This window comes from Myotis myotis, unplaced genomic scaffold (genome assembly GCF_014108235.1).
Source record: "Myotis myotis isolate mMyoMyo1 unplaced genomic scaffold, mMyoMyo1.p scaffold_m19_p_7, whole genome shotgun sequence".
NCBI classification, from domain to species: Eukaryota; Metazoa; Chordata; class Mammalia; order Chiroptera; family Vespertilionidae; genus Myotis; species Myotis myotis.
The window spans coordinates 45,007,371-45,151,549 of record NW_023416379.1 but is presented as its reverse complement, the minus strand read 5'-3'; the positions used below and the strand labels follow the sequence as shown (position 1 = coordinate 45,151,549).

At 42.2% G+C, this 144,179-nt stretch overlaps 3 protein-coding genes and 1 non-coding gene across 14 annotated transcripts; all 4 read right to left on the bottom strand.

The window, feature by feature from the left end:
* Nucleotides 1-16,629: 16,629 nt before the first annotated feature.
* Nucleotides 16,630-74,826, bottom strand: FAXC (failed axon connections homolog, metaxin like GST domain containing). Of its 2 annotated transcripts, XM_036318000.1 has the most exons (7): nt 74,658-74,824; nt 74,072-74,193; nt 67,796-67,931; nt 56,346-56,542; nt 47,871-48,094; nt 29,180-29,296; nt 16,630-17,682 (listed from the first exon to the last, which is right to left on the bottom strand). In XM_036318000.1, exons 2-7 carry the CDS (start codon nt 74,176-74,178, stop codon nt 17,393-17,395), a joined length of 1,071 nt encoding a protein of 356 aa, XP_036173893.1. In that variant the 5' UTR covers nt 74,179-74,193; nt 74,658-74,824; the 3' UTR covers nt 16,630-17,392. The 2 variants fall into 2 exon arrangements, with proteins under 2 accessions (XP_036173893.1, XP_036173892.1); XM_036317999.1 differs by having other exon boundaries at nt 74,072-74,826.
* Nucleotides 74,827-82,950: 8,124 nt separating this feature from the next.
* Nucleotides 82,951-83,093, bottom strand: LOC118660921. Its single transcript, XR_004969089.1, has one exon. It is a non-coding gene; the product is annotated as a U4 spliceosomal RNA (small nuclear RNA).
* Nucleotides 83,094-83,149: 56 nt separating this feature from the next.
* Nucleotides 83,150-113,359, bottom strand: COQ3 (coenzyme Q3, methyltransferase). Of its 3 annotated transcripts, none has more exons than XM_036316191.1 (7): nt 112,640-113,354; nt 97,816-97,933; nt 94,352-94,504; nt 91,714-91,813; nt 89,937-90,179; nt 86,208-86,367; nt 83,150-84,531 (listed from the first exon to the last, which is right to left on the bottom strand). In XM_036316191.1, the coding sequence occupies exons 1-7, from the start codon at nt 112,746-112,748 to the stop codon at nt 84,368-84,370; spliced, it is 1,047 nt and encodes a 348-aa protein (XP_036172084.1). In that variant the 5' UTR covers nt 112,749-113,354; the 3' UTR covers nt 83,150-84,367. The 3 variants fall into 3 exon arrangements, with proteins under 3 accessions (XP_036172084.1, XP_036172087.1, XP_036172085.1); XM_036316194.1 differs by lacking the exon at nt 112,640-113,354 and adding an exon at nt 106,192-106,211; XM_036316192.1 differs by lacking the exon at nt 94,352-94,504 and having other exon boundaries at nt 112,640-113,359.
* A 2,220-nt stretch (nt 113,360-115,579) lies between these two features.
* Nucleotides 115,580-142,567, bottom strand: PNISR (PNN interacting serine and arginine rich protein). 8 transcript variants are annotated; one of them, XM_036316184.1, is made up of 13 exons: nt 142,434-142,567; nt 135,191-135,270; nt 133,217-133,331; nt 131,056-131,244; nt 129,454-129,677; nt 127,628-127,799; nt 126,265-126,455; nt 123,382-123,519; nt 121,171-121,270; nt 120,382-120,435; nt 119,124-119,294; nt 117,467-118,553; nt 115,580-117,236 (listed from the first exon to the last, which is right to left on the bottom strand). In XM_036316184.1, exons 3-13 carry the CDS (start codon nt 133,302-133,304, stop codon nt 117,206-117,208), a joined length of 2,445 nt encoding a protein of 814 aa, XP_036172077.1. In that variant the 5' UTR covers nt 133,305-133,331; nt 135,191-135,270; nt 142,434-142,567; the 3' UTR covers nt 115,580-117,205. The 8 variants fall into 8 exon arrangements, with proteins under 8 accessions (XP_036172077.1, XP_036172079.1, XP_036172076.1 ...); XM_036316186.1 differs by having other exon boundaries at nt 133,217-133,309; XM_036316183.1 differs by having other exon boundaries at nt 142,430-142,557.
* Nucleotides 142,568-144,179: the final 1,612 nt, after the last annotated feature.

Below are 144,179 nucleotides of genomic sequence, written 5' to 3'. Positions count from 1 at the left end.
TGCCAAAACTTCACCCAACACTAGGAAAGAACTGCTCCACCGAGTAATTTTTCAGGGGCAGTTACATAAAAGTAAAAAACTTCTAATTGTACTTGACATTCTCCTATCTGCTATTAAGGTACTAATTATCCTATATAATAAGACCCTAATATGCAAATTGACCGAACGGCAGAATGACCGGTCACTATGAGCGCACTGACCACCAGGGGGCAGACGCTCAATGCAGGAGCTGCCCCCTGGTGGTCAGTGTGCTCCCACAGGGGGAGCATCACTCAGCCAGAAGCCGGGCTCACGTCTGGCTGGTTGGCGCAAGCTGGGCTGAGGGACCATACCCCCGCCCACTCCTCCCCTATAGTGCACAAATGTCATGCACCGGGCCTCTAGTACCATATACTAGTATGTATATATATGTGACAATATAGGAAAGAGGGCTAAAAACAATAACATATTACTATGGACTCAAATTCCTAATGTCAGGAAAGAGATGAAGCAGCCAGTAGAAAAGGTAAAAGAAGATTTACCTCCTAGCTATCAGGAATTTCTCCTCTTTTTGTGTGCAGAGGTCGCACTAACTCCACACGTGTCAGTACTGAAGAAAGCGTGCATCACTAACCTCACTCTGCTTCCTGTGTGATGCAAAACTGATACTACAAGGAATAAACTTCCAAGACCCCAAAATAAAGCTCCCCACAAAGTTATAATGCATATAGGTCATTATTAAGTTAAATATCCTGCAACACATAATAACAATATAAGACAAAGAATAGGTGAATGTACCTAACACTAGAGGCTCTAACAAATGAACTTATTGGGCAGCATAAGAGCACAGGGTGGGGAAACCACAGTGCCAACCATTAGCAGGATTCAGGATTCAGATCCATGTCTATGTGTGCCTAAGAAACAAGAACTATCTGAGTTACGGGACTATAACTCCATCAAGGGATCTGAGGACTGCATAAACCACTTGAGCCTCCAGAAATTACTACCCCATTCTTCAGTCACCTGTGGTTTGCTCTATGAGTAATTTACTGCCTTTGCATAGCCTATCCTGTCAAACTTTGGATATTTCTTTGCAATTTGATTTATATTTTATCCGAGATCCGGCCTGCTCCTGTAACCAATCTTTATTGAGCATTTACTACATGTACATGCCGTGATGTGGGGAGAAGTGGACGGTGCGGTCCTGGCCTCCGACTGCTGCAGGCTTTACACCCTTAAAGCTGTCCTACACCAGAAAGCAGACATACTACATGAGCCAGCTAGAGTAAATACCCATCAAAAACAACAAAAAATGCCACAGCCGGTTTAGCTCAGTGGATAGAGCGTTGCCTGTGGACCAAAGGGTCCCGGATTCAATTCCATTCAAGGGCATGTACCTTGGTTGCAGGCTCCTCCCTGGCCTGGGCCCTGGTTGAGCTCATGCAGGAGGCAACCAATCGATGTGTTTCTCTCACATCAATGTTTCTCTCTGTCTTTCCCTCTCTATTCCACGCTCCCTAAAAAATCAATGGAAAAAATATTCTTGGGTGAGAATTAACAAAACAAACAAACAAAACTAAAACAAATGTCTAATGGGGGATACAGCCAGGGGCTTTGTGGGGGGCATGCAGTTCCCAGAGTGCCCCATCCTTGGGGTTCTGTCTATGCAGTTTCCCAGGGCTCCACTCATAGGGAAAAGCTACTGCACAGTGACTTGGGGAAGCTGCTTTTAAGGAGAAAAGGGTTGGCTTAGCTCAGTGGTTCTCAACCTTGCCTGCACATTAGAATCACCTAGGAATCTTTTTAAAATCCTGATTTCTGGGCCTCATCCTCCAGAAATTCTGTTTCTTTGTTACTAATGTTGTGGCCCCATCCCATAATAAAGAAACAGAATTCTGGAGGATGAGGCCCAGAAATCAGGATTTTAAAAAGATTCCCAGGTGATTCTAATGTGCAGGCAAGGTTGAGAACCACTGGCTTAGCTGATGCTAAGACATGAGGTAATACACCCAATCAACCCACACCTGCCTGCAAGCAGCTGCTATAATGCCTCCCAGCAAAACCTTGCCCCTCCCTACCGCAGATGCACTCCGTGTCCACCTTAACCCTTTTATGACACGTCTTTGCATCCTTTATCCCTTGAAAGGGGTACAGCTGGTGGTATACAGTAGAGAAGGGCTAGACTTGTACACTCAGACTCTCTGCATTTAAACCACAGCCTCTCTGTTCACTGGGCAGAGATCCTGGGAAGTGACTTAATCTCTCTTTGCCTCCATTTTCCCATCTGTAAACTGAGGATGAGAATGATGGTGATGAAGGTGGTGGTGGTGGTGGTGGTGGTGGTGGTGGTGGTGGTGGTGGTAAAGATGATGGTGACGATGATAGTACCTATCTCATAAGGTTGTGGTGAGGAATAAATGAGTTAATGCATGCAGGTTGCTAAGAACAGTAGCTAATATGTAGATGTTAGCTATTACTAGTTATTTGGTCAATAAACTCCTCTCTTCAGCACAATGAGAATCAACAAAGCAGGAGGTGGAATCCATGTCTATAGGGAAGCGGTTTCAGCCTCAGGGAAAGAAGGAAGGACATTTGAGCTGGGCGGGATGTTAAAGATCAACCTGCCAGGACTGGGAGTTTGCATATGAGGCTACAAAGCGCATGGCCCAGGCCTCGCTGTCTCTAACCGTATCTTAAAGGCGCATTACACAAATGCAGGCACTCCTGAGTTCTATTATCTCCCCAGCTTACTTCCTCAGCGATGCCCTCGGGCCATGGCTTCCCAAGTTCCAGTCCTGCTTCTCCTACTGGTTCCTCAAATTCAGTGTAAACCCCTCCTCGTTTCCTACATCTGGCAGCCAATCGCCATGTCCCCAGTGTCCCAGGGTTCTCTTCATCCTCTCTCTCCCAGCCCCCCGTGCTCCCACATCCAGGAGTCCCAGGGTTCTCGTGTGCTCGGTGGCTGCTCTTTCCCTCTCCCCATCCCCACCACCCCACCACCCCACCGCATCCCGTGCCACCCTCACCCCCACCTCACCGTCCAGCTTCCCTCTGAGACAGTGAGGTCAGGTCCAGCTGCCGGCCGCGGCCTCTCCTCTGACCAGTCCTGCATCCAGATTGCCTCCAGATGAGCCTCGTTTACTCACTCTTTCCTCATGCTCGTCTGCTGCTCAGAAACCCTCCTCACCCCCAAAGGGATGACTTCCCAACAGTGTGCCCAGGGGCCTCCGCCCACGTCCTCCCCCCTCCCATGCTTGTGCCGCCAGCACAGCTGGACTGTGTGCCATCCCTGAGCCGTCCTTAAAATGCCTGCTCTTTCTTGAATGCACCAACTGCAGTGGGGGGAGGCCTGCGAGGGTAGAGACGGAAGCAGCTGGCTTCACGCAATGAACACGAGAGGGTTGGGGCAGGGGCTGGGACACGCAGCCCTTCCCCCACTCTCCTCCCTTTCAAGGCCGCCTGCGATGTGTTTTATTCGGGGTTTACCTGGAGGCATGGTGAGCACGAGTCACCCAGGGTGCTTGCCCCGGCCAAACGCGCCCCAGTGGGCGACTCTCCAATCCTAAGGGCCCTCAACTGGAGACCCTACTAGTAAGTCCTCACACAAGAACAGTCCCTGAACTAGACCAGGTGCCTCTGGGCTGTGCAGGGCAACAGCACAGTAATTGTCTCTGTTCCCGAAGTCCCCTCTCACCCTCGGCAGGTCTACGGGAAAGGCCTGTGCTGAGCAGAAGCCGCCCAGCTGGGCAGTGTTTGATGGTGCCGGCATCATCCACAAACAGGCCAGGCTGCCCTGAGCAAGCAAGGTGACCGCCTGCTCTGCCTCCTTCAAGGACAGAAGGACAGAAGCATGGAAAGGAGGGCCTGGGGTACTCAGGACAACTGGCAGCAAAACCTTTCTCTTAACACTTCTGAGAGCACAGCACGCTGGAAAGGCAAATGGCCCCTTCCCTGTACCACGCCCCCCACCCCCACCACCCCACTTACCCCCCCACCCCCCCATCCCCCTTACCCCCCCCCACCCCCACTCTGAAGCGAGGAGAATCACGCTTCCGGGAGGGCCAGAGGCCGAGCGTGAGCGGGGATGGACGGGTCTGGAGCCACTTCAGCTGAAGGAGACGTCGCTTTTGTCCCAGAGGACTTCCAGGCAGGACCTGCGTTAATACGCAGGACGGAGTATTTGGGATTTATTTGGTCAAGAGAGAAAGGGGGTGTAAAAGAGATAAAAACAAACAAACTTGTATCTCTAGAATGTATGATTAGGGGGCTCTCTCATTTTACACTTAACTAGAGGCCCAGTGCACAAAAATTTGTGCACTCGGGGGGGAGGGGGGTCCCTCAGCCCGGCCTGTGCCCTCTCGCAGTCTGGGACCCCTCAGGGGATGACCACCTGCTGGCTTAGGCCTGCTCCCGGGTGGCAGAGGGCAGGCCCAATCCCTAGGTGCAGCCCCGGTCAGGCTCAGAGCAGGGCAGATTGGGGAGTTGGGGCGCCGCCCCCTGTCATGCACAGAGCAGGGCGATCGGGAGGTTGTGATGCCACCCTCAGTCACGCTCAGGGTAGGGCCGATTGGGGGGTTGGGGCACCTCCCCCTGTCACACTCAAGGCAGGGTTGATGGGGAGGTTGCGGCGCCACCCCCTGTCACACACAGAGCAGGGCCAATCAGGGGGTTGGGGCACCACCACTCTCACACTGAGAGCAGGGCCGATGGGGAGGTTATGGCTCTACCCCATCACACACAGAGCAGGGCCCGTGGGGGGGGGGGGGGGGGTTAGGGCACCGCACCCTGTCACACACAGAGCCGCAGGCGATCAGGGAGTTTGGGCGCTGCCCCCTGTCACGCTGATCCTGGTGCCGGGAGGCCTCACAGCTCTGCTGATCCCGGTGCTGGGAGGCATATTACCCTTTTACTATATAGGGTAGAGGCCTGGTGCACAGGTGGGGGCCGGCTGGTTTGCCCTGAAGGGTGTCCTGGATCAGGGTGGGGGTCCCCACTGGGGTGCCTGGCCAGCCTGGATGAGGGGATGATGGCTGTTTGCAGCTGGTCACACATCCTTCAGGGTGGGGGTCCCCACTGGGGTGCCTGGCCAGTCTGGGTGAGGGACTGAGGGCTGTTTTCAGGCTGGCGGGTGACTGAAGCTCCCAACCGCTCCTTTTCTTTCTTTTCTTTTTTTTTTTTATTCTGGGCCAGCTTTAGCTTTGAGGCTTGGCTCCAGCTCTTAGGCCTCTGCTGCTGAAAATAGGTTTCTGGCCTTTGCTTACAATGTTGCGATCCTGCTGGCTGAAGCCCGGCAGATTAAAGTTTAGCTTCTATATTTGTTACATAGTTGCTTAGAGTTGCAGCTCAGAGGCCGGCAAGGCAGGCGGGGAACGTTGGAGTCCTCCGTCACTGAAGCAAGCAAGCCTCATGTTAGTTTCAAGCTGCCTGGCTGCCAGCGGCCATCTTGGCTGGCAGTTAATTTGCATATCTCTCTGATTAGCCAATGGGAAGGGTAGCGGTCATACGCCAATTGCCATGTTTCTCTTTTATTAGATAGGATAGATATTCCTATGGTCTGGGCAGTTGGTGATTTTGGATGTTACCTTATCGTAATTTGCTCTAAATGGTTAGAAGCATATATATATATATATATATATATAGAGAGAGAGAGAGAGAGAGAGAGAGAGAGAGAGAGAGAGCCTAAGCTCCCAGATGACTGGTTGCTATGATGTGCACTGACCACCAGGGGGCAGACACTCAGTGCAGGAGCTGTACCCTGGTGGTCAGTGTGCTCCCACAACCAACCTCCCATGGCTGGCTAACCTCTCTCGGTCCCTCCCCCCGGCTGGCCGGCTGGCCCCGAGCTGCCTCCATCAGGACTGGGTGAGATGGCCCCAATTGGCCCTATCACCGGCCAGGCCTAGGGACTCCACCCATGCATGAATCTGTGCACTGGGCCTCTAGTATTTGAATAATAGCTGGTCCAATTTGTAGATAGGATTTCAAACATCCAGAATGCCTCAATCCTGACAGGCCCTTATGCCCAGCTACCTTTGCAGTTCACGCATATATGAGTGAAACACTTAGTAACGAGATTTGTATTTCCAAAACCTCTCTGTAACTCTCTAACCCCAAGATATTACTTAAGCATATTTTAGCCACATTACTCTAATTTACTGCCCCAAGCCTCTCTCCTCATCTGTAAAATGGGAATCGTAATTACCTGATTGAAGAGGTGAGAAAACTAATTGAATAATATTTTTAGAAAGGGAATTCGGTCTGCTACCAAGCCGAGCTACCAAGAGGAGGTCTTAATAACGTGCCCTGCGCTCTCCTTCTCCTTTTCTTCCCTCCACCAGTACACATCACTCCTCAGAGAGCTCTGGGGGCAGCACCCTGGGCAGGAAGCAAGGGCAGGAGAGGGTAGGAAAGCATATTCAAAGTGCTTTTCCACTTTAAAAATATTCACTTGAAATGCTCTCAGAAAGTTATATGCCTAAAAAATTCATTGCCTCTGTTCTAATTATACAAGAGCCTTACAACTAAAATATTCTCCCAATCATCTAAGAGACCATCATTTAACAGTATATTAGATGCAAAAGTTTTATATTTTCCTCCTGGGTGTAAAGTTTAAAGATTCAAATTTGCAAAAGAGAAGTGAATTGGAATAAAGACATTCACAGAAAGCTATTTCATATCCATTAGTTATCATCTACACATCAAATACATACAACATTAAGACCAAATATACAGAATTTCCACGTCTATATACAGTAATCAACAGAGTGCACAGTTCAAATCTATCTTACAATCAAGTGTACAAGTTTAGGTATGGCTTTATAAATACTAACAATAACTGTGCTAAAGGAACTCACAGGTCCGGAAACAAACCCTGGAATGCCGCCTCCACATAAGGCCCTCCTTCAGCCAGACGCTAGTCATTGTGTTTGTGAAACAGATGGCACAGGTCAATGTTTCTGGGCAGCGTCCACCCACCCGCCCACAAGCCGCTGAAATATGGGTTCCAAGTTCACCTGCAGTGGTCCCTCAGCCTCAGAGATCAGAAAACAAATCTGTCCATCTCCTACACATTTGAGGACACGAGATTATAAACAAACAGAAAACAGACATATCAATGAGATGATGACGACCAGGGATTATCCAAATGTTTTTCACATTGGCACTCAAGTTCTCAGGTAATACATCCTGCATTTGCATTATTTGTCCCCCCCCCCTTTCTTTTCTTGTTTTGCTTAAATCAGTGGATTGTAAAATCTTTCAGGAATTTTCAAGACATTCTAGAACAAGTGATCCCCAAAAACAGAATTAAAATGAGATCTTGTAAAGGCAACATCTAATTATTTGCGCGTCTCTTCCCCTAACCACAAATGCCTGTTTTAAGTAAAAATAATAAAGAAATGCCTTAACTAAAAGCATGCATCCACGTTTACTTTACACCCACTTTGCCACAAATGTTACATCCACACTCTTTAGTCAGTTGCAGCCTTCAAGGTGCTACCTGCGTGCTGATCCTGCCTCTTTCTCTAAACTCTAGGGCAGAGTACAGGAGAATATTCTTTGTAAATTTCTATGTTCGCCGTGGCTTTCAGTGTGCACAATAGATCAGTACAGCAGTGTGAGCAGAGTGTGTGTTTGTAAGGACATGCGCAGGGAGTTTTACTCATGAGGTGGGTGAGCACAAGGAGACCACTGCCTACCTAGGGATGGCTTGGGGTATCTCCAAACATTTTAAAGGATTTCTTATAACAAATCTACATTGCTTTGTACATTTTATATTTATAAAATGGAAACTATATGCCACAAACATTTGTGAAGACTAGAAGGAAGTTCCACAGGAGTGAACACTCTGGGGCAGGCCACTCAGCTGCTCCCCTGGTTCCCGGGAGTTGCTTCAGGTGGGACAATCTGGGAGCATGAGAATATAAACAAGACAAAGACCAGGTTGCTTCAGTGCTCCCTGCACCAGCCACCTGCATATCCATAGGCCATCCTTCCCAAGATTGCATTTGTTTTTGTATTTACAACCTGCCCTTTAGTAAGATGCCACTGTCTAAAACACTTCAATGTGCCTGACACACCTCTAGCCCAGCCACACCATATGGTTGTGTCATTTTCTTTATCTCCATCTATGCAGTGAAATTTGAATACAACCAAGTGAAAGACTGGGATCCTCGTCTTCCCAACCGTCACTATCAAGAAGCCATCACCTTCTTCATCAACATTTGAGCTGTCAGATACCCTGCATGATGCAGATCACAGGGAAAAACATGTGTTTACAATAAGCATAATCCCATGAGACTGATTACTTGAAGTAAAATCACTTTGACAAGAGTCACACAAACATGTCGCCCCTAATGAAGCAGAAATCTCTCAAAATTTTGAGCACTGTCTTTAGCTTAATTGCTGGAAAAAAAAAATCAGATATAACTTGTTAAAGACAAAAATATAACTATTTGGACATGGTGTATATTTTAATAAGCCAGATGTGAGATCTTGTTGAGGGACAGTGTTAGTATGAGAGAAATCTTCCAATTCTGAACAACTGTTAGAGGGGAAAAGTCCATAGATGGTTGTTTGTTGTTTGTTTTTTGTTTTTTTAAGAGGAGGGAGGTAGTAAATATCCAAAGCATTTCTCTTATCTAGCTCTCCAGTGGGCAATTATATTATGTTCCCTTTGCTATCTGTTTAGCCAATGCTAATTAACATGGCAATTCAGGAGGAGAATCCTACTGTTTTCAAAACCATGGGGGAATTTTTAAAAAATACTAAAAAAAGGGAGGGGGATGTTTAATGTTACTAATAAATAAAAGTTACTCAATTGCAGAGCCACAAAGTTAAAAAAAAAAAAAATGCTTGCCAATGGGGGATGGGAGGTGAATCAGCCACAGCAACACTACTTTTCATAAATTAACTATTATCATAAATATATATTGCTCTACAATGATTAAATTGTTTCAAAAATACTTAAAGCTACAGTTAGGGACAGCAGCAATTTTTAAATATTCAAAAAGGACATCAAGTTCATTGCGGAAATATTTGATTGTGTACAGAACGCCAAAGCACTGCAACCACCTTTTGCTCTGGATAACTTGTTTCCCCACGGGAATGACAGGGAGGGTTGGTACTGGCTAGACCACATCCATAAGTTATTTGTTTTATTGTTGCAATGATCTCCTTTATTTGTGTACAAATTTACAATCTGGGGCAACAGTCAGTCCTTTTGAAATCTGAGCGTCTTAATGTGTCATGGTCCAGCCAGTAGCAGTTTCAGAGAGCTTTGGTTTGGGGACAAGTTCTCTGCTTCGGCAAGAGCCAGAATGATTGAGGTGGTCACCGTCAGCCCCAAATCAGCTTTCCTTCAAGCTGCTTTTCAGTATTCGCTGTAACCACCTCTAAGGGGCATGGCCCATAAGTGGCTGCCTCCTAAATTTCTGGTGAAGAATTCAAATGTCAAAAATCCTGGCACTGGCAGGAGTTCTGCAGGCAAGAGGCACCTCCTGTCCCACTCACCAAGGACCCTTTTGAACTTTGAGTTTCACCCAGACCACTGGAAGCAATGGAATTAAAGCCAAGCACTCCACATCCCACACAATTGACCCCTAGACCTGCTAAGCTGGGTGGCCAGAGTTCAGCATTTAGACTCAGATGTATTTGTCGTTGAATGTATTACCATCAGTTCTTATTTAACTTAAATAGCACTGCATGTAAAAGAGAACAACCTGGGTCATAGTCAGGAGCAACAAAAAATAACTTCATCCTGTGAACAAGAAGAAAAAGAAGGAAGGAGGGAAAAGAAAGAAGAAAAAGGAAGAGGGAAAAGAGGAGAGGAGAGGGAAAGAGGAGGAGGAGGAAGAGGAGGAGGAGGAGGAGGAGGAGGAGGAGGAGGAGGAGGAGGAGGAGGAGGAGGAGGAGGAGGAGGAGGAGGAGGAGGAGGAGGAGGAGAGGAGGAGGAGGAGGAAGGGGAGGAGGAGGAGGGGGAGGAGGAGGAAAGGGAGGAAATTAAGTCACCATCCTTTTCTTGAAAATACACTCAACAATTGTTCTATGAATGAATGAATGAATGGATGGATGGATGGATGGATGGATGAATGGGCAAATGAATACAGGAAAACCTACATGTGCAGACCCTTTTCCTGTAAGGAAAAATCCAGCCGTCTCCCTCCACCTCAGCCCAGGCCAGTCAGCCTGCCCATGCAGAAGTGGTGGGTTTCGGAGTGCGAATGAAGCTCACCTGGCCTGAACTGATTTTGATAAGTGACCTTTTGGATGGTTAAAAGATACATGACAATGGTGACAACAAAATCCTGTCACTTTCAAAATGCCTAATTTGTCAAAACATATTCTCTCCATTAATGTAAGCCAACTTTTCCTCCTTCCCTCCTTATCACTCAGAACATAATCAATGGGAATAATCATAGAGATTACTTTTTAATTTTTTTGTTAATCCTCACTTCCCCCCATTGATATTTAGAGAGGGGAAGGGAGGGGTGGGGGAGAGAAACATTGATGCCAGAGAGACACATCAATTAGCTGCCGTCTGCATGCACCCCAACCAGGGCCAAGGATCAAACCCACAATCGAGGTACATGCCCTTGATCAGGGATAGAACCTCAACCCCTCGGTGCATGGGCTGACACTCTACCCACTGAGCAACATGGGCCAGGATGAGATGACTTTTGCTTGCTTATCCCATTCCTATGTTTCTGGATATGTTTAAGGCAAGAAAGACGAACACTAACAACAAGTTTAAAAACTCTTTAGAAGAAAGCTTCTTCAACTGGGGTCCATGAACCCCTTAAGAAATCCACAGGTAGTTTAAAAAGGTTTCTGGGAAAACCAAGATGGTGGCATAGGTAAACACTGGAGTTAGCTGCCTCGAACAACCACTTCACAAATACAACTAAAAGATGGAACGGACATCGCCCAGAACCACAGGAAGACTGGCTGAGGGGAAATTCTTCAACTAGAAGGAAAGAGAACAGCATACGAGACTCAGAGGAGGTGCAGTGCGGAAAATACAAAGGTGCGGAGGTATGCGCGGAGCAGGCTGGTAGCTGAGGGCGCGGTTGTTGTTTTCAATCGGGAGGGAGTCTCAGCTTCTGAGCTCCAGTTCTGGGCGAGTCTCTAGGGACCCAGACTCATATGGGAGAAGCCGGACTGTCTGGCATCGGTCGGAACGCAAGGGCAGCTTTCTCTCCGAGGTTTGCAGCAGTTGCTGGGACTCTGAGAGGCAGAGCCTCTGGGGATGGGACTGAGAGCAGCCATAACTGCTCCCTCCACCCACTCTGTTGATCCTGTGCGACCCGCCCCACCCAAGCCCTGCGCAGAGCCATTTGCCAGATAGCCTCAGGCAAAGGCTAGATTAGCACCTCCCTAGAGGACAGAAGTTTTCCCACTGCAGACACAGCTGATTCTCACAGCCAGTTGGCCTGGAGGTCAAATCCCCCTAGTATTAACTACAACAATCAAGGCTTAACTACAACAAGACTACGCACAAAGACCACTAGGGGGTGCACCAAGAAAGCATAAAAAAATGCGGAGACAAAGAAACAGGACAAAACTGTCAATGGAGGATATTGAGTTCAGAACCACACTTTTAAGGTCTCTCAAGAACTGTCTAGAAGCTGCTGATAAAGTTATTGAGATCTACAAGAAATCTAATGAGACCCTCGATGTTGTGAAAAAGAACCAACTAGAAATTAAGCATACACGGACTGAAATAACAAATATTATACAGACTCCCAACAGCAGACCAGAGGAGTGCAAGAATCAAAGCAAAGATTTGAAATGCGAAGAAGCAAAAAACACCCAACCAGAAAAGCAAAATGAAAAAAGAATCCAAAAATACGAAGATAGTGTAAGGAACCTCTGGGACAGCTTCAAGCGTACCAACATCAGAATTATAGGGGTGCCAGAAGATGAGAGAGAGCAAGATATTGAAAACCTATTTGAAGAAATAATGACAGAAAACTTCCCCTACCTGGTGAAAGAAATAGACCTACAAGTCCAGGAAGCGCAGAGAACCCCAAACAAAAGGAATCCAAAGAGGACCACACCAAGACACATCATAATTAAAATGCCAAGAGCAAAAGACAAAGAGAGAATCTTAAAAGCAGCAAGAGAAAGAAACTCAGTTACCTACAAGGGAATACCCATACGACTGTCAGCTGATTTCTCAACAGAAACTTTGCAGGCCAGAAGGGAGTGGCAAGAAATATTCAAAGTGATGAATGCCAAGAACCTACAACCAATATTACTTTATCCAGCAAAGCTATCATTCAGAATTGAAGGTCAGATAAAGAGCTTCACAGATAAGGAAAAGCTAAAGGAGTTCATCACCACCAAACCAGTATTATATGAAATGCTGAAAGGTATCCTTTAAGAAGAGGAAGAGGAAGAAAAAGGTAAAGATACTAATTATGAACAACAAATATGCATCTATTAACAAGTGAATCTAAGAATCAAGTGAATAAATAATCTCATGAACAGAATGAACTGGTGATTATAATAGAATCAGGGACATAGAAAGGGAATGGACTCACTATTCTTGGGGGGGAAAGGGGTGTGGGAGATGCGGGAAGAGACTGGACAAAAATTGTGCACCTATGGATGAGGACAGTGGGGGGGTAAGGGCAGAGGGTGGGGTGGGAACTGGGTGGAGGGGAGCTATGGGGGGGGGGAAGAGGAACAAATGTAATAATCTGAACAATAAAGAATTTAAAAAAAAAGGTTTCTGAATCTCCTAAACTTATATGTAAATTATATATATTTACACACGTGTATTTTTCTGGGAAAAGGGTGTAGGACTTTCATTAGATTACCGAGGGAGTCCCTGATACAACATTCCTTTGAAAGCACTACTTCCTAGCCTGGGGCCCTTTCCTGAGCATACCTTTCCCATGAGCCTCCGGGAAGGAGATGAGTGTTGTGTTTCTAGATTTTGAGCTGAGATGCCTTCTTGCAGAACCAATGAAGCTGGGCCTTGACAAGTGGGTATGAGTTGGGCCAGTGGAGAGGAAGGGCAGACATTTCATGAGAGGAACTGGCATGGACAGAGGCACAGAGTGGGGGCACACGAGGCATGTTCAGGCCTCAGCAAATGAGCCAACCTGGATGGCTTACAGGAAGGGCCCAGGAGACAAGGTGAATAAAGAGGTGAGGCCCCCGCCAGTTTTGCTCAGTGGATAGAGAGTCGGCCTGCAGACCAAAGGGTCCCGGGTTCAATTCCGGTCAAGGGCACGTACCTTGGTCGCAGGCTCCTCCCCGGCCCTAGCCTTGGTCAGGGTGTGTGCAGGAGGCAACCAATCAATGTGTTTCTCTCACATCAATGTTTCTCTTCCTTTCCCTCTCTCTTCCACTCTCTCTAAAAGATCAATGTTAAAATACCCTCAGGTGAGGATGAACACACACAAAAAGAGGCAAGCATGCTAGGCCCTAAGGCCTGAAGCAGTATGGCACTGAGGGCCGGCGCTTTTTCCAAAGACTGACCTGGTGGTGATGGGGGACTGGATCAGGGAAGCGGCCAAGCATGTAAGAGAGGCTACTGCAGAGGTCTACCGGAAGAGGATGTCCTGAAATGAAAGTGCCATGTCTATTCTGTTCACTATCTAAATCCAGGGGGCATCCCAGGGCCAGGACAGGGCAGGTGTTCAGTGGGTGGTGAGCATATGGGTGTGGATGCTTTAAAAGATACACAACAAAGAATGAGGAGTGCTGGTGACGTGGGTGTCCATCTTGGTATCATTCACAGAGCCTAACGGTGCCTTGCACAGAGTGGATCCTGAAGAAAGGTCCCTTGCATTGGTCTGGACCAGCTTGAACAGACCTGGGAACAAGAGTGGAGGAGTCCCAGCACTCTCCAAGAGGCTGGGATGAGCTAGTTCTGGGGACATATAGGCGTGATCTCTCAGAGAGCGTGTATTCAAAAGGAAATCAAGTCTAAGTGGTTAACACCAAGAACCACCAAAGGCAAGGTGAAAGACCTGTTTCTGGTCCTGCCCTGCAAATAAATATTTGTGACACTGAGCCAGTAATGCCCTCCGGCTCTCTTGTAAGGGGCTTTTGAGATAATCCACAGCCTAGCTATACATTTCTACGATCCGACACTGGCTCTCAAATAATCCAAGCAAGACCCATGAGGCTAATCCTTAACACTTCCTTTCTTGAACTCCAGCATATCGTACTACCCCGGTACCCATAGGCAGGGCTCACCTGAGTACTAGACAGCTGTGGTGACTCACGGCCCAGTTGCTCTAAGTCTGTGATCAGCCTTCTGGGTAGCCCGTGGCCTTGGTAATGTCACCATTCACAATTCATTATGTTACAATTCAACAAAGTGTTAAACTCTAACAATATAGTTCAATTCTGCAATAAACTTATATTGTCCTTGTATCTACTCTGATTCATACAAGCCATACTACTGCTGCTCATTAATCCTGATGAGTCGGGACAGGGAGGGCAAAGAGAAGTGGATAGAGAGGCAGAATTTATGTTCACAGTGAGAGGTGACACAAGACTGGTGGTCTCTGGGTCTTCTGTCCAACCAACACCATGTTAACATCGAAGAGCCACTTCCTTAAGTTACCTTCCAGTAAAAAGAAATACAGAAGTTGAACAACTGAGCCAGATGACCAAAATGTTCCCTAATTTTTTATGTTAATTTTTGTAATAAATAGCACCTGTTCATCAAATTGGAAAACACTTCAAATCTGGATTAGCTTAAGAATGAACCACGTAAAATTAAAGCCCTCTCAATAAAGACTGCGTAAGTCATTCTCCACCACAGTGATTTTTGTCTTGGTCATTTCATTGCCATAACATATACTGGGGTGGGGGGCAGGGGGGGCGGGGGGGTGGTACTTTCTAGGATTCCAAATCAAGTTACACCTACAAAATGTTGATGACCCAGTCATGAGCTGTCAGGGCAGCACCCAAGCCTTCCGGTACAATGTCCATTCAAGCTCCTATGGGAGTGACCTGGATAGACTCAACTGTCATAACTTCACTCTGAATGTTGGCTCTCCATGTACTTGCTCTCCAAGTACAACACAATAAAGAACATATGTGAACCTACAGACTCATAACTTAATCATTCTTGGAGTGAAGATACATCAAACAGTGCTACACAGGAAGGATAAATTATAGACAAAATTGCAAACACAAGTCTTTCCAGCTGTGGGTGGAGAAAGGGTAAGTCTTGGTGGAGCCAGGTCCACAGTCCACCTGTTCATCACATTCATCTTCAGGACAGGAGCTTCCCTTGTCACACAGAACTGCCTCCAGTTGGCTGTGGGACACACTTGCTAGAGAAAAGAGAGGCAAACAGACCTCCCAAATGATACTGGAGACCAAAAAAAAAAAAAAAAAAAGGCTTATCCATTCCTATCTTCACCACCACATTCTCATTAGACATCAAACAGTCCTCTCAAAAATGAATCATCTTAATAAGATATGAACAACAAAGTTATCTGTAGAATAAGAATTTCTAACTTGGGGTATCTCAACATTTCTTCCTTGTTCCATAGCCCCTAAATCAAGCATGTCAAACTCAAAGGCTAACACGGACCAAATAAACGAGGCATGTGGCCCGTGGGCCGCAAGTTTGACATCCTTGCCCTACACAGTTGCTTAAATGGTAAACAGCTTCAAAAACTCGCCCCCTTTATCTCTCTGTGCATCCTCAGTATTTGAGGATTGTTTTTGCAAAAGCTATATTTATAGTCTTTTTGAAGTAAAGTACATGAACTTCTCAGAAGAAATTGCTGTCTTTCAAGAAGTGCCTTTTCCAACCCATAACGAATAGTCCTTACCTCACCAGTCGGTTATTATCAGAAGCGAAGCTATTTAGTTTCCAGTTGCAAATCTTAACACTGACTCTATTAGCCCAAATCCATGGCTGCCACCCCAGGATCTTCACCCCAAATTTCACTGGAAATGTTTTAAATCAACAAAAACCGTGTCCTCCAAGATAAAGGGCCTCAGTGAATACAGAGTTCATGGGCTCTCAGGGGAGGGTGGGAGTACGGGAGGGAATGAATGGGAGATCCCTAAAAAACATTAAACTTTGTCCTCAGCACTGCTTTCCTCTCACGGGGCAACGACTGGGAACACCAGAAGAGTTGCATTAATAAAACTGCATAGAGTCTACACTGCACAAAGTGCTTTGATGCTAGTAACATGATCCTCTTCCTCCTTCCCCTTTTCAATACCTCTTGCAAGGTTTGTTTTCAAACAGATATCACAAGTTGGCTAGCTTCTGCTTCCAAAAATCAATCAAATGCTTTCCGCTTCTCCTCTATTAAGCTCATATTCCTGAACTTTATTCCCGCCAAATAAATCAAACTACTTAACACTCAGGAATCAGCAAAGGGCACATCCCAAGGTGCGTTCAGGCAATGGAGAGAAGACGTTTCTGCAAATAGACATAATTAAAGACCGTCTGTAGCTGTTGATGATTTGTAAAAATACGTCCAAGTTTTTCTTTCAACAAAAGATTTCAATTCAAGCAAGGGCACCAAGAGACATGATGACAGAGTCCTGGCTGAGCCTTTGTGTGTTTCATCTGACCGGCTTTTTGGAGGGACTGCAGTGGCTACTGCCTGGATGTGGAATTCCTTTGCCCTCAAATCTTCAAATGTATGAAGAGCACAATAAAGAATAAAATGTTGTGTTTATGTCACACCTCTTCCAAGAGGTTTAAAGCTCCACAAGGAACCCATGAATCCTCACAACACCCCTGTGAGGTAGGTAGGTGGAGAGCATTGTTATCCCCACTTTACAGGTGGGGGGAATGAGGCACACAAGAATTAAGAGACTTGCCCAAAATCACACAGCTGGTCCCTGGCAGGGCTTGGGATACAACATATACTGATTAGCACCTAGCACAGTGCTTTGCACATAGTAGGTGTTCACTGAATATCTATGGATTTTATTTCACTTATACCTCAACATACAATATACACACATAAAATACAGCCACAGGACATTCATCTCCTACACTTTTCTTCTGACGACATCGCTCATTCCTTCAAACCCTGGTGGATGGGGGATGTTCAAGAATTCATCTCACAACGAAGCCCTCAGGTTGGAGAGGATCCACATACACCATCGGAGGAAAGCCTGCCCTTGCACCTGGTCTACCTCACAATATTAGTTTTCTAATGAAAACAAAAATGGATTTCAGGAACCATGCTGACATTTTGTTTGTTTGTTTGCCTGTTTGTTTGCAATGGAGCCATCTGAACGGTTCTGTGTTTTGTGTGTACAAAAGAGAAATAAGGCTGCTCTCGTCCAGTCGCTTGTGAGAAGGGTGCCAGGCACGGAGACCTCTTCCCGGCTCCGGTGGATTTCTACCTGGGCACCCAGACCGACCCAGGCAGCGGCAGCTCCAGCAGGAAGGGCCCGCGAGGCTGTGTCACTTGCACGGCTCGTGCTCTGTGTAGTCGTCCATGTCCACATCGGAATCAAAGAGCGAGTGTCCAGTGAAATCCGTGTCTGGGGTTCTGGAAAAGCTGTTCTCTGCTCCCTCGTCCTCGAAGGTCTCTGTCCTTGAGTAAAGGCTGAAATCCAGCAGAGGGGTGTGGGTCTTGCTGCCCTCGCTGCTCTCCTCCGACTCGTAGATGGTGTTGTCGTCGTCATGGTGCCACTCGGGCCAGAACTTCCTCCGGATCCTCTCGCAGTACATGGCCAGGTTGATGAGCTCACCTGCAGGGCGGCAAGGACAGCCAGGGTTAGTTCTCAGGGGCCGCAATCTGCCCGCGCTGGGCTTTCTGGGGGATGTGGGAGAATGGGGCGGGGTAGACATTAAAAATGTTTTCAAGCCTGGCCAGCATGGCTCAATGGCTGAGTGTCGACCTATGGACCAGGAGATCACAGATCAATTGCCTGTGAGGGCACATGCCTGGGTTTTGGGCTCAGGTCCCCAGTAGGGGTCATGCAGAAAGCAGCCGATCAATGATTCTCTCTCATCAGTGATCTCTCTCTCTCTCTCTCTCTCTCTCTCTCTCTCTCTCTCTCTCTTCTGCTCCTTCCTCTCTGAAATCAATCAAAAATACTTAAAAAAAAAAATTTCCCCACAGAGGAACTGTCAAAATGTTTAGACTTTCTACACATAATAAGAAAGGTGAGTGGGAAAAGGTAAATTCAGTGAGGGGCTAGATGAAATTTAGGAGTGAGTTTTATGGTGATGAAAAATTGGGGATGGATAGTTTATCTGAAATGGAAGCTACACTACCATCATTTGGCTTTGTGAAGCATTTTATTATTTTATGTTTGCTTCAACTGGTTCATATGTAAATTAATTTATAGTCCATGAAAATACACCAACTGTCAATTGGATTAAACCAGCCAGAGGTAATCATTCATTCCATAAATATTTGTAGAGTTATTACGGGCTGGGCACTATGCCAAGTGGTTAACAAATGTTATGTTAGGCTGGCAACTTTGCTCTAAATAATCCGTCAAATGGATAACTCAGAATTGCCTCTATGGATGAGTGTACCCAGAGTAAAGTAGATTTTTTTTTCATTTTTTAAATTAAATTCCACAGCAGCACCAACAATTGGGTTCTCATTCAGTGACTGGACTACTTCTTTTCCATATGAATCAAAGGAGCATGGTTAAATTGCTAAAATCATCCAGGCATTTGTCTGAAACACAACATAGTATTTGGCTTTCCTTTCCTAATTTCAAGTGAGGAAGGAAGAGGGTGCGTTTTTGTCTTTAATCCACCAGATGGCAACATTGCTTATAAATATGTAATTTGTCACTGTCTTATAGAACTTCATTGCCCTAAAAATAGTCTTAGGATGTTTACTTTTTAAAAGTTATATAAAGCTCGACCAGCATGGCTCAGTGGTGGAACGTCGACCTATGAGCCAGGAGGTCATGGTTCGATTCCTGGTCAGAGCACATGCCAGGATTGCGGGCTCGATCCCCAGGAGGTTGTGCAGGAGGCACCTGATCTATGATTCTCTCTCATCACTGTTTTTATCTCACTCTCCCTCAATAAAAATATATTCACCTATGAGGGAAGGCAGGGAGTGAGGGGTAAGAGATCAACCAAAGGACTTGTATGCATGCATTTGAGCATAACCAATGGACACAGACCCAGGGGTAGGGGGAGGGCATGTGCTGGGGGTTGGGGGCGGCCAGGGAGAGGTCAATGGGGGAAAAAGGAGACTTATGTAATACATTTACCAATAAAGAATTTAAATTAAAAAGTATATATATTTCAAAGTTACATAAACATTCACTTATTGTGTAGGTGGGTAATCCATATTTTATTGCAAAAAATAGACAATATAGATAAACAAAAAAATAAAAGAATTATCAATAATCCCATTTTCCATAATATTTTTATTTGCATTCTTCCAGAATTTTATATAGTATTTATATATATTTACATTTGCTGTATGACATTTACTATATATTTTGTTTCCTATCCTACTTTTTTCCACTTAACATATAATTAAAATCTTTCAATTTCACACTATCACCAATTGATAATTGCATAGTATTTCGTTACACAGATGTACCATAGTTTCATTTTGTTATTACCAATCTCCTATCACAGGCCAATTAGGTTGTTTCTGTATAAATAGCCTATTAATTATAGTCTATAACTACTCTATTTTATTTTCTATCAAAAAATAACATATTCCCATTTTGGAAAATTAGCACTATATATAGAGAAACTATAAATCATAAAAAGGAAAACACAAAGGATCTATAATCTTATCAATCCAAGATAACCACAATTAACATTTTGGTGTCATTTCCCCCAGTATTTTTTCCTATTTATTTATTGGCATTATTATTACTTAACTGTTACTTCCTGTTAGCATTAATGCAAATGTTTTCCCATGTCATTAAAATTTTTCAAACATTTTTTAGATATTTTTTTTTATTGATTTCAGAGAGGAAAGGAGAGGGAGAAAGAAACATCAATGATGAGAGAGAATCATCTATCGGCTGCCTCCTGCACGCCTCACACTGGGATCGAGCCTGAAACCTGGGTAGGGCCCTGACCAGGAATCGAACAGTGATCTCTTGATTCATAGGTTGATGCTCAACCACTGAGCCGCCACACCAACTGGGCAAAATTTTTCAAATCTTGATTGCTATTCTGCTTTTAAATAAACACATATTCCCTACAAAGCACAATAAAGCAAATCTCCCTGCTTCATGAAGCCTATAAACCAACTAGAGGCCTGGTGCACGAAATTCATGCATGGGTAGGATCCCTAGGCCTGGCCAGCGATCAGGACTAATCTGTGGGGCGACAGGCAGGGCAATTGGGGGGCCCCTGCTGGCACCTGCCTTGGCCAGCCTGGGGTCTGCAGGCTGGGGGCAGCTGCTGTGTCTGCCCCTGGTGGTCAGTGTGTGTCATAGCAACTGGTCATTCCACCAGCTGTTCCACTGTTTGGTCTATTTGCATATTAGGCTTTTATTATATAGGATGTTCTTGTATTGGTTCCAGGGTACAATTTTCAGTCCTATCAGATCATAATAGCTCAATTCACACTGTGTAAGAGTCCATTCGGATCACTCCCTACTCAAAGATTTTTATGTACACACTAAGGAGCCAGAAGCAGAAAAGCCAACCTCACTGTTCCCTTTGGAAAGACATGCAAAACCTTCACCTGTTTTCTCCTGAAAAGAAACAGTCCTGAGACACACCTCACCAGGTATTGCTGCCAGTCACAGGTAACCAAGGGTTGGATAAAGATGGGGAGGCAGCAGCAAGGAGGTGGTGGGGAGACACCACAAATGACTTATGGTCACTTCACAGCAGGCCCTGGGGACAGCCCTGTTTGCCTTAATCAAGTGCATTCCCTAGGAGCTGCGAGAAAGTCATAATCTGGTCACAAGAGCCACAGGATCTACATTATCCATGAGTCTATCCACTTCTTTGTGGCTGTTCTTTCTACAGCCTGTTTCTTTATCTTCCTTCCCGAGAACTGCCCCCTTCGTGACTGTGCAACATTAACAGCACTTCACTGGTCAATAATAAAAGTTAATAAGAATAGCAAATACATATATAGTCCTTACTGTGTATCAGGCACTGTTTGATGTGCTTTTTTCATTTGTTGAAGTCATATTGACTCTTTTAGTCCTTGCAAAAATGCTGTATGAGGCAGGAAGCATTATTATCCCTATCTGTAGTGGGAAAACTGCAACAGAGAGGTTAATTAACTTGACTAAGGTCAAGTTCTAGATAGTGGCAGAGCCAGGATTCAAACTCCAGCATTCCCCAGGCTCCAAGCCCTTCACTATGACTCTACTCTGCCCCTCTACTGGGGAGCTGACAGCCTGGCCTGGGAATTAACAGCTTTGCACCATCTGTCACAGAATATTTTTCTGTAATTCTTTCTGAGTTCTCAAAGAATTATAAGATGCTGCCTTCAAAATGACTTGTCATGAAGGAAGTGATTATTCTATCATGCAGTTAAGAAAGGGTTTGCTTTGATAAGCAAGGACTGGGAGCTCACACACCGATCCTGATAGAGTGAAAATCTGTAATTAAGTTCTACCTTTATCTCTCTTTGCCAATCCTTCCTGTGCCCAGATTTTCCATCAGTGAACCCACTCAACATGCCTACCAGCCAAAATAATAGATAAACTTGGCAGTAGAAACAGGTTGTATGTAGTGGGGGGGGGGGGGAGGGAGAGAGGGAGAGAGGAAGAGAGGGAGGGAGAGAGAGAGAGAGAAAGAAAGAGAGAGAGAGAGAGAGAGAGAGAGAGAGAGAGAGAGAGAGAGAGAGAGATATGACTAAACATAAATGCTTATATTGAAGATGCAAATTTTGTGAAACAATAGGAAAAGTACATTTTCAAAGTGTACTCAACAATCAAATAACAATTTCATCCACTGGTAAATACTAAAGTCTGAACATCAATGTAGAGGTCAGGCACTGTACTACATGACTGGTGGAAGTCTAAATTGCTATAACCTTTCTTGGAAAGTAATCTGATGCTGTCTGTTGAAATTTTAAACATACATGGCAGACCACCTTTAGTACTCTATTCTACTAAAATAAGAGTATCAGTATGTAAAGCTACATGTATATGGATGTTGAATACAGAATTGTGTCAATAAAAAAAGAAAGATAAGAAAGATGAAAAGAGTTTGAGTGTCCATCAATAGAATTGATTGATAAAGTATGGTGTATAAATTCTATAGAATAATGTACAAATGTGTTAAAGAGATATGATAGTGTATTAAGTTAAAAAAATCAAGTTATAAAGTAATATGTACAATGTAATTTCACTGTTTTAAAACAGTAAAAACAAATCAAAACAGCTATATATATATACATGTAAATAAGTTTGTAGATTTAAAAAAAAGAAAGACACAGAGAATTGACTCCAAATCCTTAATACTGGTTATTTCTTGCGGGGTGGTATTGGATATGGATGAGGGGAGGGCAAAAATCTTTGAAAATATACCTGTATTTTTCAACTTATTGTGACAATCATGTATTACATTTTTAATTTAAAAATGAATAAAATAAATTAGTAAAATACTAGTGAGTGATCAGTGATACTCACAAACACCTGGACAGGATAGTCATCAGAAAGCCAAACGGCCCTCTAACCGGAGCACACTCCCAGACAGAATAAAGAGCTCTTCTCTGGGAGTTTCTCCAACGGAACTATCCCCCACCATTCTTTGAAAAAGGTGACTCCTTTTAATTTCCCGTGTTACTCCAATTTCTCTAATATTCAGAAACATTCTGTACAATTTGACACTGAAGAGATTGGCAACCATACCCAGAACCCAGGCCTCAGTTTCTCAGGGCTGCCAATCCTGCATGGCAGGAGGGCGAGTGAGGAGAAGCCTGCCAACCTCTCCCAGCACCACCTGCCCAGCCCTTGGTCATTAACTAGCAAATATTTGGAAAACGTGGAGCCAGTGCCCACACACACTCAGTTGGTCTCCAGGTATTTGCTCAGCATCTCCCGGTTCCACACCTGTGCAAGGTGCTGGCCGTGCTCTTGGTTGCTCCCATTAGCATTCTGTCACACGGGCAGGAAGGGCACTGAGATATCCTCCCAGAAAAGTCCTTCGAAAACTTGAATGCCCTAATGAGGACACTCCCTAATGAGGACAGGCCCTTGCCCACGTCTCCTTGAAGCGAAAGGGCACTAATTCATATATTTCAAAATCCAAAGACCCACACAAGTCCTCTGAGCCAGCCCTTTGCTGGGACCTGAATGCCCCCACAACAACCTTTCCTGAACACTTCGGTGGAGCACAGCAAGAGTGAGGACTCCTTTGTTTTTCAAGCATATCCAGCATTTTTCCTACCTTTTAACCTGTCAGAGAATAAGCAAAAAATAAAGTCTAAGTGCAATAAATAACTGTTGGCAAAAGAGTTGCTGATCAAGGCTTTTCTTAGAACACAGAGTTGTATTTCTTACAAATTCAGAAAACCAGCGTTAGGTTGTGTGGTTTGGATATGGCTCTGCAGGGCGAGCAGAGGCATCGCAGAACCCATTCCCTTCTGTTGCTTCCGTTTCACTTTCCTGGGCAGCTCTCCAGTCTCTGTGTCTGTTTAAAGAGAGCCCAAGTCCACAGGCAATCCTATCTAATAAAGAGGGAATATGCTAATAGATCCTCACACCATCGCAAAGATGGCAGCACCCACAGCCAATAAGGAGGGACTATGCTAATTGACTGCCCTGCCCTCAAAGATGGCGGCGCCCAGTCCCCTCAGCCCCGCCGGGGTGCCTGCCTCTGGAATCCCCCAGTCCCCTCAGCACCCCCAGCCGCCCAGGGCTGGCCCAAGGCGCAGGCAAACCTCAGATGTCGGAGGCTTGTGCTGCCGGCAGTGGCAGCAGCAGAGGTGTGATGGGGCGTCGCCTTCCCCTGATCACCGGGTCGCCTCCCGCCTCTGAGAGCTCCCGGACTGAGAGAGGGGCAGGCTGGGCTGAGGGACCCCCCTCTCCAGTGCATGAATTTTCATGCACCAGGCCTCTAGTTCTCTAATAAGTATACTCTGATCAATATATCAAATGTGACTCCTCATTAAGAGTGTTGCTGATAATAAAACTGAAAAGATTGTTTTTTGACTATAAAAATGGCAAAAATTTCAAAATAAATTATATGCAACCCTAATTGAGGAACAAAATTTAAAGTGTTTTCAAACGTTTGTGAGAATATAAACTGCTAAAGTCTTTCTAGAAAGCAACTTAGCCATATAGACCAAGAGCTTATACCCTTTGAGACAGTAATTCCCCAACTTGAAGTGTAATCAAATAGGCAGTGATAAGCAGGAGTATATTTTATACAATATTCACTATGGAATATTAGTAAAATTTATTTGAAATAAACCACAAGTCTAGAAAAAAGATTAATCACATATGGCAATTTACATAGATAATTTAAAAACTGTAGGTTATAATTGTATTGATATTATGATCTCAATTTTTTTTTTTTTTTGAATCGCTCATATTTTATTGCCATTGGACTTTTGCTATTGGTGTCTCCCTAATGGCACCAACGGTCCTGGAGGGTATTTCTTTTTACAGTTGTCCCAACTGCGGAAGTCATCACCTGTCTGTTTCCTCATCAGCAAAATGGCGCCAATCATATTGTCTCGTGGTGCCTGGACACAGGAACCCTCCATGATGGTTCTAGTTCTTTCCTCTAGTGTGTGCGGGGGTGATGGGGCGGGGGAGTCGAGGGAAAGGAGAGGACCCCTGTAGGGATCCACCCGAGGGGCGTTTTATACATCTGCATCACACCAAGATCTTCCAAAAGGGGCACGCGCACAAGCCACCTTTAAAAGCCACCAACAGACATCTTCAGCAAATGGAGGAATCTTGAGTTACAAATTCAGGACCGACTCCCTGGGACAGGCCACCGCCCCCCCCCCCATCCCCCCGCCACCGCACCTGCAGCGCAGCCCCGGCCAGCCCGTGTACAGAGCGCGGTGCTGACCTCGCATCCTTCACCACCGTTCACGGCCCGAGCGCCCCCTCATCACCTCTACTTGGCAGAAGGCACCGAGGCCCTGGGAGGAGACGCGACTTTCGAAACGGCCAAGCTGTGGGCAGTCAGGGGCCACCGGCTGCACCCTCCAGCGGGGTCTGCACTCCTTGGGGGCGGGTGGGGGTTGGACGGGCAGGAGGGGAAGCCCGGGTCCCGGGGTTCCCTCGCTCGGCTCCGGAGCCTGGGAACGCGCATGGGGATGGAGAACGGATGCTCTGGGCAGCGGCCGGGGCGGGGGTACAGTCCCCCGGGGCCCTCCCATCCGCTCGGGAACCTCCGCGCCCTCCCGCGCCCTCCGGCGCCCCGCGCACTCTCATGATCTCAATTTTTAAAAATATTCATTTACTTGATATAAGATGAATATATATACCACAGTGTTAATAGCAGTTCTCTGTGAGTGATGGGGGTCACAAGTTGTTTTTTATCTTTTTAACTTTTCTATCTTGTCTAAATTATCTCCAGTTAAGAAAATAATATTTCAGCCGAAACCGGTTTGGCTCAGTGGATAGAGCGTTGGCCTGCGAACTGAAAGGTCCCAGGTTCGATTCCAGTCAGGGGCAACCTTGGTTGCGGGCACATCCCCAGTAGAGGGCGTGCAAAAGGCAGCTGATCAATGTTTCTCTCTCATCGACCTTTCTAACTATCTCTCTCCCTTCCTCTCTGTAAAAAATCAATAAAATATATTTAAAAAATAAAAATAAAAAAAGAAAATAATATTTCATATATTTCTATCTACAGAGATCTAGCTACATAAACAAATACATAAATATTTTTTAAGAATTGCTGATTATTCATAGTCTGTCCCTTTACTCACCTAAATTAAGGAACATTTCTCAATAATCTAGAAGGTTCCAGAAGTAGCTTCTATGGCTACATATTGTCAATAATATGTAGAACCAAAAAGCTAATATTTATACACTCACATACATGGGTGTTTTAAAGCTAAGGCAGCACACTGTCTGACCCAAGCCATTCACACTCCAGGGTTTGAGCCAGTTCTAAATTATCCAGGCTCGGCTGTTTCTACATCTCCTTTCTCTCGTTACTTCTTGGGAAAGTCTCCATCACAGAAAAAACAAAGGCAGAGAAGAAGTTGAGACCAAATTAGCAGTGTGCCTGCATGTTAGTAGCTTGGATCCAAAGGTTTTGAAGGGACCTGAATCTAATGACTAAAATGGGATTTGGAAACTCTCTGCACGTGAATAATTCATGCTACACCCATCCCCGGGGAGAGCTGAAAGCTACTAACTTGTTTTAAGAATCAAAGTGCATGCAGCTGTGTGCCAGAAGGCCCCTGCAGATGATGGTGTAAGATTTCCCCAAATGTGTGTGTCTCAGGATAGGACTCAAAATCAATCCTCCAAAAAGGCTGATCAATCCTCTAAAAAGAACACTAAATGCCTCAAGTCCTTCCAGAAAGTAATAGAGGAAAGGGCCAAGTCATAAATAAATTACAAAAGATGCTTTTTCTGCAAGAAGGGACAGATACTACAGGATCTGAGAATTCCACTGATGATGGATTCCTGAGTGCTTCTGACTAACAGGTCACCGCAAGAGATGTGCATGTGTGTATGCATAAGGTGTGTGTCTGTGCGTGCGCATGTGCGAATATGCTTGGCTAGGAGTGTAAGTGTATGTGTACAAGTGAGTGTGTATGGGGCATGTGTGTAGAAGTAAGTAGATGTGGGGGCTGTGCTAGTGGGTGTGTAAGGGTGGTGTGGTAGAGAATCAGAGGGAGGGAGTGGAAAGTAACAAGAAAGGAGAGTAAATATAAAACACACTCCTAAATGCACTAAAAGGAATCAATACATTTTAGACCACTGTGGAAATTCAGATTAAAAAAGGGAAACTAATATTGTAAAAGCTATAAATATCACCAATATGATAACATTCAAATTACTAGTAGATAAGTTCCAACACATCACAAGGACCATCTCTACACTGATCATTTAGGAAATTTGATATCAATCCATACTATCCCTAGCCCCACTCAGCGGAAGTCCAGAAGATCTTCCATCAATGCCTGAACCATTCCAACCAAGCCAGGCCACGTACCTGGAGCCCCAGCCTCACCAATAGCAGGATCTGGAGAGTGACTCCTATTACCAATAGCCTGGTCTGAACTTCTGGGCATGCACATGAGTGCACGTAAGTACACACACACACACACACACACACACACACACAGCTACAGCTTCACCAGCCAATCTCCCCACCCACCCACCCATGATCACCACACATGGCTGCTCGCCTGCCTCAGGTTCATGTACAATTCTGCCTTGCTTGGTTCCTTCCATCCTTCCACCCATCCAACAGTAATTGAGAGCATTCTATATGCTACGCACTGGTGATCTCATCTACATGCCCAGCCTGCTCAGTTGGAGCATAAACACCTTGATTAACTCTTGTCAACCCCCTTCCCCAAACCTAAATATCGAACCTTGATCCCCACATTCCTAGCCCCCAGGCACTTGTTTAGGCACTGCTTCAAACTGGAGATGACTTTAAACAGATCCCACCAGCAATGCAAAGGAAGCCTCTCCCAGAGGCCCCCATTACCTTGTTTATCTCACCACCCCACTCCACCATACACAAGCCACATGCACAAATACACACACACACACACGCCAATATCTGGTTCCTTGACATCAACCCAAGTTAAGCTGATGTTTCCTGAACCCCTTGCCAACATGAAATTTACTCCTGGCTACCAACCCCACCCCCACCCCACCCCCACATGTATGTATGTTCATCTCTAGCTCAGGTTCCACTCATCCCCACTTCTACCCCTCCAGTCTAGAACTGTAATTCTGACAGGTCTCACAGCCAATATCACACAACAAAAATACATGATTGTGTTTCTTTGGTCAAAATGTACAAATAATCTATATATATAAAAGCCTAAGCGACTGTTACGACTGAATGACCAGTCAACCAGTCGCTGTGACACACACTGACCACCAGGGGGCAGACGCTCAACACAGGAGCTGCCTCCTGGTGATCAGTGCACTCCCACAGCCAACCTCCCTCGACCCCTCCCCCTGGCTGGCTGGCCCCCACCAGCCTCTGGTGCTAAGCCATTGGTAGAGACCTGCTTCTGGGTTGGGGTTTCGTACATAGCAGAGCAGCTCCCTTGCTGCGATCTATTGAAAGTTAGCCCTCGACACAAGCGTTTATCTCGCTCCCATCCTCTCCCTTTTCCAGGTGCCGCCGCCCCACAGCGGTGGTGGCATGGTGATGAAGGAAGGAGGGGGGGAAGGCGGGGAACTTCGCGGAGGCGGGGCACCGACGGCGACGTCAGCGTCTGGCGTCTGTTCCTTCCACACCCAGCTGGGAACCATCACCTCCTCTCCCAACCCCATCGGGGCCTTCAGGCCGGCTGGGACAGGGAACCAGTGGTGGGTGGCAGCGGACACGCCCCTTTCCCATGGGGGCCGAGGGCTGGCTCCCTCCTTGGGAGCCGGTGGCCAACCTCCCGCGGTCCCTCCCCCACAGCTGGCCAACCTCCCACAGTCCCCACCCCAACAGCTGGCCAACCTCCCACAGCCCCACCTCCATGCACAAATTCGTGCACCAGGCCTCTAGTATTAATATAAAACTTTGCATAGCACCAGACTTACAAAGCATTTATTGACACTTTCCTCATTGTCTGATCTACAAACACTACTGAAATAGGAGAAAGGAGTGCTTTGAACTCAAACGACACAGAATAGTGTACTTTCACCTACATGTGAAAAATCTAAAATCAGGTGAGACAAAAGGAGCAGTGAGTCCATCAGCCCACTGTGCTTGCTGCAGCAGTGGACACACCAGAAAGTGGTCAACTACCACTATCCCAAAGAAAATAATGAAGACCAACAAAACAAGGGTACTAGGAACCCTTGCCATAAGAACTGAAGCCATATTTCAGCAACAAGTGTTATGCCAATGCGTAAGGAGCTGGGAGAAAAGTCCCGGTGTAGACATGGCAAGATTTGTGTCAGCTTTGCCAGAACACAACATGAACAAGACGGCAGGTCAGAAGCCCAGTATCTCCCCCACCCCCGTACATATGCTGATCACAGAAAACACCCTGGCCCTGGATACCACCGCCTGGTGTCTCCATCAAGCTCCCAGGCATCAGCCTAGAATTCTCCATTGTGTTACTCCTACCCTGCACCCTCCCAGCAACTCTCAAAACCTGAAGAGGTTCGTGGTGCTTGCCTTTGATCAACCGCTCAGGTCTCGTCCCAGGTAAGGTCCACATTGCCTGTGCCAAGTGTCCAAAGACGGTGGCGTCGAGCGTGGAGAACTTGGGCCCCATGATGTACTTCTTGTCACCTGCAGCAGACAGAACAGAGAGGTCACTGCTGGCCTGTGCTGCCCCGCACGGTCACACGGCACTCAGCACACGTGCATTATGTGCTCATTTAACTGTGAGTCAAAAGATTTGCAGAGTCAAAATGCATGCACCCCTCTTTCTTTCAAAAAATGAGAAACAAAAGTAAAACAAATTGAACAATTCTGTGATATATTAACCCAAACAATTGCAAAGCAGGGAAGTAACTGGGAAGATGTCAAGATAAACAGATAAGGGAGGAGGTTCGTGGAAAAAAGGACAACCGATCACCCACAGACCTGGAGGTACCTCTTCGTCTCCAATTCTAGTGATTAAAGCTTGAGGACACCTGGAAGTTTGCTTAAACCATCTCAAAGGTAACCCAAGCCAAGCACATCAAACTCGGCACTTACTTTATTAATTTAATACATTTCCTTGGGGAAAACAAGAGGCCTAAGTTAGTTAAGAAGTTTGGAGGCAAGGTTTTCCATGAAGCCTCCTTGCTCTTGGCAAGGTTCTCACCACTGAGGACCAGCTCCATGGGAAACACTACATAAAGAAAAGCTGTAAAATTACAGGAAGTTTCCCACTGCTGCTCCCATCTCTCATTTTCCACCACTACTGACCTAGTTCAGGCCTTGTCCCCTTGACTATCACATCTGGCCAAGGTTGTCTCCTGGGCCACCGTCAGGTGCTATAGCATGTAGAGGCAGCACAGGTGGAAGTGATCCACCTAGTTCACTGTGGGAGCCTGGTCTTAAAACTCTTAAAACCTCAGTTTTCCCATCCAGAAAAAGGAGATGATATTAACGGTGCCCATTTCTTAGAGCTGCTGTGAGGAGTAAATGGCATAACGCATGTAGAGCACATAGCACCATATCTGGGTGACTCAATAAACATTAGCTCTCATGACGATGGTCCCTCTGGATCTCCAGTCCATCCCATACCCCTGAACGTAACTCTCTAAGACACTCTTTCATCATATCCCTCCCTTTCACAAATACCTTTAATGGTTTACAAAATGGGTTATAAAGTAAAAGTTCAAACTTAACTATGAATTCAAGCTCATTATACTCGGCCTCCAACCCATGTTCCAGTTTTATTCCGCATGCCTCCCTTTCTCTAAAAAATCTATTCTAAGGAACACCCCACAGTCCCCAGGACACTTTATGCTTCCTACTGCTCATGCTGAACTTACCCCTCTTCTGCTCCCCCAAAACCTATGTGCTCCTCACTTCCCTCCATATGATAAAGACTATCATTTTACGAGGTTCAGCTTCAAAGCTTTCTGTGTTCACTTTATCTGGTGGCAACAGTAGCTTTTAATTCAGACAGCCCTGTGTTCAAATCTCACTTTTACACGTACAACCCTATAGAATTTTAAGTCATTTAATGCCAATTAACCTCAATTTCTTGAACCATATATTGGTTGTTTTTCATTTGTTCATTTTATCTTTCCAACTAAATGGTGAGCTCTTTGAAAGTAAAGGTGATTTCTTATTTTTATTTAGCAAACTCTAATACAGTGTTTCCTACACGTCAGGCATGGCTCTACATGCTGTACTCTACAAATATCTGCCTGTTTCTCTGTTCCTGAGTGGCAAGCTGAGAAAATTAAATACCTGATGACAACACACAGGCAAACTAGGAGGGGAATGCAATCTAACAAATTGATGCTATTATAAAGGTGCTGGTGAACCCTACGGTAGTAATTATATTGCAATATATACATATATAAAATCAATAAGGTGTACGTCCCAATTTGCACAATATTATATATACATCAATTATACCTCGATTTCAAAAAACTAAAACAACAACAAGGCCACCATATGGAGCTGGAGGCAATTTTTAAAAATGTATTTCTATTCTACTTTCCACAGGGACTGGGGAATAACCTACACTAGTACAATATACTGAACCTACCAAATTGTCTTTTCTGGTGAGGACAAGCAAGTTGTCCATGCTAGAGCCCTTAGGTATTTTCCATTGCCAACCAACTCATCCAACATTTGAGTCTTTACCTGGGATCTAAACCCACTACCCAAATACTGGAAATACAAGGAAAAAATACTACCCCGGCTACAAGAACAAAGAAAAGCCAAATATATGCCTGGCCAGTGTGGCTTAGTGGTTGAACATCTACCCATGAACCAGGAGGTCACAGTTCGATTCCTGGTTGCAGGCTCAATACCCAGTAGGGGGCATGCAGGAGGCAGCTGGTCCATAATTCTCTCTCATCATTGATGTTTCTATCTCTCTCTCCCTCTCCCTTCCACTCTCTGATACCAATGAAAACATATTTTTAAAAATGTTTTTAAAAAGCCAAGTATATAACTTGTTCTCAAGAATGTCCATTACTGCTTAATAGTGCATCCTGCTGGCTCCGTGCCTCAGCCACACCCGGGCTGGCATCAGTGATTCAGTGATGCAGAAGGCAGAAGGACCCTGGCCTAGAGCTCTTATACCATCATCCTGCAAGGATAGGAGGGGTGTGCCAGCCAGTGCTCCCTTGGGAGCTGTGACAGGCTCAGCCCATTGAAGGCCTGAATGCAAGGAAGCCCACCAACTGGAAGCCACAGAGGATTGAAGGGACTATTAGGAGAAGGGCTACACACTGTTTCACAGAGAAGAAAAGATAGAGGAGAACTTCTTTCTGATCAAAAGGGAAAAAGAAATTATCTCAAATTGCTAAAAAGTCTCAGGGTACAATGCTGAGAGAAATCTGTGAAGTCCACTGTACAATCCAAGACAAGAGGAAAAACTGATTAAAAAAAAAAAAAAAAACTTCAGAAACCTAAAAATGGAACACATAGGATGTTGATAAAAAGAAAAATAATAAAAAATATAATAATTTGAAACCATACGTGAACTAGCGCATGTAGGTTTTGCCACTGGCCTCAGAACACTAAAACTGGAAGGGCACTGAGTTGGTGACAGAACCAGGCTAAGAATGCTGGCACCAGGTCCCTGACTTCCCGCCCATCGCTCTTTGCTCTGCCTCACATGCCTCGTGGGCTATCATCTCAGCAATAAGGACCCCATGGAGCAACAGGAGGGCTGAGCTGTGGATGTTTACAAAAAGATGCTTTACCATGAGGAATACAGAATACAGAGGGAGCAGAAGTTTCAGGATTTTTAAAAGGTGCAAGCAAACAGCCCAGCCAGAGTGGCTCAGTGGTTGAGCGTCGACCTATGAACCAAGAGGTCACAGTTTGATTCCCGGTCAGGGCATATGTCCGGGTTGCAGGCTCAATCCCCAGTGTGGGGCATGCAGGAAGCAGCCGATCAGTGATTCTCATCATTGATGTTTCTATCTTTCTCTCCCTCTCCATTCCTCTCTGAAATCAGTAAAAATATATTTTCCTAAAAGGTGCTAGCAAACAAAACTGATGAAATTTATCATTTGTGGAAATAGTGAATGGTAGATACAAAATTATATGTGTATACACATACAACATTTATAAATTTAAAGAATATAAAAATATCCTGTTACTAAAAAGTCCTTAGAGTACCCAATGGCAGGTAGCATTTTAAAAACATTTTATTTTTAAATAATTTTAGACTCACAGAAGTTATAAAAATAGCCGAGTTGCCGTGTACTCTTCAACCACCTTCTGCTAATATTAACATTTTATATAACCACAGTACATTTATCAAAACTAGGAAATTAACATTAATACAATACTATTAACTGCACTACAGACATCATTCAAATTTTATTAGTTTTTCAGCTAATGTTCTTTTCCATTCCGGGATCCAGTCCATGAGCTCACATTGCATTTAGTTGTCATGCTTCCTTTCTCCTCGACCTATGAAATTGCTCAGCCTTCCCTTCTCTTTCATAACCTTGAACTTTTAAAGAATACTGGTCAGTTCTTTTGTAAAATGTTCACCAATCTTGGTTTGTCTAAGGTTTTTTATGATTAGATTAGGTCATGTATTTTTGGCAAGAATACCAGATAAGTATTACTGTACCCTTCTGTAGTGGTTAATTTTTTTTTTGCCAACTTGACTAGGCTATGAAGTGCTCAGTTATTTGGTCAAACATTATTTTGGGTGCTTTTGTGAGGGTGTCTTGTATAAGATGAACATTTAAGTGGTAGACTGAGGAAAAGATTTCCCTCTCTTATGTGGGTGGGCCATGTCTGATTAGTTGAAGGTCTGACTAGAACAGAAAGGCTGACTCTCTTCCAAGCAAGAAAGAACCCTTCATTCCTGACTGCTTTCCAACTGGGACATGGCTTTTCCTGCCTCAAACCACACCATCAGCCATCCTGGGTCCACGCTTGCCAACTCACCCTGCAGACCTTTGGACTGTCAGCTTCCATAATTGCATGAGCCAACTCCTTATACTAAGTCTTTATACTAAATTTTTTTTTTCACATAATCTATTGGTCTGTTTCTCTGGGAACCCTGACAAATACACCTTCTCAGAGCATCAAATCAGAGGGTCCATAATGTCCATGTCTCGTCACTGAAGATGTTAACTTTGACCATGTGATAAAGGTAGTGTCTGTGAGGTTTCTTCACTGTCATGGTACTATTTTTCCTTTTGCGATTAATAATCTTAGGAGAGATATTTTGAGACTGTATAAATCTCCTGTTTGTCCACAAACGTCGGCCCTTTGATTTTTTTAACACCCATTGGTGGATGTTATCTGAAACAATTACTTCCGTAGTGTTTGCCTAATCAAGATTTTCTATCTCATTCCTTCTACATGTATTGATTAAATGTCTACTGTTCACTTCATCCCTCATTTACTAATGTGTTCAATTATTTATTTATGTTAAGTATGCACTTATGGATAATTATTTTATTCTGTGGCTCATAATCCAGTACTCTCATTATTTATTTTGTTGCTCAAATTGTTTCAGCTTTGGCCTTTGAGGCCTTGGCAGGAAGTGTTTTTAAGAGGGAACCTGAATTTAGATTTGACTGCTTAGAGACAGCCAACCACAGCCAAACCAAGCTGAAGTCTCGAGTCTGAGCACTCCCAGGTCTTGCCAGTGGTCCCAGATCTCACAATCCGAGGATTTTAGCAAAACCTAAGCATTAAGGGGCACTTCTGAAGGGTTCTAAGGAAGCAAGCATGGGCGATAAGTCAAAGAATGTATGGCCATTTTTCCTAGGAGCAGTAGCTGAACCACCCCACTGGCTTCTGTAGGAATGAACAGAAGCAGCTGAGGAATATGTGAGTACCTGTAACTCCCTGTCAGCCTCCAGGTTGGAAGCGTGGACTGGAACCTCTGGTGAGGGCAAATGAAGGCTGAATATACCAGAAACCCTGGGAGGTGAGGGGCTCAGGATACATCAGACTTGCTGAGGGATGGCTGAAGATTCAAGCCCAACTGAGAGAACAAGCAAGGTGCAGAGTTGATACACGCTGGGTTTGGTGAGCAGGGGAACCAAGGGAAAAAGAGGAGAAAAGCAAAGACCAGTGTGGGCCTTAGAAGTCCCACTAGAGCCCTGGCTGGTGTGGCTCTTTGGTTGAGCATCATCCCATGCACCAAAAGATTGCCCATTCGATTCCCAGACAAGGCACATACCTAGGCTGTGGATTCGATCCCCTGTTGGGGTTGGGGTGCATACGGGGGAGCGGGGGAGGAGCAACCAATTAATGTTTCTCGCTCACATCAATCTCTCTCTCTCTCTCAAATCAAGAAACATCCTTGGGTGAGGATTTAAATATCTATAATAATAAAAGCACAATATGCTAATTAGACCAGACAGTTGAACAACCTTCCGGACATCCTTTCGGACGAAGCCAGGGCTGCGAGGGCCAATCTCCTTACACGAATTTTGTGCATCGGGCCTCTAGTATGTCTATAATAATGTGAAAATGTGAAAGCATTTTGCAAGCAAAAAGGTGCTATTCTAACTTACGGAATTATTTTATAGTCATCACCAATAATCAGAACAAGTACTGCCTGTGGACAAAAGCAGTCTAACATCTCTCCCAGTGTAGAAATCCCTTTTCCCACTTCCCTACCCCACATTCCTCAACCCCAGCCCACTAGGAATGTCTCCATTACTTCATGGGCAGGGAAAACTATTCTATGGTTAGATAGCTCCTGATACTGAGACAAAACGTGCCTCAGAACTTCCACCATTGATCCCGGTTCTTTCCTTTGGAATCACACAAAGAATGTATGGCCATATTTCCTATTCCTAGGAAAGTAAGTCTCCACTAACATACTTCTAAGTAAAAGTTGATTACTTGTTTTCACATATATCACTGTGGAATAGTGGGTAAAAAGTTTATTTCCAAACACTAAAAATTGCGATAGAAATGAACCTTTGCATCACATCTGCTTCCTCCATTATGAATTCTGTTCCCAGAATTAGTCACCATTGGCTAATGCTCACTATCAGCTCCACTTACACCATTTAGCTAAATTTTCAAGTTCTGTACATATAAAAGATAAAAGACTGGCTTTGCTAGAAAATATAAGTTCAAGAGAGAAATTAAAGAGAACAGCCATATTTTCAAGCACTCATTTTCTGTTAGTCTAAGAAACAAAGAGTAATTCTGTCTTTCACCTACATAGAGTCCCCTGTACTAGAGTACGGATACAATTTTTAAACAGATTATTTCCGTGAAGTTAATGTGGACACCATTCATATTTCTAATTGTTCCTCTCACCTTTAATTAAATTGGAATTTAAGAAAAATTGAGAAACAAAGATTTTAAGTACTTCCCCCAAGGACAGCACAGGACACAGTAATCTTGCCAGCCAACCTTCAAAGAACACACTCATTCGTTAAGCTCTTGGTCTACATGTGACTCTCCCAAAGCTACAGAGAAAATAAAATCTCCTTTCTGTTCTCTCTCATACTCCTGACCAAACTCTCTTTGTCGGAAATAATATGACTGGCCACTTCCTTTAAAGAGCTCCTGTTCATATTCCCAGCATAGTCTAAAATCACTGAGTATTCATTCTTTCAGCTGGGGGGGTGGGGGGAATGGTGATGGGAGGTGGTATCTTATATGTGAGGTTATTCATGGTCCTATGAATAAATCTCAGAATTAAAATCATCAACTTTGACAATTTTCGGCCATCTACTAGCTGCACCAATTGGCTCACACTCTGGTAAAAGATAAAAATGGGTGAGGGGGACAACAGAAGAAGCCCCTAAGTTTAATCTCTCCTCAGAGTTCATTATGGATGCAATTACATAGTCCCGCAATTTCCTATAAGATTCTCTGAAAGAAAACACAAGAGAGATTTTTTTTTCCAGCTTGTATGAACTATCCTGATCCATTTCCCACTGACCATCAAAACAAATCATCTCACCTCTTCCTCCCAGTCTTCTCTTTGACATCCTGGCTCTTAAAACCCCCTATAATGAAACTCAGAAATACGTACATTCCCCACTACAAGGAACAGGTTGCCCTTGCTTCTCTGTACTTCAGTCCTCATGAGCACCTCCTGAACGCCACTCAAAGCCTCTATGGGCAGATATTATAATTTTAGAAAACTTTCCAGCAGTTATGGAAAAATGCACACAGGAAATCTAGATTAGGAAAGTATTTCTCAGGAGGAGGCAAATGCCTGCTCAGACTCATTTATTAATATAATTTAATAACATTAAACAACAGCTCCTGGCAGTCTTAGAGAACATGTCTAACGATGACGCAGTGTTACTGGCCATTGACGATCAGCCTTCGTTTTTGTTTTGTTTTTTAAGTTTTAATTGAATTTTAGAGAGAGAGGGAGAGAGAAACATCATACCCCCAAGGGGATCGAGCATGCAACCCAGGCATGTGTCCTGACTAGGATTCAATTCAGTAACCTTTGTTCTCAATCAACTGTGAGCTGGCCAGAGCTATTTGTCACTCTTCTTTAAGTTGCTGCAATATTGTTATTTCTGTGTCTGACTACATATTTGACTGAAATGGTGAGATTTAAGGGGTATAAGAGTTATATGGGGCCCTAGCCAATTTGGCTCCGTGGATAGAGCATCTGGCCCACGGACTGAAGGGTCATGAGCTCAATTCCAATGAAGGGCATGTACCTCAGTTGTAGGCTCAATCCCTGGTGCCCTGAGCATGCCAGAGGCAACTAATCAATGTGTGTCTCTCTCTGTCTTTCCCCCTCCCTTCCACACTCTCTAAAAATCAATGGAAAAATATCCTCGGGTGAAGATTAGCAACAACAAAAGTTATACAGGGCTCCCCAGTTTCACTTTCCCAAATACACCTCCTGAGAATGAAGAATACAGAGCACTCACCTCAAACTACATCCCAGGAGAAGTTTTCCCCTTCATTTCATTTCTTTCTTGGCTGTCCTGTATTTGGGCAATCAGCTACTCTCTCTTTTTATCCAATAAAGACTATCTGGTAGACCCCTAAAGTCTGGTATAGTCCATACAAAGCACATCAGACAGAACTCAATGTCATGTTGAAATTCAAGTTCAAATCCTTTTATAAGAAACGTATCCTTCCTTTAAGAAAGCTGAATAGTAATAGATTCTAATGGAAGGTGTGGTGTTTGGCCATCAGGGTCATGCAAACAGACTCCACATTTCCAAAGGATTTTTCTTTATTTTATGGATCCCAATATCCTCACCCACTTTCAAACTTCTGAGCAGTTATCAAAACCTGGTAAAGAACGCTAGCTGGTTTGCTCAGTGGATAGAGCGTCAGCCTGTGTGTCCCAGGTTCGATTTCAGTCAAGGATCAATAGAGGGCGTGCAGAAGGCAATGATGGCCAAGTTGCAGGCTCAATCCTCAGTAGGGCGTGTGCAGGAAGCAATGATTATTTCATCACTGATGTTTCTATCTCTCTCTCTCTCTCCCTCTCTGAAATCAATAAAAAATATATTTTAAAAAAAACTGGTAAAGCTTTTTAACCATCAAAACTGTTTAGAACCTGCCCACAGTGGTGGACCTTACTTATTTACTCAATAGACACAGGCCCCTTGGGAAGAAATCAAATTACTATTGACCTCATTACTTAAAATGGAAGTCCTACACTTTCTCAAATGACATACTCATGAGTATGCTGGGCATCAGATCAAAACTCTGTATGATGCTTCAAGTGTAGGACTTTTTTTTTATCACCTACTGTAGGAGGCCTTATTTCCCTACTGAAAGCTATTATCCATGTATTTGACTATTGAATGGTTAAGAATGTTCCCTATAACTCTCCTCAGAGCAGACTGCTTCCTCAAAGGTTAGTGAGTCCAGAAACAGAAAACTTGTGTGCCAAGCTCCATAATCTTGAATAGATTCAGGTTTCGTCACAGCTAAGCTGAGAATACTCATGCTAGAATCGGAATAGGTAGTAATATTTGTCTCTTGACAGATTGAATGATAAGATTCTATTTCTAAGTGATGTAAAACCTTTCATCTAAATAACTTGGGTCAACTGAGATCTGGTGCCCACAACCCACCTTGGCAGGAGAAGAAATGTTCTGCTGATAATATGGCTTTACTCTTCAAACACAACAGCTGCTCCAGGAGGTACCTACTGGGATTAATGGGATTGGAGCTATGTAGGTACATTAGTTATTGCTAACTGAATAACAAATTACCCCAAAACTTAGCAGCTTAAAACAACAAACACTTATTGCCTCACAGTTTCTGTGGGCCAAGAATTTATGCAGCCTTAGCCAGGTGCCTCTGGGCCAGGGCCTTTCACAAGCTGCAATCAAGATGTCACTCAAGGCCTGACTTGGGGAGAACCTGTTTCCACACTCATTCACACGGGTGTTAACAGGCTTCAGTCCTCGCTGGCTCTTGGCCAGAGATATGGGTCCCTGCCAGGTGGACCTCTCCATTGAGCAACTCACAAAAGAGCTCACTTCCACTAGAGCACATGAGTGAGTGAGCAAGAGCAGGAGAGAGGATGCCCAAGATGCAAGCTACTGTCTATCTGTGGCCTAATCTTGGAAGGGACATCCTATTGCTTCTGCCATATTCTATGTCAAAGCAAATCAATAAGTCCAAGCAAGGGGATTACACAAGGGGAAGAACCCTGGGAGGTGAGATCATTGGTGGCCATCTCGAAGGTTGCCCACTGCAGGAGAAAAACATCAGAGCTACACACAAAAGTATTTGGAGGTTCAACATCATCGTATCTGGATTTTCTGTAAAATACATCCACACACACACGCCCAAAAAAATAATTGAAAAAATTGTGACAAAATGTTAACAGCTATTAAATTGCAGTGATGGTTATAAAAGCTATTTATTGGACTACTCGTCCACTTTTCTGTATGTTTGAAAAAAAATTCATTTAAAAAATCCAAACCAATGGATCTTGTTCACTAATAATGGGTCAAGGAAAAAATGTTAAATCTTAAATTATAACATTTGGCAGTCATCCTCCAATGTTTAAATGGACAATGCTGAGTGACCCTCCTTTAACAGGTGAATGAACTTAGCTATTTGGAGGTTTATTGGTACCTGGATACCCTGACTCTCATCAGAGTGGTTCTCTTGTGATTTTTTTTGTCTAAATTGTAAAATCAGTGAAAGAAATCACACAATAAATCACCACTTGAGAGTTAAAACTGGATCCCCCAGTACCCATAACTAGTGCCCAGCACACAGTAAGTACTCAATAAATATATTTTTCAGTGAATGACAACTATATTATAATACCTTGCCCTTAAATTGTTTAGACCACAATTATCCCTCTAAATACTTGATAGTATAGGACTCTAGGATGCAGAACTCTGGGGATCACCCAAGGGCTTGTATAGGTACTTGAGCTAATAGTTCATGAAGAACTAGTTTGACCTTGCTCCATACTGCTACAGCTCACCTTCCATGAAAGCAAGATGGCCTTCTAACCAGGCAGCACAGCAAGTCAGTCCTTACATTCTCCTGAGAGAATGTCCAAGGCTGGACCACCTAATGCAAGAAGAACTCTCTTTACCCAACTACATGGAAGAGTATACCACTGGTAGTTACTAAGGAATTAAACATAAAATAGCTGACTCAGGACCAGCCAAAGATTGCCCTCAACCCCTTCTTGCAAAAAAATAACATTAGAAAGTGGATCTACCAGTAAGAGGTGCCTGTGCAATGGCTGTAGAGTAACTTATCAAAACCTCTAGGTTCTCTAAGATCCACCTCTATAATAAATTATATCAGAAAAATATTGGAATTATATTAAAGTAGGTCCCCAAACAAATGCCTTTGGAGCTGCAATTCAATGTTAAACCTTGAGCTTTCATTAAGAACATTTTTACAAATGTTTATATTCAAAAGCACTGTCCAAAAAAGAAAAACAAAAGCACTATATTTAAGGAAATCCAATCTCCCTTATGTAACATCCATTGAAGAATTTCTTCCTAGAATTCAGGATTTAAAAAAAATTGTCCCATTTGAAAAAGAAATTGTGTGTTTTCTTTTCCTAGAAAATAAGTGCAAACCTGCCCCATACATTTCCCATTTCACCTTGGTAGCCAAAACACTCAAAGTTAAATTGTGCCTAATTACAGAAATACTCATTCCAAGAACACAATTTTTTTTCTAAATTGGTTCCTAAAATTTTTGTATTAATGTTGAATACTAGAATATTTCCCTGTCTTATATGTGGATTGCCTCGAATTCCTTTTGGAAGTTAGTATTCATTCAGCAAATAGTTATTGACTGCCTATTATTTACCAGGCCTCCTGTTAGATACCAGGGTTAGAGCCAATTCCTTCAAAATGACAACGTCCACAGGCCAGGTTGGGGGATAGTCAGGGGGAGGGGAGAAGCACAGGAAGAGGCTGGAGAAGTACAATGTAGTATACAATGTAGTACTTGCATGATGGAAGTATGCAGAGAATGAAGCAGGAGAGGAGAGAAAGGCCCAGTGTAGGGAGCCCCATGAGGTTGGAGGGGGTTGGGGAGAACAGAAGTTTTTAAGTAAGTGGAGGTAAGTCTTGAGAATCTGTCAAATTAAGCAAGGCAAGGGAAGCCTACGGGAAGGCATGAGGCTGAAAAACAGCACAGTGGGCCTCAGGGACCCAAGGGTAACTTCGTGCGGTGGGAATCAAGGTGCGTGTAGGGAGAAGGAAGAAATAAGGAGAGAGATGTGAGTAGAACTCAGATTGTGAAGAAAAGGAATTTGGATTTTAGTCTGAAATGATTGAGAGCTTACAGGTCTGATGTGCATTTTAGATGAACCACTCTACTGGAACTAAAAGGCAAAACTGGGTGGTATAAGAGGGAGCATGCTGGCAGGCTCTGAGTCCTGGTCAGACGTCAGACGGCTCAGGTATTGCCTGAGCCAGGAGCTGGCCTATGGCAGAAGGCAGCTCAATAGAAGGAGCAGAGCTCACTGCAGGGACAGGGTTCAAGGCTCTGAGGTGTTGGCCAAAAGGTCCACACAAGCACTGTGAATGCCTACAGTGGAGCTGGGGTTGAAGAAGATGACCGTGAGTCACAAAAGTCTTTAAGATTCCAAGTAAGACAGAGAAAATATTGCCTCAAATGTCACTCAGAGACTGTATCTGTGATATATAAGTATATCAATTCTATTTTAAAGAAAAACCCCAATATTCAATTTAAAAATGGACAAAGGATTGGAGCACCAATTCACGTAAGAAACATAATTAGGAAAAATCCAAAGGGAAAAAATGTTTCTTACAAGTGAGTAAAGAATCAGAAAACAAAAAAAACCTTAAGATAACAGTTTACAATGCATAAGGTGGTAAACTGTTTTTCAGTAATAAGGCCTGTTACTGATGAGACTTCAAACTCATACCTCAATCTTCCTTCTACTGTCACTTTGTAAATCTCTTTAGGAAAACGCTGCTCCAGGTGAAATCCCTCTCCTCCCCACCAGAGCACTCAACAAACCTCGATGTCACCACACATCCATGAAGCCCCCTTTGAAAAGCAGCTTCTTGCCCACACGAATATCATGGCAGATGGTGTCCTATGGTTTAAAGAAATCAAGAGATGGTCGATCCAACCAGTAAGTCCAGCAAGTCAGGAAGAGACAGTGATTTATTCATAATGAGCCAATGATAGTCCTTCATGAAAACTATCTACTTAATAATTCATTCTAGTATTTTTTTTTTTATTTCACTATGCGACTCTACTTCTCCCTCCCCTTTTAGAAACTGGAACAATTTCCTGTGTCCATCTTCTGACATTTTCCCTATCCCTCCCACTTCGGAAAGACTACATTCAGAGTTCCAAGATCACATGGGAAATTTTTCACATCTTAATACACCATTGGGACATTTTTCACATCCTAGGACTTGATTATAAGCTTCTTGAAGACAGAGACCATTCTCACTCATCTTTGTTTCCCAGGAACCTCGCATAGCACCTGGTCTATAACTAATACAAAAAACAGTATTTAAAGAATTAGTTTGCATATTAGTTTGTTAGTTGTTTACAATTATTGAAGTGCTCTCTTGTGACCTTCTCACCTAGTTTGTATTTCAATTCTTACTTATCTAGAAGCAAATTATGAGTTAAGTATTTTTACTTTCTCCTTGCTGTCACTTAACTTTATACCCTTAAAAAAACCTTTAGGTATCCCACTGAACTCCAACCTCCTGACACCATAGCTCACTGCTTAGCTCTTTAAAGCATCCTCTGTCAGGTGACAGCTCTAGTCTCTCAAAGCTGTGCCCAACTTGTTCACCACTGTCTCTTCAACCCCCACAAAGAACCTGGCACACCTTTGTGTGTTTGACCATATAGCCAGACTCACACAGCCACAGTCAAAGGCATTGCCCTTCTGTCTGAATTCCAATTATTACAAATACTAGAGGCCCAGTGCATGAAATTCATGCACGGGGGGGGGGGAGGGAGCCCAGCCTGCGCCCTCTCACAGTCCGGGAGCCCTCAGGGGATGTCCTACTGATGGCTTTAGTCTGCTCCCCCTGGGGAGCAGGCCTAAGCCATCAGTCAGACATCCTTAGCACTGCCACGGAGGCGGAAGAGGCTCCTGCCACTGTCGCTGCACTCGCCAGCTGTGAGCCTGGCTTTTGGCTGAGCAGTGCTCCTGCATTGAGCGTCTGCCCTCTGGTGGTCAGTGCGCGTCATAGCAATCGGTCATTCTGCCGTTTGGTCAGTTTGCATATTAGCCTTTTATATATAGGGCTCCAGGCCTGGTGCACGAATTGTGCACAGGTGGGGTCCAGCCAGGCAGCCCCAATCTGGGCCGATCGGGCTGGGCCAGCTGGGGAAGGGTTCATGGGAGGTTGGCCGGCCGGCCCCACCCCCTGGTCAAACTCTGGGTCCAGGGGACAATTTGCATATTAGGCTTTTATTATATAGGATACTCTCCCTTCTAAGTCTCTAGCCATGACTGAAAAGTATATCCTTCTATAGGAAATTGCAGATGCCACCTGGAGAACCCATCACTATTTCTGATTCCACCTCTTAATGCATTCACTATTTCTGATTCCACCTCTTAATGCATTTACAAATTTCTGGTTTTTGCTCAGAAAGTACTCGCAGGTCCACAGATGCTGAAATCCAGATTGGCTGTCTGCTAAATGCACCCTGACATTCATTAGCTCTTTCCTTCACCCACCCAACACATATTTATTGCTCATCAATGGTGCACAGCTGAGCCTCATAACTGAAACCATATTTTTATTATCCTCCCCCTATATGATTATCTCTCCCGAACCAATTTTATTTACCAATCATGCATTTGGTTTTCTCATGAGATAACTACTGTGTCACCCCATAGGATCTATAACAGTTCAATTAAAAGCAAAGAAACATTCGACTTTAGTAGTCTGTGCTGCCTTATTGCCATCAGATAAATGCACAGCTTCCTTAAGACTCCTTTGTAACAGTCTGAACTATCACCAATTACCCACCCCCATTCTGCAGACTGTGACCCCAGCCTGAGTTCTAGGGGTCAGTAGAGACAAGAAAGGCACACACCCTAAAGAGGGCAGCTCCCTTATTGTAGTGACCACATTCCCTCCCCTAATCTGTTTCTTCCTAGATCCCAGCTTCCTCCTTTGGAGTCCTGGCTCACTGAGACTGGCTCTCCCTTCTCTTAGCCTTCTCTCAGAGGGCTAAGGGGTTCTGCAAAGTGGCATCCTGCCTTTCAAAGATTTCTGGCCTAGACTTCCAGGCATAATTGCAGCCATACTCTCTTTACCTTTTCCTTGACACACACCCTTCCCTGAGTCCCCTCACTCTACCACAGCCCACTTACTTCCTGAGCCATAAGCACCTCTTTTGTACCACAGTGAGGCTCCCCAGGCTGGAGGTATGAAACCCCAAAGGCATTTTTGGTTGAGAGTGGGCTAGAAATTTTCTATTACTAATCACAAAAGCTTCTTTTCATCTTTTATATATTATTTAACTAAGAATGAAGTGATCAATCAAATATCTATGTACTTAAAAACCATTTTATTTTTTAATTCATCCTGAAAAGCTGTACCACATTGTAACTATACATGCTAAAAAGGGTGGCCATGATGCATGCATGGCAGGCGACTCGTCTTACTGCTGTTGGAAGGAAGCACTCCTTGGCCTCCCTAGACTCTTTCTTAAATCATTGAGCTCACATACTGATATTTATTAAAATAACCAAGAGATTTGGCTCTTTGACATGTGCCAACCCAATGTCAACAAGGACTCTGAAAAATAGAGGCTCCCCAAGCCATCTTTATGTCTTAATAAAAGGCTTCAGGCTGGGCGGGGAAGAAGGGTGCTATCCATTTTTCATTAGTCAAGCACAGCTGGCTGGCAATCAGCTTGTTTTTCTGACTTCCATTAACAAATTCCACTTTATTACTTGGCTCTTTCAATAGCAGCTCCAAAAAGAGATCATTTCTCCTCAAGTACTTATGCATGTCAGCCTGAAGTTTTAACATCTCTTTGTTGGGGAGCCAGCCTCCTAAGGAAGGGTATAACCTCGACTCACAAAGCCCAGGAAATCTAAATCAATGACAACTATTTTGATCCTAAAATGCTCCTCACTCATAAGTCCCTTTCTCATTATTTGCCTGGAAGATCCTTCCTTATTTTCTTCACTAGGATGACGTTTACTTTCTTGGGCCAGCATGACGGCCTCCTCTTGTATGGCCTCCTAGCTCTCCCCCCATTCCATCCGGCTTCTGCTGTGTCCCCAGCGCAGAGGTATGAAACCCCAAAGGCATGGAGCTTCGTCCTGTCCTGCGACCTGCACAGCCTGCCTTGTGCATGGCTCCTCCTCTAGGGCAGGGAATAGTGAACTTTTCTGGCTGGTCAGACGGTAAACATTTTAGGGTTCCCAGACTACATTTAATCTCTGTTGCATTTTTGTCCACATAATTTAATAATGTAAATGCCATTTTTAACTAATAGGCCATAAAACCAAACAAAATAAAATGGATCACCATCTCAGGGCCATCCATTCCTACTCATACTTTAAAGTCTCATCTCTCCCACTGGACTGTAAGCTCCCTGAGAGCAGGGACGACCTCTAATTTGTCTTTGAATTCCCCAGTTCCTGGATATAGAGGTGTTCAAATCATTGATGTCTATTACACTGAAACATCAATATCTAATTTGTCCTGATGAATCAAACATATCCATGGACAATTACCCAAATATATATATTTGGCTCAATGAGACTGGCTCTCCCTTCTCTTAGCCTTCTCTCAGAGGGCTAAGGGGTTCTGCAAAGTGGCATCCTGCCTTTCAAAGATTTCTGGCCTAGACTTCCAGGCATAATTGCAGCCATACTCTCTTTACCTTTTCCTTGACACACACCCTTCCCTGAGTCCCCTCACTCTACCACAGCCCACTTACTTCCTGAGCCATAGCACAACCATATATATATATTTTTTTTTTTAATTGATTTCCGAGAGGAAGGGATAAAGGGATAGAAACATCAATGATGAGAGAGAATCACTGATGGGCTGCCTCCTGCACACCCCACACTAGGGACCAAGCCCACAACCCAGTCATGTGCCCTGACCAGAAATTGAACTGTGACCTCCTGGTTCATAGATCAACCCTCAACCACTGAGCTATGCTGACTGGGCAATTTCCCCAACTCTTAAACAATCCCAACAGAAAGTCATTTTGCATTTTGAGTCCCTTAGGCATTGGGCATTAAAGGTAAGCTCTGTTCCTGGGTGTAGGGAGAAGTAGATGATTTTTGCCTCATTTAGTAAGAAAAACTATGATATTCAGCCAAAGAGCTTCTCACTCCTCAATGCAGAAAAAAAATAGTGCCTCTGTGAGAGAGTTCTCTGTGAGATTGGGCCCCAAACAGCACCTAACTCCAGCTCACTCAGCTTCTGAGCAGCCACTGTTTCTCTTTGCAGAAAATCATCTAGATTGGTGATGCTGTCTTGAATACTTGCCAGGTATTCAGCCTAGCTATTAGCAACTCATTCACCTCCCATCTCACCACAACTGGGGAGAAAGCATTTCCAAGTCATACATGCCAGAGAAACACCGACAGTCATCATTAATACAGCTAGCACCCTGCCCCCTAGTTCTCCCAACCAGAAATGCCCCAGAAAGGTCATGACCACCCCTCTCTGGTTAAGGAGCCCCACTGCTAAATTGTGAGAGATGAGCAGCATGTCACTGGCATAAGTCTTAACTTCGAGGGCTCCATGCCTGGCTTGCTGGGGCTCCCCGCAGCGTGAGCTGGAGAGAAAGGGAGGAAGCCAGGAGCGGACAGAACCAATGCTAAGGAGGAAATGGCCCTCGGCACGCCTGCTCTGTGAGGCTGGGCGTCTAGTCTACATTCCAACAGAACGGGACAAACTGGAGACTAATCCCACTCATATCCACATCAGGCAGGCCCCTTGGCTCAGGGAGGAAAGGCACCAGAAGGTCCAGGCAGTGCCAATCTTCAAGCCAGGCAGTGCTTTCGAATGCCTGTTCAGAGTAGGAGCTCAGCCAGCCCCACCACCACCCCACACCACCACGTAACAAAGCTGCCGAGAGCCAGTGCTGGGATTCAGGGGAGGACTCCGGGTCCAGTAAGCATCTGGAATGTGGAGCAGGAAGGAGCCAGAGTGGGTCACCCTGCAGAGGGCAGGTTACACCCAGCACAGCCCCCAGTTCCCAGGGCATCAGGAGGGTTTCAACAAAACAAATCCCATACCCCACTTCCTAGAGGTGAGGTCCCTAATGTGCTCCAGAATGGAGATGAGGGTGCCGAGAGAGGGCCAGTGAACCCCACCCTCCCCAAACAAAATCGGCAGCCCAAAGGACTAGGTCGTATGACTAGTCACACAGAGAGCTTGGCTCCCTATGTATGAGTTGGCCCCGGGAGAGGCTATCATTTCACACATAGAAGCTCTTAAGTTCAAATCATATTTATGAATCATTATAGCTAAGACTCAAGTCTGTCCAGTACAGAATCACATCAGCCCAGCCACCTGCAGCCAACAGGTGAACGAGGGTGGGTCACTCTACTCTCAGCATCCTCACCCGCCCTTGGACACACACTGCTCTTCACTGTTCCTGGAGGGATGTCCCCAGCACAATTAAGCCCATGGTGGGACTGAAACCTACACGTGGAAGCAAAGAAACCAACCGAAATCAAACTTTAAATCAGTAAACTAACAGTGCTCTACTAATCATGCAAAAAGTAAGGGTGGAAAAAAAATATGGAATAGAAGGTGTGGTACGTTACCCAAAAGCCCTGCTAAAGACCGCATGTCCTTCTCCATCAGCATGTAAATCTCTTCCTCTGAGAAGCGGCCAATGCCGTGGCCGTGCATCTCGCGTTTCACAATTCCTTTCGTTATGTGGCACACGACCCACCTCAGCAGGTTGCTGAAGGGACCACCACCATTAAGAGAGAGCATCTTCCGGGTCTCATTGAGATTGTCCACCCACTGGCAATAAGCTAACGTCCTGGAAGTGTGTGGAAACAAGTTACTACTGTGCGTTAGATACATAGCAGCTCCATGGGGCAACTCCCCACGCGTGGGTCAGGATTTGGAACACTCTGGAGGAACTGAGTCATTGCAGCTTTTCTAAAAAAGCATGGCAGGTGTTACACAGGCCCTAGTGGATGCTTGGACTTGGGGCGCGTGGGACACACAGCAAGAAACTCAGATAACGATGCCATGCTGCCATTCCACCAAACCTCTCCTGCCACCCGCCCGCAGACCGTCCCCCTCGCCCACCCACAAGGCCATGCTTCTGCTTTCTCTTAGGCAACCCCCCAAAAAACAAGTAGAAACCCACTTTGAAAGGCTTCTAGGCAGCACAGTGCATACCTAGAGGGGGGCAATGGGGTGGAGGGAATGGGGGGGCAATGACTGGGGTGCTGGCTTCATTCCCTTTCTTGATCAAAGCAATGGTTATACAGGTTATGTTCTGTTAATTAATCAAGCTGCATATTTTTGTTTTGTATACTTTGTGTATGTACTTTATATTTCATGATAACAAAAAATTTTATTTTAAAGAAACCTTTTGCCTTTGCGAAAGGATTAGGGAGTAGGCATACCTGTTCATGTTTATAATAAACTATATAAATTATAAGTATTTCATTAACAACTCGCTCTCCAAAAAGTCAACTCTTTTCTTCAGTCTGTTCTCTAGGACTCTAACGTAGATACAAACACCAAAGGAACTTGGTGGGATCATTTCCCACCTGCCCATGTGTTCCTATGTAACAGGTGGCTAGTCACTGTTCCTGTGTTATGCTGGCTGATACCCAGGCCCTTGCTGATTTTGTTCTCTGTACTTGTGCAACTGCAGGAATGTCTTTACGGTTAAGTGTTGGTAGACAGAAATTAAAGGTTTCCATGAACCAGGAGATTGCAGTTCGATTCCTGGTCAGGGCACATGGCCAGGTTGCAGGCTTAATCCCCAGTGTGGGGTGTGCAGGAGGCAGCTGAACGATGATTCTCTCTCATCATTTATGTCTCTCTCTCTCTCCCTTCCTCTCTCTGAAATCAATAAAAACATGTGTGGTTGTTTTTGTTTTTGTTTTAAGAAAGTAAAGGGTTTCCTACTGAAGACTGAGAAAAATGTAGCTGTGGGCTACGGGCATAAGATATTTAGTTTTTCCTCTTAATGAGTAATAAAAGATGCATTAGCAGTCATCTCAACTCCTATGTTGGTTGAGATAGCAGTAATGATTACTTCAAAATAATTAGAAGAGTAAAAAATATTTTTACAGAGAGAACACAAGGGATGATAGTAAATTGTAGCTACTTTCCACCTCAAGAAAAAAATACACCTGAAAATAGGTCGTGAAATTCTGATCATTTTATATTGTTCTTCTTCTTTTTTAGGGTTTGCTCCTCTACAAAATAAAAATTAGGGGGGAAAACAAAAGCAAAAGATTTTTCTAAATATTTTTAAACATTCCTGATTTTTACTGAAAGGTCCTACAACCAATTTCAACATATTCTCTGTACTGCAACCATTTATTACCTTTTTATTTTTTTATTTTTTTTAATCCTCACCCAAGGATATTTTTCCATTGACTTTTAGATTCTAAAATTTAGAAGGAGTGGAAGAGAGAGGGAAAGACAGAGAGAAATATCAATGTGAGAGAAACTCATCGATTGGCTGCCTCCTGCACAGGCTGGAGAGGAGCCTGCAACACAGGTACATGCCCTTAACCAGAATCAAACCCGGGACCCTTTGTTCTACAGGCCAACACTCTATCCACTGAGCCAAACTGGCTAGGGCTTTCTTACCTTTTTAAAGGAGTGTTTAAAAATCTTGTTAGAAGGGTTTGTGTGCCTCTTCTTTAAAAGTCTCTCAAAATAAACTATTGAGAAACTAAGCAATGGATTTTGGTGAGAAAAGGAAAAGGTATATGGTAATGGTGACTAATCAGTGAGACATTCGAGGAGTCAATGGAGCTTTTGGTATGAAAGAGCTCACATTTATTCTAGTAAATTTTTTAAAACTATTCAAGCTAAATGCTTTTCTATTTGCTCTTCTTTTTACACCTGCAATTAAGTAATTAAGGTGTCAATGTTCACATTCTCTTGGAATAATTCAGCACATTCATTCTAATTGTACAGATCTAAATAAACGGGCTATATCATCCTTCATTATTTTGGAAGTCAGTGATCTGAGAATAAAACAGAATTATCGTAACTTAAGTATGGCCAGGTAATAATAGCAACCAGGAAGCATCTAACGTGTAAAAATGAGGAATACTATGAGGAATACTATGGCTCTAAGCTGATAGGTTGACGTGCGGGGGCGGGGGGGGGGGGAGCGGGGAGGATGCATTCTTTGTAGGCAAATTGCATAGGTTTAGTCATAAGCATAACTGATGCTGAAGGATGAGCAGAAGCTCCCAAGCAGAGCAGAGGGAGATGGTGCGTGCAGCAAGAGCATTGGCTGGTGGATGAGTGGCAAGAACTTCAGGATGGGGGTTGGGGTACAGGATGCCCCAGGAATCTTGAAAGTGTTTGGGGGCTGGAAGGGTGGGCAAGGATCAGATCAGGATGGATCTGAAGCAAAGGAGGCTAAACTTGATTTTGAAAGCAAAGTTTAAACACTTAAAAGGTTTTAAGCAGACAAGAAACATGATCAGACTGATGGTGAAGGATGGGGTGAAGGTAAAGAAATTGGCGGAGGGAGGCTGGCTAGAAGACTACGGCAAGACCAGACATGAAATGATGCACTGAGCCCTAGCCGGTTTGGCTCAGTGGATAGAGCGTCGGACTGCGGACTGAAGGGTCCCGGGTTCGATTCCGGTCAAGGGCATGTACCTTGGTTGCGGGCACATCCCCAGTGGGGGGTGTGCAGGAGGCAGCTGATCAAAATTTCTCTCTCATCAGTGTTTCTGATTCTCTATCCCTCTCCCTTCCTCTCTGTAAAAATCAATAAAATATATTTAAAAAAAAAAAAAAAAGAAATGATTCACTGAACTAAGACAATGGCAAGGGGATGGTGAACAAGGCACACATAGGACAAATACTGAGATATGAGAAAAAGACCAATGGATATACAGGATGAGGTATAAGAGAAACTAGGCCTTTTCTCCCAGGCTGATGGTTTGAGTGGATGATATTGCTTCAGCCAATACTGGCAATACACAAGGTGGAATAGACTTCGTTGATGAAAGATAAGTTAACTTGTTGCATTTGAAGGTTCCATGTGAGTACTGAGTGAGGAGTCCAGCAGGTTGAGAACTCGGGAGACAGTTTAGGTCCAGATAGAGAATCTGTGGGCAGGGGCATTGGTGGCAGTTTTAAAGCTATGAGGGTGCCTAAGGAAGTTTCTGGAGTAAGGAGTGGGGAAACCACAGTTCAAGGGCAAGTCAGAAGAGGAGACAGCCGGCTGGAAGGGCCAGCCTGGAGAGAAGCAGGGGCACCGCTTTCTCTGAGATAAGCAGAAGTAGGGACACCGCTTGCAAGAGGTGAGGAGTTGCAGAGAGGTTCAAGGCTCCTTAATGATGACTTCCATCCCCTTTGTTGTGTAGGAGAGAAAAGCAGATGCAGAAGATGAGGATACAGCAATGGGGAAAGAGTTTTTGAAGACTAATGGGTAGAGCAACAGGTGGGGGTGGGACAGGCAGGAGCTCCACCAATGCAAGGCAGAGCGTAAGGTTCCCTGCCTGCATTAGCAAGTTGGATGCAGGGCACAGAAGAAGGAACAATGGGTTGATTCAGAATTTTGCAGTTAAAAGTAACCTCAGAAACTGTCTGGTCTTTCTCCCTTCTCTTTCCTGCCCTATTCTTGATTTCCTTCCTCTCTTTCATTCCCTGGGCCCCATATTATAGATGTGCGTTAGGGAAGAGAAGGTAATGAGGGCCAGGAACGCTCTTTCAGGGTCAAGCCCTGTGAAGTGTGTATGAACTTTAACTACCAAAGAAAATAGGTGCTTCGTGGATTTCTAAATCAGTTACTACAGGTCCAAGACATCACTGACCACGCTTCCAGACCACTACAAGCACGAATCCACCTCCTCTTGCAACCACGCTTCCTGGAAACTCTGTCCGCATGGCAGGGCTCCCACCCATTACACTCCACTGAAACCACCCTGCCCAAGTCCACAATCCCTCCTTATTGCAAAATCCAAATCAACCTTCTTCCATATTTACCTTTCTTTAATTCTCTATAGAGCCAACAATATTGGCGTATTTCTTAGAATTCTTTCTTAACCTACATCTCCACTGCTTTTCCTCCCTCCTCTTACATGTTCCCAAGATTTCACCTTTACTCCTTCCATCATTCTCACTCATGGAGTGATCTACTTCCCACCCATGATTTCAAACTGATGACTCCCAAATCCACATCCAGCCCAGACCTCTGTCCTGAGATCCAGGGACCCTCATGAGAGATTCTCAGGAACCGAAAACCAACGCTTCCACTCTGGACTCGTCTTCCTTCCCTTCCAACCTGCTTCTCCTCACCTGAGCCAGAAAGAAGCTCGGGAGCTACTCATTCCTCACTGCTCCCATCCCTCACTCCGACCACCAGTCACCCCGGGAATTCACTCTCTCCTCCAACTCAGTTAACACTGGGGTTCAGCCCTTCATCATTCTCAACCCTGAGGACAGAACCCTCCTAGCAGGTCTCCTGACATCTCCTCAAGGCCCTCCAGAAATCCCTTTACCACAAAGAGCTTCCTAAAACACAAATCTGATCATGTATCAGAATGACAATGCTTCTCAGGGTCATTCATTAACTTCCCATAGCTCTTTTGCTTGACACACCAGCCCCCTCCCACAGTCTGACCTACCCCCTGCACTGCCTCCCATGCGGCACCATACAGAATTCCATGTGCCTCCCAAACCCCCCTTTTGTGCCTCTAAACATTTGCAGAGGCTGTTCCCTCTACCCGGATATCCTAATCGTTCCCTACATACTATAGTCCCCTATGCTGGCCCCAGTTTCTACGGGTGCACGCTTGGTGTTTTGCCTCTGAGACTACAAAATGGGAAGGAGAGGAGCCCAATGGTGCAGAATCCACGGATTCTCTGTGTCACGCATTTTCTCATCATGAGTGGGGACAAGGTCTTTTCTCCACTGGGATTTAGAGCTTTCAGGAAAGGCTGCTCAACATCTCCCAAAGCAAGAAGTTGGCTAAAGGTCTGGAAAGCTTATGAAACAGAGGAAGGTCTGTTTTTCCTTCTGCTACTAGGGACTTAAGGGAATTGGAGGAATTAGGATTTTCCTTTTTAAAAATTCACTGTATATTCGCATCTCAATCAAGACATGGCCTTCCACCTTAACTATTTCTTCCTCAAAATAACCCTTGAGGAGACACAAATGGGAAATATTGGCTAACCCAAAAAAGTATTTTTCTGATTAAAAAGAAAAAAGAATCTATGTATGATTCAAGCATTTGGAAGTTTGTGGTCAGTAAAATTAAGGTAGTTTCCTACCAGGATAGCATCTCCCATCTCTCCCTCCCACCCCTTCCACAAGCACCCTTCCCTCCCCACCACACCCCACCCCCAGCAAGCATTAGCAGGGGCCCTTGTAGAGAGAGGGGGGGAGGGAAGGGCAGAAGATGAACTTCTACCATGAAGTAAATATGTCCATACACTCATAGCACGAAGCAGTGGCAAGTGGTACTTGGGAAACTTTCTGGATAAAAGCCTTTCTAACCCTCGCCAGTGTGGCTCAGTGGATAGAGGGGCAGCCTGCACACCGAAGGGTGATAGGTTCAATGTCCAGTCAAGGGCACAAACGTACCAGGATTGCAGGTTAGATCCCAGCCCAGACGAGGTTGTGCAGAAGGCAACCAATTGATGTATCACTCTCACATCAATGTTTCTCTCTCTCTACCTTTCTCTCTCTCTCCTCCTTCCTCCCTCCTTTCCACTCTCTAAAAAAATCAATGGAAAAAATATCCTCAGATGAATATTAACAAAACAAAAAATATATATATTTTCTAACCGAAATATAAATTTTATGAACCACTACAGAAATCAAAGAGTTGTGCCCTAACCAGTTTGGCTCAATGGATAGAGCATTAGCCTACGGACTGAAGGGTCCCGGGTTCGATTCCAGTCAAGGGCATGTACCTTGGTTGTGGGCACATCCCCAGTAGAGAGTGTGCAGGAGGCAGCTGGTTGATGTTTCTCTCTCATCGATGTTTCTAACTCTCTATCCCTCTCCCTTCCTCTCTGTAAAAAATCAATAAAATATATTTTTTAAAAAAGAAGAAATCAAAGAGTTGTAACAAAACTACTGACCAATGTAAGGCTTCCAGCTTCTTTTCAGGCAGCTAACAAAGTGCTAGCTCTTTTAGGGCCCATCAGTCAAACGAAGTGGGCTTTGGAGGGCCACATCAAAGGAACGCAGAGGGGTCAGTGCGGCCCTGTGCTGGTTCTTCATTTCCCTCAGTGCCACAAAGTAGGGCCTGGACCCTGGCAAGTAGGTAAGACAGGCTCTGTCCTACAGGCTACTCCCTGAGGCTACGCATGGCATGCATTTTGGTCCTAACCGCAGAACCCTGCACTCTGAAATGGGAAGTCCAGCAGTTCTGGACAGGTGTTACTCTAAGGAAAGGCACGGGTTCATCCTGGAACCCAGCCTGTGATTACTCCCACGCCTACCTGCACCGCTACTGCCTCCCGCCTTGCTCCCACCCCTTCTGAAGTGGTGCTTCAGGTCAGCCCTGCAATAAACTGGGCAGGAACTGAAAGTAGAAAGAGGAAAAGAAAACTAGAAAGGCACTTAAGATCCAAGAGCTAGAACAAGTTTTCTAGTTAGAAAGAGAGCTGAACGGATGAAATAGGAAGGTGATGAGGAAGAGCCTTCCAGAGTCAACTCCGCACCGAGTGTATCTCCCAGTGCAGGAGGGAAACGCTACTGGGTGAGCTACTGGCCCAGGAATAACAATTAATGCCCAAAAGTGGCCTTAATAATACTTAATTACATCTTTGGAACAAGATAACATTTGCAGAAATCAGACAGAAAACTTATCTACTGGGGTAGGGAAAGGTGTTCCGACTTCCAAAAAATGGATGAAAAAAAAAGAATTTTTTAAAAAAACAGATGACAATAAAACAAGAAGAACTGTTTACAAGAAGGTCTGTGTAACTCGCTCAGTGTCGCAGCCAGCACAAGGCCAGTGCAGAACGAGCCAGCGCACAGTGCAGTGTGTGTGATGCTTCAGACTAGGGGAACACAGGCCAGCAGCCAGGCAGTCGGGGCAGAGAGGGTAGCATGCTTTCCTGCTGAGCACAGAGACGCTCTTGTCCTCTAAGGAGAACTGACAACAATCCTACAAACTTGTGTAATTTATTTCACCTAAGACTTGTATCCTGACTTTGTTTCCTGTTCTCTACTCTGGGTGTCTGATGAATATTATTTTAATGCAACAGTTTGTATTGGTGAAGAGCCCAGTCTATTAAAATATCTCCCTCACCTTAGTGAGTTCCAGTCCAGATCAGGGGTCAGACAACTATAGCCCATAGGCTAACAAATTTACATTTTAAAATAGTTGAGGCAAAAAAAAATCAAAAAAATAAATATTTTGCATTAAGTGAAATTTAAATTTCAGTGCTTTTATGGAGACAGAGTCATGCTTATTCATTTGCATATCATCTATGGCCACTTTTCTACTTCAACATCAGGGCACAGTTCAGTACAGCTGGCCCTTGAACAACATGGGTTTGAACTGCATGGGTCCACTTATGCGTGGATTTTTTCAATAAACGTGTACAATAATATAAATGTATTTTCTCTCCCTTATGATTTTCTTAATACATTTCCTTTTCTCTAGCTTACTTTATTGTAAAAATATAATAGTATATAATAGATATAACATACAAAATGTGTGTTCATTGACTGTTCATGTTCTCGGGCAAGGTCAACCGTAGGCTATTAGTTGTAGTTACGTTTTGGGGGAGTCAAAGGTTACATGCGGATTTGCAACTTTGTAGGGCGTGGGTGCCTCTAATCCCCACGTTGTTCAAGGGCCAACTGTAGTTTCTACAGAGACATGTGTCACACAAAGCCTAAGACGGGTACTAGCTGGGCACCTACAGAAAATGTTCTAGAAACTTAACAGTCATAAGTTTGACCCCTAAGCCAGCCAGAATGCAGAAAACTTTTGCAAAGTTTTCTTTTCAAACGGAGTGGTTTGGGGAGTATCTGAAAAGTGACCGAGAACTTGGCTGACTGAAAGGGGGGGGCAGGCTGGGCACCGCCAGCACCGGGCACTCACCAGTAGAAGTGCTCCTCCACCATCTTGGTCACCGCCCTGGAGATGGCTCTTTCCTGAGGCCCCAGGTTCTTGTTTAAGTTCACTCCAAGCTTCTCCTCCAGAAAGTCAATTATGAATTCTGTGCCAGAAACTTTTTCATGATTATATTCAATCCAAGGCATTTTCCCTTGAGCAGAGAGTTTTCCACCAAAATAGTTCTAAGCAGAGTAACGTTTAAAAAGAGAAAAGCAGTGTTTTATTTAAATTTCACTGTGTGATTAACAGAAACAAACATCTCAACTGTATATTTGATGGTGACTATACTACTCAAGTGAGTGTACTCAGCATATAAAATCTTAAAGAGAATAAATGGTTACTCTTGGGAAAAAAAAACACACGCACAAGATTTACTGCACATGAAGATACTGCTTTTCTCCAACTGATTTTATCATGGGCTCTAGCTTATTGTTGAGAGAGAGAGAGCCAAACAAAAAGAAAGCATATATTCATGCAAAGGCTTGTACACAAATGTTCATAGAAGCTTTATTTGCAATTGTCCAACACAGGGGGGAAAGCAAAAGCTCATCAAGAGGTAAATGAATAAGCAAATTCTGGTATAACCTTACAATAAAAAGGAATGAACTACTGATATACTCATTAACACGGGTGAATCTCAAAATAACGCTGCTAAGTGAAAGAAGTCAGACCAAAAAAACAGTACTTACTGTAGGATTCCATTTGATAAAACTCTAGAGAATTCACACTGATCCATAGTGACAGAAAGCTGATCAGTATTTACTCAGGAGGATAGGGGACAGGAAGTGACAGGACAACAGGATTACAAGAAGGCAAAAAGAAATGTTGTGGGTAATGGATACATCACTATCTTGATTATGGTGAGTTTTCATGAATATTCACATATGCCAAAATTTACCAAATTACACATTTTAAATATGTGCAGTTTATAGCATGCCAATTATATCTCAATAATGTTGTTTATTTAAAAATGTTGCATTGGGTGAATTTTAAATATATCAGACCTCCACATCTTTAAACTGCTTCTCTAAAGTAGGGTCAGCACACTTTTTCTGTAAAGGGCCCGATAGTAAATTTTAGGCAGCCCATATGGTCTCTGTCACAACTTGCCGGGGTCCAACCCCAGCAGGTCCAGGGGTCCCCAAAGTTGTGGACGGAGTCGGCGAAGAAGGAAGCACACGGAGACAGCGTTCAGTTGATCAGCAGCCTAGCCAGGATCTCTAGCCAGGATCTCCAGCCAAGTTCTGGTCTGGATCTCCAGCGAAGTTCTGCTTTGGATCTCCAGCCAGGTTCTGTGTCCATGTTCTCTTGTTAGGCTCTCCAGCCAGGTTCAGTCACCAGGTTCTAGTCAGGTTCTCTTGCCAATTTCTGTAGTCAGGTTCACTCCAGGATCTTTTGCCATGTTCTCTCGCTAGGTGCTGTCTCTAGGTTCTGAGGCCAGTTTCTGTCCAGGATCTTTTGCCATGTTCTCTCCAGCGAAGTTCTTCTGTCTCTAGAGAACGTTCTGTGTAGGTTCTGTGCCTAGGTTCTGTCTCTCTTGGTTCCGTATTCTAAGTTCTGTGTTCTAAGTTCTGTGTTCTAAGTTCTGTGTTCTAAGTTCTGTGTTCTAAGTTCTGGCTCTCTTGGTTCCGTATTCTAAGTTCTGTGTCTTGCTGTCTTATTACATCTGTATTTATACCAGTTGATTCAATCCTATCAATCTCTATTACAAAGGTTAGGGCGTTTCTTATCTCCATTCCAGGGAGTAAAGATTATGTAGCTTAAGCATGATTGTTCGTAAAGTGATTAATTACCCACCTGGCACTAGTTAAGAGGTTTTATTCCCTCCCTAACTCCAGGGGAAAATCCCTACCTGGGGAAACAACCTTTCTCAGAGACCTTGGTTAAAACACATAGCGCCAAGAAGGTGAGCAAACATATTAAGAACAGTATGCCATATATGCCAGGTCCCTTGAAACAGCAAGCATGGACTGGCTCCCGGCAACAACTCAACATTGCAGTCGTAGCTCAAAAGCAGCCATAGACAACACATAAATGAATATGAGTAGCAATAAAAAGTTGTTCACTGCCGAAACCGGTTTGGCTCAGTGGATAGAGCATTGGCCTGCGGACTGAGAAGTGCCAGGTTCGATTCTGGTCAAGGGCATGTACCTGGGTTGCGGGCATATCCCCAGTAGGAGATGTGCAGGAGGCAGCTGATCGATGATTCTCTCTCATCGATGTTTCTAACTCTCTATCTCTCTCCCTTCCTATCTGTAAAAAATCAATAAAATATATATTTTAAAAAAAAAGAAAAAAAAAAGTTGTTCACTGAAATGTGAATGTAATGTAATACAAAATATTCTTCCTCCTTTGACTTTGGCCCCCAGGCCTGTAGCCTGCCCACCTCTGCTTTAGGAGCACCCACTTACCCTCATTACCTCCTAGAGAAATAGAGTTAAACCTACGTAACCACACCCATCAAGTCCTGCACAAGATCCTTCCTTGTGCTTGGATGACAGCAAACTCTGAGGGCCTCCTTCTAGGAGACCCCGGTCAAATCTTAGACTAGAAACCAAAGTTTTCCAAGGAAAAAAAAATTACCATTTGAGGGTTTTTTGTGTCAGAAATTATTGGGTTTAACGAAGATGATTATTGCTCTAATTGTTCTTACCTAAATCACACCAAGATCTGTGTGTGCCTTTCCCAAAAACCAAACAGCACATCTCACCAGAAGGGATAAAAAATATAGAATGTTACAAAATTTTTAAGTCAAGTCTCTCCGTGTCTAAAAATTACGCTTGTATGTTGTATGTGGTATGTATGACCACTGAATTGGCTTCCAATGAGATAACAGGGTTATGGCTAGAAATCATGGTCCTTAAAGGCAGTTGCCCATTTGTGCCCACAAGGACTGGGTGTGGACTACGTTTGAGGGTCCCAGGCTTCTCAGACCTCTGAGGATATATCACCTTTTTTGAAGGCTAAAAACCAGAGCAGGTTTAACTGGTCTCTGTCTCTAGGTATCGATACTTGATCTTATTGCTTATTCTAAAGAAATTCATTCTGGGCCCAGCCTGGAAAAAGGGGAGTTAATGGGGCTGCTGACAGCCATATTGCTTTTGGGAAACTAGGAAAACAGAACCTCCTCTGGTGGATACAGACTATGCAAGGGTTCACAGCCTGGCAAGTCCTCCCTGCTCCCAATTGTTTGCCAGGTATTGCTATGCAGTGAACAACCTGCAAGACTATGGGTAGATGCAGGTGGTCTTTTCCATGCATTTCAAATTTCTAAATGTGGTTATATTACTTTTAAAATAAAATATATATATATATATATATACACTAAAGGCCCGGTGCACAAAAATTTGGCACCCAGGGGGGAGCCCTTCAGCCCAGCCTGTGCCCTCTTGCACTCTGGGACCCCTCAGGGGACGACTACCTGCTGGCTTAGGCCCGCTCCCCGGGGGATTGGGCCTAAGATGGCAATCAGACATCCCTCTGGCAGCCCAGCAGCCCTCGGGGGATGCCAACTTGCCAGCAGGGAGTAGACCTAAGCTGCAGTTGGACATCCTTAGCGCTGCTGAGGAGGCAGGAGAGGCTCCCACCACCACCGCTGTATTGGCAGCCATCAGCCTGGCTTGTGGCTGAACAGAGCTCCTCCCATGTAAGAGTGCCCTGACCACCAGAGGGCAGCTCCTGCATTGAGCATCTGCCCCCTGGTGGTCAGTGTGTGTCATAGTGACCAGTCATTCCCAGTCTTTTTGCTGTTAGGGTCAGTTTGCATATTATCCTTTTACTATATAGGATAGAGGCCTGGTGCACAGGTGGGGGCCGGCTGGTTTGCCCTGAAGGGTGTCCTGGATCAGGGTGGGGGTCCCGCTTGGGTGCCTGGCCAGCCTAGATGAGGGGATGATGACTGTTTGCAGCTGGTCACATCCCCTTCAGGGTGGGGGTCCCACTTGGGTGCCTGGCCAGCCTGGATGAGGGGATGATGGCTGTTTGCAGCTGGTCACACCCCCTTCAGGGTGGGGGTCCCACTTGGGTGCCTGGCCAGCCTGGATGAGGGGATGATGGCTGTTTGCAGCTGGTCACATCCCCTTCAGGGTGGGGGTCCCACTTGGGTGCCTGGCCAGCCTGGATGAGGGGATGATGGCTGTTTGCAGCTGGTCACACCCCCTTCAGGGTGGGGGTCCCCACTGGGGTGCCTGGCCAATCTGGGTGAGGGGCTGAGGGCCGTTTTCAGGCTGGCGGTGACTGAAGCTCCCAACCGCTCCTTTTTTTCTGTTTGTTCTTTTTTATTCTGGGATTTATTTACCTTCTGTGGCTGTCACTGGAGCTGAGAGCTGGCTTTAGCTCTGGGGCTCGGCTCCAGCTCTGAGACCTCGGCTGCTAAAAGTAGGTATCTGGGTTTGTTTGGTTTCTATAATTGTAACACTGCTGCGGTCCTACTCGCTCCAGCTCTGACGGCTGAACGCAGGTTTCTGGGGTTTATTTACCTTCTATAATTGCAACATTGTTTCTTAGACTGCAGCTCAGAGGTCGGCAGCGGCAGGCGGGGAACCTTGGCTTCCTCTATCACTGGAGCAAGCAAGCCTCCTGTTCGCTTCAGCTGCTTGGCTGCCGGCCGCCATCTTGGTTGGCAGTTAATTTGCATATCTTGCTGATTAGCCAATGGGAAGTGTAGCGAAGTTATGGTTAATTACCATGTTTCTCTATTATTAGATAGGATATATATATATATATATATTTTTTTTTTTTCCCTTAAATTCCATAAATATATTAAAGAACTCTTGGCCTACTTTTATTTAAGCAATTGGAGTCTGACTGACCCACTGAGGATAGTTTCTGAAAGCAATTTTGGGAAGAAAGATGAAGAGGTAAACTCTCTACATTTTTCTCAAGCTTATGTTTTCCCTGTAAGTCTGTCCCTGGTGAGGTTAATATATCTACATTCACACTGCATTATTAGCACAGCAGTGAAAGCTATAGGCTTTGGCATAAAAATCTGGCTCCATCATTTATTCACTGTGTGACCTTGGACCTCCCTGCATCTCCCTAATCCTCCCTGGGCCTCATTTTCCTTCTCTAAAGAATGAGGACAGTATAATAACAATTGCTAGAACCAAATGCACATGAAGTATCAAAGTGCTTTCACCCCAAATTTTGTCATTCTGATTTGCTACACAGTCATGATGCCCCAAATTTTCAGCTAAATTTACATCTATATATATAAAAGCCTAATACGCAAAGTGTCCCCTCGGGAGATCACTTGCTATGACGTATGCTGACCACCAGGGGGCAGCATAAACGAAGGGAGGCCCCAGCCAGCAGCCAGCAGCAGGGGAAAGGAGGCCCCAACTGGTAGCCAGCAGCCGCTAGGGACCCTACCTGTGCACAAATCTTGTGCACTGGACCTCTAGTCTATTATATTCCCCGAGGCTTTGCAACTATCTTGAAAGGTCTCCCACCAACTAAATTTGAAGTAACTTGAGCAACTTCTGTGGGTTATAACTCACTGAAAAAATCCATGCAGCTATTATTATATTATATATGATACAATAATGTAATATCTATTATAATTTTATAAAAGAATATCCTCATTTTTTGGAGATACACACTGAAATAGTGAGGGATAAAGTGTTATGATTTCTGCTGCCTATTCTCAAATGGTTCATTAAAAAAATTGTCCATAAAGTATGTTTTAACAGAATGGGGTTATGTTTGTTGTAAGATACATGTAGGCTAATGTTTGTTAGCTTTGTGGTCTAACGTGTTTATCTCTCAAGTGGATTCCTAAGTAGACCAAATCTTTTGTTGCTAAAGTGTTCTGAGATACATGCTTAAAACAACTCTCATTCCCTAGGATCTACTTTTTAAGCCTAACATCCCCTGTAGTTACCAGCTGCATACATGGCCTCTAGAAATCAGTATGCTAAGCTGACCAACTTGATGAGAGCAACTATCCATAGGGCTTGTCTCCAAAGAAAAGTATTGTTTCGCATGGCAAAATTACAAGCCAACCTAGGGATGTTGTAAAGCCGTTTGAAAGTAACTCAGAGCAAGTTAGAAATGCTTGAGTCACGTTCTGCTTTAAAAGATTGTGGCAAATACAGACAAACTGAAAAGAAAAAAATTGTCCATAAGGTATGTATAAAGAGAAATAAAGCAAAAAAGCAGCATGTCAACAACTGGTGAATCCAGGTGAAGGGCATATGGGTGTTCACTCTATTATCCTTTTAACTTGTCTGTAGCTTAGAAAATTTTTTGAAGATTGGGATGCCATCCCAATAATTTCTATTAAAAATGTTTAAATAAATAAATAAATGGAAGAAAAAAGGCAAGATCAGCAAATTTTAAAAAATCAAAAGTTAAAACTGAGAGCCAGAGCAGTGAGTTCCAAAGAAGCCATTATCTATTTTAAAAGAATTATTGTGTGAAATACAAGCTTCTTATACAGTCAGCTATGTCAAATGATGTAGGTGTCTTCACGTATGTCTAGAGCAGCAGTTCTCAACCTGTGGGTCGCAAGCAATGAAAATACATCCTGCATATCAGATATTTACATTACTATTCATAAGAGTAGCACAATTACAGTTATGAAGTAGCAACAAAAATAATTTTATGGTTGGGGGTCACCACAACATGAGGAACTGTATTAAAAGGTCACGGCATTAGGAAGGTTGAGAACCACTGGTCTAGAGAAATGAATGGAAGGATGGTCAACAATATCAGTGACAGCAATCTCTAGCTAGTAGGACGGCAGGTGATTTCCCTTTTCCACTTATACTTTTTGCACTGTTTGAAATCCTTATAAGGACCATATGTCAAATACATGTAATCAGAAAAAATGCTAAAGCTATTTTCTTTCTTTCTTTCCTTCTTCTTTCTTTTTTTAAATATATTTTATTGATTTTTTTTACAGAGAGGAAGGGAGAGAGATAGAGTTAGAAACATCGATCAGCTGCCTCCTGCACATCTCCTACTGGGGATGTGCCCGCAACCCAGGTACATGCCCTTGACCAGAATCGAACCTGGGACCCTTCAGTCCGCAGGCCGACGCTCTATCCACTGAGCCAAACCGGTTTCGGCTATTTTCTTTCTTTTATTACCCATATCTGTGGGATCTCCCTATACATGTTTTGCAAATTCCCATGAATCTTTAATTATTACAAAATGAAAACTTTTTAAAATTGACCTATTGATATTTATATCTTGATTTTAAAAAGATAATAACTATGACCAATACAACAAGCTTTTTTAAAAAAAAAAAGCTTTGTGAGTGCCTGTTAATGGTCATTAAATATTTATTCCAGTCTCCCTTAGGTTAAAAAATAGAAAAGTTTCAATATAAAGTCATGCTCTTAGGAACATGGTATTTTAATATTTTTTTAAAAGGCAAAGGGCAAAGAAGGGGCCGAGGGTGGAGCCCCTGGGAATAGGACAAACCTCTCTACTGATCCTCTGAGAAATGGGCACTTCCCACCATCACTTCCCAGGCACCGCAGGCGTCACAAACCCTTGCTGATGGCACTTGGGCCTCGAGGCACTCAGGCAGGCACACCCCCTTCTAAACCACAGAACCACTTTCCTTCCACCCAGATCTCTGCCCCATGCTGAACACCCCTCCATTTATTTCCCACAGAGACCGCACAGAAGAAAAACACTCCTCTATCATCCCTTTTTAAAAATGTATCTCTACTGAACAAGAAACAATAATTTTGGGAGGGGGTAAGCGTTGCCCTTCTCAAAGGCTCTGTAAGAGCTCCAGGCTTCACAGTGAGGCATGTGTGTGTCCTGCTGCTTCCGTGATACGAACTAAAAAGCAGCTGCTCCAAAAAATGAACAAAGGTCGGTAGGTAGGCTGCTGGTAAAGATGGGGCAGAGGCAGGAGAGGAAGGGCAGACCGCCGGCAATGGCTGCCAACATCAGGATCTCTTCATGAGGTGAAGGCACACATGATCTTGGAAGCAGCCAGACACTCAATGCACAGATTCAGGTTCTGACCCTCATTGTCCCAAACCTGCCACGGCTAAAGGGGGAAGCTTGTCTAGAGTGACGATGGAGCGGAGACAGGCAGCTGCAGGACAGCGTTCTCCTCCAATCAGCACCCCTCGGTGACATACATCTTTAGTGCCAACTGCCAACACCACGCTGAACAGCGATCTTCAAACCTGATCCACTGCATTTAGAGAATCCCAGCCTGGTCTGTTTCTGTGGCTATTTTCTCCTCCATCGCTGGCTTAGAAAGTCCCTGCTTCCATCGCCAGACTCACCCTTGCATTTCAGGCCCCAGTCTTAAAGACCCCATGCCCTCCCAGATCCCCCAGAGTCCAAATTCAGTGCCACTCTACCACATTCCCATAACAGCACTCCCAAGCTGAGAGCATGACACTCACTCTCATGCCAGAGTCTGCTGAGAAGGATCCCCACCCCCTCTCTCTTCTGTAGAGACACTGGCTCAGAAACCACAGGCCATCGGGAGTCAGGAGGTGGAGGGGGAATATTGTTATCAGGGCAGCCAAAAGCTTGGCTGGGTGAGCTCTCCCCCCTTCCAGCTTCCCTGCTGGTCTGTTTCCATCCAAGGAGACCACCTCCTCTTAATGCTGCTACTTTTTAAGAGCTTAAAGGTGAAGCCCTGATCTGTGGGAGCCACTGGGAGGGGTGGCAGCCAACCAGAGGGACCACGCTGATTTGGAGAATGCCTGGGGCTCACCTCCTTCCCTTTGTTCAACCCCCTCCCAGGTACACAACCTGCAGCCTGAGCTTTAGCCCTGGCTCAGTATAAATTCCCAGGCAGGGAAGCTGACCTCCCCGTGAAAGGAGATCTCAAGCCAAGATAACTAGGCACCAGAGGAGTACAACCACCATGGGAGAAGGGCAACAGACTGGATATCTACAACTGGAGGCAGACTTATTGGGACAGGCCAAAAATTTTTAATTAGCAGAATAAATGTCCTCTAAGAGACAGTGGGAGAGATTAGTAATACAAACCAAGGGGAACTATTAAGAAGAAAAAATGTAAAAGCTGAACACAACAGATGAGAGAAATAGCACGATCGATTCAAGGAGAGAATAGAGCAATGGAAGCCCAGAGAGGAATCCTCCCAGAAGGAAGCAGAAAAGAATGAAGGGATACCTTCTGAGATGCAGAGAATAAAAGCAGGGCCTTCAGTATTCAGAAAACACGGAACAGGAAAGGAGAAAAGGAAAACAAAAAAAAAAAAGAAAAGGAAATACTTGAAAACTGATAATTCCCCAGAATTAAAAAAATTAAAGATTTCAAATTAAATATTGATAAAGGACCAAACAAGATATTAAAGACCCACACCACGGCACATTATAGTGAAATTTAAGAATGTCAAGATTAAACAAATACTCTAAAAGTTTCCAGAGGAAAAAAGAAAGAGAGTCAGATTAACATCAGATTTTTCAATAGCAACACCAATGCAAAAAAAGCAACTGAGTTATATTGTCAAATTTTTATATAAAAAAGAAAATATATCGCCCTAACCGGTTTGGCTCAGTGGATAGAGCGTCGGCCTGTGGACTGAAAGGTCCCAGGTTCGATTCCGGTCAAGGGCATGTACCTTGGTTGCAGGCACATCCCCAGTAGGGGGTGTGCAGGAGGCAGCTGATCGATGTTTCTCTGTCATCGATGTTTCTAACTCTCTATCCCTCTCCTTTCCTCTCTGTAAAAAAATCAATAAAATATATTTTTAAAAAAATATATAATTTTTAAACCACCGAAGGGAAAAAACTTTAATCACAGAATTATCCAATGCGGGGACATAACAAAGCTCTCAGGCATGCAAAGCCACAGATTGCCACTGAACGGCTCACTCTGAAAATACTCATCAAGGAAGTACTCCAATAAAAAGATAAACAAATCCTGTGGGATAAGACATGGGAAATTAGGCTTGTCAAATAACTTAGTAAGGCTTGCTGTTTATAAAAGGACCAAAACAAACAAACAAAAAGAGAAAGTATTTCAAAAATTCCGAAGTAGTGTATTACACAACAGCAACACAGATGGGATGAGGGCTGGGAAGGAAGACACCCAAGGTTCATGTGAACCTGCTAACACACTTGTATCAGTAGAGGGCAAATACAATGGGATACATTTCAGAAATAAATGGGGATAAATAAGCACAAATTAGGATCTTAAGAGCAACCACTACAGCAACAAAAATAGAATTTGTTTTAAATGACAAGAAAAAAATTTTAACTATCCAATTGAAAACAGAAAATAAGAAATATTAAAAGCAAAGTAATAGTAAGGAGATAAGTATTAAATAATATGTTAGAAATAAGTCTTAACAGCCCAGCTGACATGGCTCAGTGGTTGAGGGTCGACCTATGAACCAGGAGGTCACGATTCAATTCCCGGTCAGGGCACATGCCCGGGTTGTGGACTCAATCCCCTGTCTGGGGCATGCAGGAGGCAGCTGATCAATGATTCTCTCTCATCATTGATGTTTCTATCTCTCTCTCTCTCCCTTCATTTCTGAAATCAATAAAAATATATATATATATACATTTTTTTAAAAAGTAGCCATACACTAGGCTAAAGGGTCAGTAAATTCCATGGAATTAATATCACTAAAACCACCTGCTCTGACCATAAAATTAAAAAACAGCAACAAAAATCAAAACCTTAAAAAAGTTGCATTTGGCTAGATACAGGGGTGGGCAAACTTTTTGACTCAAGGGTCACAATGGGTTCTTAAACTGGACCGGAGGGCCGGAACAAAAGCATGGATGGAGTGTTTGTGTGAACTAATATAAATTCAAAGTAAACATCATTACATAAAAGGGTACAGTCTTTGTTTTTTTTTTAGTTTTATTCATTTCAAATGGGCCAGATCCGGCCCGCGGGCCGTAGTTTGCCCACGGCTGGCGCTAGAACTTAGGTGAAAAGGAAAAACATCAGGGAATTTTTTAAAAATACATAGAATTGAATGACAATGAAAACACAACCTGTCAAATCTGTGAGACACAGCTCAAGCATTACTCAGAGAACAGAGTATGCCCTTAAATACACGCCTATGTTCATTCTCCAATGCTGAATGAGCCAGTGTTTCCCTGAAAGTCACCCAAACAAAACATGGAAACTGTGGAGAAATTCACAGGATCTGCGATCATTTCCCTGGTGCCTGCTGGGTGCTCTGCCCCCAGGATTCATGAGACAAAATTTAATGCTGTCAATAAATAGAAACCTGAAGGATAAAACCACATCAGGCAATGAATACTACACCCACCTGTATTAACAGTCTATCCAAGCTATTAACCAAATTATACTCTATTCAGAAAAAATAACATGGCCCTGAACCCTACAAAAGTTCATGCTCGCCCCCTCTAGCAAAGAGTGCCAGCCCTCTCACCACATGAGATTAGGGACCGCGGCCTAACAGATTTTGCTGTTATGAGAATAAAACGAATTTGCACACAAGTACCTGATAGGGTAAGTCAGCCATCCTTAAATAAGTTTCCATTTTCAAACAGAAAGGAGATAAACTGGGGACACCATTGTTAGGTCTTGCAAACTGATGCAATATAATAGCATCTTTGGAGTCAATCTCTTGCTGTTTCCTGTTAAAACCAAAACAGAAATAAAGAACAATCCACGCGTTATACATTCAGTTCCCTTAGTTCCTCAGAGACCCCTGCTGGACTGCTGCTCCTCAAGAATAAGCAGATGTTTGTCTTGGGGCTTACCTCCCCCTGAGGCACTGAGCAAGTGGAAGCTTGGTGAACCACAAAAGAACCTTACAAGCTCTGATATTACCACGACCTCCAGGGCCCAGAAAAGTAACTCCATATCAACCTCCTTCTGGTTCCTGCAGCTTATGGACAGGAAGAGTATTTTCGGGTACAGGTACCCTTACTCCCCTTACTGGCTATCTTTACCTGCCAGGAGACAAGATGGATAGATTAAAATTATATTCTGGGCTTATTTTGGGTCAGGCACGGTTTTGAGGGCTTCACAGGTATTATCTCCTTTAACCTTCACAATAACCCTACGAAGTAGATGCTATTGTGATCCGTGTTTTATGGATGAGGAAACTGAAGTCACATCACTAGTAAGTGGCAGAAGCTAGACTGCAGCAGGTAGTCAGAGCCTGTGTTCTTGAGGCTGCACCATGAAACAGGCTCTTCTTCCACAGGGCCCTGCATAGCATGCAGATTTCCTCCGCCCTGACCCACGTCTGCAGGGCGTCTGAGACACTGAGCACTCTGGTCCCTCTTCCAAACTACCTGCCCCCCACCTGGCCTGCCACCTGCGGAGCAGAGGAACTGGCTTCTGGGCTCTCTCATACTCTCCTCCTTCCCAGGGTCCCACCTTTCACCACACAGCACGTATCTCAGTGCCCCTACCTTTGCCCCTTCTTCTGTCTCAGCCACACATCATCTACCTTTTCTTTAGCTACTTTTTTGGGTGGGGAGGACTTCCCTGGTACAGCTTTTCAATAGCCGCCATGAAGTAAAACAAGTCTGGACAGGTGGGGTCAAGTCCACGTCCTGCTTCCTACTGGCCTCGCCCTCTTCTCCTCTCTCACAGAGAGAGTGAGGAGAGTTCCTAGTCTGTATTGATTATCCTGAGAATTAAATAAACTAATATCTATAAATATTTGGTGAGCTATCAAGCATATGTAGGAGGGATGGACTTTACTGTAATTCAAAGAGATATGGTCTTACCCCCTTACACTACAAAATCTCATCATTCCATACAGTTCCACTCATACACCGCAGGAACCTTCTGCAATTTCCATCTTTTACTCTACCTAACCACTACCCACTCTTCTCCTTGGCCTTCCCTGAGCTCTGGTTCCCTTCCATCATTCCTAGCTGAATCCCTCAAGTACATCTATCTACCTAAGCAAGCAAGGACAAGCTCTTCATATCATCATCACACAGATGGTCACCTATTGCAGCATCTCCAATCAATATAACAACTCTTTTGGAGAAGTTTACCACTGAAGTGCCCATTCCAATTAAAGAGGTAAGGCCCTAACCGGTTTGGCTCAGTGGATAGAGCGTCGGCCTGCAGACTGAAGGGTCCCAGGTTCGATTCCGGTCAAGGGCATGTACCTTGGCTGCGGGCACATCCCCAGTGGGGGGTGTGAAGGAGGCAGCTGATCGATGTTTCTCTCTCATTAATGTTTCTAACTCTCTATCCCTCTCCCTTCCTCTGTAAGAAATCAATAAAATATATTTTTAAAAAAATAAAAATAAAGAGGTAAGAATGGCTCCTTTTTAAAACATTGGTCAAATGAATAAAAATATTTGCTATGAAACAAAGGTTTTCATTTAGATGAAATGTCTGGGAGGTCAGAATTAAGGAGCCATTTAGACTATATTCCTAGAAGGTGCAAACTAACTGATTTTGTCCACTCAAATAATTCAAATCACAGAGTGGTATTTTTACGTAAATTAGCCAGGCAAAAATATAAGGACTGAAAGATTAGGAGGTAAATATAAAATCCCCTGAGCCACTGGACAGAACAATTTAATTGTAATGGTTAACATGGGCCAAGTCATAAAAAGAATGGATGTTAACTATGTGACAAGTATATATATGCCAATGACTTTGTATACATGTATATTACATGATTTCAGTAACTACAGAGGGGATATTGCTACAGTTTAAGTTTAGTATATTATACCCTATTTATATTTTATAGTAGACAGCAAAACTGAAGCTCAGAGAGGGTGTAACGTGCCCAAGGACTACCAACTTAAGATCAAGTTGTTAACAGCTCCAGTTTCCAAGCTCTTAAGCACTTCAACTACACCAAAATGAACAATTCCTCACTTAGTAATATGAAAACAGCCAGTTTGACTCAGCCCACTCAAGCCTAACTTTCTGATGAAAATCTATAACAACTAATGTCCAACTTTTACTGTCTGCTCACTATATGTCAAACATTATACTAACTCATTTCATCAACTCTGTGAAGAGGCTACTATCATCATCCCTATTTACAGATGAGAAAACCCAGTAACCAAGAAGCCTACTCTCCAATCCAAGGTCACATGACTGATTAAAAGAAGAGTAAACCAGAAGCTATCCTATGTAATCAAAGGCTAATATGCAAATCGACCAAACAACCAGTCGCTGTGACATGCACTGACCACCAGGGGGCAGACGCTCAACGCAGGAGCTGCCACCTGGTGGTCAGTGAGCTCACACTGGGGGAGTGCCACTCAGCCAGAAGCTGGGCTCACAGCTGGCGAGTGCAGCAGCGGTGGCAGGAGCCTCTCCCGCTTCTGCAGCAGCGCTAAGGACCACTTGGGGGATGTCTGACTGCCGGCTTAGGTCTGCAGGGAGCGGGCCTAAGCTGGCAGGCGGTATCCCCCAAGGGGTCGTGGACTGCGAGAGGGCGCAGGCTGGGCTGAGGACCCCACCCCAGTGCACGAATGTCATGCACCAGGCCTCTAATATTTCATAAAGTGCCCTTAAAACAAGGGTTGTATAAGAGAATACTTGTACAGTGGAGCCTTGATTTACGAGTGTCCCGACTAACGAGTTTTTCGAGATACGAGCCGTCTCTCGGCCGATTTTTTTGCTTTGAGTTGCGAGCTAAAATTCAGGTTACGAGCCAGCTTCAGACACTCTACCGCTAGTTGGCGCAGCGAACATCACAGTGAACACCACAACATCAGCCCAGCATCACGTGTCTCACTAGTTCACTTTTTGATTTGACATACAAGTAATTTGAGTTACGAGCTCCGTCACGGAACGAATTAAACTCATAAGTCAAAGCCCCACTGAACAGAGCAAGACTGGCCCCTACTCCCACCGTGAAAGCTACCACAGTGAACATGCCTCTGTGGACGGCCGATGAGCTCTTTAGGGAGATCAGATGACCCACGGGCTGCTCTGATTGCCTACGTTTTCTAGGACAGGCTGAGCCCATGGGCCTTAAGTGCAAATGAGCTACCAATAAAAGCCATTATTTAGTCACTCAACTTACAAACAATACATGTCCAAATGCCACATTGAATTTAAGATAGCTGCTGGGCTACCTCCACTGGGAGAAAAAAGCACAGGGTTGGGACTATATTTGTTTAAAAATATTGTGGTGGGGAAAAATCCAAAATACCTACTTGGGTTATACTCATTAATGAAACTTTGTAAATAATTCTCATCCGTCAACTTTAGTTTCCGCTCTGGAGACATAGCCATAGATTAAGGTTAAGTCTATGCAGCAGCAAATCCAAGCAGGTGGTGATGACTATATGATTGCCAGTGAACTCAGACAGTATAGCCATTTCAAGGTATAGTGTCCATTTCTCATATTTCATATTGTTTAGTGTTTTCCCTAAAATACACAGACAACTGACGATTTCCCTTTAAGCAGAGGTCTCTATCATGTAACCTCTGAACCTCAGTTTTTTTTCCACTATCCCTCCATGCCCCTAGAGGAGTGGTTCTCAACCTTCTGGCTCTTTAAATACAGTTCCTCATGTTGTGACCAAACCATAAAATTATTTTCATTGCTACTTCATAACTGTAATATTGATACTGTTATGAATCGTAATGTAAATATCTGATATGCAGGATGGTCTTAGGTAACCCCTGTGAAAGGGTCGTTTGACTGCCAAAGGGGTCGCGACCCACAGGTTGAGAACCGCTGCCCTAGCGGCTGTCAAAAATTCAGGTCCTTCCACAGGTCTGTCTTCTCTGAGCTATGCCCCAGTTCTCTACATTTCTCTTCCTCTCCCCCACATCAAAATCTACTTCACAAGTGGTACTCTCTAGGAGGCAGTGGTAAAAAAGAGCTGGCTCGGCCCACACACATTCCCAGATTTGAATCTGGATCCTACTACTCTTACTGTGTGATCCTGGGCAAGTTGCTTACCCATCCTGGGCCACAATTTCGTTACCTATAAAATGGGGATCAAACAGCCAATGCTAGCTGTGAGGAGTAAATCTAATCACACAAGTAAAGCACTGCTATGCAGAGCCCCTACTAAGGACTCAGAAATGGGCAGCCACTTTTATGACTTGCATTAGAACAGGATTTTCCAACTCAATTTAAGTATCTGTCAAGAAACAAAAGTGAATCAACCAAGGATTAAACACGCCTCAACTAAATAAGTATCCAAGCAGTCTCCTAAGTAGGGAAAGGACACATTTCTGTCCAGAGGCCTCTTCTTTGTCCAGCAACCACACCTACCAGGGCGTGGCCTGCTCTCAGCGTGAGCTCTGAGCTCCTCGCTATTTCTGCAAGGTCATTTAAGCAGGGTTTAGACTCAGTCCTGTGAAGCGTGCCTTCCCTCCCTTCACAAAGTGGCCAACTGGTGAGAAGCCACATGGTTTGGGATCCTGCAAAGGCTTTGGGCTGGACTATAATTGAGAAACAATGGGGTTACTGTTTAAATTACTGCACAAATGTGTTAGTTTTTCATATAGCTTGAAACCTAACTTGACATAGAGTTCTAAAGGTAGCAAAAACATAAAATATCCTAAAGAGATCATTTCACTTCACATTTTTTTATTTGGTTCAACTAGAGTAGATTCAAGCACTGTGCTAAGTGAGAGCATTCAATGTGTAAGATGGAAATAAAACTTCTCACTTATGACTAAATAATACGAAAATACATTTCCCCAGACCTAAATGACTTCCCACCCTCTCAGAGACTAGAAATTCTCACAGCACCTGAGCTGGTCTGTCACAGTGTCCTCCTGGAATGCCTGCAGGCCTAGTAAAGGTCACTGTCTTTGTTTGCAACCTATTGTGTAGGACTCCCCCCCTGGAAAAAGGCAGTGTGGGCACATTTCTCAATGTTTAAAAGATTCTACAACAGGGCTACATTCTAAGCTACTGAAAACTGCTTGCTTCTGGTCATCTCCCAGGGACAGAGGGTCCAATACACAGAAATTTTAAAGGTCAATTAATGTAGCCATTAGCCAAACAACCACCTCCGTAATCTATGGTACTGTCCTACCCAAACAAAGATCTCCTGTGGGGCTGGATGTGCCAACAGCAGGGCCTCCATTTTCTGCTATTTCCAAGCAAATCCTGTCAACATTCTGCGGCAGGCAGCCATGCAACTGTTGGTGGCACTGGGTGACTCTCCTGTTCTTGTCAAGCACGCCCATATGCTAGTCCTACATCTCCTATGGCTCACAAAACAACAGCATGTGAACCCCAAGATGGTGCTTCGCTTGAAATAACAGATTAGCAGAGAACCAGGTGAAAGTGAAGGTTGCATCAAAACTGCACAGCACTATACCTGGCCATGCAGCCTTAACAGGAGCCCAGAGCTCTCTGGACCCTTTGCAATTTCAGCCTTTTCAGGATGTAACACTGGGGCGGAAGGGAGGGGGCGGGGGGAGGGGGGGGCCGGAGGGGGGTGCAGAATGGAGAACTAGCCTTGAAGTAAAATATAAGGTTAGTGGTTAATGTTCCAGCATTATTCTCTATAAATAAATAAGGTCTTTCATAAAAGTGTAACTTAGTATTCCTACAGGGCCTAATTCTGTTATTGTAAAACATTGCACTTAGGATCTTGCCAAAGACTTTGCTTTCAGCACCGAAAAATTGGGAGACGCATGTTTTTCCCTCCCAATACCAGTTTAATTCTGTCAACTCTAAACTGCCCCTCAAGGCCATGGTCACCTGGGCATTTGAGCAGCGAGACCGAGGGTCCCCCCTCGCGCCAGCCCTGCCCAGGCCAGGTGCCCCTCCGGCGCCCCTGCGGGGGCCCTCTCTCCGGCTCACCTAATGACCAGGAGTTCGTGGAGCAGATACGCAGCTGCGGCCAGCAAAGCTCCCCCGGTCAAGTAAAGTGTTTTCTTCCACCAGGGATCGGAGCCCAGCCCTGCCATGATCCCACCGTAATCCTGCAAAGGGAAAGCGATGATGTCCCCATAAAAGGAGAAGGGCTCCTCGGACCCGGCCCACCAGCCGAAGAAGGAGACGCTCTGGTTCCAGCTCAGATCCACCACGCACGGCCGGGACGAGGCAAAGCCAACCCCCCAGTGCATGCTGCGCGGCTGGCTGCGGGCGCCCCTCCCAGGGCCCGCGCCGCCCGCATGGGAAGGGGCCGGCACGGCCGGGCGCGGGCTCAGCTGCGGGCTGCGGGCGCGGGCGGCGACCTCGGCGGTGGCTGCAGAGGAGGAGGAGGAGTTGAAAGGGCTCCGGCCGCGCCAGGCGCTCCTGACCGGCGGCACCCCAGGGCCCAGGGCGGCCGCCGGGTCCCCCCGCGGCGGCCTCTCCGAGCCTCTCTTTGTGTCGGCGCCTGGAGAAGGCCGCGTGATGTCATTGCTCCCCGGGGCAGGGAAACAGGCGGGAGAAAGTCACCTACCCCGCGCCCTGCCCCCGCCCCGCATCTCCGCCGTCCGGCGGCCTCCGCCCCGGCCGGAGCTGCAGGGCTGGGGCGCGCCCGACCGGCCCGCGCCCCGGCGGCACGGCCTGCAAAGGCTCCGCGCGCTCGGCAGGGCTGCGGGGGTGGCTCCAAATGCGGCTCCGCCCGGAGGAAGCTGCAGTCCGAGCCCGGATCTCGGTCCCCCTCAACCCGCGGCCCGCCTCCGGCCCCGCCCGCGAGCCAGAGAGTGGGGAGCGCCGTGGACTCACCTGGCCGCGCGGAGCGGAAACGCCGCCCGCCCCCCCGTGGGGCTGGGCACCAAAGCCCGGGTCGAGGTCGGGAGTTAGATGGCTCTGGCCGTCGTCGGCGCGCTGTGTACTTGCACCGCTGGTAAAAACTCTCTCGTTAGGTTACACAGTGGCTTGGGTCCTGTCCATGTGCTCATGGAAAGATGTCTGGTGTAACAAATAAGAAACGTGTGCCCCAGAGGTTTTCCTTGTCAGACCCCGCTTACGTCTTTCCTCTTTGAAATCATTATCAGGAAACTTGCTGGTGTGGGGTGTTTTTCCTTTCCTTGGTGCAGAAAATCTGTCAAACTGTGTGCATGTTCAATTCTTTCCCTTTTAACTTCATTTCTTAAGGCTTGTAAGTACAAAGAACAGAATCGTGTTTCATGGACGTTTATGATGTACACACAAATTTTAGCAAGAGCATGGATAATGTGAAATTGTTTAAGCAGCGGTTCTCAACCTGTGGGTCGCGACCCCTTTGGGGGTCGAACGACCCTTTCACAGGGGTCGCCTAAGACCATCGGAAAACACATATAGAATTACATATTGTTTTTGTGATTAATCACTATGCTTTAATTATGTTCAATTTGTAACAACGAAAATACATCCTGCATATCAGATATTTACATTACGATTCATAACAGTAGCAAAATTACAGTTATGAAGTAGCAACGGAAATAATTTTATGGTTGGGGGTCACCACAACATGAGGAACTGTATTAAAGGGTCGCGGCATTAGGAAGGTTGAGAACCACTGGTTTAGAGGAACTGGAAAAATCCAACAGGGGATTTCTCTCTCAAGTAAGGTGAAAGGAGGGAGATAGCCTCAGGATTTTCAAGAGAGAGCGGAGATGAAGGGTGTCCCTTTCCTTTCTACTTCCCCTACCACAGCAGCCCTTAGAAAGGGCAGCAAGTGGGGTCATATTGTTAAAACGTGGGCTTATTGCCAGCCCAACGTGATAAAGAGAGGGGCTAGCCAGGCCGGGACCCAAGTGCCAGCACACGGGGGTCCCTAACACACTGTGTATGCATATGTGACCTCTGGGGAATAAGCAGTGTATGGCTGGAAGCAAACCTTCATGAGCAGGTGACAAGGAGTGGAACCCAAGGGCCTGCCAAGGAGGCTGCAAGGCCCTGTCCATCTGAGGCAGAGTGGACACGTTTGGGATGAGAGCAGAAATGCTCTGTGCTGAGAGGGGACAAAGAGCGCAGGCACCAGTGTTTCTCCATTCTTCTTCTGTGTGCCTCCCACATAGCACTCAGCCTTTGCTCTCGTCAAATGCTGAGCCAGTATTTAAAGAATATCAGTTTGCTATTTGGTACCGAATCATTTGCCTGAGTCTCTAGGTCCAGTCCTGGGAATGGGCATAAATCACCTTGAGCCTAGAGGCACATGGAAGGCAAAAGGGAGAATCCATAGCGGTAAACATTATGCCCAGGAAACAAGTTAGAAACCAGAGGAAGGTTGATATTTTAATCCCAGAGAGCCACTGGGTGCATTGGACTCTCACAGCTGCTCTGGTAGGCAGGCCTGCCCCACCCACCCATGGAGGCTGTGGCCCACTGCTGCGTCCTGGAAGTATCAGATAATCTTTGACCAGTCCCTGGTTTCCATTTTCACCCAAAAGTGAATGCCTGTAAGATGCAAGTGTAGGTAAAAGAAACTCCATAAGAGAAGCTAAAATATAGTCTTAAGCAATCTGATGCAGATTAACATTTAGCTTTTGTATCCATGGCATAGAATAGAGAAGATTATTAGAACTCGGGCTTGTAGAAAGGTGAAAGGAGGCAGACGAGTCTGAGAAGACCTAAGACTTGGGCGAAAGTTCGGTATGAGAATGTCAGAACAAAATTTGGAGAACAAAGAAAGCAGCTACCGCTGTGAAGGCAAAGCAGTGATGCAAGCCTTAGCCAACTCTTTGTGAAAGATCAGACTGAGCCCTACATGGAGAGGCTGCTCCACAAAGAGGTACAATCCAGCCGCAGAAAGAAGGAAGGCTGCAGCTCCGACTCAGCCCCAGGCCAGTGCTGGTAGGGTAGTTAATAGCTGGACTGGAACTCAACAGAACTGGGTTAGCAGAGGAGCTCAAGAGACCAACTCTTCAAAGAATGGCTCCTTAGAACCCCATGTAGAGTCAGATCCCAGGCCCAATCTCCTGGGTTCCTGTAAAACGGCTGTGCATGACCCTCCCTGCAAGGAGAAGGTCACCCAGCTCCTCCTCCTGGGTACCCACAGCTAGTGAGATGGAATGAGGACCTTGGGAGCCAGAGTGGGCATCTTTACTCCCACTGCACCCTCCCACCATCACCACCAATTCTGGCGGCCTTGGTATCATAACATTAGCTCAAAGCTAGAGGCATCATTTTATTTTTTATTTTACAAGGACTTTGTTTTACTAACTTTAATTGAGGTGTTATAAGACAAGAAAATGGAAGGGAGTCTAGTGATTTTTCTTCAGTAACTTTTCAAAACAATCTGTATTAAATAAGTAGTATTGTCAACCCTATTTTACAAGTGAGGAAACTGAGGCTCAGAAAGGTAAATTAGCAAGTTTACTTCCCAGAGCTACATAATGATAGAGCCAGGATTCAAACCCTGTGTGTCTCATGCCACCAGCCTTTGTAGCTCAGAGTTCCCACACCAAGTACTAGTGCTGGAGCGCTGTCCATGGTATTCCTTCTTTACACCATTCAATTCTGAACTGTGCGAAATCCAATGTCTACAAAGCCTCAAATGCCTACCAGTTATACTGTCACCTTTTGAGAAACATACATTCAGACATTTCCTCATACAAATATTGCTATGCCTATACCACGTGACTATGCAGCCCGGTCATGACAATATGACAAGAAACAACTAAATCAGTGCTCTCCAACATCCCCCGAGGGGTCCCAGGTTGCAAGAGGGCGGTTCTTGGGTGATGCACCCCGGAATCAGGTTCCCTCCTCTCTGGTTTGTGTGTGTCACCCGAGAACCGCAGCTGCCAAGTCACCGCAGCTCGGCAGCTCATGTGTTGCGTGTCTTCCCCCTGGTGGTCAGTGTGTGTCATAGCTACTGGTCAGCCGGTTGCTTAGGTTTTTATATATATGGATCTCAATATTATTTTAAAAATAAAAAATGTACTTGGTAATGTTACCCTGAATTTTATTGTAAAGTTTCTGCTCTCTTGACTCAACTTATGGAGAAGAGATTTAATATTTCCCTCTCCAAGTATCCTGAATCCTAATTATGAATCCAGAAGGTGACTTTGCCTGCCTACTTTCTGATTCACTGAACCTGGGCACTTTATAAATCATTATATAACTCTCAGTAAACATTTCCTACAAGACTGACTTGATGCTAAGAAAAGGTATGCAAATAATAACCAGGTTCAGATGAGTGAGGGGCAATTGAGAAGGTGGGTAACAGTGTGATATTCTGAGCTTCTGTAGTGTATTAGTTTGCTTGTACTGCCATAACAAAGTACCACCAACTGGGTGGCTTAAACAACAGAAATTCCCTCACAGTTCTGGAGGTCAGAAATCTAAGATCAAGTTGTTAGTAAGGTTCATTTCTTCTGAGGCCTCTCTCCTTGGCTTGTTGGTGGATATTTTTTCCTGTCTCTTCACACAGTTTTCGTCTGTATCCTAATCTCCTCTTCTTATAAAGACACTACACTAATCATATTGGTTAAGGACCATCCTAATAACCTCATTTTACCTTAATTACCTTTTTGAAGGCCCTATCTCCAAGTAAAGTAACATATTGAGGTACTGGGGATTAGGACTTCAAAATATGCATTTTAGGGAAACACAATTCAGCTCGTAACAGACAGCCTATACAATGCCCAAGTGGAGATGCCCAGTGGCAACTGAGAATGTGAGTTAACAGAGATTTGGACCTGGGATTGAGATGGTTAGGGGTCATTAAAGCTATGGGACAGCCCTGCCAGTGTGGCTCAGTGGTTGAGTGTCCACCCATGAACCAGGAGGTCATGGTTCAATTCCTATTCAGGGCACATGGCCGGATTGTGGGCTGGATCCCATGTGGGGTGTGCAGGAAGCAGCCGATCAATGATTCTCTCTCATCATTGACATTTCTCTCTCTCCCTTTCCCTTCCTCTATGAAATCAATAAAAATGTGTTTTTCAAAGCTATGGGATATTCTCAGTGAAAAATATACACAATTTTTCTTATTTCAGGGGGAGGGGTCCTGGAACCTTGGAAGCCTTCCTGTGCACCCCAAGTACAAAGTCTGCTTTAACCCTTTGAGTGCCAACCAATATCCTAGGAACTATGCTAAAATTGCCAAGACATTTTTGCTGATTTTCCTTAGGTGCCATCTGTCAATAAAGAGTGAACTACTAGCATCTAATAGTGACACTGCAGGAGGAGCGCGATAGCGCTCCCAGCACTTTTGGCGAAAGACAGGAGGAGCGGGATTGCGCTCCCCGGCACTCTAGGGGTTAATTAGGAAAGACCAGTGGAGATCTTGTGTTGTCAGTGAGTTCTATGTCCATTAGATCCTGTCTGTCAATAAGAAACAAGGATTCAAAGCTAGCAAAGTGGAAACATCTGCTGTCCATATTTACCTTGTAACTCTCCACCCCCACTCTCAGTTCTGCCCACATCATCTTGAGAACATATCCTTTTCTTTGGGTCCAACTGGTGCCTTTTAGCTTCTCTAGATAGTGGATCATTTATTATTATCATTGCATCCTTTTCTTGCTGGAATACAAGAAGTTTCTTGATCTCACAATAAATTCCTTTGCTTGAATTTCTGCAAAACGTCAGTGTCGGGATGTTTTTTGGTTTGTTTTATGTGTTTTTTTGACACAGAGAAGGCTTGCATGTAATTTGCATCTTATTAATAATCCTATATAATAAAAGCCCAGCGACCAACAGTGGAAAAACCAGAATGACCAGGCCAGCCCCGCCTCCCAGCAGGGACTCCCACCCTGATCGGGGGCCCTCACCCCAGCCGTCCCTACCCCCCAGTGGGAACCCCCATCCTGATCTGGTGCCCCCATCAAGGCAGGCTAGCTGGCCCCCACCTGTGCACCAGGCCTCTATCCTATATAATAAAAGGGTAACATGCAAATTGAATCTAATGGTGGAATAACCAGAATGCCTGCTCAACCAGTCACTATGAGGTGCACTGACCACCTCTTGGTCCCTTTTCCTGACTGGCAGGCTCCAATCACCTGATGGCGAACAGAGAACTGGGGGTGGGTGGCAGGGGACGCGGGCAGTGCCAGGTCAAGGCCCCCACCCCGCTGGTCGCCCCCCACACAGAGGGCAACCTGTGGAGGGGGTGGGGCCAGCAAGCGGGTGGGAATGGCTAACCTCTTGGTCCCTTCCCCCAGTCGTCAGGCTCTGATCACCTGACGGCAAACGGGGAACCAGGGATGGGTGGCGGCGGGGGGTGGGGCCAGCTGCAGGCAGCCAGGGAAGATGGCCCTGATCACAGGCCAGGCCTAGGGACCATACCTGCACACGAATTCCGTGCACTGGGCCTCTAGTAGTCATATAAGAATTAACCAATGTCACCCAAATAGATTTAATAAAAATATATAGTCAAATAAGAATCTCCCTTCTAATAAAGTCACATTGTAAGTTAAAAGCAATTGTGACTGTATTACACTTTATTTAGTCTTGTTTCCATCATTTCTACATCGACATTTTCTTATGATTCTTAGATTTTCAGACCTACTTCTGTAAGCCTATAATGATGCAGATATTTTATAGAATTGCAGACACCTCACCAGTCCCAGTTTTAAAACCTTCCAGTGAGCATGGCTTGACCCTGGTTACTGAGCAGTATCAGTATATCTCTACTAATGCTCTCAATGCTGTTTGTATTCCAGATCAGGGTGGCTCAGAAGTCCTGGTGAGTGTCCCTAGCACACAACAAAAAGACATTTCAAATACTGCCAACATTTTTTACTGTTTTGCTTGCCTGAGATATTTTAGATGTAGTATTTTAACTCAATACTTCTCTTCAATTTATCATTAATACAATATTATAAACTATAACAGAAAGTAAGAGTATAATTTTATTCAGGATGTTTAAAGCATTAAGTTGCAATAAGTAGCATGTAGTTGTTTTAAACATAGAAGGGCAATGACACTCTAAGAGGACTGAGGCAAATAGCCCAGACTCCAGACTTCGTGAAGCTGTGTTGGGGAGGAGAAAGATAGGACACACTTCATTCTATAAGCTTTCCAATTTTCCACTGTGGCATCAACCATACCAATAGAAAAACCTCTTTTTTAAGGATGTTTTAAATTTACCTTTTTAAAAATTGATTTTAAAGAGAGAGGAAGGGAGAAGGAGAGAGAGAAACATTGATGTGAGAGAGACATCGATCGGTTGCCTCCTGCACGTGCCCTGACTGTGGATCGGACCCCCAACCTGGGCATGTGCCCTGACTGGGAATTGAACCCATTATCCTTTGGTGCATGGGATGACACTCCAAATAACTGAGCCACACTGGCCAGCACAACAATAGGAACATCGCTAACAAATTATCTAAAGCAGTACAATTACAAAGAATGATTCTTTGTGGAGTCTCAAGCTTATCCACAAAATGTTAACAAATCATAACCAAATTAAAACAAAATCGTCAACCTTACTATCCAAATGGCACCCATTTTCCAAATCCAAACATGATCAACAAAATGTAGGAAGTATCCTAAGATCACAGCTGCAAAGATACTGACATTTTCATGAGAACACTTGGGCATGATTTAGGGCCCTGGTCGGCAAACTGCGGCTCCTTGGCCCCTTGAGTGTGGCTCTTCCACAAAATACCACGTGCGGGCGCGCACGTAGAGTGCGACTGAAACTTCGTGGCCCATGCGCAGAAGTCGGTTTTCGGCCTGGGCGAGTCTATTTTGAAGTACTGTTGATATTTGGCTCTGTTGACTAATGAGTTTGCCGACCACTGATTTAGGGGATAAAGAATGTGACAACATTTCTAGCACCTCATGTAAACTTCTAGATATGAAATAAAAGAATTAAGATAATTTGGGGGGGGTGATGTTTTGTCTTCAGAAAAAATATGGAACACACAAATATAGCAATATTTTACATGCCTGCATAACATATTTTTCTCAGAATATAGCAACTGTGGGAAAAATCAGAGCTTCAGTAACAACTCCAATTGCTTTCTATTCTAGGCTCCTAACCAGGCTAGTTTCTAGAATCCTGCTTCCAGAAGGCTCCTCCAGGTTCTATGGGAGGTTTGCTTTTATGTGCTGAGTGCAGGGCCCTATTGTTCCTTATGGAAGTTATGGAAACAGCTACACCACTTGACTTCTCTCTTGTCACCACCTGCCTTGCCATGGGATCTTTCCTTCCATCATTCATTGCTACTTCTAAGTGCTGAAAGCTTTGCTGTCCTAGCACTCATAGCCCTTTGAGCCAACCTCAAATGGTGTAGCAGTTTTTACCATTATAACTGCACTGACCAATCTGACTGCCTTCACAAGCACCAGGTGGTCCAGGTCATTGCCCAGCTTCCTACAGCTGTTCCTCTCAATCCAAACCAAGATCCTGGGTAAGTTCCCCTTCTTGCTCTCTCCAGCCTTGTCCTTTTCCATTCTAAGACAGTGCAGTCTTTTTTTTTGCTGGACTATCAGTCACAAAGTTTCCACCATTATTTCTTGCAAGGGATTCTCATGAACCCAGAATTCCTACAGAAAGTTTGCAGATTAAACTCCCCACCCTTGCCCTAATTGTTATATTACTACTTTTCAAAAGCAGGTGGTTCTCAAAATTATAGTTTTCCAGCTGGGCAATTCTTACTCTACAAATATGCATTTTCAAAAACGTGTAGTGTCTTTTTGAACCTATTTCCCCTGGAATTTGGCTAAAATTGGCCTGAAAGATGAAATTAGATTATAAATAGAGGCACAAAATTTTCATATGCTCATTCCATTGGAAGTCAAGTGAAACACAGAAGTAGCTATTACTGGGTCATTCTGAACTTTCAGGATTTAATACACACTTTTAATACCTGCAAGTTCGAGCTTTCTTTCTAAAATAAATGCACTTTGTTTGAGTTTAATCAATCCATTACATTTCTTAGATAAATCTTTCAATTGGCAATAATCGCACCTCGGATAAACCTCATTGGCTACGATACTGCCACTGTGCAAAGCTTCTTAGATTAATCTTTAATATCAACATTTTTCCCCCAACAGCCAGAAGAAGGAAGCTTTTTTTTTTTTTAATAATAAAACTACAAGAATTCAGGCTCAGAATCAAACTGTTAAAAGCAGGCCAATGGGAGCTCCTAATTTTTAGTGCCCTAATTAGACATTAGCAACTAAAGTTAAAATTTCTCTCTTAATTCTTTAAAGTTTAGTTTCTCCCTTGAAATGCCACTGAGAACAAGAAAATGAGCTAAGATGGTTGAAGTGTTTGCCTAAGAAGCCCTATCCAACAAACATTGACAAAGGAACATGGAAAACAGATGAGCTTAAAAGTGAAAAAAGGCTCGACGGTAAAAGCTGCCCTTCCACGTGGGTCCCATGCGTTCAGTCCATGTTTGTCACATTCGGCCAACACCCTCTATGAAAGTGCTTACCCAGCAATGGACTTCAGAAAAAGCCAGGGACTCACATGGGTCAAGAGGCAAAAAAATATATTTTAAGTCCGTCCCTTTAATTATAAAAATTAATTGAAAAAGGAAATTTCCATAACTGAATTTTTTAATTGAGTTAAAAAATCCTTTCTATTAAAAAAAAAAAAGCACCATAAAACATTTATGGAACAATATATGAAAGTATGTCCAGTATAACCTGAACTTCTGGATTTTAATGTTTAAATCCAAATCCTTAAGCATATACTTAGTCAGTTTGCTTTCCAACAAACTAAAATTTAAAGGGAAAAATATGTTATCTTCTTAAATATAAGTGGTACAAAACTATATTTGGTTTTCATCAGTCAGAAGCATAACTGCCTTCAACTAAAACCAAAAGCAAGCAAACAAACAAACAAAAAAACAACCCAAACATCACAGATAATACCGATTCCTTTAAATTAAAACACTATAGCACATATGTATGCACACACATGCTGGAAAACATACACTAGTATATATAATCTGCAAGATGGAGTGATTTCCTATTTATGCCTACCCTATTTATTTAAGAAAGGCTGAGGAACCTAAACTCCTAAATCACACAATACCGGGACAAAACTTTTTTATCCATAGGATAATTCCTTGAAAATAGCTGTTAGATGAAACAAAAACTTTTTCCAAGGTTTTAGCCCTTTTTATTGATTTTCTTTTCTGCATAACCCTCTCTCAAAAATTAAATGATATATCTGTTGTTTTGTAAACATCAGGCTTTCAGCCATGTTCTTACAGTCCTTGGAAACATTCACTTCTTCAGCTCGTCATGCACAGCTGGGCTGGTGGCGGCATCAGCTCAGAGCTCTTCTGTATCCCCCTTTAAAACAAGCTCGGCCGGCACTGTGTGCTCCTGCTTCACAGCATGGGCGGCGTAGTTAAGGCTGGTATTTCCACTCCAATGCCAACAGCCTGAGAAGGGGTTGTAGATCATTCCTGCCACAGTTTGAACTGACAGACCATCTGAAAAACATCACAAAGAGTAGATTTAATAAGTATTTACTTTTCAAGAGCCGAATCTCATACAACTCTCCATGCTAAAAAAAGGACGTCTAACTCAACGGGCAAAAACACTTTGTCACCATGTGCCGATCACTCTTTACTGCAGCACAGAACATAAACTCCAAAGCTGACTGCCTGGCTTCAGACCCCAGCTCTGGCACCTAATAGATGACCCTGGGTAATTCATTTCACCTTTCTCAATGTCAGTTTTCTCCCATGGACAGACAGATATCATAGAGTTGTCAGAATTAGATGAGATATGTGTATAAAGTAGCACAGCGCTTGGAATTTGGTAAGTACTCAATAAACATTAGCTGTTTTTAGAAAATACATACCTGCCAACAAGTGACTGTTCCTATAAAGCATCTTTAAAATATTTTTTCTACTGTTTTCAACAAGGTTACTTGCAGAAATCTTTAGAACTTACTACATTGCATTGGACTGATAATATTCCAAGTAAAATCAAGTTTATTGATATATTGTTTATGAACAAAAAACATGAGATACACATGAGTCTAGGTACTTAACAGGAATATCAACTGCCAAATAAATGAACTGATAAATATTATTACTTGACAGGAATCTAACATGTAAGTCCAATGTTCACGATGAGTAAAGCAGAGCTAGGCATTGCAGGGAGTACAAAAAAGAGACATAGTCTGACTTCAAGGAACTTATGGCCAGAAAGGGGCTGAAAAACACCAAAATAACTATAATATAAGGCATGCTATAAGAAGCATAAAATAGCCGAAACCGGTTTGGCTCAGTGGATAGAGCGTAGGCCTGCGGACTGAAAGGTCCCAGGTTCGATTCCGGTCAAGGGCATGTACCTGGGTTGCGGGCATATCCCCAGTAGGGGATGTGCAGGAGGCAGCTGATCGATGTTTCTCTCTCATTGATGTTTCTAACTCTCTATCTCTCTCCCTTCCTATCTGTAAAAAATCAATAAAATATATTTAAAAAAAAAAAAAAGAAGCATAAAATACATAAAACTTGGCAAGGAAGTTCAAAATATATCTGAGTGCCTAGCCAGTGTGGGTCAGTGGTTGAGCAATGACCTATGAATCAGGTCACTGGTTCGATTCCTGGTCAGGGCACATGCCCGGGATGTGTGCTCGATCCCCATGTAGGGGGGCATGCAGGAGGCAGCCAATCAATGATTCTCTCTCATCATTGATGTTTCTATCTCTCTCTCCCTCTCCCTTCCTCTCTGAAATCAATAAAAATATTTTTAAAAATTAAAAAAAAAAATTTATATATATATCTGAGTATGGGGGAATCAGGAAAAATAATATGTATGATAAGCTAATACAAGGGCCTCAACAGGACAAACTGAGGATGTGTAAGTAACAGACATTTGTACCTCATCCTTAAATATGTGAGGACTAAACAGCTAAAAGGTATTCACTGGTCACCTATGATTTGCTTGGCCCTGGGTTAGGTGCCACAGGTGAGAGAGAATGGTATCTAATACTTAATCCTAACTTCGAGGAGTTTATGATCTAGTTGAGGAGATGAAACCAACATCCAAAGAACTGTGGCCTATTTAAGTGCTAGGCTGTGTGATTATTAATAGGTACATTAAGCGTTCAGCTAGGCCTTGAAAATTCTTAACTGGAAAAATTCTTAATACTTACTTGACTCCAGAATGCTCTCTAGCTTTTCAGGTGAAACAAACTTCTCCCACGTATGAGTGCCTTTTGGTACAATACCTGCAATTTGCTCTGAAAAAACAATTCCCAAGGCGTAGGATAGCTGTGTTTTGTTGATTGTAGTAATAAATAAAGAACCACCAGGCTAAAAAATAGAGAGAAATAAAATTTTAAATGTCAGGAACATCAATTAGGTAAAGGCTTCCCTTCTTCCACCCTCTTCCTTTCTTCCAAACAGTAATTTTCTGCTGTTGTTGTTAATCCTCACCCGAGGTTATTTTTTCCTTTGCTATTCAGAGAGAGTGGAAGGGAGGGAGGGAGAGAGAGAGAAACATCAATGTGAGAGAGACATATCGATTGGTTGCCTCCCCCACATGGGGATCAAACCTGCAACCCAAGTATGTGCCCTTGACTGGTTCAGTGAGCAGGCCAATACTCTAACCACTGAACCAAGCCAGCCAGGGCCCTTCCAAGTAATTTAAGTGCAGTTAAGATACACAAGCATGAATAGAATATAATTTACTAAAATAGTATTTTTTTTTCTCTTGGGAAATTCATTAATAAAGGCAGTCCACTGCCAATATACTCACTGAGTTTATGCAACAGTGTTTATAACTCTTAAAACCATACATTACTATGATTTATGTTTATATTATACTAGAGGCCCGGTGCACAAAAATTTGTGCACTCGTGGGGTCCCTCAGCCCGGCCTGTGCCTTCTCGCAGTCTGGGACCCCTCGGGGGATGTCCACCTGCTGGCTTAGGTCCGCTCCCCAGGGGATCGGGCCTAAGCTGGCAGTCAGACATCCCTCTGGCAGCCCAGGAGCCCTCGGGGGATGTCCACTTGCCAGCAGGGAGCAGGCCTAAGCTGTAGTCGGACATTCTTAGCGCTGCTGAGGAGGCAGGAGAGGCTCCCACCACCACTGCTGTGCTGGCAGCTGTCAGCCTGGCTTGTGGCTGAGCAGAGCTCCCCCTGTGGGAGCACACTGACCATCAGGGGGCAACTCCTGCATTGAGCGTCTGCCCCCTGGTGGTCAGTGTGTGTCATAGTGACCAGTCATTCCCAGTCATTCTGCTGTTAGGGTCAATTTGCATATTATTCTTTTATTATATAGGATACACTAGAGGCCTAAAAATCGTGCATTGGGGGTGGGGATGTCCCTCAGCCCAGCACGCACCCTCTCCAATCTGGGACTGCTGGCTCCCAACCGCTTGCCTGCGTGTCTGCCTGATTGCCCCTAACCGCTTCTGCCTGCCAGCCTGATCACCCCCTAACCACTCTCCTGCCAGCCTGATCGACGCCTAACTGCCTTCCTGCCGGCCTGGTCACCCCTAACTGCCCTCCCCTGCAGGCCTGGTCCCCCCCAAATGCCCTTTCCTGCAGGCCTGATTGCCCCCAACTGCCCTCCCTTGCAGGCCTGATCCCACCCAACTGCCCTCCCCTGCAGGCCTGGATCCCCACCCCACACACAAATGCCCTCCTCTGCAGGCCTGGTCACCCCTAACTGCTCTCCCCTGCAAGCCTGATTGCCCCCAACTGCCCTTCCCTGCCGGCATCTTGTGTCCACATGGGGTGGCCATCTTGTGTGTTGGAGTGATGGTCAATTTGCATATTGCCTCTTTATTATATAGGATTGCTTTGTGTATATCAACTACTTAATAATAAAAATATAGAAATGAGATCAGGCTGCTCTTCCTTGTTACATGTCCACATTTATGTTTTAACGTGTCAATACTGCTTTCTCTCCAGGTGCGGATTCTACCTAATTTGTTTGGTACAGCATACAGCTCCACATCTTGTGCAGGCAGTCAACGCCAGTAACTGTTCTTTGAAAAGAACATTAATGATTAAGGCTTGAAAATATTTCCTTTTTATTTTCTTTCATTAGTATTAAGCAGTGATTTTCAACTGGTGTGCTGCAAGAATTTTTAAAACATGCAATTCCTGACTATTTAGTCAGAAGGACTGACCTCTTTTCCCTTAGATTGTCAAATAGAAAAATGACAACAGCAACACAAGAGCCATCTGGTATGAATTAATCCAAATTATCCCTTTTTTGTTTTTGTCAGATCAGCAAAAAAATGTATTTTCTGGTGCACCACAGAATTTTAGTAGTTAGTTTATGTGTGCCATGAGATGAAAATGGTTAAAAATTGCTGGTATAAAGACTATGAAGAGATCAAGATAAGCACTTTAGATAAATACAAGCCATTAATGAAGCTGTTCAGTCTGCCATATTTTAGTGACTACATTGATAGTGTTTTCTTTATTTGTTCCCACAAATAGCAAGGACATTACCATTTCCTTCCTCTTTTATGCATTCTCATTAGCCTGGTGAGCATAAAATGCCAAAGAGTCTCTCCAAAATAATCATATAACTATATAGGGGCGGGGGGGAGTGAAGGTAGGTTTATAGTTGTTGATATGTGAAAAATAATGCCAATGATTAATAAATAATAATCCAATAATAAACTCTGTGTTTTGCAAACTCACAACTGTAAATCCACTTTCGCCCCACCTCATATGTACATGTATAGGAGAAAGAAAGAAAATATATCTCAAATACCATCCCAAACCAAAAATAGAAAAAAGAAGGCCCTGAAATATTGCCCAGTCCATTTAAATGAAAAACTGAAATATCAAACACTATTTCATCACACATTGTAACTTTTCTCTGTAAAACTCCAGTATTCTAAAATATATTCTTAAGAAGCATTTAGTATATGTTGATTATATCTTAATAGAGCTGGGGGGTAGGGGTGGGAATTGCTAAAAATAAGGGAAACTGGGTAAAATGTACATGGGAACACTTTACTATTTCTGCAATTCTTCTATAAATCTAAAATTATTCAAAAGAAAAACCATTTTTAAAAAGCTCTATTTAGGTAAGGGCTAAAACTAAGCATTGCATTCTTTTAGCTCTTGACCTCAGGGTGTTACCTCCAGAATACATATATAACAGAGTCAATATAATAATAATAAAAATAGTATAATAATAATAATATTTTCGGGAAATTTATTAAAAGAAAATTTGGAATCATTTTCAGAGGACTAAGGCTGTGGAGAATTATAAAACAATAATAATGTAATGGTAAAAACCGGATTTGGAATCAAAAGATGTAGCTTTAAATTGGATTTCAGCACCTAATGACCTTTGACTTAAAGATATAATGACCTTTGACATCTCCCAAATTCTGATCTTCACTGGTCAAAGGAGGCCATAACAATGCCTGCCTTACCTTCCTAACATAGTTACAGGTCAGATCAAGGAAGGTCATACGCATGAAGTATTCTTTTAGAAGCTGAAAACTTGAACATATCACATATAGACTGCTTAACAAATGCTAAGTCAATTTATGCTGATAATGATTTTTATTGATTTTAAATGTTAATCCAAACAAACTTTTTAGTAATTGTCATTCAATGTCTATTAGGTATTTAACTAGGCTATATCAATGGAAAAATATCACTATAAATCTACTGGTTGTATTATAATGTTCAGCACCAACATTGTTCAAGCTCCCTGGACATCAAGACACTGGATCTGGAAAACCCTGGTATTGAGGGCAGGCTGAGAGGCAGGAGTAGTCTCCCGAAGAGACATTGCCCCTGGTTCTGGTTTCCTGGTTTCAAGTATTATACAGCCCTTATTGCTATGGATACATATACACACTGAAAAGCACAATCAAACAAGTAAACTCTGCAAGTCTTACTTTTAACACTTGATAGCAGCACTGTATAAATGTTTCTAGGTCAATCACATGCTCTACAACTTCAGAAGCTATGACAGCATCAAATGTTTCTGCAGTCTCTTCCACAATCTCTTCCAGGGAACACACTCTGTATTCCACCCTCTGATCCAGGACTGGATCAAATGATTTATGGCGCTGTGCTGTTTTAATGTTCTCAGCCACAGGATCAATTCCAATAACTGAAGCCCCAAGCCGCCCTAGAGGCTGATGGTATAAAAAAAAAAAGTTACCCTCAGGAAGAAAACGGAACAATGTTAGCAATAAAAAGCTTATCAAAAAGGCAACAAGATTAACCACGAGGGGATAAATATTGGAGGTTTTTTATGGGAACATGGAAATTCATTATGCTATTTTCTTTAGTTTATACACGTTTGAAAATTTCCATAATAAAAAGCTTAAACATGAGAACAATAATCACAACATAAAACTCATGAAGAACTACTTTCAAATAGTGAAAAAATCATCTGTATTTTCTAGGTACATTTAACATGCACACGATACAGTACTGATATATTTAAAGTGCAATAAATGTAACATATTATAAAAACAGCAAAACTGTCTGATATTCAAATTGCCTAAGAAACAATTTTTTCTTGATAGCTTTTTTCCGTGACTGACTAGAAATGATTCTTCAAAGCTAAGTCTTCTTTCAACTTTTATATTCAATCACTTCCCATGAAATGCTCACTTTTAAACACAGCCTTAATATTTATCAAAACTTGTATAGCTTTTACAACTCTTCAGTCAATAAGTTAAAAGTATAAATCAAATTATTTTAACTTTAGAGACATAAGATCTGCACTAACACACAGAGAAGATTACAGAATACATACAGTAAAATCTTACTCTTTTATAACTTGATACACCACCTATTCTTGAGTCTAAGGGATGTATTTTCTTTTTTTTTATTTTTTATTTTTTATTATTATTAGTTAAGGTATTACAAATGTGTCCTCATCCCCCCCATTAACCCCCAACCTCCCCCCCTCACACACACTCATGCTCCCATCCCCCTGTTGTCCATGTCCATTGGTTTGGCTTATATACATGTATACAGGTCCTTCGGTTGATCTCTTCCCCTTACCCCCGCCCTCCCCTACTTTCCTTCTGGGGATTGATAGCCTGATCGCTGTTTCTCAGTCTTTGGGTCTGTCCTAAGGGATGTATTTTCACATACTTTACATTTCCTGAAATTTTATAATTGATGTCAGAGAGACTAGCCCACTGCCACCTGAAGAACATGTTTTCTATGCATATGGAACTTAGCTATGCATCAAAGGCCTCTGTCAGGCTCACTCTCAACTTGCTGTTATGGGCCTCGACAGACCACATCCCACTGATCCTTCACTTAGATTTATATCCTATACTGTTGCTTAAAATATCTTTCAGAGATCAGATTATGATGCAGCATTGATAGAATACAAAATAAAGCTACAGTGCATAAATTTACTATAAGCTAAAGCAAATCTTCACAGAGAGGATGAGTATTCTTCCAAGTACTCTAAAGCACTCGAGAAGGGAAGAGCCCTACAAGCAAGCAAAACTCTGTTAGGTTTTAATATGGAAGCGGCAAAGGACGGCTTATCATAGCACCTAAGCAGTGGAAATTGCCTAATCTCTTGGGATAGAAGAGACACCAAAATTTCCAAAGCTATTCTGTGAAAAAAAAAAAAAAAAATCCTCACTATAATTTTCTGAAATTTTTATATTTTTAAGAAAATGTTGTAAAATCACTTACTTCAGTTAACAATCCACCACCACAGCCAACATCAAGAATCTTCATCCCAGACAAAGGTTTTCCTGGCTGGTGATTAGCAATTGTTTTTAAAAGATTGTCTCTTTTTAAAAAATTCAAAACATATAATAAGTTATTGATTTTTATCAATTAAATCTTAAAAGTGTACATTTTTTCAATGAAATATTAAATTCTCGTTTTAAAATGGATAATTCATTTTTTGGGTAAACAGGTCTTTTATTTTCAGAATTAAATAACTATGTTTAATTTACAAGATATTTTTGTTTTTGTTTTAATATAGCTTTATTGGATTTTTTTAAGAGAGAGGAAGGAAGAGGGATAGAGAGATAAAACCTTGATAAGAGAGAGACATTGACTGGCTGCCTCCTACACGCACACTCCTCCCCACCAGGAATCGAACTGAGGACCTCTTGGTTCATTGGTCGATGCCCAACCACTGAGCGTACAGCCTGAGCTAATTTATAAGATATTTTAAATAATCAAAAGCAGGAGGTTTAAAGTAAAGTTCTTGAAATAATCCTACATAATAGCGTAGTATGCAAATTGTCCCCTCCACCGGGAGTTTCCTGGGAGTCTGACCAGGGGGCAGGGCCAGCCAGGGGAAGGGAAGGAGTACCCAGCCGGCAGCACATGTATTTTGTGCACTGGGCCCCTAGTATAGCAATAATTATGACTTAATTGTTAGTTTAGTCATGACCTAAAGAAAAACTTTTAAAATAATCTAGTTTAGATTAACCTAATTTATTTGCTTGAGAGATCCTGTCACCCATTTACTACATTGTCAGTACTTGCTACATCCATTTCATATCTGCAACAAATAGGTTATTTACAGGGCTTAGAAAAAGCAGATTGGAAATCTATATTTTCAGAATTTGCCTATATTCCTTTCTAAATTGAGTCTCTTTTAATCTTCTAACTTAATGGTGTTTTCATGATCATGTAAACAGGCATCCAAATCAGATAAACTTAATTCTAAGATCACCATAGTAATACTTTTATTATCATACTTAGTCATACTTTACCACATATGCAAACATAAGCACATGCGCACACTTTGCGCGCACACACACACACTGATAGATATATACCTAACAGTATTGAAAACTAAACTTTTAAGTTGTGTTATATATGCCCTAGCCGGTTTGGCTCACTGGATAGAGCGTCAGCCTGGGGACTGAAGAGTCCCGGATTCGATTCCGGTCAAGGGCATGTACCTTGGTTGCAGGCACATCCCCAGTAGGGGGTGTGCAGGAGGCAGCTGATCGATGCTTCTCTCTCATCGATGTTTCTAACTCTCTCTATCCCTCCCCCTTCCTTTCTGTAAAAAATCAATAAAATATATTTAAAAAAAAAAAAAGTTGTGTTATATATAATAAAGATACCTTAGGATATCTTTTATTGCTATTAAAATTAATTGACTCCTAAGAATAACCTTGATAGTGGTCAAACAGATAACTTCAGAATGTTATAACATATTGAAAGGACCCATTTCAAATGAAATCCAATCCATTCTTCACACATCACCCAAATGACTACCTTACACCATAATTTTGATCATATCGTTCCCCTTTGATGGTTTTTAATTATGCTCAGAATAAAATCTAAACTTCTAACCATAACTTGCACTACCCTGGGTGATCTTTTTTAGAATGGTCTAAATGACAGTGTCATGGTAGTCTGAATACAGTAGTCTCAAGCTGAGAATATATGAAAATTATCTGAAAGGTTGCTCAAACACAGTCAGCTGATCCATCCCCGCAACCAAAGCAATAGGTCCAAGGTGAGACCTGAGAATTTTGCTTTTCTAACAAGTTCCCAGGTGATACTGATGTTGCTAGTCCAGGGCCTACACTTTTGAGAACCTCTGATCTAAACTAAAGAATGACATTTTGCTTCTCCCTGCCTTAGTGTTTACAAAAATTCAGTAATAATATAAAGATGCCCACATTTCCCTTTGTGTTGCACTGATGAACCAGCAAAAACCAATCAAGTCCCTGAGGGCAGTGTGAGTCTGACATTTTGTGTCTATCACAGTGCCATGCCCATCTCGGCTGCTCAAAAATGTTTAATGAACAAATAAATGAATGAACAATTTCTTCATAAATGGAGTCTAATGAACCCTGGCCTTTACCTCTGACAGCAAACTATAAGTTCCTGAAGTACGTGGACTATGTTTCAGATGATGAATGTCTCAGTAGCTTTTACAGTGTCTAGCCCCCAGCTCTACACAGGTAAGTTCTTAATAAGTATTTGCTGACTTGAACTATCTCAGCAGCACTCCCTTCATCAGAACTGCCTAAAGGTCAGAGCTGTGTGTGGTACAATGATTTTGATGCCATAGGACCCTAGTTCCTTTTCATAAGGATTTAATTCTAATTAAGCAGATAATGTCCAAACATGCTTCAAGTTAATTTACAAAAGCAGTCTAGAACTTGGATGTTATAAAAAATTAATGGTTTCAAACAATGGACATTGAAGAGAATCTCCCTAATTTCTAAAGTGAACTTAAAATACAGCATTTTTTAACCTAGGTATAAACCAAGAGAAAAATGAACCGAAAAGAAGATGAATTATTAAAAGGACTTGCATGTTAAAAGACTTAGAATTTCGGTAACGTTACCTAATAAATGGCACCCTCAGGTCATTCATAGAATGAAGAGGTGCATATACTCCTTGCTCATCCCACCACCTGTGAGCCAGGGCCAGGAAGGTTTTCATCTCACTGCTGTCTACAGTGGTTCGAGAAGTACTGTACGGTCTTGTCCAAGGGTATCTAAGAGGTCAAAATGAAGAGCCAGGCAAAAACTGCTGGTTTTAAAAGTGTAACGTGAGTATAATATGTACAAAGATATTCTAATTTATAATTTATTAGATTCGAAATACATGTATTGCTCATTTTTGATGCTTCAAAACCAAGTTTCCTTATAATCACACTGCTTAAAATACATTTTATTCACAGATGAAACAATTAATTTGCTTTTGAAGTAAGTTACGCTGAAAATGAAACCACATAACTTGGCTTTCTGGGTCACATTCTATGTAATAAAAGCCCAGCAACCGAACGGTGGAACAACCAGAACGACTGGTCAGTGCACTTTCACAGTGAAAGCAACACTTGGCTGACCAGGATGAGTGGCGCTCCCACAATGGGCCGCTCCCCGCAGGCCATGCCCACCCATGCACCGGGCCTCTAGTTTAATAATAATAATAGTAGTAATAGTAGTGGTAGCAATAACCATTTATTGAGTACTTACTAAATGTTGTTACTATTTAAGAATTCAACATATGTCAGATCATTTCACCTAATCTTCCCGGCAACTTTACAAGGTACATACTACTATTATTATCTCACTAGGAGGCCTGGTGCATGAAATTCTGCACTCGGGGGAGAGGGGTCCCCCTCATCCCAGCCTGCCCCCTCACACAGTCCAGGAGCCCTCGGAGGATGTCCAACTGACGGCTTAGGCCTGCTCCCCACGTCAGCCGGACATCCTTAGCGCTGTCGCGGAAGCAGGAGAGGCTCCCACCACTGCCGCTGCACTCACCAGCTGTGAGCCTGGTTTCTGGCTGAGCAGTGCTCCCCCTGTGGGAATGCACTGACCACCAGGGGGAAGCTCCTGCATTGAGCATCTGCCCCCTGGTGGGCGGTGCACATCATAGCGACCGGTCATTTGCCACTGGGCAGAAACCGGCTCTCCAACTTCCCCCAAGGGTCCCAGATTTCGAGAGGGCGCAAGCCAGGCCACTGGTGCACGATCGGGGCTGGGGAGGGACTCGGAAGGTTGGCCAGCTGGGAAGGGACCATGGGAGGGCTCCAGGGCATGTTCAGCCCATCTCACTCAGTCCCGATCAGCTGGACCCCAGCAGCAAGCTAACCTACCAGTTGGAGCACATCATAGCGAGAGGTTGAGCAGCCTTAGCTATCATTAGCATATTATGCTTTGATTGGTTGAACAGCCGAATGGGCGACCGGACATTTAGCATATTAGGCTTTTATTACATAGGATTATCTCTATTACACAGACAAGAAAAGGGAAGCTTAGAGAGATTAAGTGGTAGAATCAGGATTTGAAGCCAGATGCCTCCATCTTCTTTTTTTCATTTTGGCTGCCATCATCCTAGTCCAAGCTCCCATCATCTCCTATGTTAATCATTATCCTAGCCTCTGATTAGCCCTCCTGCTTCCTACTTCACCACCCTCCAATCTGCTCTCCATAACTATCTACTACTCCCTTCATCTTCCCCACTTCAGCCACTTGAGCCTTCTTTCAGTTCTTTGAAGTGACTATGCTTGCTTCTTCCTCAGGTACTTTGTATATGTTGTTACCTCTTCCTGAAACATTATTCTCACACTAGAGGCCCGGCACATGAATTTGTGCACGGGTGGGGTCCCTTGGACTGGCTGGCAATCGGGGCCAATCATGGCCGGCCGGCCGGGGGGAAGGGACCACGGGAAGTTGGCCAGCCATGGGAGGTTGGCTATGGGAATGCACTGACCACCAGGGGGCAGCTCCTGCATTGAGCGTCTGCTCCCCTGTTGTCAGTGCACTGTCATAGCGACCGGTCGACTGGTCGTTTGGTTGACCTGTCATAATGGTTGCTAAGGCTTTTATATATATAGATTACCCATTCCTTCCTCTATAAACTCATTTAATTTCTTCTCTTCTTTTAGCTCTTAGTTTGAATGGAATGTCATCTAAGAAGTCTTCCTCCATTCAAAACTGGGTCATATTCCCCTATTTTAAGACCTATATATCTTTATACTACTTCTATGTGGTTATTTGATCTGGTCTCCCCACTAACACATAAGTACTATGAGGGTAAAGCATGGACTGTCTCGCTTACCATTTTATTCCTAGTGACTAGTACATTTCCTGGAACACAGTTGGTGCTCAAATGCATAATCTGAGACCAGAGGCCCAGACAAGCATATAATTAACCTAAAAATTTTTTTTAATCAGATGGGATCTAACAAGGCCTAAACAGGAATCAGACAGAAAATGACACCAAGTTTCATGTCAAAGTACATGATAGGAAAACCTTCCAAAGATTCTTGGGTTAAGAGAGAATAGGTTGTAATGATAAAATAGGTAATGCCATTCAAATTTTTATTATGTTTTTCTTAGCTATATAGAATACATTCTGTATGGATTATTTATTATCCTTTTAAGAGCTAAATATCACTCTTCTTTAATATTATGTTATGACTGTCACCCTCCTTTTCCATGCTTCATCTAAAGACTCAGTAATCAAGGACTAACTTACATACGTAACAGTAGGTGGTTGCTCAGTTGACTATAAGAATGATTTCAGCCGAAACCGGTTTTGCTCAGTGGATAGAGCATCGGCCTGCGGACTGAATGGTCCCAGGTTCGATTCTGGTCAAGGGCATGTACCTTGGTTGTGGGCACATCCCCAGTGGGAGATGTGCAGGAGGCAGCTGATCGATGTTTCTCTCTCATCTATGTTTCTAATTCTCTATCTCTCTCCCTTCCTCTCTGTAAAAAATCAATAAAATATATTTTTTTTTAAAAAAAAAAGAATGATTTCACATACACCCAAGCTTAAAGGAGATAGCTCATTCACAAGTAGAAGTATGCACTCATACCTTAAAGCTATGCAATATTTTTTACAAGGTTAGAAGTTGGTTTATAAAATAAGAATACAGAAAGACTTTGATTCAGTCTTACCTAAAATATATACTTATCCACCTTATCATACTAGTTATATTACACTCAAATCATTTATAATTTTAAGCACTGCATTATTTGTGTCCTGTCATAAGGATATTATGAGGAAGTAAAAAGTACTTCTCCAAGTCATATAGTCTTATATTAAAAATAAAATCTATCTCTGAATATGGATAAAGAGTATGCACTATATATTATTTTACAATTTTTCTGTGGGTTTGACATATTCCAAATTTAGAAGTTCCTGCAAAAATAAGAATATATAGATAAATAAAAGTACCTTAATTAAATCATGTGAGCTATTAAATACTGACTGGATTATTAAACACAACCAATATAAAACTATTATTTACATAATTATGTAAATATCTGCCACAGTAATGAATAAACTTACCTGTAACTTTTCATTGTATTCAAGCAAGCAAAGGTCATTCTATAAGATTTGAACCACATGATCCTGTATTTACTGAAAACCCATGGTTTAATTTGTAGAGTCCAACTGAGCTGATTCTCTAGATAAATTGGAAAAAAAAATTAAATGTTTAGAGAAAGCACAATATGAATCCTTAATATATATGTACTTGAAGAAACTAAAAGGTTTTTTTAATTTTAGATTTTATTCTAACATATAAAATAAAGGTCTTGCATTCCATCATCTAACTCTAATCAGACATTTCTGAAATTGTATTTGGCAAACATAATTATGAATATGTAAAAGTTTTTTCACACCATTAGTTTTTGCATCCACATTATGCTGTACAAAATTATAAAAAAATGATATTCAAATTAAAACTATATTACCTTTTAAGGGGAGAAATGAGGGCATCTGTATTAGTGTCAACTATTAAATAAAGTTAAAAACAACTATATTACCTTCTAAACTAGGGTAATACTGATTCTGTGATTATATGTCAAAACTAGTTCAAATTCTGTCACTTCCATGTTAGCTACATAAAATGGACATATACATATGTTCAACACCCTTTACAGAAGAAAAAACTGTGGTATAAAACATTTTAAAATAGCACTCATCTAGTTCATATATTCAAACTTACGTAGGGACCTGCTTTATGAGCTACTTACTCTGCTGCAGAACATTCAACTGTTCAAAAGCATTTAGACAAAGTACACCTTATAGCAAAGAAAATTACCATGTTTATTACATTATGATAAGAAGGACAATCCACCAAGAAAATAAACCAATCCTAAATGTGTATATGCCAAACAAGGTTTTCAAAACATGTGAAGCAAAAATAGAACTAAGAGGAGAAATAATCTATAGCTATATTTGGAAATTTCAACACCCTTTTCTCAGTAATTGATAGTGCCACTAGACAGAAGATCAACAAGAATACAGAAGAAGTGAATAACACCAACCAACAAGATCTAATTGAATTTTTTAAAATTCTTACCTGAGGATATGTTTATTGATTTCAGAGGGGGCGAGGGGAAGAGAGAGAGAGACATTGATTGATACATGCCACAACTAGGGATCGAACCCAAAACTTTGGTATGTGCCCTGACCAGAAATCAAACTCGCAACCTTTTTTATGTATGGGATGAAACTCCAACCAACTGAGCCACCCAATTAGATCAGGGCACCATCTAATTGAAATTTATAAAACATTCCACCCAAACAAAAACAAAATGTACATTCTTTCAAGTATGTATGGAGCATTCAGAATGATAGACCATATCCTGAGATATAAAAGAAACCTTCACAACTTTGAGAGAAGTGAAATCATATAAACTATGTTCTCTGACTGTAGTGGACTCAAACCAGAAATAAATAACAGAAAGATAACATGAAAAGAACAAAACACTTAGCAATTAAACAACACAATTATAAACAATCCATGAGTCAAGACAAAGTCTCAGAAAAACAAAGCTGAAATAAAAGATACAATAGCCGAAACCGGTTTGGCTCAGTGGATAGAGGGTCAGCCTGGGGACTGAAAGGTCCCGGGTTCGATTCCAGTCAAGGGCATGTACCTGGGTTGCGGGCACATCCCCAGAAGGAGATGTGCAGGAGGCAGCTGATCGATGTTTCTCTCTCATCGATGTTTCTAACTCTCTATCTCTCTCCCTTTCTCTCTGTAAAAAATCAATAAAATATATTTTTAAAAAAAGATACAATATATAAAAATCTATAGACATAGTTAAAGCAGTATTTAAAGGGAAACTTATAGCACTAAATATGCATATTAGAAAAAAGGAAAGGTCTCAGGTCAACAATCTAAATTACCACCTCAACAAACTAGAAAAAAGAAAGTAAAATAAACCCAAAGCAAGCAGACAAAAGAAAATAATGATAAAAGTAGATATTAATGCCCTAGCTGGTTTGGCTCAGTGGATAGAGCATTGGCCTACAGACTGAAGGGTCCCAGGTTCGATTCTGGTCAAGGGCACATGCTTGGGGTTGTGGGCTTGATCCCCAGAAGGGGGTGTGCAGGAGGCAGCCAACCAATGATTCTCTCTCATCACTGATGTTTCTATCGCCCTATCCCTCTCTCTTCCTCTCTGAAATAAATAAAAATATATTTTTTAAATGTAGATATTAATATTACTATATAATAAAGAGGTAAGATGCAAATTGACCGTCACACCCTTGCACAAGATGGCCACCACCATGTGGTCACAAGATGGCCACCATTAGATGGCCGGCAGGGGAGGGCAGTTAGGGGCAACCAGGCCACCAGGGGAGGGCAGTTGGGGGCAACCAGACTGGCAGGAGAGGGCAATTGGGCGACCGGGCCAGCAGAGGAGGGCAATTGGGGGGACCAGGCCAGCAGGGGAGGGCAGTTAGGGGCAACCAGGCCGGCAGGGGAGGGCAGTTGGTGGGGGGGGACCAGGCCTGCAGGGGAGGATTGGGCCTAAACCAATAGTCAGACATCCCTCGAGGGGTCCCAGCTTGGAGAGGGTGCAGGCTGGGCTGAGGGACAACCTCCCCCTCCCCCCCAGTGCACAAATTTCATACACTGGGCCGCTAGTCTTATATAATAAAAGCCTAATATGCAAAGTCCCCTCAGGCAGTCATTCGACCGGGAGACTGGGAGTTCGACTGCTCACTATGATGTTTGCTGACCAACATGGGGCAGCGCGCTGCGACCTGTTGCCGGCTACCTGGGGGCAGAGGTGACGGGGACAGAGGTGAGGTGAGAATGCAGGGTGTCCACCAAGCTCACTCTCACTTTCCCTGCTATCCTCCCCTGGGACGCCAGAGCTCACATGCTGGGTGCCCACGAGGAGCCCACCCTGCACCCGTGCAGCCTCTTCTGGGTTAGCTGGGCCACAGACACCAGGACCGCAGGGGCCAGTTGGGCTCCCCATAGGTCATGCAGGAGCCAGTCTGCAAGGCCAGCTGGGAGAGAGCGCACTGCCTGCCTGGCTTCTGTGTGGCACCACTGGGCGGCTCAGAGGCCCATGCTGTGCACAGGCCTGCTGCATCTGGCCGCACTCATTGCATCTCCACATGGGGACTCAGGCGTTTTAACTCAGGCGGAGGAGGGCGCGGGGCCCAGGTGCTGCCCAGGGCCCAGGGGTCAGCTGGAACCTGCCCTTCCATGCCAGATGCTCGCGCTTTGATCACTGGCCAGGCTTAGGGACAGCATCCGTGCATGAATTCCATGCACCGGATCTCTAGTAATTAAAATAAAACAGAATAGATAAAATAAATCAAGGCAAAAGTTAGTTCCTTTCAAAGATCACTAAAATTAATAAGCTTCTAGTAAGGCTGACAAAGAAAGAGAAGACCTATATTACCAATATCAGAAATTAAAGAGGGGATATCACTATCAACTCTAGAGGCATAAAAAGAATGATCAGGGAATACTAAAAACTCTACACAGAGAAGTTCTACAGTTTAGACAAAATGAACCAATTCCATGAAAATCACCAATTACTAAAACCCATACAAGATGAAACACATAGCCTGAATAGTCCTATAACTACTAAAGAAGTTGAATTCATAGTTAAAATCTTCTGAAAAATAAATCTCCAGGCTCGGATTGCTTCCCTGGTGAATTCTACCAAACACTTAAAGAAGAAGAAAACAATCTATTCTACCCAATTTCTTCTAAAAATAAGAGGAACACCTCCCAACTCATTTTATAAAGTCAGCATTACTCTGATAAGAAAGCCAAACAAAGCTGGCACAGAAAGAAAACCAGAGACCAATTTCTCTCATGAACAGACACAAAAATTCTCAATAATTAGTAAATAGAATACAGCAACATGTAAAAAGAATACTATAGCACAGCCAAGTGGGACTTATTCCAGCTATGCAACACTTAGTTCCATATTAGAAAATGAATGTAATCTACCATATTAATTAAAAGAAGAAAAACCACATAATCTTACCTGATATGGATAAAACATCTGACAAAACCACACCTACATATGATTAAAAATTCTCAGCAAACTAAGAATAGAAGGAAAATTCTTCCATCTATAGAGCAGTGGTTCTCAACCTTCCTAATGCCATGACCCTTTAGTACAGTTCCTCATGTTGTGGTGATCCCCAATTTCATTGTTACAAATTGAACATAATTAAAGCATAGTGATAAATCACAAAAACAATATGTAATTATATATGTGTTTTCCTGATGGTCTTAGGCGACCCCTGTGAAAGGGTCGTTTGACCCCCAAAGGGGTCGCGACCCACAGGTTGAGAACCGCTGCTATAGAGCATCCATAAAATTCCTACAGCTCACATAGTACTTAATGGTGAAAAACTAAGTGCTTTACCCCTAACATCAGCAACAAGGCAAGAATGCCCATTCTAATGACTCTTATCTAACACAGCACTAAAAATTTTAGCAAGTGCAATAAGGCAACAAGAAAAAAAGAAGGAAATAAAAGGCATACAGAATTTTCCTTATTTGGAAAAAAAAAAAAGCTCCTGAAACTCATATGTGAGTTCAGCAAGGTCACAGATTACAAGATCAACACACACAAAAATGTCAATTGTTTCTGTATACTACCAACAATAAACACTTGGAAAGCAAAACCCAAAATGATATACCATTTAAAATCATTCCAAAAGCCCTGGCCAGTTGGTTGGAGCATCTTACTAAATACCAAAACATAGCAGGTTTGATTCCAAGTCAGGGCATGTACGTAGACTGCAGGTTTGATCTCCCACAAGGGTGCATGTAGGAGGCAACCAATTGATGTTTCTCTCTCACATCAATGTCTCCTCCTGTCTCTCTTTCTCTCTCTCTCTCTCTCTCTCTCTCTCTAATAATAATCTAATCTAATAAAAGAGAAACAGGCAAATTGACTGCACCTCCACTATGCCCCAAGCCACTCCCACCAGCCACTCAGAGGAACTATATGCAAATTAACCCAACCAAGGTGGCGGCCGGTAGCCATGGAGCTGGAGCAAGCAGGAGGCTTGGTTGCCCCGGCAATGGAGGCAGTCAAGCTTCCCGCCTGCCCTGGCCAGCTGTGGCCTCCGCTCCAGGCAACAAAGTTTCAATTATAGAAGATAAATAAATCCCAGATACCTGCTTCCAGCCAGCCTCCACAGGGAGTTTGGGTGGCTGGAGGCAGTGGCCAGCCTGCAAACAGCCATCAGCCCCTCACCCAGGATGGCCACACCATCATGGGGTGAGAGTCCCCGCTGGAGAACTTGGCCAGCCTGCAAACAGCCATCAGCCCCTCACCCAGGCTGGCCAGGCACCCCAGTGGGGACCCCCACACTGAAGGTGCTGTGGCCAGCCTGCAAACAGCCATCAGCCCCTCACCCAGGCTGGCCAGGCACCCCAGTGGGGACCCCCACACTGAAGGGGCTGTGGCCAGCCTGCAAACAGCCATCAGCCCTTCACCCAGGCTGGCCACACCCTCATGGGGTGAGGGTCCCCGCTGGGGGGCTTGGCCAGCCTGCAAACAGCCATCAGCCCCTCACCCGGGCTGGCCAGGCACCCCAGCAGGACCCTCCTCCCTGAAGGGAGTGTGGCCAGCCTGAAAACGGCCCTCAGCCCCTCGCCCAGGCTGGCCAGGCACCCCAGCAGAACCCCCACCCTGATCCGGGACACCCTTCAGGGCAAACCAGCCGGCCCCCACCCATGCACCAGGCCTCTATCCTATATAATAAAAGAGTAATATGCAAATTGACCCTAACAGCAGAATGACTGGGAATGACTGGTCACTATGACACACACTGACCACCAGGGGGCAGATGCTCAATGCAGGCGCTGCCCCCTGGTGGTCAGTGCACTCCCACAGGGGGAGCTCTGCTCAGCCACAAGCCAGGCTGACAGCTGCCAGTATAGCAGTGGTGGCGGGAGCCTCTCCCGCCTCCTCAGCAGAGCTAAGGATGTTCGACTGCAGCTTAGGCCTGCTCCCCGCTGGCAAGTGGACATCCCCCGAGGGCTCCCGGGCTGCCAGAGGGATGTCTGACTGCCAGCTTAGGCCCAATCTCCCGGGAGCGGGCCTAAGCCAGCAGGTGGTCATCCCCTGAGGAGTCCCAGATTGTGAGAGGGCAGAGGCCGGGCTGAGGGAACCCTCCCCCCCACCCCCGAGTGCACAAATTTTTGTGCACCGGGCCTCTAGTATCAATAATAATAATAAAATCAGTCCTAAAAAGAATGATTTACTTCAATTGTTGTATAAATTTAACAAAACATGTATAGGGTCTACATGCTGAAAATCTATATAAAACACTGATAGAAGAAATCAAAGGCAACCTAATGAATGGTGAGACTTAATTGGTTTTTGAATTGGAAAACTCAATATCAATTCTCCCCAAAATGATCTATATGTTCAACACAATTTCTATCAAAATCCCAATAGCCTTTTTTTTTATAATAGACAAGCTAATTCTAAAATTTATATGAAAAGGCAAAGGAAGGAAGAAACTAAGATGGCGGCATAGGTAAACACCGGGAAATTGCCGCCTCCCACAACAATTGAAAATTACCGCAAAGGACAGAGCAGACATCATCTAGAACAACAGGAAGGCTGGCTGAGTGTAAATTCTACAACTAGAAGGAAAGAAAAGCACGCTGAGAGCCAGAGGAGCTGCGGAGGTGAAGTGCAGAGGTACAAGTGCAGAGGTACGGCAGCTCGCGCACGCGCGAGTAAAGGGGGTGGCACCTGAGGATGCGGCTGTCTTTTTGAATCACAAGCTCCCGACTGCTCTGAACTCCGGTTCCGGGAAGTCTCTGGGGACCCAGGACTCACGCAGGGAGAAGCTGGTCTGTCCGGCAGCGGGCGAACTTGAAGGCGGCTTTCCCTCAGAGGTGCTTGCAGCAATTAGCGGGTCACTGAGACCCGCGACTCCGGGCGGAGAATCAGCCATAGCTCCTTGATCCGCCCTTTGATTCCCTGAGACCCCGCCCCACCCAGGCTGCAGCAGAGGCTTTTGCATGTGAATGTACCTAACTGCAGCCGAGCCAGGCAGACCCGGAACTTCCAAGAGAAGGCCCAAGGCCCCGCAGCGGCTTGCATTGCTTCACAGCTGAGCCTCTTCGTGGCTCCTGCTGTGTGGCCTCAGGCAGAGGCTGAATTAGCACCTCCTTAGATCCAGGAGCCACTATACCCAGTGGTCAGAGGGGGACCATCCAGATTGCAACTCCTCAGATCCATAAGGGACACACTCAGGGAGCAGACTCAGTGAGCACCAAAGCCCCACTGAAGCAAGTCTTGCCCCAGAAGGGTGTCTTCAGCACAGAAGTTCTCCCACTTTAGACACAGCTGATTCTCACAGCCAATTGGCCTGGAGGTCAATTCCTCCCAGTGATCCTACAACAACCAAGGCACCAAGAGTGCACCAAGAGTGTCCACCCCAGGTAACTGGGGAGGCTGAGCCACTGGGCCCTACAAGACACCTGGCACGCAGGGCCACTCTATCAACACAGGGAAGCAGCCAAAATGCGGAGACAAAGAAACAGGTCACAAATGGCAGAAATGGAGGAAAGCAAACGACTGGATATAGAGTTCAAGGCCACGTTTATAAGGTTTTTCAAGAATTTTATGGAAACCGCCGATAAATTTAATGAATCCCTCAATAAGTATAGTGAGACCATGGAGGACATGAAAAAGGACCAACTAGAAATTAAGCATACGCTGACTGAAATAAAGAATAATTTACAGAGATCCAACAGCAGACAAGAGGATCCCAAGAATCAAGTCAAAGATTTGAAATACAAAGAAACAAAAAATACCCAACCGAAAAAGAAAAAAGAAAAGAGATTCCAAAAATATGAAGATAGTGTAAGGAACCTCTGGGACAACTTCAAGCATACCAACATCAGAATTATAGGGGTACCAGAAGGAGAGAGAGGGCAAGATATTGAAAACCTTTTTGAAGAAATAATGACAGAAAACTTCCCCCACCTGGTGAAAGAAATGGACTTACAAGTCCAGGAAGCGCAGAGAACCCCAAACAAAAGGAATCCAAAGAGGACCACACCAAGACACATCATAATTAAAATGCCAAGAGCAAAAGATAAAGAGAGAATCTTAAAGCAGCAAGAGAAAGACAGTCAGTTACCTACAAGGGAGTACCCATATGACTGTCAGCTGATTTCTCAACAGAAACCATGCAGGCCAGAAGAGAGTGGCAAGAAATATTCAAAGTGATGAATAGCAAGAACCTGCAACCAAGATTACTTTATCCAGCAAAGCTATCATTCAGAATAGAAGGTCAGATAAAGAGCTTCACGGATAAGAAAAAGCTAAAGGAGTTCATCACCACCAAACCAGCATTATATGAAATGCTGAAAGGTATTCTTTAAGAACAGGAAGAAGAAAAAGGAACTCTTACCATTTGCCACAGCATGGATGGAACTGGAGAGCGGATAAAATACCACAGGATCTCACTCATTTGTGGAATATAATGAACAACATAAGCTGATGAACAAGGACTGATCCAGAGACGGAGAGGCATTGATTGGACTGTCGGGCCTTGGAGGGAAGGTAGGGGAGGGTGGGGGTAAGGGGGAATGATCAACCAAAGGACTTATATGCAAGCATATAGGCCTAATCAATGGACATGGACAACGGGGGGGTGAGGGCATGAGCGGGGGGGGGGTTGGGGGTAGAGGGTAACGTGGGGACAAGGACACATATGTAATATCTTAATCAATAAAAAATATATTAAAAAAAAAGAAAGAAAAGGCAAAGGAAATAGAATAGCTAACATAATATTAAAGAGACTAGCCCTAGCTGGTTTGGCTCAGTGGACAGAGCGTCTGCCTGAGGACTAAAGGGTTCCAGGTTCAACTCTGGTCAAGGCACATGCCCGGATTGTGGGCTCAATCCCCAGTAGGGGGCATGCAGGAGGTAGCTGATCAATGAGTCTCTCTCATCATTGATGTTTCTATCACTGTCCCTCTCCCTTCCTCTCTGAAATCAATAAAAAAATATTTTTAAAAAAGGTACATATTATACAATTCCATTTATATAACACTGTTGAAATGACAAAATTCTAGTAATAAAGAACAGATCAGTGATTGCCAAGGGTTAAGGTTGGGGTTAGAGTCTGATTGTAAAGGAGTGGTACCTTGAGATTTCTTTGTGATTATAGAACAGCTCTGTATCCTGATTATGGTAGTTGATACACAAATTTTTACATGTGGTCACACACACACACACACACACACACACACAAATTTTTACATGTGGTCACACACACACACACACACACACACACACACAAATGAGTTCATGTAAATGTGGCAAAATCTAAATTAGGTCTGTACTTTAATTGTTTTTTGTTTTTTTTGTTTTTAAATATATTTTATTGATTTTTTTACAGAGAGGAAGGGAGAGAGATAGAGAGTTAGAAACATCGGTGAGAGAGAAACATCGATCAGCTGCCTCCTGCACATCTCCTACTGGGGATATGCCCGCAACCCAGGTACATGCCCTTGACCGGAATCGAACCCGGGACCCCTCAGTCCACAGGCCGACGCTCTATCCACTGAGCCAAACCGGTTTCGGCTGTACTTTAATTGTTTTATACTAATGTCAATTGTGGTTTTGACAATGTATTATAGTTAGGTTAAGATGTTATCACTAAGGAAGTGGTGAAGAGCATATGGAAATTTCTCTACTATCTTTGCAAATTCTTGTATTAAATTATTTCTAAATAAAAATTTTATTGATTGATTTTAGAGAGAGAGGAAGACGGAGAGAGGGATGTGGGGGAGAGAGAGAGAGAGAGAGAGAGAGAGAGAGAGAGAGAGAGAGAGAGAGGAAGGGAGAGGAAGGGAGAAATCCATTTGTTGTTCCACAAATTTATGCATTCGTTGGTTGAGTGTTTTTGTTTGTTTGTTTGTTTGTTTGTTTTTGGTAATCCTCACATGAGGATATTTTTTCCATTGACTTTTAGAAAGAGTGGAAAGAAGGAAGAGAGGAGGGGGAGAGAAACATCAATGTGAGAGAGACACATTGGTTGCCTCCCGCACACGCCCGACTGGGACTAGGCAACAAGCCTGCAAACCAGGTTCATGCCCTTGACCAGTAATCAAACCCGAGATCTTTGGAAGCGGGTGGATGCTCTAACCACTGAGAGACACTGGTCAGGGCTCACTGGTTGATCCTTATATGTGCCCCAACCAGAGATTAAACCCACAATCTTGGTGTGTAGGGATGACGTTCTAATCTGGCCAGGGCCAAGGTCAAAATAAAACATTTTAAATTAAAAGTACAAAGAGGCGCCCTAGGCTGGTTTGGCTCAGTGGATAGAGCGTTGGCCTCGGACTGAAGGGTCCCGGATTTGATTCTGTTCAAGGGCACATGCCCAGGTTGCAGGCTCGATTCCCCAGTAAAGGGTATGCAGTAAAGGGTGTGTGATGTTTCTATATCTCTCTCCCTCTCCCTTCCTCTATGAAATCAATAAAAGTATATTTAAAATCATTTATGGACTATAATGAACAACATAAACTGATGAACAAAAACAGATCCAGAGACAGAGAAGCATCGATCAGACCATCAAACCTCAGAGGGAAGGTAGGGGAGGGTGGGGGGAACGGGGAGAGATCAACCAAAGGACTTATATGCAAGCATATAGACCTAACCAATGGACACAGACAACAGGGGGATGAGGGCATGAGTGGGGGGATGGGGGGTAATGTGGGGATAAGGACACATATGTAATAACTTAATCAATAAAAAAAATTTAAAAAAAAGAAAAGGAAAAAGAGACTCACTACAAAGCATCTCTCTTATCCCCTGACTCCAGTTATCCAGTTTCTCTCTCTGGAGGCAACCAATGTTACTAGATTTGTATGTAAGCTTCCAGAGATATTTTAGACATATATAATTTTTGTGTATCAATTTCTTTTATTTTAATACAAAATATAACAAGTAAACACATTCTTCTACACCAGTGATGGCGAACCTTTTGAGCTCGGCGTGTCCGCATTTTGAAAAACCCTAACTTAACTCTGGTGCCGTGTCACATATAGAAATTTTTTGATATTTGCAACCATAGTAAAACAAAGACTTATATTTTTGGTATTTATTTTATATATTTAAATGCCATTTTACAAAGAAAAATTAACCAAAAAAATGAGTTCGCGTGTCACCTCTGACACGCACGTCATAGGTTCGCCATCACTGTTCTACATCTTACTTTCTTTTTAACCTAACAATGTATTTTAGGAGGTTTTCTTCATAACAAAGAACATTCTTTTTTTAGGGCTGATGCTAACCCATTATATGCTTATCTCATAATTTACTTGCACTGTCCCCTATTAATGGACATTTGTTTAGGTTATTTCTAATTTCTTGCTATTCCAAAAACATAAGACTGAATTACATAAGTAATTTCATATATGTATGCATGTTTGAGAGCACCTGCAGATAAAACCCCAGGAATTGTGTCAGATGGCATGTGCACTTATTCATTAGTAATTGCCACTGACAGATGTTTAACCCCACGGATAATAGATGAGAATTCCTAATGTTGGTTTCCCCACAGTGATAGCACATGGATAGTCACCATGAAATGTATTATCACACCTTCTTATCTTTGCTAATCTAATAGATGAAAATGGTATCTCCAAGTAGTGCTAATTTATCATGAGTTTGTGTCTTTCCTTAAGTATAATGGTGTGATGGTCTGAATGTTTGTGTCCTTAACCCCCCTGCCCCCCCAAATTCATAGTGTAACCCCCAAGGTGATGGCATGCGATGGGACCTTTGCAAGGTGATTAGCTCACGAGGGTGGAGCCCTCATGACTGGTTTGGTGGCCTTATAAAAGAGATCCCAGAGGACAGAACAAGAAGGCTCCATCTCTGAACCAGGAAGTGGGCTCTCACCAGATACAGAATCTTGGGTTTCCCAGTCTTCAGAACCATAAAAAAAAATTTCTGTAATTGCTAAGGCAGCCAGGTATTTTATTACAGCAATTCCAAGACAAATGGTTATATTATTTATATTTCATGTCTTGTCTTTATCTGTACTACCTACCTACCTGACTACCTTTTAAGACCCAGTTCAAATACGACCTCCTTTATGACTTTAGGTAGGTAAATGAGATATTAGATAATTATGTAAACTGTAACATATAGGTAAGGAATAAGGTATTATTATGAAACTGAGCCTCAGAGCCTTCCTGCTCTCTACTCAGTCATGACCGCTATCTCTCTCTCACCTCCCCTCTTACCTCCCTCATATCTAGCAAATTAGTCCCTCAGTCATTAGTATTGCCAGAATTCTCAAGGGCTTTAAAAAACACCTCACCGTAATTGAGAGAAACAAGTCAGTTTGTATTAATAAATAGGATGCTACCAATTCCTTCTCTACCAGAATCTGTGATCTTTCTTGTATTTGAGATTTTAAAGTAATGGAGGGAAATTTCATTTACTTCAAAAGTCATTTATCCAGCCCCTATAAGGTATCACATTGATAGTGAACAAAACCCATACCCTGCCAATATCTTAGGCCAGCAATCACCATTTATTATCTGGACTACTCTAAAGCCTCATGGAGCTTAGTCTTGCCTGCCTCTGTGCCACTTTCTATACAACTGCCAAGGGTTAGTTCTTAATTTTTAAAAAAATATATTTTATTGATTCCAGAGAGGAAGGGAAAGGGAGAGACAGAAACTTCAATGATGAGAGAGAATCATCAATTGGCTGCCTCCTATACAGTCCCCACTGGGGATCAAGCCTGCAACCTGGGCATGTGCCCTGAACGGAGATCGATCCCATGACCTCCTGGTTCATAAGTCAACACTCAACCACTGAGCCACGCCAGCCAGGCCAAGTGTTATTTCTTAAAAACAAGCCTGATTATGTTGCTTCTTCTGTCATTTCCCACTGTCCTCAAAATAGTCAACCACAGGAGGTATGCCTGGCCTTTCAGGACTTGTCATGGCCCAAAAAGTCTACTCTCTCATCCCTTGCCATTCTGCTCTCATTTGCAGCCCTCCATCTACACTACTTTTCAAGGAACACTTTGCAGTTTCCCAGAAACCTCCTCACAGATATTCAAGCTGGTGCCTTTGGCCACTCTACCGGCTTCTAAAACTGGCCAACTCTTTCAAGACAACTCCCTATATAGCCGTTTAAGAGGATTACATGATCCCAAATATGTATTAGGTGCTCCTTCTATGTTCACTCCCAATATTTGGAAATAGTTACACTGTATTTTTTTCTAAATTTCTGATTATAAAAAACATGTTTACTGAAATTAATTTCAAAAAGTATATGATTAAACAATAGATCACCAACTCCACCAGATAGTCACTACTAAAATTTTTATGTATCTCTATTCTATCTCCATGTATATAGCTCTACGTTCATAATACACACTGATTTATAACACTTTCTTAATACTATATCCAGGTGGATACACATTGATTTAAATCATTCCTTTTTGTTTTTTCATCCTCACCCAAGAATATGTTTTTATAGAGGCCTGGTGCACGAAATTTATGCACTGGAGGGGGGTGTCCCTCGGCCTGGCCTGCACCCTCTCCCAGTCGGGGTCAGCAGTCAGACATCACTCTGCAGTCGGGGACACCTCGCTCCTTACGGCCAACCTGCAGCAGAGGCAGGAGACTCCCACCACTACTGCTACGCTTGTCAGCGAGGCTCCCGCTGTGCTCACCAGCCATGACCTCAGCTTCTGGCTGAGCAGCACTCCCCCTATGGGAGCGCACTGACCACCAGCGGGCAGCTCCTGTGTTGAGCTTCTGGCCCTTGGTGTTTGTCATAGCCACTGGACATCCTGTTTGGTCAATTTGCATATTAGGGTTTTATTATATAGGATTGATTGGAGGGGGGGGCAGGAGGGAGAGAGGGAGAGAGAGAGAGAGAGAGAGAGAGAGAGAGAGAGGAGAGAGAACACGCAAGCTCCATTAGTTGCCTCCAGTAGATGCCCCCACCAGGGATTGAACCCAAAATCTAGATATGTGCCCTAACCAGGAATCCAACCCGCAATCCTTTTGGGGTATGGGACTACGCTTCAACCAAGCCACCCGGCCAGGGCTCAATCACCGTTTTTGTTGGCTAGACTAGTCTTCCCTGTATGAGAGGACCAGCGTAACTCTATTGGTGGGCCTTCACGTTTCCTTTTGGTCATTATATCCTAATCTTAGTTGTATCCTAACATTTTTTAGAGGCCCTTGAGCTATCATTCATTTTAAAATTCCCAGTGCCTGGCATGCAATGTTTATAAAATGAGCTTCATTAAAGAATAAACTTAACTTTCAGGTTAACATTGGGAGCAAATAATCTGTTTTCTACAAGCATCAAGTACAGTGCATTATTTTCTTAATCGCTGCCAACAGTCTGTTGAATTAACCTATTAATCAAAAAGTGGTATAGCTGCCTTAAATTATTCCTCAAGAGTGGCAGGACAAGTGCAAACAAGACACAATACAACGCTATTGTGTTTGTATAAGAGACAGCAGCTGGCGTCCCTTCCCGCAGGCGCAGGAAGAAAGCGCACAACGACCTTGAGACTCCGGCGCGCAGGCAGCCGGGGCTCCTAAGGAGCTCCCACAACCAAGTGGCGACAAAAGCCGCTGGCTCTACGGCGGAGGCCCGCGGGCTGCGCTCCCCTCGGCCGGGACGAGCCCTCAGCTCTTCTTCCCCGCCTCTGGGAAGGGGAGGGCGAAAGCGAGACCGGGCAGTGGGCACGGGTCTCGTCCAGAACCCGAGCGGAGCCCAGCGCCTGCCTGCAGCCCTCTCCGCGCCTGCGCACAGCAGCGGGTCCGCCCGCTGGGCGCGTGCGGGGGACCTCGGCACGTACTCACCCGCCGACGGGGTTAAACGAGAACAGTCAGCCTGTGTACCCCGAAACCTAGATGTACATACTCCTAAAGAACGGCTCCCGCAGGAGCTCAGCTTGCGCACTACCCACATCGCGACAGAGGATCCACGTCTTTTCCGGTCCCTCTGGTAAAAGATCCCCAGCAGAAAGGTTCCGGGATCACTCTCGCGCAGTCAGGAGTCCATCTAATCACGGTTGCACTTAGTGGATGTTTTATATACATAGCTATAGTTATTCACCCTCAACGTGTCAGATTGTGTGTGCAATTAAAGTATAGAATGTTTCTATTATCACAAACGAACTTAAAGATCCTTCTATTATGCCTATCCTATATGACATCATGGCCAAAGTAGCCATCAATCATGTTACTGCTTCCTGCTACGTCCTAGCCTTTCTTTTATTCCCTGGTAGCTCTATTTCATATTTAACAGATGTCTCCTAGGGAATTTATACTCCTGTTAGACACTCTTAGAATCTTAAAAGCATGGAAACTCTTCTCTAAAGAAAGAATTGTCAAGGTCAATGTCAGAGGGCCAAAAGTCTAAACCGAGTATTCTCTGCAAGTGACCTGACACTATTCTGGAAGGGCATACATTATATAGCAGGAGACTGTTAATTACCAAGGCTAGGCAAACTTCATTTAGAGCAAGAATGGTGATTTATAACATTTTACTTCTAAATATATAAAAGCCTTTCCTTGGGTAAGAAAAATAAATTTCCAGCATTAAAGGTAAAAAAAAGTCATTGTACATTTTCAAAGTTTTTTGAATTAGTAAAACTTACATAGTTCAATAATGGCCTTTCACTTACGGCTTCTTAGTAAAATATTGACCTCATTCTAAGAGTGGTTGTGGACCTCGGCCATCTCTTCAAAGCTCCTCTCTCAAGATGGCAGAAAGCTCTGCATAAAAGACCCTTGACCCTTTTGCATGTGTTAAATATTTGCTGGTGAGTAACAGATTCAAGAAAAAAAGCAAAGTGTATGATTAAGTTCTAAGAGCTTTATTTAAATGTACTTGCTTTGAATGTACCACCTCACTGAGCTTTAGAGCCTTCCCACATTTTCAGTTCAACAAAGGCAATCAGTAATTTGTTTTACTATCGAGAGGAAACAAAAGCTTCTTGAATACCCGCTAGTTTGACTCAATAAGCAAAACTAGCTCATATGGTTTTTCTCTACAAATGCAAAAGGCTTTCCCAGACACCTAAACCCGAGTTGTTTTGAAAAGATTTGCAGTTGTTATATGGTATATAGCCATTGTTGGAGTTAACCACCAGAGCATCACTATGGTATCGCCCATAAATGTGTTGTCAACTAGTCTACAATTTTACTATAAAAATAAAAATCTTTAATAATTTTGAAATTCAATTTTATATAAACTCTTTTCATTCAAGTTAAAGGTAATGTGCTCCCTTACAGCTAAGTTTTATTCCTTTAAAATGATATACTACTATATCCACTCAGAGTTTAATGTAAATTTTCACATAAATTGGTTAACTAGAATTATTAGAATTTTAACTTACCATAATCAGAATATGGCAGATTTAACCTATGTGTGTTTAGAGAACACTATACCTGATAAACTTTTATGGTATAAATGTAACTCGACATCCCATGTTAGCCCTGGCTGTGTAGTTCAGTGGATAGAGCTTCAGCCTGCACACGGAAGGGTCTCAGAGGGGTCTTGGGTATGATTCCTGGTCAAGGGCACGTACCTCGGTTGTGGGTTTAATCCCAGTCGGGCGCATTGAGAGGCAAGCAATTGATGTTGATTTTTCTCTCTGTCTCCTTCTCTTCCCCCTCCCTACCACTCTGTCTGAAAATCAACGGAAAAAGTATCCTCGGGTGAGGATTTTAAAAAATTAAAGATAAAAGTAGCATGAGTTATTTTAGGACTAATAAGAAGCCTATTTTCTCATTTAGGTTTAGACTTTACAACCAAATTCTACTTAATATTGAAGAACTTAAGGGCTTTAAGTGTTAAAGATCTTGGAAATAATCTAATTCCACCCTTATGTAGTTGAAGAAATTAAGGTCCATAATGATTAAGTGATTTGTCCGAAATACATCAAGTATTAGAATGAGGACAATCCAATAGATCGCTATTTCCATTAAACCATGATTAGTAGACCATTTTAGAAACTTCGGTAAATTAAAATAGATTTTAATATATGTAACAGAAGAAAAACTCAGTTTAAGTGAAAAGATTTCCAGAAGACAATATTATAGGAACTTTATAACTTACATAATTCCTATGTAAAAAGAAACTATGTTTGTGAAATTCACCTATTGTATATTAGAAAGATGCTAAAAAAGAAATTTTACAATGGCAGAAAACATACACTGAGATTCCACACCAATTTTTATTTAGATTTTGGGGCCTGAAACAAATCTTAAAATTACTTCTTCCAAATTACATTTTATGCTCTTAATGGTGTGGTTTACCCCCATTCCACAAGAACAAATATGATGAATACACTAGAAATTTTTTTAAAACCTCTTAAGACAGTTTTTATTAACCAATTCAGACCAATGATTGTCTCAAAAACTGAATCTATTAATTTTCTGGTGGTGTCATTTAGATGATTTCATAATTAAGTTATACATTTAATGAACTTATGTGTAAGTTTTAGCATTCACATCCCAAATCATGGAAGACCTATTTTATAAAATCTTACCATTCAAGGTAAACATACTTCATTACATGTCAATGAAATGAATTCTCTAAATTATCCATTAAAAAAAATATCTATAACACTAATGTGTCTACTAATAATCACACACATCATGACTGTGTTTTTAAAAATATCTACAGATTTAATAAGAGGCTTGCATATTATGGCAGAGTAAATAAAGCTTTCAAATACTGCTTTTGGCTCTAGTTCATATCTTGCCCAAAAATGTGCATATCATAGCCAGCAGAACTTTTCCGTAGAATTTTATTTTGAAAATATTATTTCACTTGAAGATTGATCTAAAAAACATTTTAAGATATGAAAATGTTATACAACTTATCTATTACAAATTAATTGAGTAATTCTACAATTAGGTATACCATGTTAGCTCACCTACATAAAAAATATTGCACACTTTCCTTTATTTTGTCTCCAGATGTGACTGATGTCTAAACTATATAGAATTCTAAACTATTTAAAAGTTATTCTGTGAAATGTCAACTTCATAAATATCAGAACTGAATGCACTGTAAAACAACCATTTTGGTAAACATGCATTTATTCACAGTTGATTTATTTCCTCTAGATAAATGCATAACTGCTCAAAATTATTTAAGAACTATGTAGAGGTAACAAGAGCACACTATACAAATCTATTTCCATCTTCGTTTTGAGGAAATACTGATCTTGGCAAAATTCTGGCTTATTTTAAAATTAACTATTGCTGGTAAAAAGGCATACTTTAAAACATTTCTGTGACCTGCACCTGCTCTTTTTAAATTAAAATTTAAAAGCGTTTGTTTTTAGAGACTTATCTGATTATTGTGGCATAAGTGAATAATCACATAAAAATGAACCCTGAAAGCAGCTGAGCATTAAAATGCCTGTAGAGCCTTCATTTTACTCATAAGTTATAACTGCCTTAAATTGCTAGACCACTCACTGAGCCTAATTTTAAGAAACTAACAAAACAAAACCATTTCAAATTATGAGACTGACACAGCCTGCATAATACAGCATTTCTCCACTGAGCTGGTCATATACTTTAAAAAAATATAAATAAATATATTGAATTGTGAGTTTTATTTCTGTAATAACCCCAAAGTGTTTCAAATACACTTCTAAAACAGAAGTGGGTAACTGCAGAATATAGTTCCAGACTTGACTAATAGAGTCAAACACAATCATTCCTTATAATAACTCCAATTGGTACACTGGCTTGACTGAATCCAGCAATTTCATTTTACAGGAGTGAACCATACTTTATACACAGAGAATATATTACTTGAAAATCCCCTAAATAGGAAAAGTTTAGAAAGCTGTCTAATGATTCCAAATTAAAAGTAAATGTCTGTTTCTGGCCCTCTTCCACACCCTTAAAGTTGGAATTTGACAAAAATCCATGGGTACAAATTTACAAACTTTGACAGACTATTGAGATAAAACCATTTTCTTTGGGGGATATGGGAGGAAGTACCTTTAAAACTTGTTATACAAAGTTCCAGCTGCCTTTTTATAAAAGTACGTTCCTTAGATTAAAATCATAAAATTAAGGTGCAAGAGGTTAACAAAAATGAACTAAAGAGCTTTATTGACATCACAGTACATTCAAGAATAATTTTAAGAATATTACAGCTGAAAGAGAATGGCATGTTTATAGTCTTATTGTGCACTATTTTTTTGAAAAAAAAAAAAAAGTAATACAAAGAAATCCTATTAACGGAGCAGCATTTGGAAAAAGTACACCTATTTACAGATTAAAAAAAAAAATTCTGGTTTCACCTACACAGCCACAATGTGCCTCTATAATGAGACAAGCCCTTAAAACTCATGGAATTTTTTAAACATCATGGCATTCTTGCCACATCATTCCTCAGCGTTTACGACGGAGAGGGGTTGTTGATCTGAAAAAAAGGGAAAGACAAAATTTAAAAATAAAAATGTATTTTAAACTAAAGAATCTGTCATTTTTAAATAACTAATATTATATTTCTAAAATTATTTAAGACTATGATCATTTATCAAGTACCAATCTGAGTTTATTAAAGAGAGAGAGAAAGGACACTTTCAAGTTTGAATAAATTCAGTCAAATTTTTAAAAAAATCAGACAAAATACTTTAAAAAGTATACTACCTTGATCGGGACTTAGACTTGTGTTTGCGGCTTGCCTTCTTACCAGACCTTTGAGATTTCTCCATGGATCGCGATCGACTATGTTTAGGCTTCTTAGCCTTCTTTTCTTTGCTACTTCCTGGAGATTCAGAACTGCTCCTTCCACTAGAATCAGAGCCTGAATGTTTTTTACTATCTTTGGTAGTACTTTTCTTACTATCCTGTCTAGAATCATGTCTGATGATTTTAACAGATATAGAACCACTCCTAGAGAAAGTTCTTTCACTTTCTCGTTTCCTTTTTAACCTATCATCCTGACCACTGAACTTAAAATCTTTTTCTTCCCTTTTTTGTTTCTCTTTTCTTTTATCCTGTTCACGCTCTCTTTCTTTGTCTTTCTTTTTCCTATCTTTATCTATACTTCGACTTCTCTCTTTTTTCCTCTCTTGTTCTTTAGCCTCACCTTTATGTTTATGACTGCTCCCACTAAGATTTCCACGTTGGTCATCAATTTTACGTCTATCTCGACTCCTACTGCGACTGGACCGATTGGTTCGCCTATCCCTTGAGCGACTTCTACTTCTACGTCTCTCTCGGGAAGGACTCCGATTTCTTCGTCTTTCTCTTTCAATGCTATTTCTATTAGATCTTCTCCTTTCTCTAATCTTTACCCTAGCCCTATTGCTGTCTATTTTAATTCTGCGAGAATAACTTCTACTCCTACTACGTCTAGCTTTAATTGTTGGAGATCTACTCCTACTATGTCTCTTTTTCCTTTTAGGAGAAGAAGATCGAGAAGATGTGCGACTACTACCTGAGCTAGAACTGTATGAAGAACTAGAGACAGTACTACTAGTACTACTAGTTCTGCTATTGCTACTGGAACTACCACTACTAGAACTTTCTGATCTACTCCTTCCTTGTTTCTCTTTTTCTTTATGATCTTTTTTTGGTTCTAAAACTGATGTAGTTTCATTTGGAGTTCTTTTCTTTTCATTAACCACATCACCATCTGTTTCTCTTGCTTCTAGTAATGATAAACTATTTTGCTCTTTATGGATAAATTCATTCATCTCTTTTGTAACCCTTTCAGTTTGTTGCTTTTCTTCTGAAACAGAAAAAAGACAAAAATATTAAGTCAAATGTACAATGAAAAACTCCCATTATTACCAGACTATAACAATAGAGCAAGACATAACAACAAAACGACATACGTTGAGCCTGATGTAACCCGAGGACTGTCTGTACTCATTAATTTATATAAAAAACTTCTAAAAAGTCCTCTATTATCCTAGCTACAAATTACTTTTCAATAGTTTTACAAATATATTTCCCCCATTTCAAAACTCTTTTTAAAAGAACTTTAATAAGAAATGAAAATACACTGAAATGGCTTAACTTATAGCCCCTGAAATTAATCTCTCCCCAGATAAAAGTTTACCTTTCCTAAACTATATATTTTCAATACTACAATTAACTTTGAGTTTACATTTGATAAAAATTACAAATAAGCCAAAATCCTTAGTTTCAGTTACGACTCACTTATTAGTTTCAGTTACAACTCATTTATTATTTTTAATGTAGCCTCAATTCCATCCTTTGATACTTTAGGTTGTTTGAAAAATGTAAAGAAACACAAACAAAACTGGACAAAATTAAGTGATGTAAAAGTTTATACCTTCCATCTGTTTATCATGTAACAGCTGCTGTTCTTTTTCTTTTCTCCAAAAAGCTTCCTGTTTTTGCCGGATTCGGTGCCGTAATTCCTCATCGTCAGTGTCAGATGACTCAGAGCCTCTGTCACTCCTTTCATCTTCACTGTCTCCTGATCCATAACCACCCAGTCCACCTGTGTGCATAAAGCCCAGTCCATCATATGGAAAAAATATTCTGTGCACTAATAACTTTTTAAGGTCCAAGAAGAAAGCTCATTTCTTTTTTACATTGCATTTTGTTGGAAGAATCTACTTATTCGGGGTGGGGAGAAGTATAAATTCCAATGCTTAAGAAGTTCATAGGAACCCTCATGAAAATTGATACTTAGTAACTTATTCTTTCTGGAATATTTCATATATTTGTCACCATAAATTAATCGTGATAATGGTTTGTTTTACTGTCCATGCTAACCAATAAAACCATTTAACAGGGTAGTAACAAAGTCTCACACTAAAGCATAATCAATTCAACTACCTTAAAATTTATGATGATCCTAAAAATAGTTCTACAATTAACTTTTTCATTGTTCAAAGCTTAGAAATCCCCAGGTAGTATGCTAAGTATTTTTCCCCTAAAAAAATTAGAGTACTGTAATTCTGACTGTGCAGAAATGGTATGATGCTAAAACTACTCCCCACCCTGAAGTGATCTAAATAGTAATAACAAAATCACATGGGCATTTGGTTCTAGCCATTTTTGTTGATCCTCACAAAGATTAATTTTTGAAATAATGTGGAAAAGGCAAATTCAAGCTTTTATATACTTGATAATATAACATGCAAATAGAAAATTATGAATACATCACTAATATGGTAATGTAAGATAAACCCTTTCCTCTATGGTAAACCTAACTTGCTGCAACACAATCTAAATAAAGGTCCTTAAAACCATTAGTGGATAGGTTCCTCTCTCAGGCAACAATTTTGAAAGTGAGCTTAAATATTAGCATGGCTAAATTATAACTATTACAACTTGCCTTATTAACTATGAATTAGTCACCACATCTACAATAATCCCACTGTGAATGCTTTGGTAAAAAAAAAAAAAAAAAAAAAAGAAAGAAAGAAAAAAGGCAAACCTTTTAGAGACTGATACAACCCTAAGATCTCAGGTTTTATAAACTGAGTAGGAACAGTATAGTTTCAAAGTAGAACATGTAGAGACAAGGTAAGCGTGATTTTTCCCTTTAAGGCCCTCTTACAAATAAGGAGAACACTTACCGAGTCCAGTGAGGGAAGCCAGTGCACTGGACTGTGCCAGCTGTTTTGCAGGAGCTTTGTATCACATCAACAACAGGAACAACATGTTAACACAAATAGCCACGATTTCATAGTCATGAGAGTCTATGGTATTGTTAAATCTACTACTATTGCTGCTTCTTGGGGAGAGAAGAAACATTAAAAACATAACATTCATTTTAAACCAGTCTGGCCTTGAAAAGTATAATTCTGATGTGAGTTGAAATTGGTTTATAATGAGGAAAAATGTTGACAGCATATCGGTATTTTTATTTTTGAGGTATGGCCCATAATTTAAATTTTGCTTTCAGTATATTTTTTTAAGTGTTACCAAATATACGAGGGCTAGGTGGGAGAATCACTAGCTCTGTAAGAATTATAAGTGGTAAACTGTGAAAACTCTGAAGGTTCCTAATTCAATTCATTAGTAAAACTAAATTGCATTAGAAATCATATGCCAATAACATGGTATCTATAAAAAAAAAATCAAGTGAAATAAACTGATCATCATCAAGAATTTTCCACAATACATTTTATAGAACAACAGTGTAATTATGAATTTGTGCTCAGAGAGGTTGGACAAAACAAAAATATCTGTATAGTTGTAATATGGTGTCTATAAATCTGAACTTTCCAAAAGAGTAAAACATGCAAGAAGAGAATATTCAAATATCTGCTACTATTTCAACAAGGACAACAAAAAAAGTCCAGAATAGCCACCAAAACCATAACACCCCCAGAAAAACAAAGCCAAGAACACCCACAATATACCTTTTGTTGCTTTCCGGTGTGCATCTTTGGCTACATAATAAATTTCTTCATCTGTGACATCCAGTAGAATTTCAGTCAAAAGCATTTTTGTCAATAACATCTAAGGAATATATATTGTTTCTAATTAAATTATTATAGTTACTAATAATACAGTTTAACATTTTCAAAAATTTAAAAGGCAAAACTTTAGGGGGTTGGGGGAGCATTGGGGGGATAAGGCCACATCTGTAAGACCTTAATCAATAAAGAAAAAAAATTAGCCTGTACTAGTGAAAAAAAAGGCAAAGCTTAATTTTATAAAACATTTCAGATCAGTCATTCCAATGAACAGAATATCTTAAAAATAATTCTAAATTATAAGAATTTTAAAAAATTTCAAAATCATGAATTAAAGAAATAAATGTTTATTTCTATCGAGACACTGAATTCTAATTCTAGAGACCCTTTGCCCCCTATAGTAAAACATTGTTTAATTACAACAGTGGTATAAGGAAATGTGCTTAGTAATTCCTTTATAAGCTGTGATTTCATATTAGGTGTTACCTGGATTTTGCAGACATTATTATTGCCCAGGAAATCTATATATCAATACATACTTTATACTTGTTTCATGAATTCTCAGTTTAAATGTTTAAGATACCAACCAATAGTTTTTAAAAATTATACCAGGTGTACCAGTTAATGATGTGGATTTTGTAATCAAAGAAAACACGATAATTTCAAGAGAAACATCAAAAGTGCTTTATTCAAAGTAATGTCCATCGCTAGCTACACATTTCCCCATCTTTCAGGTAATTTGTGGATACTGTCCCAATAGAACTTTTCTTGTTTTGAGGCAAACCATTCAGAGACCCAATTATCCACTTCTTCGTACATTTTGAAGTGCTGCTCAGAAAGTGCATGTGCCATTGATCAGAACAAGTGGTAATCTGAAGGAGCAAGGTCTGGTGAATACAGCAGGTGGGTTAATACTTCCCAGGCAAGATCTTTTGACGTGTCTTTAACTGGTTTTGAAGTGTGTGATGGTGCGTTATCATAAAGCAAAATTACTTTGCCGTGTCTTCTGGCACATTCTGGTCATTTCATGATCAAAGTGTGGTTCAAATTGATTATTTATTGTCGGTAGCGATCAGTATTAAAGGTTTTACCTGGTTTTAGAAGCTCATAATACACCACACCTTCCTGATCCCATCAAACGCAGAGCATTGTCTTTCCGAAGAGATCTGGCCTTGCAGTCGATGTTGATAGTTGACCTTGATCAACCCATGTTTCTGTGCATTTGGGATTCTCAAAATAAATCCATTTTTCATTGTCAGTCACAATTTGATGCAAAAAAGACTTTCTTTCGTGCTGTTGAAGCAACATTTTACTAATGACTTTTCAGTTTTCCATTTGTCTTTTGTTCAGTTGATGTGGCACCTTTTCCTTCCTTTAAAACAGTGGTTCTCAACCTTCTGGCCCTTTAAATACAGTTCCTCATGTTGTGACCCAACCATACAATTATTTTTGTTGCTACTTCATAACTGTAATGTTGCTACTATCTGATATGCAGGATGGTCTTAGGCGACCCTGTGAAAGGGTCGTTCAACTGCCAAAGGGGTCTCAACCCACAGGTTGAGAATCGCTGCTTTAAAATCTTTCCCATTGCTTGTAAACGATCGGAAATTGTTTGCTGAGAAACGTTTAATCTTTCTGCAAGTTGTTTTGAGTTTTGACACGCCTCTTCATCCAATAATGCTTGTAATTGTTGGTCTTCAAATTTTTTCGGTTGACCTGGACATTCTTTGTCTTTCACATCAAAATCATCACTTTTAAAGTGTTTAAACCAGCGTTCACAAGTATCTTGAGATGGAACATGTTTACCATAAGCTTCCTGAAGTATAAGATAACTTTTTCTTCAAAATAATTAATTAAACTTCCCGCAAATGCTCCTTTTTTGGCACAAAATTTGACGTTTTTAAGCATAAAAATATCTATGATGTTAACACCTTCAGCAAATTTGACAAATGAAGTTTTGAAGCTTGCTGTCAATACAACAAAATAGCATACATATCAAATCACATATATATCAACATATGTGTAACTCCATCTATTAAAAAAAATCCGCATTATTAACCGGTACACCTGGTAAACAAAATAAATCCTATAATATGTTATATGTCAATTATACCTCAAAACAATTTTAATAAAAAAATAAATTTATATTTTTACCATTTGATACTCTTTCTCTTCTTCAGTCATCTCTGGTTCACTTTGCTCTTCTTGAGGAACTGGAGATGGACTTCTGGTGACTTTTCCACTGCTTGCAGCCTCAACATTTTCAGCATCTTCATCTTCCTCATCACTATCCTAAAAAAGTAATACTATGTGTAGCCCAAATTCATGCTATAATCAATTATTATCTTGAACATTCTATTTTAAAACCCTAAGTTAAAAAGTGTATGAGATAGCCCTGGCCGGTTTTCTCGATGATTAGAGCATCGGTCTGTGGACCAAAGGGTCTCAGATTCTATTTCCAGTAAAGGGCATGTACCTTGTTTGCAGGCTCAATCCCCTGGGTCAGGACGTGTGCAAGAGGCAACCAGTAGATGTGTCTATCTCACATCAATATTTCTCTCTCTCCCCCTTCACTCTCTAAAAATTAATGGAAAAAATATCCTTGGGTCAGGATTTTTAAAAAAACGTATATGAGTCCTAGTTAGTTTGGCTCAGTGGACATTGCATCAGCCCATGGAATGAAGGGTCCCAGGTTCAATTCCGATGAAGGACATATACCTTGGTTGTAGGCTCGATCCCCGGCCCGACCAGGGCACGTGCAGTAGACAACCAATTGATGTGTCTCTTACATCGATGTTTCTCTGTCTCTCCCGCTCCCTTCCACTCTCAAAAAAAAAAGAAAGGAAAAAATATCCTTGGGTGAAGATTAACCAAAAAAAAAGTGTATGAAAGAGATCTATGAAAATAAAATTTCTCTCTAAATTATATTTTTGCATGATAAATTTCATTTGGTAATTTAGTGTTACCTGAGAGGAAATGTGATTGATTATAAGGTGGTTTAAAATTATTTTAATTATTTTATTAAATTTGCTTATTTTTCTTAGTCAATTTTTTTATTGATTTTAGAGAAAGACAGGAAGGGGAAGAATAGAGAGAAACATCAGTGAGAGAGAAACATCAATCAGCCTCTGCCGCACACTCCCTATTAGTTAGTGACTGAGCCAGCAGCCTGGGCATATGCCTATACCAGCAATGGATGGGTTGATGTTCAGCCACTGAACCACACCGGCTAGACAATTTTTTTTTAAATCCTCACCTGAGGATATGATTTTAGAGAGAGAGGGAGAAAAAAAGATCAATGTGAGAGATAAAGACATCAATCTGTTGCCTCCTGTATGCACCCCAAAAGGGGATCGAACCCACCTTTTGATGCATGGGACAATGCTCCAACAACTTAGCCACCAAATCGTAGTCAATTTTGATCTTTCTTTATAAATAACCAAAGCACATCATGCCCAGAGACTGAATTAATACCCAATATATCTGATGGCTGGAATGAGTGGCTTGTAAAACTTCCGGTAAACAAACCACACTCAGATTATTCAGTGTTAGTTTTACAGCAATTAATATAAGCTATTTACCTAAAATCATGTGACTTAAAATGAAAAATCTATAGTCAGTTTCCAGATCTCAGCTGACCCTGAAACTTAGTGAAATTTGCTTCTTTTTAGCTATTTAATGGACAGATAGATGAGAAATAAGGTCTCCTTCAGATGGAAGAAATGCCAGCAGTTGTCTCTGTCACTGTATAGGTGGTAGGTTTTCAATATCTAAACAGTGTATCTTAAAAAGGGGACTCTACTTTAAGCAAAGAACTGTTCCATAGTCACACTCAGTAATCCTACTAAGTAGAAGACAAGATGATCAGCCAAATACTACTATGGAAAGGCCATTTGAACCAGAAGAAGGATTCATGTAACACAAGCCCAAAGGCATCTGTAAGGAGAAGGATAATCTCCAAATCCAAACAATTTTTTGACAGTGAAGAAAACCACCAAGCCTGGCCTGTGTGGCTTAATGGTTGAGCATTGACTTATGAACCAGGAGGTCACAATTCAACCGGTCAGGGCACACGCCTGGGTTGTAGGCTCGATCGTCAATGTGGGGCATGCAGAAGGCAGCCAATCAATGATTCTCTCTCATCATAGATGTTTCTGCCTCTCCCTCTCCCTCCCTCTCTGAAATCAATAAAAATATTTTTTAAAAACAACCAAAATACACCAAGTCTGGAAATCCACTGTTTCATGCAAAGATTTAAAAAACAAATTTTAAGGTCAACTTTTAGTAGTGGTAGTCTGTTGTTTCTTTATTTCATAACATCCAGAACAAAAACACATCTTTGGCATGGTTCTTTTGTAAAAATAAAGAGTAATTTATGGCTTTTTGTTGAATTTAAGCAAAATCAATGTCTTCTTAAGTCTAGTAACCTTGCTGTCGTTGAGATTTATTTTTGAAGCAGAAAATAGCCTTTGGAGGAGGACGCTTTTCCTAAGTGGCATATCAGCCAGTGCTATGACTGTCCTACCAGCTAGGAGAACATTATTGCTAAATAAATAATTCCTACACCACCTACATGATGAAGATTTAAATATTTAAAACAATGCTTCCTTCAGTGCTCATGTCAAAAAACTGTAGAAGTTATTATATCCTCTGTTACAAGTATACATTTAAATGTTCAAAATAGGGGGCAGATTTCTTTCTCTAGTGCTGTTTTAACTAAGTTTTTATTTATAAGCCACCACTGGGGAGTTAGCTATACCACAACAAAAGAATACAAATGTTTGTCAATGTAAGACCTATCTCGCATTTCACTGAAAAATCTCTCCCGAATGAAATGTTTTATAAACTCATTGTACTCTTTCTCCTTGCCCTGCCCTCAATAACACATCTATAATATAAAAAAATAATCCCCAATATACTTACTGAAGGTAATCTCAGTAACATTACTTTAACACTTTTCTATAGGCTAAAATACTTATTTCAATAACCTTTTCACATAGATACCAAACGGAGTTTCAGGTCAAGGAATCTACTCACAAATTTACTTCTCTGAGGTAAACGAGGGCCATCACCTCCTTCAGCATCTTCTGTAGTCTTCTTTTCTTTTTTGGACAACTGTGAACGCTGTTGTTCCATTCTTTCTTTCTCCAACTTCTTTTGCTTTTCACGTTCCATTTTTTCAAGACCTTCCCGAATCCAAGCTGGAAGAGTCCTGCGTTTTACTGCATCTGTTTCACATGGGAAAAAGAAAATTTTTAAGTCAGTTAAGTAAAAATCTAACACATGAGTGCTTTATTCCTGAATTTCTAACTTGTGAATTTCTGGAAAAAGAATACTGGTACCATTTGAGCGTTTATAACAAATACTATCATTTTCCAGCAAGACAGTGCTAATAAAAACAACCCATTAAACATCACACTTTTTTAAAAAAAATCATCACTTTTAATAGCAGCATAAACATTGTATTAATGTTTACAATGTGCCAAGGCATTATGAAAGCACATTAAACCATCACCTCAATCCTAAAAAAAGCCCTAAATGATCACTATTACTTGATCTCTTTTGCAAATGAGAAAACTGAAACTCAGATATTAGGAGGTGTGCTCAAGGTTACAAAGCCAGTAAGCAATGATATGAGCTACTTCAGAGCCAAACTTACATTACATTGCTTCTTAAAATATGAAGACAGAAGAGAGTCAAACACAAGTCCACTTCACACTGAAAATTCACTTATACAAGTATTCCATCCAGGATACTTTTTAATTTATTCCTTAAGTTATAAAAGAAGTAATAATCTTCCTAAAATGTCTACTTTGTGATAAGAAAAAAAAACTTAAATGTTCTGGTCCATTAAGTGCTGGATTTGGATTTCCAGATATATACTAGCATAAATACAATATTTTTCATTGGGAATAAGTTAGTCCTGTTATTTAAGAATTGAAATGTTCTGCAAAATACTATGGAAAGTGAAATAATGAAAGGAAAATTAATCTTACAGCAGTGTATCAGATGAACTGAAAGTGGAAAGAATCCAGAAAGAAAAACTAGAGGCTTTAAAAGGCGAAAATGAAAAACTAGAAAAGGTGAAAATGCTCACATATCGGTATAATGTATCAAATTGTCAACATTAAAAAAAGCAAAATGCTATAGCCATGATAAGTTTATCTCATCACAAAATCTATGTTTAACTTAAAGTTTTATTTTAAAGAAAATTATTCAAAGTATTTAATATTTTATACAAAATCTCCTCTGAAATTTTAAAGTTTTATGACTAAAAAATAATAGGGTTTTAAAGTGTCAATCCTAATATATCAGAGGTATTAGAACAATTTAAGAAAGACATCCTTTTTATATGATCAAGAAATCATGCCAATGTGGTTCACTAAACTTAAATAACTACCAATTTGTGGAGGCTCCTGCTTCACAGGAAGTGCAATAGGTGAACGCTGCCGATCCCTGAATGATGATGGCCTTTCTCTTCGATTCTGGGGAGGTGCTGGAGGTCCTGGAGGTCCTGGTTGCCAATAAGGAGGATGAAATCCACCTTGCGGTGGACCAAAAGCAGCCCCATGCTGAAAGAGTATGGCAGTTTATTTTCCTTCCCGTTAATACAATATACACTCTGGGATACACATGTGTTATGAACTGGGACAGTAGAAATCCATGTGTGCAGAAAATCCAAGAACTCCATCATTCTAATATCCACCGATATTTCTGTAGCCCCAAGAACCTAAGCTTACTTTTCTTAACAGATTTTCTGCCTACATAAATGCGAGAGCCATCTAAAATCCTTCTGATACACTATTTTCAAGTACAGAAAATAATATATATGAACTTTTTCATTCTGAGTCCATTTATAAACTAATCCTTTCACTACCAAGAAACCAAATAAATGTCTATTTTTCTATAACCAGAAAATACAAGAAAAAAATTTTTTAATCAATTCCAACTTCCTATTTCTTGTGAATTTAAGTTGTTTCTAAAACCTTGCAAGAAATATCTATTTTAAGCAAAGATAAAAGTTACTGAATCATTACATTAAACTATTTTTTTTAATTTTACCATTTTCAGAGGCGTTTCTAAGCCATTTGCTGACCTCTTTGTCTCGTTAGCAAGGGGATCTACCAGGCAAATGTGGTAGAAGTAGAAGCTCCCTGCCACAAAAACCTATCATATCTGTATACCAAGTATGAGTATGCAACAAGTATCTGAATATATATGAATAAGATTACTAACTCAAGGTGAATACTGTTTACATTTATGTCTATTAACTATATAGTGATATAATGTATGTTTTTTCAAAATTTTAAATTATAATAGCTTAGTTTATAAGGTAACAACTGCAATCAGTTATTTCAAAATGGCACCTATTATTATACTTTAATTAAGAGTGGACCTTGGCCGTAACCGGTTTGGCTCAGTGGATAGAGCGTCGGCCTGCGAACTGAAGGGTCCTGGGTTCGATTCCGGTCAAGGGCATGTACCTTGGTTGCGGGCACATCCCCAGTGGGGGGTGTGTAGGAGGCAGCTGATCGATGTTTCTCTCTCATCGATGTTTCTAACTCTCTATCCCTCTCCTGCTCTCTCTGTAAAAAAATCAATAAAAAAATATATTTAAAAAAAAAAAAAAAAAAGAGTGGACCTTGGCAGAGTGGTTAGAAAAAAACAATGACACTATTCCCCATAGAGTTCTATGTCCCTAGGAGTGAATTAGATGCTACAAAAGAAATTATGTATAATTCCATTAACAAACATGTCATGTCAGAATGGAATAAAAAAGACAACACTAGAAAAAGTCATAACTTTACAGAGAAGAAGGAATTGCATTTAGAAGATCTATATTCTTCAAGTCTTAACCATAATCTATTATTGATAATGTATTCAACTACTGTGTATTTCCTAAACTTTATTGAACATTTAAATATTCCATTATGAAATTATAAATTAGAAAACAAAACATCATATAACTATTTCACTTACACATTTTTCATTTTATGTAGATTTTTCCCTAACAATCTTTTATGCCATTTTCCTAAGCAAATCAGAAAATAAAACTCTTAATGTTTTAATTCTCAAAAATTGGTAACTTTTCTGAGACATAATATGCACTTATCTGTATAAAACTGAAAAGTGAAACACATATCTCAGGTACTCTTGATGAGACAAACTTCCAAAGAATGGATTATGTGCACATCTACAGTATTAAGGCAACAAAATATCTTTCACCTGATAGTCAAACTGGTTCACTGGGCCCACTGCAAAATTATCGGGTGGTCCACCAAAGTTGTGATTGTTCTGGTTAAATATATGCCTGTTGTCAGGGGCAAATTCCCCACTGTCCTGACTGTTGCTGTCTTCGGAAGGAGGAACAATGTCCATTGGGCCTGGTGTTGGTGGCATCCATGGCTGATCTGGAGGGGGATGTGGGGGTTGCTGATGCATTCCCCATTCTATTTAGAATTTAGGCATAAAAACATTCAACAGGGAGTTATAACAAAATCAACACAAATTTTTAAGCTCTCAAGAAAGCTAGATTTTTCAGTAAAGAAATAAATATAAAATTTATGACTTCTTGGTCAAATTCCTTTTGTATATCTCAAAAACAAGCAATGAAGTAATAAATCATTCAAATGAGCTAACTCCACTCAATTCATATCCTAAGTAAATGAAAACAAATGCCCCAAATTATTTTTAATAAATGTAACAAAACTCAAAGCAATTTTTGTTGTTGAAGTTTTCTTTATCTGTTCAGTACCACCACCATAAAAATAATGCCTAAGGATTTTTATATAATTTCTTTCTTCCATGAACACATTTATCCTCACAACATCCCTGTGAGGTAGGGGGAAATCAGGTATTTATTATTATTTTTTTTTTTTTTGCCAATTTCAGGAGAGGAAATTGGGCACACAGAAATAAATCACTTGCCGGGGTCACAAAGAAAACCAGTAGAGCAAAGATGGGGAAGTGGATGATGCTAGGGTGAGTCATTTATAAACTTAAAACTTGGGAACTAAAACATTTTCAAACTTAAAGTTTAGTTTAGCATAGCTTCAAGAAAACTAGAAATGAACTACATCACAGTATCAAATATTAGAATATTCATTATCCTTTTAAAAGTGATGTTAGAGGATTACTTTCTGAGTTTTCCATTCTTACATTGAAAAACAAAAATAACTACTAATAGGGAAAGATGACTTCACCATCAGCACACTTAAATGTAAGATTCCTCTATAAATAAAGTGACTATTAAAAATAATTAATAGCACAAGTTTTGAAAAACTGAACTAGCATCAAGGAATCTAAATCATACTGTGAAGTAAAAAAACAAGCAAGCAAACAAACAAAACAGATAAAAACTTATGGAAGATCTTCACTATCTGAAAAAAACGGAAGTAAGTATGGGTGGATAGTAGGGGCAGAATATATTTGACAGACTAATCTGTCACATAGTGACACAATTTTTCTTTAGAAACTAGACATGTTTTGCTCTGCCAGTCCTGCTTCTGAAAGGCCAGAGGTTGCAAGAGAGAGATCATAGAATGCTCTCTTCCCTAGATGCCAAGTGAGGTTTCCAGTGTTCCCAGCCCCTGTCAGCCTAGGAATGAAGAACCAAGAAAAGAATCAAACTGAGTGCCACAGTGCTAGCAGACTGAGTACAGAATAATTTTAACCACAAAATTTCAAGGTCAAATCTAATTTAAACTGCCTATTCTTCAAGCATTGATTTCAAGAAGTCATAAGTTTAAATAAGCAAATTAAACAATTTAATTTTAATCCTTGTATTTTAAAAACAATCCGAAAATTTGGAAAACATAAACAACAAACCTGGTTGCCACATCCTGTTAAAGTTTGAATCCCCTTGAAAATTCCCATGATTGTTTGGACCAGATTCCATTGTAGACATATCTTGTCCATTTGGCATCATTCCTGGTGGTTGTTCTACCATGCTTTGCTGTCCTGAAGCTTCTCTTTGGGCAATCCAAGCTTGAGCCAATGCAGCCCAATCAATCTGGCCTAATATAATTTAACATAGCAAAATTGAGTATTCAGAATGTAGAAGCTAAAAGAATAGTGCCTCTATGTAAAATAAGCATCTCAGTAATTTATTCCTGGAGATTTTAAATATTACCAAATGTTATGACTAAAAGGATGCTCAGATAACCTGTATTCAGGCTACAAAATGAAACAAACTACTTAAGACTTTCTGAAAAGGATTCCATAAAAACACTCTTAACCAATTAAGTTCTAATATTAACTCATAAGAAATTTATCCTCTGCACTTTAGTTGAGTGAGATACATATATAAATATACGTAAATATAAATAAATAAATAAATGTTTTTATTTGATTTTAGAGAGGAAGGGAGAGAAACATGGATCAGCTGCCTCCTGCAGACCCCTTCACTGGGATTGAGCCCCAAACCCGGGCATGTGTCTTGACCCGGACCAGCGACCTTTTGGTTGGTGCATGGGATGATGCTCAACTAAGTGAGCCACACCAGCCAGGGCAGTTTACTGAGTTTTTTTTAACAAATGATCAAACTCACTCATCTATTCTTCAAATAGGTCCTCTTCAGGCCCAACACTGGATCCTACAGATCTCAGATGAGTGTAACTACCCCTATTCCTCCTCATAGTCACCCTTCTTTAGTTTCAGCTCCCTTCTCTAGTCAAAATACCTCTATCACAACTTATTAGTCATTCTTTACTCACATTTATTGTCCCCAATAATTTAAGGTCCTCCTTTATTTCTCAAATATCTATACTTAACGTTTTAAGATCTAATATTATTAATAAAGGAAAAAAAGTAAAATAAGATAGTTTTTCAGATCTATTTAGTCAAGATTAAAAAGGTATTCTCATACATTTTAAAAAAAAATTATTTTTATTGATCTCAGAGAGGAAGGGAGAGTGAGAGAGAGAAACAACAATGATGAGAGAGAATCATTGATTGGCTAACACCTTCTGGGATTGAGCCCACAACACGGGCATGAGCCCTGACTAGGAATCTAACTGTGACCTCCTGGTTCATAGGTGGATGCTCAACTGCTGAGTCACATTGCTGGGCTTATTCTCATACATTTTGATGGAAACATAAATCGGCATAATCCTCATGAAGTTAAACTTGGCAGTGTCTACCTAAAACTTTCCAAATATGCAACTGTGATCTTGATATTTTTACTTAGAAAATAAAAATAATTGGACACATAAATAACGATATATATACAAAATTATGATAATTATTTTTAAAAGTGAAAAACTATAGCCCAACCTGTATAGCTCAGTGGTTGAGTGTCGACCCATGTGCCAGGAAGTTACAGTTCAATTCCCAGTCAGGGCACATACATGGGTTGTAGGGTCGATCCCCAGTAGGGATTGTGCAGGAGGCAGCCAATCAATGGTTCTCTCTCATCACTGATGTTTCTCTCTCTCTCTGAAATCCATAAAAATATATTTTAAAAAATAAAAATGACAATTAATCATCCAAAAGTGGATCAATTAAATTACAGTATCTTCCTATAATAGAATGCTATGTAGATATTGAAAAAATAAGTTCAGATTAACCTAATAAAGGCAGGGCATTGGAAGGGATCATATCAATGAAACAAAATTGGCCATGAGTCAATAACTATCAAAGCTAAGTAACAAATGGGGGTTCCCTATACTCTTTTCTACATCTGTATATGCTTGAAATGTTCCATAATAAAGAGAAATGACTTAGCATACCATCAATTAACTATGCTCTACACTGAATTATAAGGTTCAGAATTAAAAGAAGTATGCTTTACTTAAATTACACGTTTAAGAAAGATTTTCTACTTTCTTAGAAAAAAAGAACTAAGTCAGTTTTAAAGATTAAATACTGACCACAAAATGATCCAATAAACTAATTCCAACTCCATCTTCCTTAATCCCATCAAATTATTTCCCACTTATCTCCACATCTCTCTTCTCGCCCACCCTCCGATTTCGGTTTATTTCCTTACTTGGATCCTGCTGGTGCTGGAATGACTGCATCCACTGTTGTTGGTTCAATGGCCATTGCTGCCAAGGCTGTCCTCCTTGATCCCACATCCTGACTTTAAAAATATATTTGATTTTCTATTTTCAACAAAATGAACATAGTTTAAAAATGAGAATGAGAGTTCTTAAATTTTAAAAGCTCACACAGAAAATATTATACAATAATACATTTATGTGATCAGAGCTCTAAAATTCTGGTCAATAGGTTGCCAGAGGCAACTGGAATTTTTAGGTTGGCAAGCAAAAAATAGAAAATTTCATGTTAATACTGGTATCAGAATTTGGTGGTAGGCATTGCTCAAATCAATTTAGCTCAAAAAGGAAAAAAAAAATCTAATTTTTCCCAATATAAATCTCTTGAAATATAATTACTTTGAAAATAATAAGAAAAAAAATGTGATTTCATCTCCCCCAACCAAGATTCCTTGAAGAGAATAACCAAATAACTCTAATAATGAACGAGAACTCTCCCTTATAAATAACTATGGCTAGTGAATGCTTAAGGTAAAATCAATTTAGAAAACTGCCATATTGCCAAACCTAATAGAACAACTGATTCAGACAATCTTAGAAGCAATGGGAAATCACAAATTGAAAAGTTGCCAAAATATCACCCTACAGATTTAATAATCTGTAATAGTGCCACCTCATAAGATATATTATGTCCCCAGAATCATTTAAATAAATACTTTCACCAAAAATGTTTATTTGAATCCAACTGAGCTTTTCTATCTTACTTCTAGTGTGAAGGAACTATAAGGGGACGAAGGAATGAGATAAACAGTATCAAAGAAACAATCAGATAAATCCAGAAGGTGAGGTAGTTTACTGGACCAGGTTTCTTACATGTAAACAGCATGAAAAAGACTGGGGAAGAGAACATATGTTAACAACTATTAAATCTACATAATGGATATGGGGGAGAGGGTCATCACATTAGTTTACTTTTCTGTAAACTAGTTTGAAAACTTTCATAACACAAAGTTTAAATTACTACAAGTCTAATATCTTTGTACTTTATTCAATCCTCTTCAAGAACCAATGACACATATGGTAAGCAGCATATGTTTCTTCAATTTTGTACCTTAGGGCTTAATATAAAATAGGCATTAAATAAATGTTTACTAAACTAATCCTTCTAGAGCAGGGGTGGGCAAACTTTTTGACTCAAGGGCCACAATGGGTTCGTAAACTGGACTGGAGGGCCGGAACAAAAGCATGGATGGAGTGTTTGTGTGAACTAATATAAATTCAAAGTAAACATCATTACATAAAAGGGTACGGTCTTTTTTTTTTTTTTTTCATTTCAAACGGGCCGTAGTTTGCCTACGGCTATTCTAGAGTCTAGAATCTAGACTGACCCTTTCCTCTAAAAACAAGGCAAAAGCCTTAATATTGCAGGATCACAAAAAAAGGAGAAGCCAGATAATAAGAAAGTAAAACACACCAACTCAAATGAGACAGTTGGCTATTATAACTCAGGCTCTTAGAGTTTGCAACTCCAGTCTTTGTAGCATTTTTATAATTCTATCAATGGCAGATGCTGACTTCTCAATTGAAGAGCACTGTCAATTAGGGAAGATGCATTCGTTTGTTACCTTGACTTACTTAAGAATTAGTGCACTTATCTACTGGTTGCATGAATATGGTCTATTATAAAGGCATTATTAGCATACGGCTAAAGAGGCACTACACAACACCCCAGCTGAAGCCAACAATTGAACTGGTTAAATATACTTTTCTAATCTCTCTTGAGATTTTCATTCCTCTCCCTATTCCCCGCACCCTCTTCTTTTCCAACTATACCTTTAAAGCCCTTTAAAAACTAAATGACTCATTACAGCCCTTGAAAAGTAACTTCACTTATAACTTGAATTAAAAGGTAACAAATAAAGAGGAAACGCCCAAAAGAAATATCAACTGATATTTTGACTGACCTTAGAGATTCACCTTCTGTTTAAAATTTAGACAGATTCAGACTACAGCTTGGAAGCATAGCAGCAAAATTACTTATGCCCTGAAAAAAAAAAGTATAAGTTTGCTCTTAGATTATGAAAAATTAGAATAAAAAGATACTTTAGAGATGTAACATGAAAATGTGATCATCTCCAAATTATTTTGGAACTTATTCTTTTATTAACTATAATGAGAAAGTATTTACCATTATAAGGTTAAGGGAAACAGGTACATCAGAAATGGGAAGGCAACACTTTTTAACATCTTTTTCTTTCAAAATATCTTTTTTATTTACAATAAAATATCTTTATTTATTAACAATAACAAAACAGTGTCAAACCATCTAGGGATTGTTAAATATGCTGAGAAAAAAGGAACAAACATTTGGAAAGAAGATCTCATCCACCTGGTATTAGCTTAAGTGGTACAAGTGAGGCAATAAAATGCATTAATTCAGATTTTTCTATGGAATTTTAAGTTTAAAAGTTAACAGTAGTAGGTGAGAACAGTCTGTCCCTCAAACAGATTCTTCCCGTTAGGATCAAAGCTTTTCAAAAGTTGATAGAAAAACAAATCTATTCATCTTTTATCTTCCATAAGGTACAGGACAGCTTCCTCCACATAGCAATTACTAAACACCAAACAAATAAAATGGTCTGTAGCTCCATCTTTTTGTTCACTTTCAAAAATTAAAGAGAAAAAGAAAGAGAAATCTACAGATTTTTAAAAAATATAATTTTATTGATTTTTTACAGAGAGGAAGGGAGAGAAACAGAGTTAGAAACATCGATCAGCTGCCTCCTGCACACCTCCCACTGGGGATGTGCCCACAACCAAGGTACATGCCCTTGATCGGAATCGAACCTGGGACCCTTGAGTCCGCAGCCTGATGCTCTATCCACTGAGCCAAACCGGGTTAGGCCCGGCCGGGGTCGGCAAACTGTGGCTCGGCAAACCGCGGCTCGCAAGGCACAGGCAGCTCTTTGGCCCCTTGAGTGTGGCTCTTCCACAAAATACCACATACGGGCACGTACAGTTTGACTGAAACTTCGCGGCCCATGCGCAGAAGTCGGTATTTTGTGGAAGAGCCACACTCAAGGGGCCAAAGAGCTGCATGTGGCTCGCGAGCCGCAGTTTGCCGAGCCGCAGTTTGCCGACCACTGGAACCGTTAGGGCATCTACAGATTTTTTAAGATATGAAGAATCAAAGAAAGTTGATCAGCACAGTCCATAATGACTGGTATAAGCAATAACAATTACACAAGTCATATAAATGTGAGGCTTTGGGCAAATTAACTGTGTCATTTTCTTATGAAGGATTTGGAGTAATCTTCTGTTATCTAGTCCAAAAAAGATATCTCTGATTATGAGAACAAAATTGAGTTATGTTGAATTTTGTAAAGTGACAGGTTTTAAGAAAAGACTTGGTATACTTGAATATTTAACATAAACTTGTATTTATGTTTCAGCATCTTAAACAATGTTTGATAGTTTCATTAATTATTCTAACTCAAGAAGAAAATTGTGATTTGATGGCAAGGATTTAAATGCCCTATTCTTGCCTGGCCAGCATGGCTCAGTGGTTGAGCATCGACCCATGAACCAACATGGTCAGGGTACATGCCCGGGTTGCAGGCTAGGTCCACAGTGTGGGGCATTCAGGAGGCAGCCTATCAATGATTCTCTCTCATCATTGATGTTTCTATCTCTCCATCTCCCTTCCTCTCTGAAATCAATAAAAAAAATAAATAAAAAACAAAAGCCCTACTTTTTCTTCCTTCATTTTCACCATAAAATCTGCAACAAATGCAAAATCTGGGAAACAAAAGTAATATGAAGGCACACCTGGCAATAATAAAAAATACGTATATTTTAATTTCATTATGGTTTAGTGAAATAATATAGCCTTGTTCTGACTATGTTATTGACTAAAAATGACATTTACATATTGGCTTAATAATGATTTGGAAAATAATAACTGTTAAAGATGGGTAATAAGTACATTAGGGTTCCTACTCTACCTTTGTACTCTGAAAATTTCCACAATAAGTTAAAGATAATAAAGAGTACTTGTTATAGAGAATCTTATATTGAATTTTCATGTGTTTTTTTTGTCTTGGCTCACATAAGAATCTTCTTGAGGGGCAGAAGAAATCTTATAATTTAAAAATTCCCTAGCATTTTTCCCAAAGTATTATTTTCCTTTAACCTTAATATTAAAGATCCTTAGTCTCAACTTCGAAAGTTTGTAAGACTTTGTTTATTGTCGAGCCAGACTATAAGATTTTCCCTTTATGAGGTTTAATTAACTGCTATTTTCTTGAAATAACTGGGATTTGGAAAGAAAAGAAAGATCAATAACCACTATTTGCATTAGATCATCCAAGTTATCACACTGGGCTGTAAAGACCTAGCTTATAGCTATGTCCAGTGTTATAGACTGAACTGTGTCCCCGAGAAATATGCTGAAGTCCCTACCCCCACTCCCATAAATTGTGAATGTGATCTTATTTGGAAATAGGGTCTTTGCAGATGTATTCAAGTTAAAATGAGGTCATACTGGATTAAGGTGGGTCCTAATCCAATGTGGTTGGTGTCCTTGTAAGAACACACACACACCAGCACCACCATGTAACAAACCAAAGAGCAGACACTGGACAGACATATCCACAGCCAAAGATTGCTGGAAACCACCAGAAGAAGCTAGGAAGGGGCAAGGAAGAATCCTCCCTATAGAAGAGGGAGAGAGGGAGGAGAAGAAGAGAGTGAGAAGGAGAAAGAGACAGAGACAGACAGAACAAGCAAGCCAGAATGGCCCTGCCAAAACCTATATTACAGACTTCTAGCCTGGAGAACTGTGAAAGAATAAATTTCTGCTATTTTAGGGCACTGAGTTTGTGGTAATTTATTACAGCATTCCTAAGAAACTAATACAACCAGAAATGACCATCATTCATCTTACCCATTTCTTAGATGACAATATATTAGAACACTGCGCTTTGAGGTTCTTAAAAATACCTGTTTAAATGACAGTCACTGGCTGTGTGAGAAGATGAACGAAAATGAAAATGTAATTTTTGTTGTTGTTGTTGTTAATCCTCACCGGAGGATATTTTTTTGCATTGTTTTTCAGAGTGGAAAGGAGGGAAGAGAGAGACAAAGGAGAGAGAAACATGGGTGTGAGACACATCAACTGGTTGCCTACCGCACCAGGGATTGAACCTGCAACCCAGGTACTTGCCCTTGACCCAGAATCAAACCTGAAACCCTTCCATGCACCAAACCTGAAACCCTCCTGTGCACGGGCCAACGCTCGAACTGGCCAGGGTGAAAATGTAATATTTTAAAGCCCTTAAGCATCAATTGCAAAATCAAAGATATATAGAAGCACATCTATCCTTTGATACATATAGTCAAATGTTTCTCACATCAAATATAAAGTTTAGAAACTACTAACTGCAATAATCCTCTTCTCCCCTGCCCTTTCAGTCCTACACACCAGATGACTGATGTCAAAATAAAAAAATTAATTTGTTCAAATTAGGTGGAAATGGCACTAGTAAAGGTTAACTTTATAATAATTTGAAATGTGGTAAAAAAATTTTTTTTTGCTATTTCATTTGACGCATTTTGATATATACTGGAATACTTTGCAGCTTGCAGCTTAGCAGATTTAAAAAATATTGGAAAATTGGATAGTTTGGTTATAAAAGTAGTAACTGAGCCCTGACAGGTTTGGCACAGTGGATAGAGTGTCGGCCTGCGGACTGAAGGGTCCCAGGTTCGATTCCGGTCAAGGGCATGTATCTTGGTTGTGGGCACATCCCCAGTGGGGGGTGTGCAAGAGGCAGCTGATCAATGTTTCTCTCTCACTGATGTTTCTAACTCTCTATCCCTCTCCCTTCCTCTCTGTAAAAAAATCAATAAAATATATATTTAAAAAAAATAACTGGAAAATAAATGAGCAAGAGCCTAAAGGTAACAACATCTCAGTCGCAACAAGTACATATAGTATCTTGGTTCTAATACCATTCTACAATAAAAGGAATCAGGGATCCTTAAAGAAAGAGCCGATTCTTAGGATTGGGGACATACAAAATGAGCCTGGAGTACTAAGAAGAAAGAAAGTGCATTAAAAAAAAGAAGGAAGGAAGGGAGGGAGGGAGGGAGGGAGGGAGGGAGGGAGGGAGGGAGGGAGGAAGGAAGGAGAGGAAGGAAGGTCAAAAGTACAAAGCCAACTGAAAGAGCTCCTAAAATCCAAAACTGAAAAAAATTTGAGCAAAATAAAATAGTACTGATACAAATATTTATGAGTCCATGCTGATATAAATAAATGATTGAATAAATGGGAAGGAAGAGACAAATCTCCCATGGAGAATTCCAAATAAATTATGTGGATACTCTCCACTCCTGAATTATGAACTGTGCAAAGGGACTTCCTCCTAATAAGTACAGTATAAAAGGAGTGAATAGGGGAGAGTAACTTGACAAACACTACTTTAAGCAGATGACCGAAGTCAATCTCAATGTGCTGTCATTTTTATAGTCTCCTAGAAGCTCGGTGCATGAAATTCTGCAAGAGTAGGCCTTCCTTCCCCAACTGCCGCACCGGCAGGACCCAGGACCGGGCTTCCCTTGCAGCCCAGCTTCGTCAGGAAGGACGTCAGGTCTATTAGCTTATTACATTTTTATTAACATAGACTAGAGGCCCAATGCACAAAATTCATGCAAGCATAGCCGGCTGCCACGCGGCCCCATGGCCCCCGCCCCCCACACTGGTTGTTCCAGAAGGTTGGTCAGCCATCCGGTCTAATTAGCATATTAGTTCTTTATTATATAGGATACCCTTGATTGGATGCCTGTGATCTTCCTCTCTAAAACCCCTAACACCAATCTTATCATGAGGAAGACATCAGATAAATTGCAACAACAAGGCATCCTACAATATACCTGACCAGTACTCTTCAAAACTGTCAAGGTCACTGTATTAGTGTGCTAGGCCTGCCATAACTAAGTACCACAAACTAAGTAGTTTAAATAACAGAAATTTATTTCCTCATAGTTTTGGAGGCTAGAAGTCCAAGATCGAAGTATCAGCAGGGTGAGTTTTATTCTGAGGTCTATATCCTTAGTCTGCAGATGAATGAGTCCTCCCTATGTCTATGTTACTGGGGAGATGACGAGACCTCGGTTCTTGTCTTCTTGATAGAAAGGTTTCAATCAAGAGACAAAGTATAGAAAAGCAAGCAGTAATTTATTGACCGTAGCAAAAACACACTTAGGACAGTGAAACAAGGACCATTTCTCCTCTGGTTGCAAGTCTCATAGGATCTCTCTCTTAGAAGTTAGGGGATATGTGCCTGTGGGGGAAGGAAGAGGAAGGGAATGAATGAGTGTGCTCCTTGGAGGGAAAATGCACCCATCATCTTCATTTTCAGGGGGTTTTAAAGGCTGGACATTTAGGGGAGTTTTTAGGGGAGAATCAATAGAATATTCGTCAGCTTTATGCTGATGTACCAAAATGAGATTTATTCCCTTAATCTGTCTATCCTTGGGTGTGGTTGGAAAACTGCACTAATTGGAATTGTTATCTGTCTCCCAGAGTAGGATGATTCAAGCTATTGACCCTCTGGCTGGAGAGAAGTACATTTACTCTTAAGTGTCCACGATTCAGAGAAGATAGGATTTACTAGGCGGCTGCAAACTGCTATTTAACTATCTGTCTTAGTTTCCCTACCTAGTCCACTTAACCCTGGAATTTTCCTAGCTTCTTACTATTTTATATCTTTACATGCTCTCCCCGCTGTGTCTTAATCTTCTTTTCTTGTAAGGACACCAATCGTAATGGTTAGGGCCTACTCTAATGACCTCATTTTATTTCTTTATAGACACTATCTCTTTGCATTGCTTTTCAGAGTTTTCGGAGGGAGAGAGAGAGAGAAACAAAGGAGAGAGAAACATGGGTGTGAGATAGTGTCACTTTCTGAGGTGCCAAAGTTAGAATTTCAACATGAATTTTGGAGGGATACAATTCAGCCTGTAACAGTCACTGAAAACAAGAAAAGCCTGAGAAATGGTCACAACCAAGAGAAGACTGAAGACACATAATAACTAAATATAATTTGGTATCCTAAATGGGGTCGTGGGACACAAAAAAAGAACAGTGGATTAAAATTTAGGAAACATGAATAAATGTGGACTTTAGTTAATAATGTGTCAACATTGTGTCCATTAATAATAATGTATCCATTGATTGTGCAACAAATGTATCATACTCATGTACATTAATAACAAGAGAAACTGTGTAAAGGGAGTTTGGGTTCATTACTTGGGAATTCTGTACTATCTGCTCACTTTTTCTGTAAATCAAAAACTGTTCTAAAAAATAAAGTCTATTCGTAAAAAAAATAATAATAATAATTAAATATAGTTTCATGAACATCTTAAAAGAACTGACTTACTGTTGTTACTTTCCCAATAGCCCCAGGATGCTTTACAAAGTAGTCACACGAGTGAGTCCTTTTAAAGTGTTCTGGTCTGCTTTTATTGCTTTTGCCTTGCTGCACTCCAATCAGAAATTCCAAGTTGCTTTGCTCTTTTATGAGCTAACCACCGATAATCAAAATTTGTCAATTGCCCAAGATGTTCAGAAGACAATACCCACCGCAGGATAATACCACTAAAATATTGGACACTGCCTCTTCCACTAGTGAAACTTCATACATGATGCCCATCACTGGATAAAACAAGATTACAAACTAAGGAAGCTAATTATAGTCAACAGGACGCATTTGCCCTTGGCTGCGCCTGCGTAGTCAGAGCTGCACAGCGCAAAAGGTCCAGGTCCGGGTCTTCCGCCGCCTCCGCCCCCCTCGCAACCCGCTCCCCACAGAGGGTTCCCACTGCGCACGCGCAGTGCTTAACGGCAGGTCAGGAGCCCCAGAATTAGTCCCTTCTCATCCGAGAAGAAAACTCTCATAGTTAAGAGAAAGGGGTGGTGAGCACTCTCCTTCATGGCAACATCTCCTTTTTATCGAGAGGACCGATTTGATTCACCAAGTCAGGCAGACCCCGCGGCTTTAAGGGGATGAGGTCCCAGGGGAAGCGCCAAGCAGCGTAAGCAACCTACGTGTTTTAAGTTATGCTACTTTCGCCACAGAAACCACTAAGTTTGTAACGGCCCGGCAAGTCCCCACGCGTAACTGTTTTCCACCACTTACTCACTGTGATTCCGGAATACGGTTGCCGCCACCGTTCCTGTAATACCTCCAACCCTTTCGCTGCTTCTACTTCTTCCCGAACAAGACAAGATGGCGCCCGAGTGGTCTCACCCGGAAGTAGTAATAACAACATCCGCCTGTCCTCTGAAGCCGCACGGTGCCTGCCTCCTGGTCTTTGAGCACTAGACGGTGCCCGGTTTACGTGTTGCCGCGCCATTTTTGTTATGGGCAGTACCACCTGGTCTCTGGTACACGCCGCGGAAGTGTCCGAACATTCCTGTACATTCCCCTTACATGTCGCCAGCGCCTTGCCCGGCCAAGAGCTTAAGTATTCTGTGCAGTGCGCCCTGCAATTTTTTACTTTAGCAACGCGATCCTCCTTCAGGGGCGAGGGATGTTCTTCCCTAGGAACACTTTAGCTTCGGAAAAGGGGGCTGAGATTGCGGCACTAGTTTCAGACTACGGAAGGGCCAAAGGGTCAAACTGAAGAACTGGCCCGAGGCTCGGAGCGCCCGGAGCGGCGGGCCGGCCGCGGTCTGGCGCGAATTCCTGGCGAACGGCGGCCTTCGGTCTCACGGCGGCGCCGAGGGCTCCGCCTCAGGGCCCAGACGTTAGCGGTGGGGGCCGTCTGGAGGGTAGCGATGGCGGGGACCGTAGCCGACCCCGCAGCGGTCACTCTTTTTGTTTACCTCGAAGCATCGCGCCCCCTTCCGGGGACTTGGGCTCAGCGGAACCTCCCCCAGCAAGTCCCGAGGTTCCGCTCTTTCCCGCTGAGCTTTAAGGAAAAGTGGCGGGGAGGTCCAGTTTCCACCTCCCAGCTGCAAGATGGCCCCCAGAAAGGGTTCAGGCAGCGCAGTTCTTGGAGTGGCATCCTGGACTCCGTGTTGTTTTACTCTGAAACAATGTCCAGGGATAAAAAAGTATCGATTTCCAGGCCAGCGTCTACAAGTTACAAGGAAAACCAAAATGTTCCGAAGATACACTATCCATTTCTCAACCAAGTCTTGGGCAGTGCCTTGCTGGGGAGTAAATGAGTGCAACTTGTGTGTGACCGAAGGAAGTGCACCAAGTGTCTAAACTGTTCCATTGAGAATGGTGCAAAAGACATGCAAGTGATAGGAGGAATAAGGTAGCAAGACTACACGGCGGTAAATGTAGACGCCATTGACATAAAACCTAGTCTTCCGTCGTAAAACACAGGAAACCAAGATGCTCCTGGGTGAGATGTGGAATCAAGTCCTCCATAGCGAACCCTCTGCTGGATCGAGTCCAAGGGGCTCTCCCGGCAGAGCTTCCCCGGGAGAGTCCGCCGACTGCGGGGGCGGCGCGGCTGCGGAGGCGGGGATGCCGCTGGGGTGCCGCCCTCCACCCTCCCCGCACGTCCGCTCAGCGCGCACTGCACACACAGACCCGTACAGGTTTAAGAATCACTTCATTAATCTCTGATTTTGCTCTGTGATTTTCTTCACTTTCCAAGTTTTTTTTTTCAAGTTTACTTTCCTGAGAAACATTCTTTTTTAAAAATATATATATTTTATTGATTTTTTACAGAGAGGAAGGGAGAGGGATAGAGAGCTAGAAACGTCCATGAGAGAGAAACATCAATCAGCTGCCTCCTGCACACCCCACACTGGGGATGTTCCCGCAATCAAGGTACATGCCCTTGACCAAAATCGAACCCGGGACCCTTCAGTCCGCAGGCCGCCGCGCTATCCACTGAGCCAAACGGGTCAGGGCCTGAGAAACATTC

Coding starts and splice junctions, on each gene's coding strand:
- PNISR (XM_036316184.1), bottom strand. CDS start 133,304: ATGTGGGATCAAGGAGGACAGCCTTGGCAGCAATGGCCATTGAACCAA. Junction 123,520..126,264: donor TACCTCAGAGAAGTAAATTT/GTGAGTAGATTC, acceptor TTACTTTTTTAG/GATAGTGATGAGGAAGATGA. Junction 119,295..120,381: donor GGCTTCCCTCACTGGACTCG/GTAAGTGTTCTC, acceptor TTATGCACACAG/GTGGACTGGGTGGTTATGGA.
- COQ3 (XM_036316191.1), bottom strand. CDS start 112,748: ATGTGGGTAGTGCGCAAGCTGAGCTCCTGCGGGAGCCGTTCTTTAGGA. Junction 94,505..97,815: donor AATACAATGAAAAGTTACAG/GTAAGTTTATTC, acceptor TTGACCTCTTAG/ATACCCTTGGACAAGACCGT. Junction 90,180..91,713: donor GTGGTGGATTGTTAACTGAA/GTAAGTGATTTT, acceptor TTATACCATCAG/CCTCTAGGGCGGCTTGGGGC.
- FAXC (XM_036317999.1), bottom strand. CDS start 74,337: ATGCACTGGGGGGTTGGCTTTGCCTCGTCCCGGCCGTGCGTGGTGGAT. Junction 67,932..74,071: donor CACGAACTCCTGGTCATTAG/GTGAGCCGGAGA, acceptor TGGTTTTAACAG/GAAACAGCAAGAGATTGACT. Junction 56,543..67,795: donor TGGCTGACTTACCCTATCAG/GTACTTGTGTGC, acceptor TACTCTGCTTAG/AACTATTTTGGTGGAAAACT.